Genomic DNA, 130815 nt, shown 5'->3' on the forward strand with positions numbered 1-130815 from the left:
TCGTAGAGTCACTCCTCTGACAAATTGAAGCATGCGTTGCTACCCCATCACGAACTGTCTGGGAACCAACTCCAATATTCCATTAGTTTGCTATCAGGCGGGTCTAGATGGGTATGTCATTAGTGGGTAGTGGGTGTGGGGATGGATTTGAAAATGTACCCGTGTGGGCGGGTGTGGATTTGAAAATTTGTACCCATCATGGGTGGTGGGTGGGTGGTGGATTGAAAAATATTAGGTGGGTATGGGGATGGGGGAGGGGGTATCCGCACCTGACCCGTCCGTTTGCCATCCCTAAATGTAATAGGTAGCGTTTATATTGACATATTTTCTAACTAAACATGTATATTTAAACCGGTAACATTGCAAATTTACCTATTACATTATAATTATCGGTTTTGATGTTTTTGGGATTGATACAATTTTAAATATATTGACACTTTATGCGTGCACCTCGTTGTGTTTTCATTTTGGGAAAAAAATATTGACACATATTTAAAGAGTGTCGATACATAATGTAAACCTATTTACTAATTAACCAATATATTTTTACAGGTTACATTGTAAATTTACATGTTACATAATAATTATCGATTTTGATGTTTTTAGATCGATACTTTTCATAAATGCATCGACACTTATGCGTGCACCAGTTTGAGTTCTTCAATCAACAGTTTCAATGACACAAAATCCTAAAGAAAAAAATAAAACTAAAACTGACCTAACTTTATCCTATGGAGATAATAAAAGTATATTATAAATTTGCGTTGAAAGATGTCTGTTTCTGGATTTTTGTTCTTTGAGAAACTGATAACATGGTGAGTTTCCCAATGTTATTCTTTTGTTACTGTAAAGTTTTTGTTATTTTCTTACTAGGTTTTGCTTAAAATATCCAACGTTTTGTATTAAAAAAATAAAAATTCTGAAATAAAAATGACTATACAAGCACACTTTTTTACTACCGGTTTTGTCATTTCGATACTGATTTTGTCATATTTTTACATGTTATATTGTTATGGATCGATACATTTTATAAAGTATCGACACTTTATTGGCGCTATAACTTCTTTTCTTTTAAATTCTAAAAGTGTCGATACTTATAATAAAATATCAACACTATCAACATATTCGGTAGCGATATACCTGTTTTGTCATTTATAGACCGGTTTTGTCATTTTTTACCTGTTATATTGTTATGGATTGATACATTTTTATAAAGTATCGACACTTTCAATATATCCGGTAACGCTTTACCTGTTTTGTCATTTATAGATCGGTTTTGTTATTTTTTTTACCTGTTATATTGTTATGGATCGATACATTTTTATAAAGTATCGACGCTTTCAATATATCCGGTAGCGCTTTACTTGTTTTGTCATTTATAGACCGGTTTTGTCATTTTTTTTACCTGTTATATTGTTATGGATTGATACATTTTTATAAAGTATGGACACTTTCAATATATCAGGTAGCGCTTTACCTGTTTTGTCATTTATAGATCGGTTTTGTCATTTTTTTATCTGTTATATTGTTATGGATCAATATATTTTTATAAAATATCGACACTTTCAATATATCCGGTAGCGCTTTACCTGTTTTGTCATTTATATACCGGTTTTGTCATTTTTTTACCTGTTATATTATTATGGATTAATATATTTTTATAAAGTATCGACACAAACCGACAAACTAAATTTGCCGGTTACCAAATTTTTTAATATTTCTTCATGATTTCCATCTATTACATTATTATTACTCGATATTTCCGATAACGCTAAATCAAATTTATCAAATATCTTTTAATATATCTAATAATACCGTATATTAATCCGTCTTTCCCGAGATAATCCCCGTCTCAATTGTATTCTTTTGGAATTATTTACTGGCTTAGGGTTGAGCTATATAGCTAGTGCTCTTGGCACACCTGACACCCCTGTATATGGACGAATTCACTGCTCATAGGCACCGGGTGGCGTTTGCTAAAGTTTGTGTGGAAATGGATGCTGCTTTTAGGGTGCCTAAATACATAAATGTTCAACTCCGTGATGGTTTTATGGCAGCTATTGAAGTGGTAATTCCATGGGTTCCTTCTAGATGCTTCAATTTTCGTGTATTTGGCCACAGTGATAGGTTGTAAACACTTGAAGTTGGGTCAATAGGTGTGGGTTCCAAAAGCTGGTGCTGGTGTTTCTATAGAGGGAAATGGTGAGGAGCCTGTTACTGTTGCTTGTGAACAAGCTGTAGGAGATACTGCTCATAGTGATGTGATTCTGTGCAGTGCTGGAGCTATTTCAGCTCCCGTGGAGGATGGGTTTGTTGCTGCGCTGAGGGATCAGATTGTGCAAGAGTTGAATTCAATTGCAGAACATATTATTGTTGAGGGTACAAGTGGTCAGTCATTGGGTAATGGAGGTGATTTAGATGCTACTATGGTTCATAGTTCCCATTTGGTTGATCTTGTGGTTAGTGGAAATGGGAAGCTGATTGTTGAGCAGCTTATTTCCTCTCCTAATGAGATTCAACAGGGTCTTGAGGCTGCTAACGAGGTTGTGGCATTGATGCATGGAATGAAGAAAAATAAGAAGAATGCTCGCAGGGGTAAAAAACAAGGGGTTTCTTCCTCTCCTGATTGAGGATGCGGTTCATTTTTCGGAATACGAGGGGTTTCAATAACCCCCAGAAACAAGTGCGTGTTTTGGAGAAAATTCGTAATCTTAATGTTGATTTGGTTTCTTTGTTGGAGAATAGGCTTAGAGAGGTGAATAAGCAAGTTGTTTGGGGGAAGTATTTTTCTAGATGGAAAGGGTTCCATAATTATGTCTGCTCGAATTTGGGTAGGATTTGGTTTTTATGCAAAGATGCGATTGATGTGGTGGAGGTGGAAATCTCTGATCAGTGTATCTCAGGGTTAGTTCGTATTGGTGACACCAAGGTTTATGTGTCTGGTGTTTATGGTTGCAATTTGGGGGTTGATAGAGTGAGGCTCTGGAAACATCTTATTAATCTTAAAAACATTGTTGGGGATGATCCTTGGGTAGTGAAAGAGGATTTTAACATTGTGGATTCTCCTGAGGAGAGTTCAGGGCCGATCGGGAGTTCACTTGCTCGTGATATTGAGGAGTTTGTTAGTTCGAGTTCTATTAGTTTGTTGGACCTTGCTTTTAGAGGGCCTGTCTTCACTTGGTCTAATCGACAAGATGTTTTTTTAGCTCGGGAGTTGAATAGAGTGATGGTCTCTACTTCTTGGATGTTGATTTTTCCTCATGCTCAAGTTGAGTTTATTGCTCCGAGTCAGTCTGATCACTGCCCTAGTTTGGTGAGACTTGGTGAGGTGCAGAAGTCTTTACCTAAGCCTTTTTGTTTCTTTAATTTTTGGACTAAGGGTTCTGATTTCCTTAGGATTGTTGGTTCTAATTGGACTAAGCCTTTGCTGACTAGTGATCCTAAAAGTTGTTTTTTTCTTAAGCTTAAGAGGCTTAAAGCCAATTTTACAGAGTTTGAACGTGTGTAAGTCCGGCCACATTTCCCTACAGGTTAAGCGTAAGAAAGCTGAGCTTGAGCAGATTCAATTGGAGGTTCTCGCTTCTCCTCTGGATAGAGGGCTGCTGGCTCGTCAGAGGGAGGCCATGGCTGAGTTTCAGAGACTGTCTAGTGCTGAGGAGAGCTTCCTTAAGCAGAAAGGTAGAGTTCAATGGGTTTAGGATGAGGATCCGAATTCTCGATTTTTCCATTATATGATGGCTGTTAAGCAGAATATGCAGATGATTCGTGCCTTTTTTAATGATCAGGGTCAATGTTTGGATTCTCAGGAGCAAATATCTTTGGATGCTATTGGGTTTTTTTAGGAATTTGCTTGGTGTTCATGATAGTTCTGTTACTAGTGTGGATGTAAGTCTCCTTAAGGAAATTCTGGGTGTTACTTTTTCTACTTCTGCGACGGATTATTTGCAACAGAGGGTTTCTAGGGAGAAGGTTAAAGCTGCTATGTTTGCTTAAGATGCCGATAAGGCTCTGAGGCAGGATGGATACACTTTCCACTTTTTTAAGGTTGCGTGGGATATTGTCGAGAGGATTTGACTCAGATGGTGTTGTATATCTTTGAGCATTCGAGGTTACACGCATTATTCTTGCGAGGTTGAAATGCTTCCTACCTGAGGTCATTTAGACTAGTCAGAGTGTGTTTATTCCGGGTAGAAGTATTATGGATAATACCTTGATGGCGCAAGAGATGGTGAAAGGGTATAACTGCTCTTCCCTCTCACCACGTTGTGCGTTAAAGTTGGATTTACAGAAAGCTTTCGACTCGGTGGATTGGGCATTTCTGTTTGTTGTGTTGGAAGCTCTTGAAATACCTAAGGTGATGATTGCTTGGATTAAGGCGTGTGTCACATCTGCGTCTTTCTCTGTTTCTCACAATGGAGGTTTAGTTGGCTTTTTTAAAGGGGCTAAAGGGGTGAGGCTGGGGATCCTTTATCCCCTTATCTCTTTGCGATTACGATGAATGTTTTATCTAAGCTTTTGGATAGAGCAACTGAGCATGGTGTGATGCAATACCACCCAAAATGTCATAGGGTAAAATTGATGAATCTTTGTTTTACTGATGATTTGCTAGTCTTCTCGAAGGGGACTATCGGTTCTGTTACTGGAGTCTGGAGGTTCTTAAGACTTTTCATAAGTTTTTTTGGTTTGCAATTGAACTCGGGCAAGTCTGAGATGTTCTCCTCAAGGATTGGGGCTGAAGAGTTGCATGAGATTTCTGAGGTTACGGGTATTCGTAGTGGCAAACTTCTGGTTAGGTACCTTGGCACTCCCCTCATTGCCAAGAGACTCATTGTTAGGGACTGTGGTCCGTTGATTGAAAAGATTGCGACTAGGCTGCAAAGTTGGAAGGCCAAACTTCTTTCGTATGCTGGTAGGCTTCAGCTTATCTGTGTGGTTATTTATAGCATTAAAAATTACTGGGGGAGTTGAGTGTTGCTCTCTTGGGCGATTATAAAGAGGATGAATCAACTTTGTTCGAGATTCTTTTGGAAGGGGGAAAATAAGGCGGTTAAGGGTGCAAGGGTTAGCTGGGCTCAAACTTGTTCCCCTAAGGCGGAGTGAGGCCTTCTGCTCAAGTACCTCAAAACTTGGAACCATGCTTGTATCGTTGGGTTGATCAGGAAGCTTGTGCTTAAGGATGGCTCCATTTGGGTTGCATGGGTTCATGCCTATATTATAAAAGACAATTCCTTTTGGAATTTGTCTTGCCCTCAGAATTGCAGTTGGTCTTGGAAGGGTTTATTGTAGCTTAGGTCGAGAGCGATCCAGGTTTAGAATCTGCTTACTGATTTGGTCTCCTCCACCCGGAGGAATTGGAATGAGATAAGGGTGAAAATGGATAAGGTACTTTGGGAGAGGCTTGTGTGGCACTTTGGTCACATTACCAAGTTTCAGTCTTGGCTTGGATGGCGATTTTAAATAGACTACCCACAAAGGACAGGCTCATCTCTCGTTCGGAATGTAGGTAGACGGGGTTTGTGAGCTTTGCTCAACCGAGTAGGAATATAGAGACCGTTTGTTCTTTGTAGCTTTTCAAAGGCTGTGTGGGAACGCATCTCGCAACTTTGCCATTTGCAACGTGGGGTGCTGGATTGGAATGATGAGTTTATTTGAGCTTGCGACTGCTTACGAGGTAAGTCCTTGCTGTCCTCATTGTTGAAACTTGCTTGGAATTGCTATATTGCTCGTATTTGGAGAGAACGGAATCGTAGGTATTTCCTTGGTGTGTCGGCCACGGTTAATGAGTTGATTGTACAAATTAAGAATTTTGTTACAATACGACTGCAAGGAACGAAGTTTATAGCAGGCGGGGAGGTTAATATGGCTCTCTGTTTGGCGTGGGGTTGCTAGGTTCAGTTTTTTTTATCTTGATTACTTGTTTGGCTTATTAGTTATTTGTTTGATTCTTTAATTCTTTCTTGATGAACTGCTCTGAGGTGTATAGGTGGTATAGGTGATTGAATCAAGTTTGTGGAGTTGGAATGAAATGCGTATATTCATCTAAAAAAAAATAGGTTCAAATATCAAATTTTATATATTTTAATATACAATATGTTTTATTATATACATTTTTGATTGGTTTATGATATATTTAAATACGTTAACATTTACGTTTATTTTAATAATAACGTTCATCGTCAAAATTAAAATTTGGTAGGCGGATACTTTTTTTAATAATTATTAATAAAATGTTCAATTATTAGTGGCAAAGTTGTATATTGAAAAGAGATGAAGGGTAATGATATCCAATCAGTGCAGTTTTAACTGACCATTTCCAAGCGCTACCATTTTAAGCTTCCTATCAAAGATACATCTTCCGTTTTCTTCCCGGGTTTTCAACTTTAACAATCCAAAAACCATTTCCTTCTTCCCGGTCTGTTTCCGGTCCATCCGTTAATCCGAATCCACTTCCGTCTGGATCTCAATCAAATCTGCTTCTACACTTCCCCTCCAATTCACCCGTCAGTAAACGCCGGCGTTTTATATCTCCGGTCGTCGATCTAAAATTTAGAAACTAGAGATCCTTCTTCATATCATTTACAGTGGAAACTGAGTCGTTGAAGCGAAATCCATCGCTTTAACCTCACCTTCCGCTTAATTCACCGCGCGGAGGAATCTTAGTTTTCCTTTAATTTCTTTCATTATTTTTTCTCAAATTCTATTTTTTTGTTTGTTTTTCTTTCGACCAGACAAATTTTTTTCTATAAATTCAATAGTTCTAGCTTCGGCTTTTCCCTTTGCTTTGAAATGACGTCTGGAACGAGGCTACCGACATGGAAAGAAAGAGAGAATAACAAGCGGAGAGAGCGGCGGAGGAGAGCAATAGCAGCGAAGATCTTCGCCGGACTTCGGATGTACGGTAACTATAAGCTTCCGAAGCACTGCGATAACAATGAAGTTCTCAAAGCTCTCTGTAACGAGGCCGGTTGGACTGTCGAACCCGATGGCACTACTTATCGTAAGGTAAATTACTATCATCACCTTATTTTTTTCTGTCATTCATTTTATCGATTAATCTGAGTATGAAACAGATGAAGATAATGCTGATGGAACGGTTAATATCTTGTTGAAATGATAAATAGCTGAAAATTGCGTTTATTAATAGCTTGTTTGAACTTCAAAATTGTTTGTGTTATTTTGTTTGTAATTTTTGAAATATCGAAGCAACGGAAATTTGCTTATTTCCTGCATAACTTAGCACGACGGAGGTCGTATCATTGAGATTGTACTTTTTTTATTGAATTTGTATGACTTATTTTAGGCTTTTAGCACGAAGATTGTAGTTTCTAGTGTAGTAATAATAAATTAATATTCACAAAGGAAAAGGAAATCAAGTTAAACTGCGGTCTGTATTCTAATTTGTGCCGCTTTTTGCGGTGTTTGTTAATCAACGGAAGTGTCCCCGTGGTGCTAGCATACGCCGGTCCCGGCCGAATGTTGATATCGTAGAAACGGGAAGATCTGGTTTTATCTGCTAACATGCACGGTCTGAACCTGCGTTAGTATTTTACTAACGGCGTTAGTTTTCTTTGTTGGATCAAGGTTAAATGCGTCATTTTATCAGTCCTCTCCAATTGTACGTTATAGAGATCTGGTCAGCCCTCTATTTTTGTACTTATTTTTTATTCTGTATTTTTTTCACTTTCACTTTAGCCAACGCGTGAGCCGTGAAGTACCAACGAAAGATTCTTCTCTTTCTTTGATGGCCATATTCCGTATAACTTGTAGTATTCCACTATTCCAGATGAGGAAGAACATGGGACTGATCATCCCAATTTTAAAAAATAACCCAAATTGCATAGATCTTGAGAAAAAGACCTAACTACCCTTGTTAAAATGATGATTGTGAGGGTAGTTTTTTGCACCTTGCCACCATGTGAGCTTACAGAGAGGTTTGATATTCTTTTTAGACCTTTTTTTAAATTGCTAAGTAACAAAGAGTCCTTTTCCAGGGATTTTGAACAGTTTTCCACTTTGAGATATAACTTTCATTTTCAGTTGCTCATATAATCATATGGGGTTTTTCAGACTTGGCAATCCGTTTGTTTGTAGTTTTTTTTGTTGTTGTTATAATTGTGTTTAAGGTGTTCTATATTTAGATATATTTTTATAACTTAATAATCATGTTATATAGGTTTTGGCCCATTTTATGTTATATATATATATGGTTTTTTTTTTGTTTTTGGCTTCTTGACTTTATTGGTAAATTACAATACCTTTTAGCCAAATCAGTACCACATTTTAACTTGTTTTGGCGTTCTTTGTTTAATTACTCAAATACTTTAATTAGTAAGGCCCCTTGTTGTGTAGAATTTTGAGGGAAAAAATCCGATGGACCATATCTTAGAAATGCGGCTTAAAGGGAGAACTGAGGTTTTTATCATGCATAAAGCAGTTGTCTTTGCTCCTAAGCAAATTGAGGATAAATTTGTTACAAGAATTTATGAAGACCATGCTTCTTTTTCTTTTATCATAGCACAGAAATATGAGTTTTTCAGGGAAGATATTGTGAGTCTGGCATGCGATGGAAACAAGAATTAATATGTGACACAATTAATAAGATCAAATCAACTGATGTTATTCACAGATGAAATGATTTAAGATGGAAAGTAAGATAATAGGGTTGGAAAAGAAAGATGGAGTGAATATAATGATGCCCTACTATGGTGGAATAAATGACATAAGAAGTAAGTGCTCAAATTACATGTGTAATAAAACCCTGGAATGAGTTTTGGTTTTCCAAGGTGTTATTTGTTTAAAATTTCTTATTTCCAAAGTTGAGCATACTTTGCAGTAATGGTAATTGATCTGTTACATGTGCTTTTAGGGAACTGATAAAAAATTTAATTTTGGCAGGGTTGCAAGCCTGTGGAGCGCATCGATATAGTTGGTGGATCTGCAACTGTGAGCCCCTGTTCGTCTTACCAACCAAGCCCTTTTGCTTCTTACAACCCAAGCCCTGCATCATCATCCTTTCCAAGCCCAGCTTCTTCTTCTTATGTGGTTAATCCCAATGGTGATGTGAACTCTCTTTTCCCCTGGCTCAAAAACCTCTCATCAGCCTCCTCTTCGAAGCGCCCCTATAGCTACATTCACGGTGGTTCTATTAGTGCTCCTGTCACCCCTCCATTGAGCTCACCAACCGCTCGAACCCCACGAATAAAAAATGATTGGGAGTACCAGTCCACCCATCCAAGTTGGAGTGCACAACAGCAATCTTTCCTACCTTCAACTCCCCCTAGCACTGGTCGGCATATTGTTCCCGACCCAGAATGGTTTGCTAGGCTCCGAACCCCTCATAGCCGGCCAACGTCTCCCACATTCAGTCTTGTCTCCTCAAACCCCTTCGGCTTCAAGGAGGAAGTTTTAGCCGGTGGGGGATCCTGCATGTGGACTCCCGGACAAAGTGGGACATGTTCTCCGGCAATTGCTGGAGGATTAGATCATACAGCTGATGGTCCAATGTCTGAAGCAATTTCAGATGAGTTTGCATTTGGAAGTAATGCAACTGGGATAGTGAAGCCATGGGAAGGGGAGAGAATACATGAAGAATGTGGATCAGATGATCTAGAACTCACTCTTGGCAGTTCGAAAGCTTATCGAATATATTAGCTAAAATCGACTACTACTTTACCAAGTCGCATTGTCATGCAGATAAAGCAATCCGTGTGAAAAAAAAACCACTGTCTTAGCATGAACTTTGACCCATGTTTGTTCAGTCCGGAAAAAAAGGGATGGAGGTGCGCCTGAGCCATCACTCGCCCTTGTTTTAGCTTTCATTAATTTTTGAAAATTTAACTCTGAATTATATATATAGTTTGTTCTCAAGGCACCGAGGTAGTTTCATAGCCTCGTAATCAGCCGCCGCCCTTTCCTACTTAGTTTCATAATTTTTCTTTAAAGAAAGAACAGTGATTTGATTGTTTTATTGGTCTTCAGTTAGGTTGTCATTAGAAGAAATGCCCAGTTCTTTTGTGAGAATTATGATAGGTTAAAATTTTATTATTTTCTATTGTGCATTACAAACTTTGACAGTATCATTTTGTTATGCTTCATTATCGAAATCCTCTTCTTTTGCCTTGTTATTTTGATTATACTTTAATATAAAAAAAGGTAAAGTACATAAATAGTCCCTCGGTTATAGGGTGATGCTTTATTAAGTCCCTTAACTATTAAAAGTTATAGAATAATCTTTTAACTATAGGGTGTTGTTTTATTGAGTCATCGATTATTAAAAGTTACAAAATGGTCACCCAACTATTTAGTATGTTTCAAATTTATCATTTTTCGTTAAAAATTGTCAACAGTCTCAATTAGATGTTAATTTGTTAACTGAGATATAATATTATTTTTTTTTTCATATTTTGGAATCAAATTTTATCATATTTCAATCATCAAGTTAACATCCAACTTAGATTGTCGTCAAATTTTTAATTTAAAAAAGACGAGTTTAGAACATATTAAATAGTCATATGACTATTTTGTAACTTTTAATAGTCGGGAGACTCAAAAAAACAACACCCTATAGTCGAATGACCATTTTTTAACTTTTAATAGTCAAGTGACTCAACAAAACATCTCTATAGTCGGGGGACCATTTGTGTACTTTATCCTAAAAAAATCCAAAAATAATGGGGGGAAAACCTTTAATAGAAAGGAACATCTAATTACAAATCAGAATTAGATGTTATTTTCGAAATCAGAAACCCACACAATCCTAAATTGTCAATATAGGAATCGTTGAGAAAGATATTGAATTGTTTTTATCCGAGGTCGATGAACATTAAATCATTACCTAATAATCCATTTCTTTCTAATATACACCACCCCCGGGATTGAAGCAGTTGAACGCGAAAACGATTTAACTCAAATAAAGCACTTTGAACATGCTCATTCGACTCATATTTAAATGAAAGTTTCCACATTTCCCTGAACTATACAACTAATTGTAACAAATCAGCCCGTTACGAGAGAATGCATGTTTAAGTTCATTATATAGGAGGAGAAGAATATACATATGGATACGAGGCACCTTCCTCCGGTAAATTATCATGACGAAAACGTAGAATATTTTAAATGAACCAAAGAACCAATCACCTCTCGAGCTTTTCAAATAGATTCAAGAGAGCTTGATGAAGAGTGGACGCAGCTGGAGGCATAGGCAACGAACCGAGCAGAATATCTGATGCAGTGATAGATGGATTACCATAAAATCTACGGTTTTCTTGGTTTCGAGTTGTCACTACACTTCCTTCAAGTGAACACCCCACAAATGCACCTGCAGAGTACACCAAGACGTCACAAGATCATAAGCTCGGTATTTAGAATGTGGGCACTCATGAAGCGGGAAATGGTGCATATAAGGTTAAGTAAGCATGTCTTTCATGACTTCATACTTCCAAGCAGGCACTCAGATGCCAAATCTAACTCTACAGGTCCACAAGACCTTGGAAAGTCTTCACTATCTCAAAAAAATCTGATTTCCATGGGTTTGCTTGACATGCAAGGTTTTAAAACATAGACCTTTACCCGTTTTCTACTCCATCAATCTCTCTAAAGTAGGAAGGGTTTCTTCCAGTATCAAAACTGAATCCCAGTGGGCACCTATTTTCTACTGGGTAGAGAAGATAAAATGGGAAATAACTCCGACCGGCTGCCCAGACTCCAAGCAACAAAACAAAACTATGGAAACTAATAAATCCAATCAAAGGTTTGTCACGGAAAGAAATCTCACCTTTACTACAGCTGTATGTATAACAAGCAGCATAACCTCCGGAGCCCCCACGAATGTCGGCTTCAGCAGCTCGCCCAATAATGCCAACAGCTGCACTCAAACCTGCTCCAACTGATAAATGCATGTTTCCACTAAATGTTGCAACAGCACTTTCATTTCTCAGTACAATAATGAAATCCGTAAATTCACCTCCAGCCTGTTAGATTCAAGAAATAGTAGGAAAATAGGTATAGGTACACCGAGTCAAATTGGAACTATACATTCAATCTTGTGAAAGATGATGTTAAATGATAATCAAAATGGTTTCATCATCATAATCGGTGAAGATGAGAAAAATTATTTCTCCTTTTTAGCCTTTAAGAAAACACAAACATCATATTCCACAAGGACCAAGGTTTTAAAATATTGCCGGAGTTGAACAATTATTGAACAACGGACAATATCGAGTTACCTGAACTCCCCAGCCAACACCAAAGGAAGTTATTGCTGATGGTGGAGACCAAGATCCATCATCTCTACGAGCAACAATCAGTCCCGTTCCAATATTGTATGTCACTATAACCCCAACCTTTGCAACAGTAAGAATTGCAAGGCCTTTTGCTTGTCTCAAAATAGCATCTGGTATGGACTTCTCAGGTTTCAAGGACCCAACCTTTGTAAAGTAACCAATGTGTCATGAAATGGTCTTATGAGATGAATGCTTTCAAGTATTAATCTAAATGAGTGCAAATTAAAAAGTGAGACATTACCTTTGTGTAATTGTTAATAGTATTTGCAGCCTTATAAATCTCATGTTCCATTGATTGTACCCAAGGCAAATTAAGCCAAGATCTTAACGTACTGAGGTCTGTCAGATCATGGGTTGGCAACTGAGCAGCACGACTTACCCGGTCCATCAAGTATGGCTGGACGGGCTCAAGCCGCACACAACAAACATCACATACTCTTTGTGGGTTCCCCATGCAGAATTTCATTGGTAACAGGCTCCGCCCCTTGGAACATTCGTTGCAGAATATCCCACCGCAAAAACGGCAATGATGACGGGAGCGCATGATAGGATGGAACCGCACGTTACATAGCATGCAAGCGGAAGCAGCACTGTCAGCCAACCATTTCGGCAGCTCTGCTTCAAGTATTTCATTGAAGTTACCAAAATTAGCCTCTGCAAGTGTTTGAGCCATCTCGTTCCAAGTTTGTTCAAGAAGATGGTTGGATAACCAAGCGATCCCGCGTCTTTGATCGTCACCTGAAGCAATAGCACTCACTTTGCCTCGAGCAGCTATTAACATCTCACTGAACACATCCCACATGGTCAGATCCTTACTGTCTCCTGTAAACTGATTCGAGCCTAAACCATCATCAGGAAAGTGCCCTCCATTCAGAAAGAGGCCTCTATCCCATTCTTCATGTTTATTTTCAGTCATAGGAGGAACAGACACAGGTGCCCAAACTCCAGTTTCTTCGGAAACTGGGGTATCATAGTAAAATACTTTTCCTTGTTTCTGGTTTCCAAGGCCTGAAACAATTGCCATGTCATTGCGCCTGCTAACGATAGGATCTACTGCACCCTTAGATCTTTTAAGCTGCTTTCCATCTTGCACAACATTTTTATTGATCGGATTGCTTTCTTCTCTATATTCCTCCACTTTTACCAGATCCTATCACCATAATAGAACGAAAAAAGCTTTACTTTTATTTTATCTTGAACCAGCAAACAATGAGAGAAAATCAGAGTAGCTACTATTCACCAATATTAACAAGCTATTCCACAAACCAAAAGAACAACATAAGCATATTATATCAGCAGCAAAATAGGCTACAAATAGGGTCTTCCGCAATGATTGTAAGCACATCCAAAGAAATCTAAACAAATTGACTTCAAACCATTAATCATTTAGATATATTTCAACATAGAATTTATGGCTATATGAAGATGACCTATGGTTTCAACAATGTCTTTGCTCAAATACTTGGAAATCACATCGATGCAGCAATGCTAACACAGTGCAATCGATCTTGGGCATACGATATGATAAGCGCAAGATCAACTACTCAGAAAATTCCAGGACCAACCGTTCACCATGTCCAAGCTAAAAATGTTCTTAATGGTTCCACATTAGCTTCCATGATCGTTACATAAGAGATATAAAACTAAAACTACAATAACACCCTACAAATTTTATTACACAAAGAAATACTAAGAATAACCCTTAATGACAAATTTCTCCACCTTGAGAAGCTGAAGAACGATTAATCCAAAACAGAGAGAAAACAAAAAGATGACACCTTTGCAAAGAAAAATAATAAACACTCAAATGAAATAAATAAAATGTATTTAGCCATTGGGACAAAACCCAAATTGGAAAAGAATACAAACAGATTTACAAACTTTCCAGCTCCTTTTCCTTGGTTTTCTTGGCAACCAAACAGATATTTAACAAAGAGAAGAAAAAAATACCGGGTCCGAGAAGAGCTTAGACTGGTAATCTTCATGTAGAATTTTAGGGTATTCTATCTTCTCCTCCATTTATTGATTCCTTCCGATATTTTGAAATAAAAAAGGATTTTATTCGACCAAAGGAAGACGAACGTAATCGAAAACAGAAAGAGAGAATCATAGGTAGAACGGTATGTCGTTTTGAACAAAACCTCGAGTAAAATTCGTGTTTCTTTTTTCCAAAGACTGTAAACTATGGGATCACGTGTTGTACAGAAACATTTCGCTCGGAATTTTCTTCTTTTTTTCAAGAATTTTATTTTACTTTGTTATCCATATCTATATGAATCTTTATCTTTATTAAGTTAGAAATTTGAATGATATTCTAAGCTAATCAAATGCTAAAGTATTAATTTGATGAAATGAGAAAAGTGAATGTTAATAAATTAAAGGGTAAAGTATAGTAATGGTCACTGAACATTTCTAAAGCTTGCATTTAGGTCCCAACTTTTAAAACTTACAATACAGTCCCCAACATTTAATCCGTTTGTAATATGGTCCCCGCACCTATGAAAATTAGGGTAAATTATATAAATGGTCACTGAACTTTTTAGGTAGTTAAATTTAGGTCCCCAACTTTTAAAACTTACAAAACAATCCTCAATTTCATTTTAAACAACAAATTCCAAAGTAATTCAATTTCATTAAACCCTAAATTCCAAAATAATTCAATTACATTCTAAAACTCAAATTCTAAAATACTTCAATTTCTTTCTTTTATATAAACGACGCCAATGTCACTAAATTATTAATTAATTTACTTTTTATATTTAAAAACATATGATAATTTTTTAATATTAATTTAAAGACATGAAAATTTTCAATAGTAATATATGATAATTATTCATTTATTTAAAAATAAATATATTTCTGATTATTTGTGTATGTTTTTATATCTAATCATACGTGTTAATATATTTTATATCTTTCATATAAATATTAAGACTAAGGGTGTGCAAAATTACCCGACCCGGTTGACCCGACCCGCCGACCCAGATCTAAAAAAACCGGATAATTCTCTAAAAAAAAATTACCCGGCTGGGTCGGGTACCCGGCCCGACATTTCCCGGGTCGGGCCTGGGTCAAAAAATCTAGTTTTTCCGGGTACTCGGGTACCCGGTTAGTTTTTATTTTTTTTTTATTTTTTTATATATAATTATATAAAATATAATGAATTATTTATATTGTGATTATTATATTTTGTATTTCGAACTTTTAAATTTTATGTTCGGATATTAGAGTATGTAATTCGAAGTTTCGAACATTTAAATTTGTGTATATATTTTTTAAAATTAATAATTTGAAAATAAAAAATTAAAAACCGGATATCGGGTACCCGATTACCGGGTACCCGCAAAATCCGGGTACCCGATTACCGGGTACCCGTAACATCTGGGTCGGGACACGGGCCGAGAAATCGTCGACCCGAAAGTTTCGGGTATCCGGATTTGCACACCCCTAATTAAGACTACATAAATAGCTGAGTCAAAATTTTATATATGAATTATGTTAATTATAGTAATGATGTATAAATATATTTTATTTTTATATTATTTCTATTATAATTAAAATATAAATATTACCATGATAATTAAATATTTATTTACTTATTACATCGAATATTTTTTGTAGAAAAATTATTTAATAAAATCATAAAAAACACAATAAAAAATAAACACTGAAATTGACTACTTCAAAAATAAAATAAAATAATCAATAATTTAATATAATATAATATACCCTATGTTGATGATAATAATCAACTTAAAAGAGATGAGGTTTGTGTCATGTTTTCGTAACGTACGTAAACTTTCTATTTCATGGTCACGTATTCTTTTAGTTCTAGCACGATTTATTTTTTAATTTTCTAATACACTTAACAAAATTATTGAAGATCACTAAATTTACATTTACGAGGAGGGAGTGTATTTTTTTTCTTCACAAAAGTAAAAAAGTCAAAACGCTATGACGTTCTTAAAGATAATCTAGTATATTCCTCCTTAAATTGAAATATTTTAGAATTTGAGTTTTAGAATGTAATTGAATTATTTTGGAATTTAGGGTTTAGAATAAAATTGAATTACTTTAGAATTTGGGGTTTAGAATGAAATTGAGGAATGTTTTGTAAGTTATAAAAGTTAGGGGACCTAAATTCAAGTGCCTAAAAAGTTTAGTGACCATTTATATAATTTACCCTAATTTTCATAGGTGCGGGGACTATATTGCAAATAGATTAAATGTTGGGGGACTGTATTGCAAGTTTTAAAAGTTGAGGGGCCTAAATACAAGCTTCAGAAATATTCAGTGATCATTACTATACTTTACCCTAAATTAAATTATAAATTTATTTGATGGATAAGTTTATAGCGCACATCGCATAAAGTAACGTATTACTAAAACGACGTATCGAAACACACCGTAAGTAAATTTATCTTTATTATATAAATATTAAAAATTATAAGGATTTATTTAAAAGTAATTATTTATTAAAAAAGTAAAATATAAAGAAGAGATAAAGAGTATGAAACAAAAACAAAACCAAAAATCTAGGTTTTTATTTATGCTTTTTTTTTGCATTTTCCCTTATTTTTTAGGCAAAATAAAGATAACTCATTTCACTAGATCAAAAACCAAACAAAAGCAGCATTATCCCACGTTTACTTTCACGGGCCTAGTTATAAAATCAAAATGAAAAGAATAAAAAAAAGAACAATAATTTGATGAAGATAGGTATGGACTGCAAGGTTATTTCTTTTATTTTATGTGTAGTTTCACTCAATCATAACACTACCTCATGCAAGGGAAGAGAAGGAAATGAAAAAAAAAAAAACAAGGGCTAGTCTGGGTTTTTGGGTATTCTTTGTTTCATGAAGATGTAGTTAAGGATGAGTTTAGATCGTCGTTAGGATTTGGAGATTTAAAATTTTGATTTAAAATTTTATTTGACATTAATAATAATAAATTTATCATGTCATACTAAAATAATAATAATATAATCCGTATCATCAAAGAGAGATCAATATACAAGTATTTTGAAAGTTTAATGAATATATTGATTTTTTTTAAATTTTAGTGATCAAAAATAGAAGTGAAATGATAGTTAAGTGATGGATTATGTAATTTACCTAAATAATAAATACCACGTCAGCTGTGCCATTAACTTTTTAACGGCATGGTATTAAATGAGATAAAAAATAAACTTTAGATATGCTTTTAAAAAAAATGAAAGTTGATGTACTAAATCGGAACAAAAGTGATAATTTAGGTAAACATGTAGTTTACCCTAAAAATTATAATCTAATTATAATTCTATTAAAATTATAATTAATTTTTACACAATTATTTCTCAATAGAACCTAAATTAAAAACAGATGTACTTTAGAATCCAGTCTGATCTTATACAACTTATTTTTACTTAATTCGTAGATCTAAAATTCACAACCCATATAAAATAAAGTTAAAATTTTTTCAATATTGATATAAATATATCTTGTAATTAATTAAGTTCGAATAAAATTATTTTTAAAATTAAATAATAATACAAGTTGGTTGGAATCATTTTGTTTTTCATCTGGTAGCTGGGAATTAATGAAAAGGTCAAGTAATTTGGTTCTTTAGTCTTCGGTTGTCCTTGTCAATAGTCTGTCTTCGGATTTTCCGTCTAAAAAAATTTCCACAATTCAAAGGTAAAATAATGGGAAAGAAGATAATCATGAAGCCGGCAATTGGCTCGTAGCGTCAACCCCATGCACTTGGTTTGAAATGCTTTGCTTTCCATTTTACACTATCCCTTATCATTTCTGAGAGAAACATGAAAGCATCCTTAATGCCCTCGTATTTTGTCCTCTTTTTCCTCTTCTTTGCCTATAATTCGTCTGCTCAAACAAAGCCGTCATGTCCTCGAGACCAAAGCGTTGCCTTAATCCAATTCAACGACTCATTTTCCGTTCAGTGCTCTGACTCTGTGTGGATGTGTGGTGTACGAAACGGGACAATGTCGTGGAAGAAAGGAACCAACTGTTGTTTGTGGGATGGGGTTAAGTGTGATACTGAAACAGGGAATGTGATCGGCCTTGATCTTAGTTGCAGCTGCCTTGTCGGCCCTATCCCCTCTAACAGCACTCTCTTCCGCCTCCGCCATCTGCAGGAGCTTTCCCTTGCTTACAATGATTTCAACTCCTCCCCGACAGCATCCGAGTTCGGGGATCTTACATCTCTGGAGGTATTGGATCTTTCTTATTGCAATTTAACAGGTACAATTCCAGTATCACTTGGCAAGCTCACACAACTCAAAACGTTAGCTCTTTCACAAAATCGACTCAGTGGTCTTATTCCATTCTCAATTTTCAACCTCCCACAAGTTGAATTCTTAGATTTTTCATATAATAACTTGCTCGGTTCTCTTCCTTCTCAAGTTAGCGGGCTTTCTCGAGTTGTTGATCTATTCCTTGACCACAACTTTGTCAGTGGCAGGGTACCCTCCTGGTTGTTTTCTCTCCCATCTTTGGGTAGGTTGATGCTTAGTAACAACAAGCTTACCGGTCCGATTCCCGATCCAGTTTTCGAACTTGTGAACCTTACTCTTCTTGATCTTTCTTCAAATAATTTGAGTGGCAGCTTTGAATTGGACAAACTATCAAGGTTCGGTAAACTTCAGCAACTCTATCTCTCAGATAACTCTTTGCTATCATTCACCAGTGCAAGCAATGCCAATTACTCTTTGCTATCATTCACCAGTGCAAGCAATGCCAATTACTCTTTGCCAAATCTTTCGACATTAAACCTCTCTTCTTGCAACATAAGTGAGTTCCCAAATTTTGTAAGAAATATACCAGGCTTGGTGACCCTAGACCTTTCTCACAATAAAATCCGATTTGTCGAGGCCGGTATGTTTGTAAAGCTTAAAAACCTTCAAGAACTGGATCTTTCACACAACAGTCCTCTATCCTTCAGCAACATCAACAATCTTTCTGTTTTCTTGCCCGGTCTTATGACATTTCTCATTTCTTCTTGTAATATAATCCAACTTTCAAATTTCTTGACAACTCAATAGAGTTTGATTCGTTTAGATCTTTCAAACAACAGCATTCGAGGCCGTATTACAGAACAAGAAAACAACTGGGGAAGCAACCTACAAGTCCTTGATATTTCTAAGAACTTGCTGACAGCTGTAAAATATTATCTGCTGGAAGGTCCAATTCTAACACCACCACTTTCCACACAAGTCTTCTTAATATCAAACAACAGATTGATTGGAGAAATTCCATCTTCTATATGCAATATTGGGTTTGATTCTGATACTCTTGTCTCATAACAACTTGAGTGGAGCAATTCCAAAATGCTTGAGCTATGCAAAACTTGGTCGTTTATATTTGCAGATGAATCATTTTCATGGATACATCCCTGATTTTTGTGAGGATTACATGTTAAATACACTTAACCTCAACGATAATGATTTTGACGGGCCAGTACCTAAATCCTTGGTCAACTACCGGTATTTGGAAGTGTTGAATCTCGGAAACAAGAGGATAAATGGCACATTTCCCCACTGGATAGGAACTCTTCCTCAGCTACAGGTTCTTGCCTTGTGCGCCAACCATTTCCATGGTCGAATAAGCCCTTCAGAAAATGGATCGGATTTCTCGAGTTTACGAATCTTGAATCTCTCCTATAATGAGTTATCTGGACTTCTTCCAACATCGTACTTTAAATGTTTCAAAAGTAAGATGAATTTGTCTCAAGTTCAGATGGGATATAGGAGTTCTTACTATGAAGATTCTGTGGTTATCACAATGAAAGGTGTGGACATCGAGCTTAAGAGAATTCTCACTATTTTTGCAACCATTGATGTGTCAAGCAATCGATTCGAGGGAACGATTTCAGAAACAGTTGGAAACCTTATTTCTCTCAAAGTGCTCAAATTTTCTCATAACCATCTTACTGGTCACATTCCTTCCTCATTAGGGAATATGAAAGCACTTGAATCTTTAGATCTCTCCGATAACAAACTTGTTGGAAAAATTCCTTCACAGTTGAGTGGCTTGAACTTTCTTGCGGTGTTAAACCTGTCAGAGAACCAGCTTGTTGGTCCCATTCGGCCATTCCTAAGGGAAAACAATTCAATACCTTTCAGAATGATTCGTACGTTGGCAATCCAGGATTGTGCGGATTTCCTGTTTCAGAAAGTTGTGCCCACAGTGAACCACCACCAGCAACAACTTTTGATGAACAGAAGCTGATTCCGCATTCGGATTAGACTGGAAAATCGTGATGATGAGTTATGGATGTGGAACAGTGTTTGGATTCTCTGCAGGATATATAATGATGGAAATTGGGAAACCAAAATGGATTGTTGGAATGGTTCAACGAGCGGGCAACAAAGTTCTAAGGACATTCAAGCAAAAATATCATCGAGGAAGATAGATAATTGCTCAACAGTGCCTGGTTGTAGTATGTGTTTTAAATGTTTGTATTTTGTTGTCCATGTGAGTTTTAAAGTTGCATTACAGTACTTAATGATATGGAAAACACTGTACAGAAGGCAAATGTAAAAACAAAGTAAAAGAAAATAATCAGTGTCCATGACAAAATATTCACAAAGTCAGATGATTTGCACCAATTATCAAACCCAGATGATGTGCCACTTCAAAGATAAAAGGATTTTCTCCAGGCAATATTCAATAATAAATTGGGACTATGTTTGACATGATAATCAGCTTTCTGAAAATCAAGATCTCCTAGGTAGGACTAAACATTACTTTCCTCCACATTCAAAGAAATGAAGTAAAATTCATATATATTTGGGAAATTTTAGGATAATACACCTCAGTTCGAATATCACAGCTTCTTAAAAAGAGAACATTTTCAATGTTCTTCCCTTATGCTAACCTTTCCACATTCAGAGGGTGAGATCATAATCTTTGAAATCTTTCTGGATAACTCGTTCACAACTATTATAGCGTTGAGATGCTTTTGTCCTGTCAACAAGAGAATTGGCTTGTGTCATTTGTTTTCACTAAGGCAAAAATACATTCACCCGTTAATTGGATCTATCCGAAAATGTTATCTCTCCCTGACATTTTGAGAATCCTCAATCCTATCTTTTGATATAGTAACTCTGCAGCTGCCACCTATGTCTGACCGAATGTCTCCACCCGTAGAGTTGGCCCCCGTACTTATAAAACTATGAGTCGCCTCCAAGGGTGTGGAGTTGCTTTTACCCTGCATAAGTCTACGGATATACTCGAAGAGTCGAGATGTCTCTACTTTTACCCTGCTTTTGTCTTGTTTCTGTCACGACAAAGATGCCTCAATTACGTGTTGAGCTGTTATTCTCTATAAGAAATGTCACTCTTAGCAAGAGCCTCTATCCCGAGTAAGCTTATATCTTTGGATGTGTCTTTTCGAGATATTTACTGGAGAGGTCGGAACTCCTCAGCTAAATAAGAACTATTATCCTCCATTTTTGCAAGCGTTGAGATGTTCTTGACGTAAGGACGCCTCTACTCATTGTCTAGATTTTTCTAAAATATGTTATGTTATATTTTTTTATAGTCAAGAGAGTCGAGATGCCTCCGTTCGTAGGTATGATGGTCCTATGCATGATACCAACCGTCAAAGGATCAACATAAAAGCCTAACAGACAAATGATGAACTCTCTCTCCTCTCTATCTTCCTCACTCCATTTTCTCTCTCTCACGCTGTCTTTCTTCTCCAACTCTTACACAGAATTACCCGCTAATGACGCCAACAATGATTTTCTGTTTAAATCAGAAAAGATGAACCATTAATGACGAATGCAATTCAATTATTGACGAGAACAACAGTTCTAAAGCCTTGAATTCCAAAAATAAAGGGCTATCCGTCAATAAGTCAATTCCTAATATATTTTCACTGGTCTTGGTCCAGTGGTTCTCCAACAACTCCACATCGGTGCTTCTTTTGCATACCTGTGATAGATCGACTACAACTTACCATTTAATATATTGCAATAGAAACTTGTATAGAATCATCTCAATCACGATTGTTATCCTAAGTTTCACATCAACTTCAAATAAAAATATAGCTTATGACCGAAACTTTCTTCATTCATATCAAAACAATATATACATTGAACTTACAGCTAATGTGTTATATTCTGGAATCATAAATCAAATTATCCGTATTTGGATATTATCAAGATGTCTATCAACATGACTATCAACATGAATAGTACCAGCAAGTAGTGCAGATGACAAACAATGAAGGAAAAGGAAATTTGACTAAGTTTGAATTTGAGTTGGATTTCATCTGTAAGCAATCTCTCAGTGTTGTTGTTTCATATGAATAGGCCCCAATAAAAATTTCAACTTTACTTGGAAAGCAAAATGAAAACAAAACACTATCCCGATAGGCAATAGCCACACATATTCATCAACGTGGAAGTAAACCAAACCAAACCAAAATATAATAAACGCCCTCCTTTTTCAGACATTTTTTTTCTCCAACTTTAAATTAAGCAAAAATACAAAACCAAATCTTTACCATCTTCTTAAAACCTTAAATTTGTTGCAGATTTTTTAGGTTTTTTCCTCTTTTGATCTCCTCTTCATACTCCCTCACTGTGGGGTTTTTTTTTTACTAAATTCTGTACACCTTATCTTCGCCTTCAACTTTTTGTGACCCCCCTTTCTCTCTCAAAACACATCAAATTTAGAACCCTAATTTGACATTCTTTTTCCCCCTTATTTGGAGCTCAAAAGATACAGTTTTTATAGTTTTCTTTTCGAAAAAAAATGTGATTCAAGCCTGAATAGTTGTTCCACTGCCTTCTTCTTAATATTTTTAAAAGCTTTTACCTTGAAATTTCAGCTTTACTGAAGCTGAATTTGTTTGTTTCTTAAAATCTATTTTAATCAGCTGGGTTGATATCAAAGTTTAATTTTCGTATGAAACCTTGACTTTTCCATTGAAAAGTTGGGAAAATAAACACGTTTAAGGCACGCATTTGTTTGAGCTCAAAACTGAAAATTGTCAATATTTATCGACTTTGAATGTTTTAAGCTTTTGGGTTAATTTCTTATCCATTGGTTAGCTACTCAAAAGAACCCAATTTTTAGTTTTTGTTTTCTTATTTAGATTGGCTACTTCATGTCAGTAGAAAGGTCATTTGAAGCCTGGGAAGAGGTCCAACGCCAGGGCCAGGACCTTGCCGATCGGCTAGCTCAAGGCTTTACTGGCTTAATCCATTCCCACATGAACCCACCTTCATTCCCATGGCCAAACCCTCCAAAGTCCATGCTTTTCGACCTCGAGTTCGCTTCCCAATCCTTTGTCAAAAAGGATTTTGGCCTTCCCATTGACAAGTCAGCCATTTTTGACATCGGTGGGATTGGGAACACGATTGGCCGAGTCGGGGCGGATTTCAGTGCCGGCTTAAATGGATTAGTGCAGCAGTTCTTCAGGAGTTTGCCCATCCCCTTTCGTGCTGAGGAGAGTGCAGTTTTGCCTGTTAGAGGTGATATGATTTTAAACCGGCAGAAGGCTGAGGTGGGTGGCAATGATATGGAGGGTTGGGTGGGTTTTCCAGATCGATCAAAGTATTTAGAGTTCGTTGAAAACGAGAATGGTTCGGAGGGACTGGAGGATGAAGAAGTTTCAGGGTTTAATTTGAAGTCTTCTGGATTACTTAGGAGAAGTCAGGTAAACAAACAAATAAAATGAGAATCTTTGAGCAAAGCTAGTGGCTTGAATTATGGATTTATTTTGTGTTAAATTGCTGAAGAATTACTATGTTGTTTTTGAAATGTTAACAAGTGACAAGGCTTAATAGCTGGAAATGAGAAAGGAAATGGCCTATAATACATAATTGATGCATATGCTGATGCGTTTTTGGGCATTTTTCTTTGCAACCAAAATGGATAGAACTGATAGAAGAATTACTATGTTGTTTTCTTTACAATTGATTGAGTGGTAAAATAGAATGTTATTTTCTCTTTAGGACATGGATTTGAGCCTTAATATCGCATGGTATCAAAATTTTAAATGACCTTGGTAGGAAATAGTGAACTGTGTGTTCCATTCAGGTGGGTGGCAATGATATGGAGGGTTATTTTCTCTTGAGGACTTAGGTTCGAGCAGCTACATTTGTAGGGTGATATAAGAACATAATGAGTAGTCTCAGTGGTAAAAAGAAATGTTATTTGGCATAATTTAGCTAGTGTAAGTTATGAGTATTTTTCTTCCCCCATTAAATGAATAGAAAGACGGGATAACGGCATGTTCATTTTGTTTTCATTTTGAACTGAATGAGAAACTTATTTGTGCTTTTGACTGGCTATAACTTTCTTCATATATATTCTAATTGATTTTTTCTGTTTCGTTGTGGTTAATCTTTGTTGGCAGCAGGGGCTCATAAATATTACCTCAACATATGAGAGTAGAACACGAGATTTACAAAGTAATTTGGTTGCAAGGGGAGACCTATGGAGAGTAGAGGCATCAAATGGCAGCTCTACATCAGGGAGTGACAACTCTTTGTTTCTTCTTCAGCTTGGACCAGTACTCTTCGTTAGGGACACAACACTTCTTTTACCAGTCCATCTATCAAAGCAACATTTGCTTTGGTACGGCTATGATAGGAAGGTATGACAATAATTTCATGGAATAATCGTTGCTAGCTGTAAGATTTTACATGTAGCGAACAGGAGCACCAAGAAATTTGCATTTATGTTCTATTAAGCTTACTCCTCCAAGGCCTTATGGAACTAAACTGTTGAGAGTTATGCTCGATGTGGTAATAGTAATACCATTAAGTTTCTATGGATTTTTTCCAACGATACATCATTTGGTCTTTAGTCTGATGTTTAGAATTTCCTAGCCTAGAATCTTTTGATAGCTATCATTGTTGGTTTTTTACAAAATGCTATAAGGCTCTCTAATGATTGTAATAGGAGACGATAAATCTCATCTAGAATATAAAGATGCTAAGGGAAGAATAAAATTCCTAGAAATCTGGACAATTGAATGTACTTGGATCTGAACTGATCTAGGATCTTGCTTAGGTTGCAATAAAAGCTTTAAGGTTAAGTTCCATTATGATGAAATTCTATTCTTATTATTTTTTTCCTTTTTCTTCCCTCCCATATTTAAGTGTTTGGGTCATTTAGGTGACTTCATACATCATTATTTCTTGCTGATAAGACACATATTCACTTTACATGGTTGTGCATGTATATTGAAACCTGAAAGCAGATAGTACGGCTTGAGCATTATGTTCTTATGTTTCTCAAATTGTTGTATTTCATTCTCTGCTGATAATTTCTTGATTGCAGAATGGAATGCATTCTCTTTGTCCAGCAATATGGTCAAAGCATAGGAGGTGGCTATTAATGTCAATGCTCTGCCTTAAGCCTTTAGCTTGTGTAAGTTGGCGTTGCTTATGAATCTTTTTGTACAGTGTTCATACTTTTGTTTCAACACTCTGAATTTCTAAAATACCTGTGTTTTCTCTATCTTTATTGCAATTAGATTGTTGATTCAAATACTTTACTCTTCTTTCACACTAAAGACCACCAAATATTTTAAACAACATTCATAGGAAATAGTGAACACTGAACTGTGCTAATTAGATGTAATAAGCATTAGGTCGTAAGCTTTCAGTATCAGATATTTGAGAAAGTTTTTATGTTGATTTTCTAACATAACCACTCTCTTCTTTCTAAACTCTTCCTTCTTCACACAGTCATTTGTAGATTTGCAATTTCCAAATGGACAATTGACGTATATATCTGGTGAGGGGCTGACAACAAGTGCTTTCCTACCTCTTTGTGGGGGACTTCTTCAGGCACAGGGCCAATATCCAGGAGAAATGAGATATAGCTTCTCCTGCAAGGTCAGTTCCTGAGCTTTTACCTGCATAACAGGGAGCAAAGAAGTAATCTGCTTGGATTTTGTTATTTGAATCTGTCTCTGGGATTTATTATTCCATTTCGGGTGCCTTTTATGAGTGCTGAATTTCTTGTTTCTATATTTCATCAGAATAAGTGGGGAACTCGTATCACACCAATGGTCCAATGGCCAGACAAATCATTTACCCTTGGTCTTTCACAAGCCTTGGCTTGGAGGCAATCGGGGCTCATGATGAGGCCATCCATTCAATTTAGGTGAGTCTCTACTAATTTCAATGGTTCACCTTCACTCTACATACATGTTTGTTCTGGTTATTATGCGGTATTTGTTTATCTATATTGTTTGTGTTTTCCGTTTGCATTTTGCATGATCCTAACTGGTTAGTTTCTACATTTGTTATCAGCTTGTTTCCAACATTTGGTGGAAGTAATCCGGGGTTGCAAACCGAAGTTATACACACGGTGAAGGAGGATATCAATCTGATTTGTGGTTGTGCTCTGGCGGCACATCCTTCTGCATTTGCATCAATATCAGTAAGTTTTACCCTATTGCAAAATCTGCTTTAAAGGTCATTTCATATATAGAGTTTTTGGATTTGCCAAAGTCGTAAAAACTGCTGATTCTGCTAATACCAGACTTGGATTCCATTTCGTCAGCATTTCAGTGCTAATCAGCTTCTAGAATTGTATTCTTTTCTGGAGTGTTCTTCTCGATGGTGGTGCCCATACTCATTTTCTGTCTACCAATCATGCAGTTTGGACGCTCTAAGTGGAACGGAAATGTCGGAAAGTCAGGGATAGTAGTGAGAGTCGACACACCTCTATCCAATGTTGGCCGCCCATCTTTTTCTGTTCAGATAAACAACGTCATCGAGTTCTGATCGTTTGACATCCAAAGCCTTCGGTTGAAGTGTATATAGAGCTGCATTGCACATAAATTAAATGACACCACATGTGAATATCAGAATGCTACCTGTGGTAACTATATTAATCTCTGATCCAACTTTGGATATACATCTGATGGTTTTTATGAGATTATCGGGTCAAAAATTTTGGTTAATGCTTCTGTTTTATCGTTGCACTTGTTATATAGATCTAGATGAACCATATACCTGAACAAAAGAATGTAATATGGCTGCTCGACTTTCTTCCTGTTCCTGAAATGAAACATACAATGGTTGTTTGTCATCTGCAAATCATGTTTCATCTGTTGTGTGTGTGATGTGTATGTGTATGTCTTGAGAACCTCAGGTGAATTCGGAACAATTATATATCGGCTCAGCAATACGATACACAACTAATATGTCGAAGCACGTGTTTTCAACAGATTGAATTAGTATAACGGTACATGCCGATCGATCAACCTTTACAGCTACATACACGATTGACTCACCATCTCCATGGTTAAAGCTTGACGGCCGCAGCGTATATTAAACAAATATTGCTTTGAAATGTGTCATACTGCATTTTATTCTCACCCTCTGCACCTACAATGTTTGATATCCGATGAAGCGATCACAAACGTCCAATAAGATCCAAGCTTTCCCATTGGTTAGTTGACCAACGAATTGAACCTTTCCAAGCTTTTTGCATCCGAAGGAAATATCAGTTATAAACCTTGTCATTATAATTCCCACCTTATAAAATTCATAATACAGTTGATTCATTGTCCTCCAAGTCCTTTAGTGAAACAATGGTGATCAACCAGAATTTCACATCAGAAACAATACGAACTCACAGAGTCTATCTGAAGTGATAAAATGTTGTTTGATCAAATTCTTGGAAGATGGGGTTGATATGTTGTTGAAAGATGCAAAATCTAGGAAAATGAATCCATTTGCCAATGGCCTGAATTCTTCTCCAGGGGAATGTATTTAAAATCCAAAAAATGAGAATAGCAGCTGTAAAGAATCATGGAAGCATGAATTCTCCTATGCTGAATTCCTCATGAATTTTGTTGCTTTTATTCCAGTTCTTATGATCAGACTTATGAGGTTTCAATTCAATCTTCTAATTAGCTTTTTCACAGTTCCAATCTGGTTTTCCTATTTTGCTTTCATGTCTTTGGTGTTTCCATTACAAGCTGTGAGACAAATCAAAGTATATTTCAAGAGAAAAGTGATCGGGATGTTGGATCAAACTAGAAAAACTGTTAAAGCCAAAGCTAAGAACTCGATAGGGAACTTGGCATTGAGGTTTGGGTTTGCCTTGTTTTGGTCATCCTATGTTTGTTTCATGCTTGTTGGATTGCTAATGTCAGGTTTTCTATTGGGAGTTTCATCATGCCTTGCCTGTTGGTGAAACCTATCCAAAGAGCACAAACACTGAATTTTGATTACACAAAACCGAGCCCGTTCGCTTTCGTTCTGCTACCGTCCTCACCTGGTGTTGGAGATGATACAAAAGATGATGCGAACTTCGGCTTGGAGATCGGTCCCTGTTTTATCCCCTAAAATCATCGGCTGCAGCTCACTGTTTAATTGACAGTACCCGAATCTGAATACAACCGGAAACTTGGAGTCTTCCAGGTACAAATTATCACCTTTCATGCAATCGATGAACTTTCAGCAAAATTCTTACTAAGCATTGTTTCATGTTTGCAGGTGAGGGCTGAGTTCCTATCTGCCAACGGCAAAGTCACCTCTGCTTTGAGGTATCCATGTATGCTTCGGTTCAAGAGCCAAACTCTCCGTCTCGCTGAAACCGTTATCAACGCCATTCCTCTCATAACCGGTCACCGATCCGAATCCCAAATCCTGAACATCAAGATGAATGAATTCACCAAAGGACTCAATCCGACCACGTCCTTGAAAGTTACACTCGAACGGCGAGCAGAATTCCAACCTGGTGTAGGAATCCCCGAAGTTTATGCTGCGTCCGTTGCTCTCGAATCCGAACTCCATCGCTCGAAACAGATGATTTGGCATTGGAGGAGAACCGTTTTCGTATGCATCAGTATCATGTGGTTCCTTGCGGAGTTGGTGATGATCCTGGTGTTTTGCAGATCGATGATCATCCCTAAAGGGATGCCAAGGATTGGTTTTTATGGCGAAAAAGCAGTTTCTAACTCAAAATCCATCTTAACAAGAAACAATTAAGGATGATAGCTTCAAAGGTTTTTGTTTTCTGGAAGATTAAACTTGGGAAATAACTTGTTTTGAATCTCAATTTGCGGCCCTTGCGCTCCTGTTGAAGACTGTAACATTTCAACGGAAGATGGTATAATAAAAAATGTTGACCTGAACAAGAAATAATTTTGCATTTAAAGGGTTTAATTTTAGTTTAGGGTTTAATCTAACTTATTAATGCAATCATTTTGGATTTGATTTTTTAATATCTACGATTACTTCTCATGTTCTTGTCCGAAGAACATTGGCCAATATAATCTTCTTACAATGTGAATTATATGAGTTAATTGCATGATATGTCCTCAAAGTATGATATTTATTTTAAATTGGTCCTAAACTTTTAAATATTCCAATGTTATCCATAAACTATGACTATCATTCTAAATTAGTCGTCAAACTTTTAAACATTTCAATTTCATCCCAAACTATAACCTTTATTCTAAATTAGTCCACAAACATTTTGAACATTCTAATTTCATTCCAAACTGTATGTATATACTAATCACATCCTTGTTAATAAAATCATTGGGCCAAGTTATATTATTATATGTTTGAGGGGGGGGGAATTAGGTTAGGCTATAGTTGAAACTAATTACATATTTGGATGAAGTTGAGGATGAATTTGGAATATTCAAAAGTTTGAGGAACAATATAGAAAGAGAGTCATAGTTTAGGGATGAAATTAAAATGTTCAAAAATTTAATGACTAATTAAAAATGAGAGTTATAATTTGAGGATAAATTTAAAATATTTAAAAATTTAAGGATTAATTTAAAATAAAGTTATAACTTAGGAACATATGATACAGTTAACTCGAATTATGCAGTTCTAACAATGAAAAATGTTACTAGCGTCCGGCATTAATATATAATTTAACTCTACAAACATATTAAAAAATTATCATAACTAAATTTAACAAAAAGTAAAAATTAATAAATGAGACGTGATTATTTTTTAATTTTACTTATGAAATAAAAAAGTTTTATTATTATTTACACAAACTAAATAATCTTAGTTTTAGGTTTGAACGTTACGTACGCGAAGTATGATTTTTTTGTTTAAAAGGTAAAGTCTTTCAATAAATAAAAGTTTTTATGAAATTATTTTAATATATATATATAAATAATATGAAAATTAAGAGAACATCTCCTCCATACAATAGCATTTATTATAGTTTAAAAAACTATATATTTAATTATAAAAAAGTATATTTATAATTCCTACTTAATCGGTGTCTAAATTAAAGTATGACACCAATTTAAGTTATGATTTTAATTAGTATCAATAACTTATGAAAAGCAAAGAGAAGGGAATTGCTACACCGACTATCTATGCTTGTATAACAAGCCCGAAGAGCTGGAGCAAAGCTGAAAACCTTTCGTCTTTCATTCATCCATAGTCTCCAATGACTTCTAAATCCTTTTTCTTCTTCTTTCTGATCTTTTTCATCTGCACCTTCTCCGCCGCTGAACCTTGCGGCAACCACCGTTTTCATGAAGGCAAAACCTTTGCCTCATGCACCGACCTACCTTCCTTAAATTGCTCACTTCATTGGAACTTCCGTTCGTCGTCTCAAACAGTCGATATTGCCTTCAGGCAAAGCAGCGTCGACCAAAACCCAAGATGGATTTCATGGGCTATCAATCCTCACTCGAAAGGCATGGTGGGTTCACAAGCTTTGGTCTCTTTCCAAAGAGACGATGGAACAATGATGGCTTATACTTCTCCTATAACAAGTTACGCAACTCAGCTTCAACAAGGTGACCTTAGTTTCCCCGTCAATGGAGTTTCCTCGATCGTCGACGGCAACGAGATGATCATCTTCGCAACTCTGACGTTGCCCGCCAACGCTACAACCGTGAACCACCTTTGGCAACAAGGACCCTTAGTCGACAATGTTCCTGGGATACACCGACTGTCCGGTCCCAACATGGCTTCAACGGGAACCCTGGATTTTCTTTCGGGCAAGATCGTTGTACACAAAACAAGTAACCGATGGAAGATACTTCATGGAGTTTTATGCATATTGGGATATTGTCTTCTAATGCCTACTGGAGCTTTAATAGCAAGGCATGGGAAGCAAGGGGTAGGCACTACTTGGTTTAAAGCACATGTTTACATTCAGTGCGCAGCTTACTTGATGGGTTTGGGTGGTGGGATCGTTGGTGTTTTGCTTTGGCTTGGAGTTGGGGGCAATGGAGTTAGAATTCGAGGCGAAAGCCATGAATATATTGGGATTACCCTTCTTTGTCTTGGTGGCATTCAAGGGATAATAGGGTATTTCAGGCCACATAAGGAAGATAAAAAGAGGGTCTACTTCAAGATCTTTCACTACACAGTGGGATATGGCACCATTGGATTAAGCATTGTCAATGCCTTGTTGGGGTTTCATATAGTACATTTGGGGATCAAGACTTGGCCTCAATTGTTATTCGTTGTTGTAATTTCATTGTTGGGAACCTGTGCACTGATCTTAGAAGTACTCAGTTGTTGGAACAGGACCAAATCAGCAATGATCACCGAGCAACATCGGATAGCTGCTTTGGAAAAAAATTAAGCTGTCATCTTAGTTTCTTTAGAGGTTTTGTCTTAGTAAAAGGTTTTGCCTTAGTCTTTTTTGTGTTTTACTTTTTCTGGACTCTATGTTTTGGGAAAATTTATTGCAATATTGACAAGAATTGTTTTCTTTAAGCATTGTTTGGTCCCTGAATGGTTATATATATATAGTTTGAAGCATAAGATTAGTAATACTAATTAGTTACGATGATGTTGATTTAAGTGGTAAACAGTTTGATATCACTTAAGTAAATCTCGAGTTTAAGTCCTTGCATATGTAGAAATTTTTTATTGGAAGACTTACCCACCAAAATCAAGTGTGCGACGCGGATCAATTCAGATTAATTAGAGCAAAGCCCTAGCACCAAGAGGGTAATTAAAACAACAACAATAATAATAATTAGTTAAAACGGAAAACTTTCAGGATTTACATTAATTTATGAGTATTAGGTATAATGATAGTATCATATATATAAGAAGAGAATTTGAAATTGAAATTTAAAGATAATATTATTAAGAGTAGTTACGAATTAAAAACATAATTAAACGATAAAACGAAAATAAAAAAATAAAAAATAAACTTTTAATTCCAATGAATAATCGGGAACCGATTCAAAGGCAATTAGGGTAGGACTTTGGTTCCCTTGGTTCATACTCCATAAGCTAAAATTGCATTTTGATTCTCTATATAAATTTTTAATACAATTTACTCTTTTTTTTTAACAAAAAGTCAAGATTTTACAATTTTATATAGATTTTACAATTTTATACCATCTTTAATTAAAATTCTTAACTAGACTCATGTGCATAATGATAATTATAAAGAAAATAAGATAAAAGAAGTACCAAATTTACAGTTTGGTGTTATAGTACAACCTCTATAAATTAATATTCGATAAAGTAATACTTTTTTTAAAATAATACTTGTTTTGGTCTTAAATTGGTCCTAATGTCTAAATTAATAATTTCAATAAATTAATAAGATAATAATTTTTCAAAATATCCTTATACAAATTTACAGTCCATGTGATTGATTTCATTACCATACATGAACTTGCATTAACTTTTAACTATTACAACGTACTACAATGAATTTTGTTTTTTAGAGGAATATATTATATTTAATTAGTCACATTGTACATGAACATCATTCAATTAGTTAATACAATGTATATGTTTTATTCATGAATAATAATGCATGTTCGTTGAATAAAAAAATCTATTTAAATTAATAATTTATTAATTTATTGGTTAATTAATACCTCTTTACATTAATAAAATTATGTGGTCATACATTATTAATTTATAAAGATTTTACTATATGTATTATTTTTATCATTTTGTATGTAATATATTAGATGCAACATATTTTTTAAATTAAGTTACAAATATAAATACAATTATAAGCATAAATAATATGTATGAATATACTATAATTAAAATCAATTACCATAAAACATAATCAAACTAATAATTAGAATAAATTTGGAGTACACATACCAAAATAAATCTAAGAAGGACATATATTAAAGTCAAAAAAAGTTATGAAGATAACTCCTATATAACTTACACATGATTTAATCTGAGCGGGGTGAATATTAATGTGATTACTTTTAAAATATTTAAATACGTTAAAGGTTCTTATATTATTTTCATAATTTAATTTTTATATTTTATTTTTGTGAATTCAAGTTTACATACTATTTTTATTTGAAAATCTTAGTTAGAGGCGAACTTTCGCAGGGGCCAGCAGGAATCTTAGTCCATGCTAATTAATTTTTTAATTTTAATCGATACTGAAAATAATTATATTTTTAAATAAATAAATAAATAAATAAAACAAGTTTTATTGAGCGCTCTTAATTGAAAAAAAAAAATTAGATACTTCTGGTGTGATCATTGATCATTAGATATTATTGGGATCCCTCTGTGTTATTTTGACTCTTTTAGTAAATTCCTAAGTTCGGTCCTTAGCTTATCTCAATCATTCTAACTTTTATCCAAATTTATCATTAGTTGTTGACTTGATAGCTATTAAAAAAAAAGGTAAAATAGTTTTTTTTTCTCTTTTCATTTATGTTTTTTTTTCATTTTAACCTTTAATTTTAAAATTAAATAAAAATATTATTAATTAAAAAATACAAATGTCAAACCTCTATATTTATAATTTTTAATAGTTAAATCGATAAAATTATAAACATAAGAAACTAAGGCCCCGTTTGGTGGAGCTTTTGGCTCTAAAATCACTTATTGGCAGTAGAAGTAATATTGAATATTTCAGCAGTTGTGGTGAAAAAGTTCGTTTAGAATAAAAAGACAAATTTACTCTCATGCTTATTATTGTAATATTAATTTTGCTTTATTATGCTTATGCCTTCTCATCCTTTTTTTTCCTTTGTTTTGTTTTTTTAATGTCCATATAAAAATTTAATTTAATTATTTTTTAAAAATATTAATTTATTAATTTAAAATTATTTTAGAGAAATTTTAGTGTTTTATTAAAAAATTAAACTAACATTAGTGATTTTTATTGTAATATTAAAAAATTGTTACTGATTTTTAACATTGGTTAAGTTAATTTACTTTTTAATTTATAATATCATATCTGAAATGGTCTTCTCTAAAATTCTTGTTGACAAATATCAAGCACTAAAATTTTAAACTCAATTTCTCAAAAGCACTTTTTTTTAAAAAAAAACCACATCACTTTTCCACAACAATTGTCCACGGTAATTTTTAAAAGCAATGCCAAACAGGCCCTAAAATTATTTATAATATTTTTAACTTAATACAAAAACAAGTGTTTAAATTATATCTCGAAGAACATTTTAACACTTAAAAAAATTTTCGCTAAAAATAAGTATCTAACGTTAAAACCGTGACCATTTTAGGTTCCTCAGCCATAACTGTCGTTAAATTTGGTTGTCAAATGACACGTATCATGCTCTGATAATTTTGACAATTTTATTTAAAATTAAAAAATTAAAAATATATTTTTTAACAAATTAAAATTATATTAAAAAAAACCCAAAAAAATCCCCGTCCCCTTCTCTGTTCTCCCTTCCCCATAATACAACAATAGCGACAGCGCGAAGGTTCACTAGTGGTGTGCACTGTCACCACTAGCAGATTTGTTGGCGTCTCACGACTAAAACCCCTACAAGCAATCACTCAAATCGACTGCTGATCGTCATAAAACAATAAGAAATCATTCGTTGCCACTCACCATCGAACCCTTCTCCGGCCAACCGTAACCATCACCGCTTTCACCCAGTGAGAGCGTCGTCTCATGACGAGAAAAGTCCAGCTATCCCCTCGTCGAGTAGAGCTTCCGTTTGCCGTGAATGAAGCTTCGATGAAAACTCAAACCAACCGTCAGCCACTGTTTTCGACAATTAAGACCGATCTCGACGATCGTGAGCCTCACCGCCGTTAGACACCGAAAAAATCAGAAAATTTAAAAATATAACGGTAGACATCTAAAAGTGTAACGGAAAAACGTTTAGACGCCTGTTTTTAATAAAAAAAATTCTTTAGACACTAAAACGTTTTTTGAGACATAATTTATATTTATATTTTTTAAATTAAGAATATATTTTTATAAATATCTTTTGTCATGTCAACCATTAATAATAGAATTAAACAAAAAAAATACGAGAGTGACCAATATTTTCGAATGAAAAATACTATAGTATTTAATTTTTCTAAAAAATATATATTAATTAAATTTAAAATTTTAGAATTGTACGTGAGTTCCAAATATATTAAAACCTTTTAAAGATGTTCTAAGTCTGCTCTCAAGTTGGTTAAAGATATGAAATTATTTTTATCCTTCTATATTTATAGCATTTAAGGAGTTGGAATTAATCCAAACTACCATCCCAATTAAATTAACAAAATATTTATCAGTCTATCTGAAATAATTTTTTTTGTTACCCTTCTGATTTCAAGGTTTCGTATTCATAATCCGGATTGACTCGTGTCGCACACCTGATTTTAGTTGGTAAGTCTCTTAGCAGAGATTTTCGACATACATAAAGACTCGAACTCGAAACATTGCTTAAAAAAAAAAAAGATTTTACGAAACTTGGATCATAAATTCAGTATATAACTAAAAAGAAAAGGAGGGAATCTAATTCAACAAACAAAAGAGGCCGAAAAAAAAAAGGAAAAGAATTTTACGAAACTTAGTTCATAAATGAACCGTTTGTCGCAGTAAAATTTCTCATTAATTTCCAAAGGGCAAACCCTTAAAATAATTTTTCAGAAAAAGAGAATTCCTGTCTGCTGGAAAATTCCTTGTGCTTACAATTTTGCAGATTGTCTGCTGATGGGTCATTGTTATCATTTCAAAATCTCCTCTCTACCATTAACAAACATTCTTTTGGAATCTCAACAAATCCATCAAAGCTTTAAAGACAAAAAGAAAACATGGCAACTGCTGAAAATGATAAATCAAAATAAAGCTTTATAATCTATCAGAGTTTATAATATTAGAAAGAAGAGACTACAGAAAAGATAACTACCAAACGTAGTTTTACATGCAAGAGCCACGTGCTTAATCCCCCAAGGCTGAAAGGGTTTGATTTTCCTTTTTGACCTTGACTGAGAGAGACAAGTTGAGAACTTGTAATGTTTAGGGTTTATGCTGATAGAGAATTGAGGATTTTGATTTGGCAAATTACAAGGCTTCCTTCATGAGCAGCACCAAAGGGCCTGCAAAATTCAACAAGAAACATAACCCAATGTCAGTTCCGTTAATGGGTTTAGATTAGTTTAGAGAGAAAGCATAAATAATATTTAAACAATGCTTTGATTATCTGTTGTAATGATTAAGATCGCGATCTATGGTAATACTTTAAATGAATATAGATTAAGAGTAGTATGTATCATACACGGATATGTTTTCATATCAAGGATGTTAACAAGATGATTAACTTTCAAGCTACTCGAATTTAGACTCTAAAAAACAACTCGAACTCAGTTTTCAGTTTTATTTTTTTTATATTTGAGTTCGAAATATTGAATAAGCTGAATTTAAGTGTTTAAACATTCGACTCGAATAACTCATCAGACTAATCAAACTCAACCTGATCTTGAGCTCAAGCATAAATGGTCAAGTTTAAAATCAAGTATTAAAAGTGAAATTTGATTAAATTCGAATCAAGATTTGATCCTTAAACTTTGAGTATGAACTTATTACAATGTAAGTTAGACTTGACTTGATTACACTGCAACTCCATGCTCAAATCTATATGCATGAATTGGCAGCAAAATCTTTTAATCCTTACGAAGATCTGCTTATATGTTGATAAGTAACTAGAAGAGAAAAAGAAAAGAAAGTATAATATATATTCCGAGTTACAAAATTAAGAGAAAAGCAATGTGCATACACTGAAGCAAGCGATGCTGCGAAAGCTCCATCTGCAAGCCTACTTTGCATTTTTTAGTTCGGAGAAGATCAATTCATCTTGAGAGCAAATAACAATGTTATCAGGGGATGTCAAGTAAACTCTTCTTATAACTGAAGGAGACCACAAACAACCCTGTTCGTAATCAAACTCGTATTGAGATGCATCGAAGAATTTTCCGAGTACCGCATACATTATATACATTTTCATGGTTAAAGTGATATAGAAATATTTTTTTAAAGTAGACACGCATGTTTTAATAATATAAAATTTTCGTATAAAATTTTCATATAAGATGAACATATATACAATTTCAGGTCAAATACAATCAATAATATAAATAATTAATCAAAAAAGTTTAGTTTTAAAGTAGACATATTCTTATCTTAAATTAAGGGTGGATCTATCATAGATTAAAATGAGTTTTCATTAGGGTAATAATATGACCCATAATATATATATGTTGGGAGTTGGGACATATGCTCCAAATACGACGGACAATATAATTGCAACTTTTGGTTAAGGCTGTAAAGTGGCATATATTACTAAAAGGGTTGCATGCTACCCTACGGACATCATCATTTTCATCTTTTGGTGACTAACATATCACCTCTTGTAAATTGTAATTATATTGATATAGTTAGATCATCGAAGACTTTACTCGTAATTTTTTAACAATTAAATTGAACACATTTAAAAAATAATTTTGTAAAATTTTTAAATTATTGCTGTTGTTGAAGTAATGGTGGCTTCAGAAGCTGAAGAAAGAAACCTCTCATGCTGAGCTGGTATCAAGAAAAGGAAAGAATAGTAAACCATCTGGAGACACAGGCATCAGTTGAAAGAATAACCTAGGTCTTAGGCATTCAAGATTTGATTAATAATATGTAAAAAAAGGTTTGATCGATAAGTGATTGATCCAAAAATATTTTTTAGAGTGAATACATATACATTAATAATATAAATTTTTTGTATGAGATAAACATCAATAAAATTTTAAGACGAATACAATCAATAAAATAAATAATCAATAAAAAATATTCAATTTTAAGGTGGATCAGCAATGTGCCGAAACCAACATTAGGTGTAATTCAATATTTCACTTTCCTTTCAATCAGCTTAGCTAAACTTGCTTTTAATCGAATTATATGATCCATTTGGTCTAAGATTTCAATCAAATTGTATAAAAATATAAAGCGTACATGACATCTTATTTCATGTATAAAAATATGATAAATTATTTGATGAAATTAATAAAAAAATAGTACCGGAATTAACAATATATTTTTCGAAAATATCATATTTGTAGTTGAGGTACTATATTTAGGAAGAGACATGGAACGGGCCAGGTTTTTCTCATATAATTCAATCTAAATTTTATAATGTCCACTAGTCATTCAATTTAATTCCAGTTTAATTGAAGAAAAATAATAGAAACAAGATTATTAATGTAATTATCTCTAAATATATAAGAGATAATTACATCATTATCTTAGATGGAGTTAGATTTTTCATCTTCAACCGAATTAACTTTATTTTTCTTCTTCAACCGAATCAACTTTATCCTTTAAAAAATTCAACTAGAACAGAACTTTATTTTTTTTTAAAAAAAATCAACACTATAGGTTCAGGTTAGAATCGTTAGTACGAATGCCATGTCCATCTCTAATTATATACACCGACTTTCTACGGTATTTGAAACTATATATATATATCAGTGTCCAGAATTGAGTCCAATTCCAAGCCATCACCAAGACGTAGCCCATCCATCCCTTGGGCCAACAAATACGCGGAAATGTTTCAACAAAATCCAAATTCCCGCTCATTTATGCGCCTCACTCCCACTTCACTCTCCATCCCCTGACCCTGAGAAAACCCTTTCGAAAATTTCCAGAGAGCAGTGAAAAGATCCCTCCATTTTTCATCTAAAACAATGAGAGAAGAAGAAATAGAGAAGCTCCGCGGCGTAATTCGAGATTGCGTCAGCAAGCATCTTTATTCATCCGCCATTTTCTTCGCCGACAAAGTCGCCGCCATTACCGAAGACCCCGCCGATATATACATGCAAGCTCAAGCTCTCTTCCTCGGTCGCCACTTTCGTCGCGCTTTCCATCTCCTTAACGCCTCCCAAATCGTCCTCCGTGATCTCCGTTTCCGCTACCTAGCCGCCAAGTGCCTCGTAAGCTCATTTGACAATTTCCCTAAAAGGCTTATTCTTTGTTCTAATTAATATTATTCTTTTTTTATTTTTCTTCACTTGATAAAAACATGTCAGTATTAATTAATTTATTTTTACTTATTCTTTGTTGATTACCGATTTAGAGAATTTTGAAAATGTAGTTTTTGGGTTGTTCGAGGGTTTAGGCTTTAGGGATTTAAGTTTTGTTTTTAATGAATATCTTTTGGATTGAAATTTTTTGATCAGGAGGAGCTCAAGGAGTGGGATCAATGTCTTTTGATGCTAGGAGATGAGAAGCTTGATGAACATGGGAATGCTTATGACATAAAAGATAATAGCGCCATGTACTTGGACAAAGATGGGGAAGATCGTGAAATCAATGTAAATATCTTATTTTATTGTTTTTGTTGGTTGCTGCATTTCTATGTCTGCGTTTCTAGTGGGGTTGTTTGGGAATCTTGGAAATTTGGTCACTTGGGTTATGGTGGAGTTGTTTATAGTGTCTTTCTAATTTCTAGTATTTTAATTTTAATGATGTTCCTCCAATTAACACTTTATAGAAAGAGAACATAACTCATAAATTTTCTAACAGATATCTTCCGCAATATACTTTTTAAGAGGAAAGGCATATGAAGCTTTGGAAAATCGTGCTAAGGCTCGACAATGGTATGTACATGTAAATGCATTCAAGCAAAAATGTAATATCTCCTGGACCAAATTATTTTCTTTTTTTCATGAGTAGTTAGTGCATTTCATCCAGAAGAGGACAGAGGGTTTATGTTTTTTATTCTTTTACCTTTACACATTATGAATTTTACGATACTATCCTGATAATTAATTAAAGAACAAAAGGATACATGATATGCACTTATTACATAATATAGCTCTTATATCTATGATAAGAATCTTAATTAGATAACATACCACAAAAATATTAATATAACTCGAGGCAATTGCTGTTTGAAATATAGAGCCATTAATTTTGTGCATTGGAGATTCCTTTAATAGCTTATATGCACCCTTGAAGAAGGTACAAGAATAGGTGGTAAAGCAAAATGCTTAGACCTGGAAAATTTTCATAGATGGGTAATAATGTCTCGTAAATTTTCTGCTCAGTTCGATGCTGAACAGGGAGTTTGTCCTTATTTTGGAGTCTGGGCTACTAGCTTCTTGGTTTATTCCTCCATTCCACTGTTTTAACGATACAACGATAATTTTCATATTCTTTTGTGTAAAGTTTTTCTGGTATTGGGATAGATACAGCTATGTTTTTATAATTTCTTTCTGCCAAACTGCTACCCTCTTTCTTTAAATATCCTTGTTTCTATGCAGGAATCTTTTTTCTCTCTCTCTCTTGGTTTTATTGAAAAGAATGTCTATATTGGTTGAAGACACTTATAGATTATCTACTTGATTATGCTTATTTCAGGTACAAAGCTGCTATCAAAGCTGACCCTTTATGTTATGAGGTATGTATGGGATGTTATGCTAGTTGTCAGCTGTTTCATTCTTTTGATTTATTTCATGATTGTATTTCTGTAACTTTTCAGGCTTTGGAGTGTCTAATTGAAAATCACATGCTTACATGTGAGGAAGGTAAGATACAAACAGTTTTTTTTGTTCTCTTTTGTCATCATTATGTTGAATAGATCCTTGAAGCTTGATACGTACTCAATTCTCAAATCATTTCCATCAGATGCTTTTGCATTGTTTCAGAATAAATGTTGTCATGTTTTAGATGGAGCTATAATTTTAATTTTTTTTTCTTTTGATACTGAATTACAGAAACAAGTCTGCTTTCTTCTTTACAATTTGGTCCTGAAGATGGATGGCTCTCTTCTTTCTATTCTTGCTTGATCAAAAAGGTAATGGCAACCTAAACTTTTTACTGTTTTGAAATATAAACATTTCAGATATCCTTTTATACTTGTTCATTTGTTTGTTTTGTTAGCAATCACCAGTTTTCTTTTCTCACTTTCTTTGGTCTTTCAATGCTCTCTCTCTTTCTCTCCAATGCAGAATTACAAAGAAAATGTAGTTGAAGCCAAATTTAAAGAGCTTGGAAAGGAAAGTTCTATAACTAACCTTTGTAGCCAATCCTTGATGCGTGCTTTAAAAGACAACACTGATCTTTTGGCATGCAAAGCTGAATATTATCATCAATCTGGAGAATATCAAAAATGCTTCGAACTAACTTCTGCGTGAGTTAAATTTGCACTTGTTTTTTATTGTTTAACTAGTAAATTCACAGGCATTCCAAATGTGTTTTAACTTTTTATGATAAGGTAGATGCATATTTTTATTATGTCATATGTAGGGTTTATAATTTTATGAATACAGAACAAAATCAATTGATCATTTTTTTCCACCTTTTATTAAAAAAATTTAAAATTTTGCAACTATAGAAAAAGGAAAAAGAATTAAACTATAAATATTTTTAATATGAACTGAAAGTGATTCTGAACTCTACCCAGGATGCTATATTCAATTTACGCTCCGTATTTTGCCTTGCAGATTGCTTGAAAAGGATCCTTTCCACCTGAAATGTACTGTGGTGCATTTAGCCGCGGCAATGGAACTTGGTCAATCAAATGAGCTTTACCTTATGGCTAGCAGTTTAGTAAAGGATCATCCCCAAAAGTGAGAAATAGTTGTAGTTGTGCATAAATTTATTTGTCTTTTATGATGACTTTCTAGAGTGTATTACACTCTTCACCTAATTAGTACTTTATTATCAGGGCTTTGTCATGGTTTGCAGTAGGCTGTTACTACTATTGTATCAAGAAACACGATCAATCACGCCGTTATTTCAGGTATATATTTCACAAGATTACTAATTGACCAACATAATGGATCCCCGAGCATTATTTTTTCAGTGATGTTATTAATCATCACCTGGTTTGATACTAACAAAATCTCACATTTGATAGAAAGGAAAGTACCTATAAAAATAAACTTCATAAGATGTTTAGATGATAGTATTGCATCTAGGTATCACATGTGCTCTGAGAGGCTTAAACATTGTGGCCTTTTTTTTTTTTTAATTTTGAGATATCATGATAATACGGAAATTATTCTAGGGTAAAAGGTCTTACGGGTTGGCCATTGGTTATGTTTTTTAGTTTCTGTTGTCTTTGCTCATTATCCTTTTCCAATTTCACTGGTTGGTGGTATGAGATATTTTCTTGGAGATTTGATGCCAAGTTGTTTTATGAATCACTTTTAATATGCATTATACCTGTAATGTCTACATTTGTCTGTTCCACTGGTAAAAAGATATTTTAGTTTTGATCTTATTAGGATTTTGTTTGTTAATATTAGCTTTGCCCATTGTCCTGGTTAGTGATTAGTCATTTTAATTGGAGATTTGATGCCTGGTTGTTCAATAATTTAGTTTTAACATGCATTACACCTTTAATGTTGAGATTTATCTGTACAGCTTGTAAAAAATATTTTAGTTTTGGGACTCCTTTGTCAGTTGAATTGACTGATATTGCCCCATTCTGTAGCAAGGCAACAAGTTTAGACGGAACATTTGCTCCTGCATGGATAGGTTTTGGAAATGCGTATGCTGTTCGTGAAGAGGGTGATCAAGCAATGTCAGTTTATAGGACCGCTGCTCGCCTGTTTCCAGGGTAATTTTATGTTATTTATTATTTCTTTGATCAAGATGTTGCTTTATGCTGAAGCTAAAAAGCTATATATTTTCTATAGTACCTGTTCTAGATTAGTTGGTCAATAGTTTGAATACCCTGTGGTTATACAAAAAAAGCTATATTTTTTCTATAGTTCTTTTTTCTTTTTTAGCTTTATTTCCTTGAACCTTTGTTGCAACCATAATCATCACTCCTGTTCTTTCTTGAAATGGTGTTTCTCAATATTTGCTTTTCAGAGTTCTTTTTCCTGCTAGACTGGAGACTGCAAGTTCTATGGTTTTTCTCCTGTTTCTAAAACTTGCTATCTCACATTGTAGTCAATGCTTTTGTTAAAATAAAAGAAGTTATGTATTCTGATTAATATATGGTTGTCATTATCCAAAATCTCCCCCTCCTTTTGTGTTGTAAGTGTAGTCGAAGCCTTCTTATCATTTATGGATTGTCCTTTTACAGGTTGAATCTTGATATTCTCTTATTCCAGGTGCCATTTGCCAACTTTGTACATTGGAATGGAATACATGCGGACTCACAGCTTCAGGCTTGCTGAGCAGGTGGTTGCCATCTTGAAAACTTGGACACACTATGATTTTGACTGAGCCTGGTGAAGATTAAAGAATTATCATTGCTTGTGTGACCTCTTTTTGGACTTAAAACTTCCTAGTAGTTGGTATAAGAGTTTTTTTCTATGGACTCTTTGGAACACTCTATAGGCTTCTTGCAGAATAAATTAACCACACCTTAAGAGCTGGTTACTATTACATTATTTTTGACAGAATCTGTAGAAATACCATATTACATGGTTTGTATGTTAAGAGTTTATTTCAAACAAACTCAAGGAGGTAGGCATAAGGACAACTGTAATAATAGTTTTGATGGTGGGTAGGCCTATTATGTTTCATAACAAAGTACCTATATAACAGCCAGTATCAATATTGAGGATTAGGATCCAGTCCATTACTTTTTCGTCCATCAATTTTCAATGCAGTGATAATTACCATTTAAATGTGTATATAAAAATAATGAACGAGGGCCTAACCCCAATATTGACATTATTTTTTGACATTATTTTCAAGTGATTGAAAATTGCCATGGCATTGTGCATTGTGCCATATTCCTCACTGTTAAGGGAGATTGCACTTAGAGCTAGATATTCTGTAGAACTATAAAATTTCTTAAACATTGTGCTTGGATTTTTAAGAAAGTTTTGGAAACTGAGCAAACACTAGAAATGATGATGTCTCCATCATCTCTTGAATCAGCAGAACTGGAGGAGTTGATAGTTTGGCTTCCAAAGAAAAGTATACTGGTTGACAAGATGAAAGAAATATTTTTCTGTAGTTTTATTCATCATTGTGTTTCTCGTTTTTGGTGTTGTGGCTTGTGCTGTACTGCTAAGTTTTCTTGGCTTACAATCATATCTTTTGTCTCTGTTTCATTTCAATTATTTGTTCTTAGTATCTTCAGAAATCATAATTTCTTGTATGATTAATTTTTTTTAAAAGGGTATTGCTTTTCAGTTTATCATGCAGGCAAAGGCAATTTGTCCTGCAGATCCACTAGTATATAATGAGCTTGGAGTTGTTGCATATCATAAGAAAGAGTAAGTATAATGCACCTTATCATAGAGTTGGATTTTTGAACTTGTTGTAGCCTGTTTATAAGTTTGATGGATTCATACTCTTATGTTTGACAATGAGAACCAGGGAACAATTTTAAAATGTATTTAATATTCCATTGAACTGTGGTCAACGGATTAATACTTAAACTAGGAGGTTTTTCTTTTTCAAACATGATTTTATAGAACTTGTTTACCTGGCGGGTAGTTATCTCATGCAACATATTCTGTTTTTTAAATTTAAATTGTCATTTCATTGTATAAGTCTTTTTTGTAAAGATTTCATTGCACGTGTACCATATTTTTTAAGTTACATTTCTACTTTTAGTTCTTAAAACAACATTTTTGTTTCAAAAAATTGCAGGTATAATCAAGCTGTTTGGTGGTTTGAGAAAACATTGGCTCTTATTCCGAACCCATTAAGTGAAATGTGGGAACCAACCGTGGTTAATCTTGCCCATGCTTATAGGAAACTAAAGTATGTCTTTTTAACTTTTTTTAATTCTATGCTATAATCAATTTTCTCTTCCCTAATAACTCCACAGTAATGTTCATGCTTTTCCTGAAACATTTATATCTTTTGATGTTTTCAAATCTTTTATTAGAAAGAATGATAGATACTGATTTGATTTTGGTGGTACTAATTTGCCAAAAGACTAGTGTTGAACTTGATCTTTTAAGACTGATTATATGGGATGTTATTAATCAGGATGTTCCAAGAAGCAATCTCATTCTATGAGAAAGCACTTACGTTATCAACTAAAAGCTTGAGCACTTACTCAGGTCTTGCATACACATACCATTTGCAGGTCAGTCCCCTTTGTGTCCTACATACTTAATAGAATTTATATCTTGTAACAGATGCATTAAGAATTAAATTTCGCCTAATGGTTGTTTTATAGACCATACATGAAAAAGTTGTTTTTAAATTTGTGATTAGCTGGGATTACTTGCTTCAGAACTTAATAAACTAGTAGGAAATTAAATCCTCCAAAGGGATTTATAAAGTTGAATGTGGATGCGGCAGTGACCGCAGACTGGAGGAAAAGTGGTGTTGGAGGCATTCTTAGAGTTGAGGATGGCTCGGTGGTGGGTTCTTTCAAAGAGGCTGCTGGTCCAGGTCCTCCTATCTTGATAGAGCTTATGGCAATTAAGAAGGGCTTATCCTATTTTGCTTCGATTCAACAACGTTTTTAGGAACGTTTAATCGTTGAATCTGACAGTAAATTAGCAGTGGATTGGGTCAAGAATAGAGAACGATGTCCCTTTGTCTACATTGATTTAGTGACTGATATTGGTGATAAGTTTAGAGGTTTGAATGGTATCATTAGATGGGTTGCTAGGTCAGCCAATGTTGAGGCTGACATTTTAGCAAAGGATGGTATTGGATAGATACACTGTTCTGGTTGTATTAGGTTATCTTTTATGCTTTGGGTTGGTTTGTTGTAAAGGGAGTTTGTATGGTTGTTTTTAAGTCCTATGTAACTTGAGGTTATTAATGAAGTTTTAGGTACTCTTTTCCTCCTTCCGCTTATTAAGGAGCACTTTGTGATCCATTAATCAAGAAGGGGGTTTTAACGAGGCCTATCATCCCTATCAAAAAAAAATCTTTAACATGTAGCCTGTGGGTACATGTTTATGGTAGAATTTTTTATATGTATATGATTTTGTTTTTAACCCTTTGCAGGATAATTTTAGTGATGCAATTACATACTATCACAAGGTCAGTAATCTAAGATTTGTTTTTACATCTTTTATTTGAAATGTGTTAGACCTTTCCATCTCCATGCTGCATCTCCTTTAGCTCGGTACAATGACGTTCAGTATTAAACAGTTGAGCAAGTTGATCAATAGATTTTGATTTACTGTAAGATTGTTGAAGAACAGCTTTGTTATTGCATTTAACCTTTTTGGATCCCAAATGCTGTCCCTTACAGGCTTTATGGCTGAAACCGGATGATCCGTTCTGCTCTGAAATGTTAAATGTGGCTCTTGCCAACGAATGTCAACGAGGCGTTGACCCCGAAATTGATCTTAACTGAAAAATGTTGGAAGCTCCATATCATTATTTTTATAATATTGCTTGTATCATTAAATGTAACATTTACGCAACAATGATATTATGTATCAATTTTTAGATTTTGTAATGGAAAAGAGGATTTTTTTTAAAAGAAAAATTTAGACAAATTTTAAACAATCTATTTGCTTAATTATTACGGAAGATGCAGATGAGTTGAAGATGAAAATAAAAATAAAGCAAATACAACATGAGCAGTGATTAAGGTATTGAAATGCGAAAGCAGATGGATTTATTTAAGTGGTGGAATGAAATGGGCAGGCTGAGGCAGAGTCTGAAATTGATGGACCTTTCAATAGGCCAGCAAATAGCTGTGCAGGGTCATAGTATACCTCCACTTCTTCTGCCTTTAGATTTTCATCAACCTGTTCACATTAACAACATAATTAGACAACTATATGATTTATATTCGAATAAATTTAAGATATAAGTACATGACCATCGACTATCAGTTAGTCTAATGAGATCGAAATGAGACATTCATGATTTAGATCTTAATACTGTCTATGAAATAAGTTATAAATTGAGTTGAAAGTATTGCTTTATCATAAGACTTCAATCATTAGTTTTGAGCTAAAATTGTGGTTTTGGTCAAATTAACATAACGTTAATTTATGTTAAGGAAAGGCAACAAATTCTATAATCCTTCCAAGCCTGAAACTTTTCAAATGTGACGACATAACCCACTTATTTTTAAAATCATAATCAGTCCAATAATTTTATGGGGCACTACAAGAGTACCTAATTTCAAATTTCTTTGTCTTGTTCATCATGCCTTTTGAATTGATTTTTCTCTCTCTCTAATTTGCACTCTTTTTTCAATTATATTGAAAACGTACCTTAACAGTTGCTAAGCCATAGAATTCAACAGTCTCTCCCGTAGGGGCATGCCCTTTGAAAGGACCCTCAAAAATACCCCAATGCCTGAACTTGAAGGTAATCAAAGGAGGTCCAGAGTAAACGGCAATGACTTCCCATGCAAATCCACGTGGAAAAGCCGAACGAAATGCTTCGTGAGATGATTCAAAACTCTCCTCATCTGCTCTGTAATACTGGAATTCCTTTGGCAGTGAATTCTTCAATAGTGCATTGTAACTCCCCATCTTCAGAGCCTCTTCTCCGTTTAATCCTTCTCCTCCTTCAATCACCATGTTTACCGAGTTTTACTTTGCTACAACTGACCATACTATAATTCCTGTCGTATTTGGTTTAGGATGATTGATTTGTATATCTTTACTTACATAAAGATATTGATAGAATTAATAACGAGTTAATCAAATATCAACTTAATTAGAAGAAAAAAAATCAAATATGAACCACTTCATCTTTCTCTATGTGTAGGTGAAATTTTGCTTTCTTACTAAAATAAAAACAATTACTGCATCTTAATTTTTCTCTTTCCACTATTATATCCCCAAGCCCCACCCGCCCATATAAATAAATAAATATATATATATATATATATATATATATATCATTTTTTATATATTATAATTTTGTATATAATTATCATTATTTGATTCATTGATTGGATTTGTTTTCATAAGAAATTAGTTAAATTCATACTATCGTAAAATTTTTCACTTAATTTAAAAGCTTAAAATTAACTATGAAGAAAAAAAACACGTACATCAATAATATTTATTGGTTTTATTAAGAAATAAAATATACGTGTTTCAACAATTATTTATCATTTATCTGAATGATTAGTGATATTACTAAGTAAAACAATATCGCATATTCATGATTAAACTATCAAATTTTCAGGAGAGTTGAACTTTTTATGAAATTATCATATATATATATATATATTCATACCATTAACGATGAGCTTGAACTTTTGCTGGTTAATGGACTTGAAGTCCTGCAGTCGAACCTTGTGGGAGAGTTCCATCTCCCATGTCTTTATAGCATTCTGCACTATCTCTTCAAGTGATCCCTCTTCCCATTCCTGCAACAAGACCCCACTTCCATGGCTCCATTAACATCTGATTCAAATAATTAAAAGTTTACGAGAGATGAAAAAAAGGAGAATCAAAATGACCTTGGTTCGGCCTTGTTCGAAGAGCTGATTGACGACATCATATGTCGGAGGGCCACCGTGTCGCCATTGAACGTTATCTGTTTCATCGTCAAGGAAAGACCTGTACTTATCCCTCCCTGGAACTGTCGCCATTTCTACACCTTTGAAACAGTCTTCTTGAAATTTTGATGAATTGCATTTAAAACTGCTCCAACTGGTCCACTTTTTATAGGCCAAGGTTTGGCAATCATGATAAGGCTAATTACTTCGAAAAAGAAAGTTTTATTATTATTATTTAATCATGAGATAATTTGATTCGTGAAAACAAAAATTAAAATTTCAATAAAAATAAATAAACAAATAGATTGAGAATTTTTTTAAAGGCAAACACATATCTTTTAGTAATATAAATTTTTTATTTGCGACGGACACAAATAAAATTTTAGGAACGATAAATAATTAATCAAAAAAATTAAAATTCTTGGATCACACATATTTATCCTAAACTAAGAATGGATCCACTGATGATTGAGATAGTAAAACTTGATTCGATTGATAAATTATAAATTGATCATTTATATGTAAAATATTTTTTTAAGAAAACAAGTATAAAGACGGGTTTAATTTAGTTTAATTAACATTGTTATTAATATATTATATAAAAAATATAAAATTCATATATTTATATAAATATTAAAAATATAAAAATAAAAGTAATATTAAATATAACTTTTCTAATTTAAAATTTATTTATTTAGAATTAGACTATATGAACTTTTTTCCGGAATAGATAAACATTTGATAAACTAGGAACTGGTCAAAATTTTCTTCATACATGTTTTAATTAGTTTAATCTTGTTTTTTAGAATTTTAAATTTCATTATGAATGTATCAAATAATAAATGTTTAAACAAATAAGGGTTTTCGTATTATTTTAAAACTTAATATTCTGCATATATATTGTTTTAAATTTTGAATTTTAAAATAAGATTTAAATCTGATATGTTCTAATCAATAATAAACTTATATGTTTATAAATTATTTATATGGTATAGATTTTAAACCACATGAACCAACAACTTAAAAGAGTAAGTAATTGAAACTGTGCATTAGTGTTATAATGTCTAGTATTTAAACCTTGATTATGGCATTCCAAAAGAATATTTACAAATTTGTAAAATTCCGTCTCTCCACTGAATCAAATTTCACATGCTTTATTTGTAGTTGATGTTTAATGAAGATTAAATTTTACATGTTTAATTTCGACATAATTTTTTTTTACGTATAAGATGTTGCTTTGTTGAGTCCCCGACTATTATAAGTTATAAAATGGTCATTTGACTATTCATTGTGTTCCAAAATCGTTCTTTTTCGTTATAAAAATTGACGGTAGTATGAGATAGATGTTGACTCGCTGACTGAGATATGATAAAATATGATCTCAGAATCTTAAACGTCTATCATATCTCAGTCAGCATGTTAACGTTCAACTTAGACGACCGTCAATTTTTTTTATAACGAAAAAGGATGATTTTGGAACATAATCAATGCTTAGGTGACCATTTTTAGCTTTTAATAGTAGAGACTCAACAAAGCAATATCCTATAATCAAGTGATCATTTTGTAACTTTTAATAATTAGAGAACTTAACAAAATAACATCCAATAGTTGAGGGACTATTTGTGTACTTTATCCTTATTTTTATGGCGGGTGGGTCAAATTGACGGGATTTAAAGAGGAGAGACTTGATTGATGAATTGACGTCGTAGAGGAACATGGTGGTTTCCATCATATTAACCCAACTAAATAACATGAATCAAACGATTGTGGAAATAAATGAATTGTTGTTATTTTTTTTAAGGTTTTGAGTTCGAGCACCATTAATGACATGATGTGACCGTTTAATATCAAAATGTTGAAAGTATCTTTAAATATATACTATCTTGTTTTTAAAACATACTAATAATAATAATAAAAAAAAACTAAACGCTTGCTGCCACTATTGCTGTTTACCACTCAAAATCCTCACCTAAACATCACATAAACCACTAAAATCCTCAATCTCCCAATTCGAACGATCATCTGCAAGAAGAAAATTAAAAAAAAAAAAGAGTAAGAGAGAAACAATGAACAAAAAGGAAAAGGAAAAAGAAAAAGAGAAACAAACAACTCATCTGTTGTACATTGCAACTCAGTCAGCCAATGTTAGAGTAGGTAGCTGATTTTTCATACAATTGTCATCAAAATAATTAATGAATTGTATGCAAGATTTTTTTTTCCAAGTGGCTCATTTATTTATGCAAGTCTGATTCATTAATGAAACATACATGCCAACTGTTTGCGGCAGATTTATGTCTACAATCAAAGGAAGGATGAATTGTTCAATTATACATCGCAACTTGGTTTTCATGGGTTGTGAATTGCCCATCCAGCTCAGTTGGTAGAGCACAGGCTCTTAACCTTGTGGTCGTGAGATCGAGTCTCATGGAGGGTATTTCATAATTCGGAGGTCTCCCACGAAAGTTGCTCTCAACCTGGTGTTGGGGGCAGCCTAATATCATACCTTCTCCTTACTCCCATTACATATGGAAAAAAGGATCAGCTAATTTTTTTTTAGTTTTCATGGGTAGTCATTAGAATGTTTTTTGGGGAATTAAAAAAATTAGATATAAATTTGCATATTGTTCCTACTTTATGGATGTTTATGCATTATAAGGTCACCGTACTCATCATTATATACAAACCAAGCGATTTTGGTGATAAAAAAATTATATTAGTCTTTTAGGGTTTAAGTTCGAGCACCATAAATGTCAAGAGAGTAAGCATTCTATGTCAAATGGTTGAGAGTATTGTTTGAACATATACTACTATTAAAACTTACAAAATATGACTTTGTTTTGTTAAATTTCCCAACTATTAAAAATTACAAAATATTTACCCGAATATTTATATGCTTTAAACTTATTATTTTCTATTAAAATATTGACAACAATATAAATTGGTTGATGGATTCAAAAAAATAATATCATATAGTTAGAAAATCATTTTATAACTTTTAATAATAACATACTTATCAAGAGATCATTTGTGTAATTTACCCTAAAAATTACTGCAATAAATAAAACTCTGGATAAAGCTTTTGCAAATTGGCCGCGGATAATCCAAACGCTTCCCCGCACCGCATATATTCCCCAGGCACTCATAGCTTAGTTTTATTGACAAGAAAATAACATAGGTATGTGATAAAAATAAAATAAATAATTTATTATTTTATTAAAAATAGTTTAAAATACTACACTAAATTTAAACATTTTAATTAAGGGTAAAGTGAACAAATATTCGCACTATTAAAAAATTACAAAATGATCACAAACTATTTAATATGTTCTAAATTGGTCATTTCCATTAAAAATTGACAACAGTTTGAGTTTAATCTTAACCAGTTGACTAAGATACTATAGTTTTTGGGTACACTATACCAGAAACCATCCAACTATGGCGTCTTTTTACTTTGACCACCATTTTTGAATTATTGACAATCAGACTACCCAACTATTTCAATGCATTAAATCAGGCCACTAGTCATTAACAATTAACGGAAGTGTTGACGTGACAGTTAATGAAATTGGTACAATTACACATTTGGTCACTATTACTATATATTCTATCAATTTGGTACTAATTTTAATAAATTAAAAATAATAATATTTGAATCAGATCATGCCACGTGTTGGTAGTGCCAAATAACATGACACATGTCATCATCCAATTGGACGATTTAATCTAATTTTAATTTAATATATTTATTTTCCACTAATCAGAGGATGACACGTATCACCCTCAAGTAGAATGAAAATTAAAGGCACTTAAAAAGGGTCATTGGATTCAAACCAGCATCCTTTGGGTGATAAATAAAGGCATCAACCACTACGACAAGCCTATTTTGTGGTTTATAATAGAGCACATATTGTATATATATTGTTTCTTAGTATAATCTTAATTTCTTAATATTAAATATATCTTAACTTAAAATCATTACTTAACATTAAAATTATATTTTATTTTTTTAACTTATTGAATTCATTTTATTCTTATCTTAACTGAAAAATATATTTTAATCTTATCTTAACTTATAAAACATATTTTATTTCTACCTTAACTTAAAAATATATTTTATTTTTATCTAAACTTGTTACATATATTATATTCTTAACTTAAATTATTAAATATATTATATTCTTACCTTAAATTATTAAATATTATTTATTCTTATCTTAATTTGAAAATATATATTTCATTTTAATTTTAAAAATTATATTAAAATATTTTATTCTTATTTTAATTTAGAAATATATTTTATTTTCATCTTAACTATAAGAAATATATTTTTTATATTAATTTTAAAACATTATAAGAATAAAATTTGAATATTTAAGTTAAGGTAAAAAATATTTTTTTAAGTTTAGAAAAAAAGACTATATATATATTTTACTTTAGTTAAGATAAAAATAAAATATATATTCAATTTTATTAAGATGTGAATTTAAGTTAAGATATATATAATATTTTGAATTTAAAATTACACTAAGATACAAGTTATAAATCATGTAGTCCATTTTAAGGTAAATAATTAGCCTTGTCCCAATGGTTAATGCCCTTCTTTGTCACCCACACAAAACAACTTTTAATCCCATGGCCCTCTATTTAGCGTCTTTAATTTTCATTTCACTTGAGGGTGACACGTGTCATCCTCTGATTGGTGAAAATTAAATATATTAAATTAAAATAAATTAAATCCTCCAATCGGGTGGCGACATGTATGACCAAATTGGTAGAATATATAAGTAACAATGACCTGATTGACAAGAATTAAAAAATGGTGGTCAAAGTGAAAAAGGGCTATAGTTGGGTGGTTACTGATATAGTTTACCCTAGTTTTTTTTAGATTATGATATCAAATTTTATTATATCCCAGTCATTAGATTAACATCAAACTCAGACTGCCGTTAATTTTTTGACAAAAAATGATGAGTTTAGAACATACTAAATAATCGAATAATCATTTTATAACTTTTAAATTAGGTAAGGGGCGACTCCCTTAGTACAAGGTATACCTAAGATTCAATTGGAATTTATATAAGAATTTACAGATTGCCCACCAAGAGTGACGGTGGTAGGATTCGAATTTGACCTTACAAGCTCAAATTCCTTAATCGTGACCACTTGTGCCAGCCCTCGTTGACTTTAATTTAAAGGTAATGTATCGACTTATAAATCATAATTAAGAAAAAATGAAATACGATTTTTAAAATTAATTTATCTGAATATATTTTTTATATTATTTATACTAGTATAGTTTGATACATAAAATTTATATACACAATTCAATGAATCTATAAATTTTGGTCTTATACAAATATGAATCCATTGTACATAACATTGGCATAAACAATAATTTAAGCCCAGGTCTAGTCGCGTATCTAGGTCATGGCTTACCATATACTCAAAAAAATAAATTATTTATTTAGTCATTCATTTATTATTTAGTTTTCATTTTAGTCATTTAATTATAATTTACTTTGAATCATATATAATATTATGTTTTGGTTCTATTTTGATCATTAATCTTTAAAAAATTAATGATGATCTTCTGGAAAAAAATACTATCTTATAATCATCATAAACTATTGAGACAACAAAAGCAAATGAAAGCTACATCCATTTTATAATAGTACATTATGAAATTATGAATTAATAAGATGTTCAATAAATTAAACCAAGTGCATGGGGTTGACGCTACGAGCCAATTGCCGACTTCATGATTATCTTCTTTCCGATTATTTTACCTTCGAATTGTGGAAATTATTTTAGATGGAAAATTCGAAGACAGGCTATTGACAAGGACAACCGAAGACTAAAGAACCAAACTACTTAATTTTTTCATTAATTCCCAGCCACTAGATGAAAAACAAAATGATTGGACCTGTAAAACATTTAATAATTCGAACCAACTTGTATTATTATTTAATTTTAAAAATAATTTTATTCGAACTTAATTACAATATATATTTATATCGATGTTGAAATATTTTTAACTTGATTTTATATGGGTAATGAATTTTGGATCTACGAATTAAGTAAAAATAAGTTATATAAGATTAGACTGGACTCTAAAATAAAAAAAATGTATAAAATATATATATTGTTTTTTTAAACGTTTAATTTTTCTTAACAAAGTATCTAACGTTTTCAAAGTTATTATTTAAAGTGTTTAGTCATTAAAAACCTGTAAAACAAATTCATTATTCAATCAATACGTGACATGTTTTCTAACTTTATTTAATTCTATTTTTTTTAAATATAATTTTCTTCTTCTAAAATCTTTTTTCAAAATCTCCGAATTATCCAAAATCCTTAATCTCAAATTTCTAAATCCTATATATCACCATCGAATCAGCCACCAATGGTCGCTCTTTCTGTCGCTAGACTCCTATCGATAACTCCTTTTGTGGCTATACTCATACCAGCTGATTGTTCTCTTGCCATCGCACGTCGTCATTCAAAATCGCATGTCGTCGTACGTCGTTCCTAAATCCCATCACACAAAATCTTTTTTTCACCGCCCCATCACCTGTTTGTCATCTTCATTGAAGCTACACCGCCATTCGAACCAAAACTGAGCCACTAAAACCTCTGATTGCGCGCTCAGCACCTGATCTCTTATCTTTAAAGGGATTTTGAGAAACTAAAAAATTAAAATTTTTTATAGTAATTTTGAAATTTATTATTTTTAATAAATAATATTAATAAAAAATTAATGTCACATGTCAAGCAATTATTGGTTGATGAGTACCCTGCCATTGACAAAGTTGTGATCAAGTAATAGATCAACAACTCGAGAAAGCCCGCTAACTTGAGAAGGAAGAGAACCGAGCAAGTTGTTATATGAAAAATTTAGTAATTCAACTTGTGGGAGATAGAAAACTGAGAATGGAATATGACCAGTGAGGCCATTATGTGAAAGAGCTAAAGTTTTGAGTTGTGTGAGGTTGTCAAGAGATGCTGGAATTGTACCTGTTAAATTGCAATAAGAAAGATCCAATACCTCCAGAGATGTAAGATCGCCGAACTCGGATGCTATTGGGGAGGAGTTGAAATCATTGTAAACAAGGGAAAGCTCCTGCAGATGCGGAGGCGGAAGAGAGTGCTGTTAGAGGGGATAGGGCCGACAAGGCAGCTGCAACTAAGATCAAGGCCGATCACTTTCCCTGTTTCAGTATCACAGTTAACCCCATCCCACAAACAAAAATCTGTTCCCTGCTTCCACGACATCGTCTTATGTGCACCACACGTAGACAAAGAGTCGGAGCACTGGACGGAAAAGCAGTAGTTGAATTGGATTAAGGCGACACTTTTCATTATTGAAAATAAAGTTTTATTTCATTTACTAAACAAGCTTTATTTCATTTACTAAACACATTTTTTCAATTTAAAAAAAATAAAATTAAAAACTATTTTTAAAAAATGAAAATAAAAAATACTTTTAGAAGTCAAATTTTACAAATTTTCATTGTTATGTAACTTATTTTTAATAGATGAATAACTAAATGATATGTTACTGAATTGTTTATAGGAGACTTTAGTCACATATCAAAGGACAAGGTCCAGTATTCATGGGAAAACAAAAGAAATAAAAATATAAAAACTTCGAGTGTGTATGTGTGTGTATAACTCGAGAAAGAGAACACTTCTGTAATGTTGAGAGTGCCTGCAAAATCTCATTCCGAAAGGCCATCATCACCTATGTCGATTCCCAACTTTTAGTCCCACTTAATTCCAGCAATATCCAGAAGAAACTGATTCAAACGCCGGCCGAATATCGGCGTAGAGAATGATTCACTGACATGCTGCCTAGCCTGTTCTCCCATTCTCTTTGCCCTCTCTGGGTCTAGAATGAGTTTGGCCATGGCCGAAGCAAAGTCCTTTGGTGTTGGATCACAAAGAAACCCGGTTTCCCCGTTCTTAATTGTTTCTACAGGACCACCGCTATTGCATGCTATGACGGGTTTGTGTGCTGCCATTGCCTCTAATGGAACAATGCCGAAGTGTTCATCCTACATTGAATCAGAAATCTTTGAATGTTAAAATGTACTCTTCTTTCGTCAATCTAATCACTTGGTGAAAATGATTGACGGCAACGTACTGTGGGTGTATAAAGGACACATAGGCATTGAGAGAGCAGAATATTCCTTTCTGCCGTCGAGCAAGATGTAACAAAATTAATCCGATCCGCAACTCCTTTCTTCTCCGCTAAGCTTTTGAGCTCGTTCAAGTACTCAACATTTTCCCTTAGGCGTTTATCATATCCACCTAAAATTTAAAATAATAAAAAACAAAACTACAGACCTTAGTTTAAGTAAATTGAAAATAATGTGATGGAAAAACTCCATCCATGCACAAAATCCATCAATCAGCATAAATTTATGGCAATACTCGTGTTAAAACAAGGAGCTAACCGGCAATTGTCAACTCTGCATCAGCAAAATGAACATTTTCTTCAAGGGTCTGAAGCATCGCAAAAGCGGAAACTGCTAAATCTATATTCTTTTTTCTTTCAAAGCGATTGATGGAGAGAAAATTCAACCTAGCCAAAGGAAACAAGAAATACTGTTCAGAGAGACATGCTTATGGTGGGAAGTTTTGCTGAATTGAAGTAATGTCAGATGAAAGTTAAACAATTTCCCGGAACAGGAAAAAGGAGACCATGGCGTGTAGAAGTATGTTGGTTACTTATAAGAACGGGGCTCGTCGAACTGGTTCACATTAACAGCAGGGTAAAGAACATCAGGTCTAATTCCTCGTGCATGAAGATGCTTAAATGTTTTTGCAAAGGTAGATGCGGTAAATCTGCTATTAACAAGTACCATATCTGCCATTCCTGAATTTTGATGTCCAAAACATAACAGAAAAGCAAATTATGATGAACATTGTACTCCAAATTCCTTATTCTGTAGAAACAAACAGCCAGTATCAGGAAACCAACCCGTCGTCAATTCTTCTATAAAATCAATAGGTTTCCGGTATATCCTCCTCAGAAAAGTTGTATGTTGAGCAAGTAAAAGATCTGGAAAATGACAATAGAATACAACCTATAGCAAAAAAAGAGCAACATCTGAGAGAGATATCATGATACATGACGGATACTATAGAAAACAATTGGCAAAAGCTAATTTTATATACCTTGGTTGACCGATTAAGTTTCAACAATGGGATGACAACAGAGACCTGGTCTGCTAGTATGACATCAAACGATGGCCACATGAACAGTACACAAAGTGCAACAAAGATGCAACGAAGATATGCACATATGGCATGAAGACGATAGAAAATATGCCGAGGCAGGAAGTCACCGTATACAGTAGCTGGAAAGATACCTGTAATCCAACTTCAGTTAAACCAGTGAGTTACTCTGAACAAAAGGCGTTATTCAGATAATCAGACATTCTTCCTCTTCGCTCTATAGCATTACATGCAGACTGATGCTCGAGAAGAAAACCAAGTTGAATTCTATGTTCTGGTTCAGCTATAATCGAGCAGTTTACTGACTGTTACTAGTTTTAATAAGCTATATGCACGAAAATAACCAAATCAACTTTAAAAATAAACTATGATTTGGATGAAAATGTTCTCTCTCTGTCTATTTATTCTTAAACTCACAATTAAGTAGCAAAAATTAATGGAAAATAAATTTACCGGCTCGGGTTTCCTCAAAGCATCGATTTTTATCATGGTGAGCTGTGAAAATATGAACATTATGCCCAAGGGATGCTAATTCAACAGCCGCATCAACAATCAATCTCTCAGCTCCACCTTTAAATAAAAAAAAGGGGTAAGTAATCCCTTTTTCAATTTGTAAAATAACAATAATAATAACTTGAATTGGAAACTATTCATCGACAAAGATCAAGACTTTTTCCACTCAAATTAAAACTTGAAAACCTATTCATCCACCAAAATTTACTGAATTCAACCTAAAAAATTTGTATAAACAGAAAAACTAATAAAAAAAACTAAAACAAATAATAGAAAATAAGAAAAGAAATTGTAATAGAAAAAGGGAATTGCCTATGCCAAGATCTGGGTGTATGATGGCAATGTTCAACTTGGAGTTCGAATCGGAGCTTTTCTTCCTCTCCATTTGTATTTGCTTGACTGAACTTCAATTACCTAATAAATACCGTCTATGCTTTTATCTTTGCCCACTATTTACTAAAAAACCACACTTTCGAGGTAAAATACATTTTAGGTCACTCAATTATTAATAAAATTAAAATATATTATTGAATTTTAAAAGTTATAACATAAACAAATCATCTTGTAATTAAAAATGACAGAATTTAATTTTTTATTATAATGAGGCTACTTAATTTATCAATTATAACAATTTAATCATTCAGTTATAAATATAAAATTAATTCCTCATGTATACTTAACGGCAAAGTCTTATGTTTATAGTAATTGTATTTTGTTTAATTTAATGATTTATATATAATTATATTAATAATTGAGTGACCAGTACTGTATTTTAACTTCTTTTCTTCTCAAATACCGACGTTCTCTCAGCTGAGCTGACCACTGATTGTTCCCATAAGCAGCTAAATATATCAGTGCGTCCCGGTAAGGAAAGAGTGGAAATGACGGCAGAAGAAGCGGCGGGTCCGCCCGGACCTAAAGTCCTCCGCCTCCTCATCTTCTTCGGCGCTGGATGTAAATAACTTCGCCCAATCTCTTTTTATCTAAATTTTTTAATTCGATTATTTATTTATTGGTTTTTTTTTGCAACAGTTCTCTTTACAATCGGAATCAATAAATGGCGAGAGATAGAGCGGAAACAGGCCCAGCAACAGCAAGGAGTTTATCAGAAACCGGAAATTTTAAGCTCTAACACTGCTGCTAATAAATCCACCAAATACTCTCCCAGGTTTTTTATTTTGACAAAAGGAAAGGAGAAATTTCTGTAGCAAATAACGATGATAATGTTGTTCACTTCATTACTTTAGTTTTGGATTTTCCCCCCTTATTCTAATGATATTATTTTTATATTAAATTGAATTTTGCGTGCAATACTGAGGGTTGGGATTGATGTTAGTGGGGTGCACCTGGGCTATGATGTTGGGATAGTGTGATTTTACTGAGGGTTATGCGTTTCTGTAAGCTTTGCAGCTCAAGGCAGACTGTTTTTGGCTGTTTTTTAGGAGTGTTTACGGGGTAGTCTCTTGTTTGTTGAAGATCGATGAAGCCTTGGTGTCTTGTAGTGTTTATCAGGTCGAGTGTTACTGGTTCCTGCTGCTGTTCGGTCACCACCATTGATGCTGTTCTGTTTTGTAATTCAGTTTGGTTGTCCTTTCTGTTCTTATTTCTTTAAGCTGATTGGATTGTATGTGTGTTTGGGTGAGTCTTCTTGTGGTTCATTGTATATGATCCCTTCCACCTCTAGGTTCACTCTTTTTCCTCCATTTAGGATTAGGGAGGTTTTTTAATGAGGGCCTTGAGGTGGTTTACTTTGCATTAGTATAATACAAAGTATCGTCTTACAAAAAAAAAAAAAATTGCGTGCAATACTTTATCCCTTATGTTTAGGAATACTTTTTAGGGGCCAAAAATTGGTGAAATTTTGAGTCTAGGAATGGATTTGTAAACAAAGCTTTCTCTTGTAACGTGTAAAGAACCAGATAGACCTAGCATAAGGGGCAATCCACAAAAATGTGAATTGAAGTTATACTTAGGGATGAGGAATGCACATAGAAGATGTCATTACCGGTTGATTGCAGGTGTCGATGAAGAGAATCAACAAGCTCATTGGGTGAAAACTGGGAGATTTAGTGATTTATAGAACTACTATATATAGAGCATAGTGAAGGGATGAAATGGCAGATATCTTTGGGAAGTACAATTTAGAAATCCATTTTGGATACTATTTCTCTATTTTCTTCTGCCTTGGTTCCATGCATCATTGTGACGTTGTTTGTTAATTGAATCTGATAAGTTTGATTGGATGACAAAACTTGAAGTAAATTAGACTATGAAGAAGTTGTGTAGAAGTAAATAAGAAAAACGATCCTAAAATAACCGATTCCATTACCATTACTTTCTATGGTATTTGGCCTCACTTATGATGTGCTCGATAGGAAGGATGGAAAAATTGAAAGAAAATGCTATTTTCTTTCCGATCATTGCTTGGTAGAGTTGAAAATGAGAGGAAATTGAAAAATACATTTTTTGAACTACCTCACATTTTCTCTCATCTTTTCCTTCCGAAGTGGGGTGATTTGTTATACACAAAAGTATAGAAAATGATCATCATACTTTTTTTCCTTGCTCTCACTTCTCTTTACTACCAAGCACACTCAAACTTTGTTTACTTTCCACTTTTCCTCTACCTCCTTCAATCCTTTCATTTTTCCACTCAACCAAGCAGAAGCCTTAATGTCTGAATTTGCAATTGCTTGTGACATCTGTGATTAATGTTTTTAAAATCAATCACATTAGAGGTAGATGCGTGGTTGTTTTTCTCTTTCATGGCTCCTTCCTAATGAGCATATCCTTGTGTACGCCATTTTCCTTTGCGATGGCTGGCTTTTGATGTTCATCATGGACTCTACTGTTTTCTCTAATCTGGAATTAGGTTTCTCTAATCTAGTTTTTCAAGTAGAAGATTCATTTTAAGCCAAAATTTATTGAAATATGATCATAAAGTTCCGGAACGCGGAGCTGAAAGTAAATTTTAAATTGCGGACTGACCAAGCATAATATGCTTGTGGTGCTCTACTGTTCTCCCTTCTGGCTTCTGGTTCATTCTTTTATCGGTTCCGTAACCTGCCTTTGTCTACTTACTATTTTCTTGGTTGCAACAGCCTCCGTAGACTGAAATGGTTAATATTTACCTTCCATAATTGAAGCTAAGTTACATGTAAAAGGACAGTAGTGGCACTCACCATTTTTAGAGACAAAAGTGAATGTTGTTTTGTGAGTATTGAGTCTGTATGCTAGACTTTAGTGAAACATTGCCTCAATCATTGTCATTAGGGGTGTAAAGGAGCCGAGTCGAGCTCGAATATTGCTGAGCTCGACTCGACTCGAAAACTCGTTAGCTTAAAATTTTCAAGCTCGACTCGAACTCGAAATCTTGAACTGAAGCTCGTGAGCAGCTCGAAAAGGCTCGAAATGAAAAAAAATCTTAAACTTAACTCGATTGAAGCCTCAAATTCAAACTCGAACCTGAACCTTAAATACACGAAAATCTTACTGTATTTTTAAAAAAAAAATCAATACATAAATGTTAATGTTATTAATAATTTATTTTTAAAGAAAATAAAATCTTAATATATTATATTTTTGAGCTGCTCATGAGCTTTTCGAGTCGAATATCAAGTAACTCGTTTCGGCTCGTTAAGAACTTGAGTTGAGCTCGAGTCGAGCCGAGTCCATTCGATCCGAGTATTTATCGAGCCTTGATTGAGTCATCTTGAGTAGCTCGCGATTTGTCTCCTCTCATTTACAACCTTAATTGTCTATCTCTATGCTATATTTATTAATACAAAGTTGATTTTTGGGAAATAACTTTTCAACAACATATTTATATTTTGAAACAATTGATACATTTCCTATATTTCTCGTAATAATTTGGTTGCTATATTTCTCCAACCCACTCTTCGTTGTTGTGGTTCACATTCACTCTCCTTTGATTTTTATCCACAGTGTTTTTCCTCCATTATCGTGCATGCTCTTCATAAGGCTCAGTATATTTCCTCCATTAATCGTCTATATTGTTCTAACAGCTGTTGTAATATTGATTCCAGCAGTGTTATGGCATTCAATGAACTTGTTTTATCTTGAAGATTTTTTACTTACTTTAATCTTAATATTATGCGGTAATTCCTGATTAGACAATAAACCTATGGTTATCATGTAACGAAGAAACTAGTTTATCTATTGGAAACTCCTTGGATTCTTCATTCATAAACAACACCTGTAGACCTTGGACTAATTAAAATAATATTATGGCCTTTTTTCTTAAATTTATTTTTTTACTCAGGGCTTTGACCTAATTAATTAACCAACAAAATTGAAAATCATGATGTTGGTATGTACATTTCTTTGTCTGTCTGCCGTTCATCTCCCTCAGGATTCCCAGTCTGATACACTAAGCCCCTTTTTCCTTTTATAGTTCAGAGTGAATCAATGAACTGTACAGACATTGGGATCGAAAATGACGGATGAAACCCATATTTATTTAAAATTAATTAATTCATTCATTTCTCGTCTCCCTCTTTAATATATATACAAATAAGGAAAGAATTTGCCGTACTCAGAATTTGCGATGCAAAAGTTGTTCGGCTTGGTTTGCACTTGCAGTACAATGATTCTTAGCGTCTTTTGGTCAAAATCTGATACATAATCAGAAATAATAATAAAAAAACTGTGAAAAGTTAATTGAGCTTGGATTCGCAGTTAATTAACGAACGCTGAAATTTGGTTAAACTATTTAAAAAAATCCCTATAGTATAATTATAAGTTTATTGTAATCTTTATATTATAAAAATAAATATTTTAGTCCATATATTTTACTTAAAATTTTATTTTAATCCCTTCACTGTAAAAAGAATCATTTTAGTTCATGTATGTTTGAAAATTTAACGTTTTGATTCAGAACATTGAAGTTATTATAATTGACTTAAATATTTTAATTTAAATACTCTTTCAGTTCCTCTTAATTTTAAACTCGAACAAATTAATATTTTTCAAGACTTTTTTAGTGAATCTTTTATATAAAAGTTCTAAACACTTATAAAAGCTACGTGTAAAATTAATTGTTATTATAACTCTAGACTTCGTTGTAGCAGTTTCTTTTTAGGGTTGGCAAAATTACAATGAGATGGATTTAGTTTGATTCTAAAAATAAAAAAAAATATCTAAACATATTTTTTAACAAATTGACAATGTATACGTATTCTACGTGTATAATTATTTGAAACTAGTATCTTTAAAGAGAATAATTTACCCTTGAGGTTCTTGATAGTTGAGCTGTATAACTTTATTATAATAGAACAAGCAAGCCCTTAACTAAAGTTACCAAACTCTCCTCTAAATTTAGCAACGAAAGCCACTAGACGTGAGCTTATTGATGGAAACGAGGCTCCCATTCAGAAAACCAGAACTCAGCATCTCCCACTGTACAATCACAATCATTGCTCCCGCACCTACTTTTTCCTTTACCAATTATACCTTCAATCTCATAATAATTTCTTTGCTATATTTCTCCAAACAACTCTCCTTTGTTGTTGTGGTTCTTATTCACCCTCCCCTTTGCGCTTTATCCAAAGTGCATTTCCTCCATCTTCATGCATGTATCCAAGCTACCTCTTCTTAGCCCCTGCAAATCTAAAGCTTTCATCTTATCTTCTTTTAAACATAATGAAAATAACTGTACATATATGACCAGTACCTGTTCTTCATACATGACCATTTGTCATATTTTTTTTTTGAAAAAGTTAACTTTCATTATCCAAATAGCAATGTAGCTACAACAAACCCAAAAGGAAGGAAAACCAATACTTACAACAAAAAATGGTTAAACTATACCCCAATTATAGCATAAATTACAATTAACATTATCTATTCTATTAATATTTTTGCCTCTAAGTTGGATTCAGACAAACTCTTTGATGGTAGACAGAATTTGTTCAGCATCTCTTGATCCTCGGCGAAAAATTCTTCTATTCCTCTCCTCCCTTAACAGATAGATGGACGAGGTCTAAGCAAGTTTCATTATAGTTGAAAGGGGTGATTTACCTTTCCAATTGTTTGACGCCCAATTAATCATTTATCCCCAAGTCATGTGAGTTACGCTCAGGTGAGTTAGATTGAGAATGAAACTCCATAGGGTTTTGGCAAAGCTGCACTCAACAAAAAGGTGATCCCTTGTTTCAATGGTCTCATTACATAACACGCAGCTCTGATCAAGAACAAATCCCATCCGAGACAGTCTTTCCCGAGTTAGAAGTCTATCTAGGATGGCCATCCAAACAATCATATTGATTTTTGGAATGTGGGAAGGGAACCATATGATTTTATGTCAATGAACCTTAATTCTTTTGACCATATACAATTAACTTGTATTATAGACATTTTTAAAATTTTGTTCTTTTTTATTAATGGGTTTTGACCTAACTAGATTTTTTTAATGTGTTTTATTATTATTATTATTATTATTATTATTATTATTATTATTATTATTATTATTATTATTATTATTATTATTAAGTATTCGAGTCCCGTGAGACGCATTAGAATATTTTTTGCAAATGTTTTTGTTCGTTGAGTTGATGGCTTAGATTTAGTAGGTTGTATGATTCGTTTTCATGAGGTGAGGTCTGACCTAATTCTCAAATCCCATTGGTACATATCACGAAGGATTCTATCACAGATTATATATACACGTGTAATAAATTTATTTTTTTATTTTTTATAATGATTTTATTTTTGTACTTTTTAAGAGTATTTTAATTTTTAATATTTTATTTTATATTAAAATTATGTTTTTTTAGATGAAAATTATTAATTAACAAATGATGAATACTCATACCAACAACCTATTGGTCTATTAAGATGAGATATTAAATTACTTAAGCAAGGTCAGTGGTTTGAATTTTATGTTCATGAATGAAACAAATTGAGTTGAGAGGGTCGCTCTTACCTCTTTAGTATCCAATCTAGATTAATTAATTAATAAATTGAATATTTTTTGTTATACCAAAAAATGATGAATACTCGTTGTTAATGTAATTTATTTACATATATTTAATAGATGATATGATATATATCGTGACAATACTTAAACACACATAACATATATTATATAACACCTAATTACATGTGATATACGTCACATCAATAATTGAATATATGTGAAAATATTTAAACATATATTATTTTATAACCACCTCATATTATTTAAAAAGAAAATTAATCATATGTGAAAATATCACATTATCAACCAACATTGATAGTTAGCTAATTAACAATTTTCACCCAACAAAATCATTTTAAGCAAAAATAACATATTAATAATTCAAAATAAAAATAGATATCAATATTACTATTTTATCAACTATTAAAAGGTGATTTCAATATTATATCTATACACACAACTTTCTTTTATTGGTCCTTTTTCTTCTTTGGTTTGGTGTTTCTTCCCTTTTCTTCCGCTTGCTTTTTCTTTCTTCTTTAGTTTTGTGTTTATAGGCTTAAACAATGATAACTGAATTCAAATTCACTGGTTTGGAGATATATTGACATAGCACTAATTACATCTTTATTTGTTCATAGCAATAGCATTAATTAATTCAACCTTTTATCTAAGCTTCTTGGAAATGATTCAATCCCTTACATTTCTTTCTCTGCCCTCCAAACTGTTGATTAATACATGTCTAATGATGACATTACCGCGATGGTTTGGGTTGACAAAATTCGAATTCTTTCGTATTTTGCTTAAAGGTTAAAATTGGGCTATTTGGATTAGATTTCGATTCGAGTCAGATTGAACCTAATTTGAATTTAGTTCGAGTTTATAGTAGGTCGAATTGAGTTGAATATCCGATTAGGTCAATATAAATTCAGGTCGACAAATCATGTTCATATCAGATCTATTAGTTTTCAGGTCGGATCACCCTTTGAATATTTGGGTCATTCTGGGTTGAGTTGAATATGAGTCCAATCAAGTGTATATGGAATTATTGATATATTATTGTAAAAATAAACAAGACCTTTTTATTTGTTAATCTTTTCATTCTGATATAGTTTCAATTTTCAAATGTTCAATGTTTCGAATTCAACATCATCGATAAGAAACTTAATGTAACTGAATTTGATACGCAGAAGCAGTTGAGTGTGGATATTTGAACCCTTTATACATGAATAAGATACCAAATAAGCTACTACTACACTAGATCTCATAGTTATCTCTTCTTTCACTTGGGTATTATAAATTGTTGGACGAATGAGAAGTAGACAAGATAACTAAGCTTGGTAATATGTTTCTCGTGTACTCTTTTGTATAAATAAAAACCATGATGTTGGTATGGTATCCTCAAAGTATGCACATTTGTTTGTTTGTCAGCCGTTCATGTTCCTCAGGATTCCCAGTCTGAGACACTAAACCCTCCTTTTCTTTTATAGTTCGGAGTAAATAGCTGAACTGTATAAATATCGGGATCGAAAATGACGGAAGTAGCCGTCGATTTCGTAAAGAATTAAAAGTGATACAATTAGATCATATATCAAATAAATTATTGATGAGACTCGAATTTTAATACTTATGAAGTGAACTAAGTCATATTCTTATGGTGACAATTAGAACAGGGTCCATTGGTATTCCGTCAATACCTTGTATGGGACACTTTGAAACACTTTATATTCTCGAATAAAGTAACCATATCCCCTAAATATTACAACATTTGCATGTGTTTTGTGAATATGTCTTCTGAATCAATTAATCAAATCCAAAGCCCCCATGATTTTTGTCAAGAATAATTCATGTCATTTCCTTCATTATAAACAAGGAAAACATTCTCAATGGTTTCTCATTCAAGTATATTTCCATTGTAGTTTTTGCAGAAGAATAAGTGAAAGAAAAACCAGAAAACACCTTCGAGTTGTAAGTTGAATCTACCCTTTTCCCTTTCCTTGTTAGATTTCTAACTCTAACTCCACATTCTTTGGTCTGCTTTTCCCATGGCCCCCATTCTCCATTTCTCTTTATTCAGAGTGGGTGTTTGAGTGTCTGACTGTGATGTGTTGGAAAATATATTAACGAGTGACTGCCTGCCATGGCACTATAAATCCCACGTTTTTCTCAGCCTGCTGCCTTTACCTTCTTTGTTCATAGTTTCTTCGATTTCAGCTTTTTTCCCCTTTTCTTCTTTCTCGTTGATATTATTTTTGCGTTTGTTTGATGTATTGATCATAATTAAATATGTACGTTGCGTTTCTTAAATAAGTTATTGTCTGTGTTTGGTTTGTTGTTCTCCTCATCAAGTTTCTCTCTCTGTTCTTTGCCTTAACTTTGATTCAAAGCAAAAAAAAAAAAAATTCCTTTAAAATACTGTTAAGTATCAGAGAAAATAAAATAAAAAACATGTCAAGCTCCACCAATTCTGTACCAGAACAACTCTGCTACATCCCTTGCAACCTTTGCAACATCATTCTTGCGGTATTTAATCTTGATCCTAAACCTTTTTTCTCTTCTTATTTAATGTTTGTGTGTATATATATAGTATATATGTATTTAATCTCGTACATACACATCATCACCATCATGTCAGCTTCTGTTACTGCAAAACATAATGCTAGGCCTTCAGTCGGTTCAGTATATGTATAGATGAATAAACCAAAGTTGCTTTTCCAGTCTTTAATCTCCTTTCCTCACAAAATAAGTTTATTTCATTTTCTGTGTTCATAAGCTTCACAAGAGAATATTAATTTTAGGGTTTTCTTGTAATGAAGTCAGGTCACTATCCCCAGACTTCTTTTCTCATTCTTCTGCAGAAAAAGTCATAAACTCTCTTGATTTCCCTCTCTTTTGCAGATCTTACCCTCTGATCTCAGAGAAGTTATTGAAATTATGTATCTTAAATTCATTTTTTTGAAAGACGATTTAGAGAAACCAAGCATGTGATGATAGTTTTTCTTTTTGCAAAGCCGAAAAGCTTCTTTTTTCTTTTCCTTTGGAAAATGAAAGAGACTAGTTATGTCGTCTTCCTCAAAACCCCATTTTCATGTAGGAAAGATGTTTTGAGTGATGCCTGCCCTAAAAGAAAAAAAAAATCAATGCATCAAACAAAGCTCTAGATTTTGTTTACTGACTGGTATTTTAGGGAAGAAAAAGCTTCACAAACTTCCAAAAAAGCTTTATCTTCTTCTGTTATTGATTTTTGGGGGGAGTTTAAAAAGAAAATCCTGAATCTTTGAAGCTAAAATCTTCTCCATGATTCTTGAGCAGGTGAATGTTCCATGCAGCAGCTTATTTGAAACGGTAACAGTCCGATGTGGGCAGTGCTCCAATCTGTGTTCAGTAAACATGGCAGCTTCGTTTCAATCGAGGGCCGGAAAAGATATCCAGGTTCGGATCCTGATTTTTTTTCCTTGTAGATCCAAGGTTTCTGGGATTTTATCTCTTTCCGAGAAAATTTTTATAGATTTTCCTTGGGGGCATGAAAATATAGGGTTTCCAAGCCCTCGTTTATCTCGGGCAAAGTAGTTGATTTTCAGAGCATCTTTCTTATCAGATCACTGCAAAAACCCTAGGAGCTGCTCTAAGTTGGCTAATTAGGGAAAAACAAAGTTCTAGGGTTTCCCACTTCTTCATAATTTTGCCTCAATTCTAAAATGTTTTCACTTTGATTTTGACTGACAAAAATTCTAGGGCTTATAGGTTTTGAGCACTACAATTTGTTATTGAAAAAGTTTTTCGTACAGGCTAATTTTGATTTTTAAATTTGAAAACTCATTTTTTATTTATATTCTCTCTCATATATCATATACATATTTTCATTAAATTCAACTGATATTTATGTTATATTATAATGTAATCACTTACATGTTAAATTATAATATATACAATAATATAATAATACACTAAAATATCGTATGCATAATATAACAATTTCTTGGATAAAGTACACAAATGATCTTCTAACTATAGCACATTGTTTTATTGAGTCACGACTATTAAAAGTTATAGAATGATCCTTCAATTATTGAGTGTTGCTTTATTGAGTTCTCCTACAATTAAAAATTACAAAATAATCACTCAACTATTAATATGTTCTAAACACATCATTTTCCATTAAAAAATTGACGACAGTCTGAGGTGGGTGTTAACCTGTTGAGTAGGATATGATAAAATATGATCGTAGAAACTCAAACGATTATCATATACCAGTCAACATGTTAATATCCAACTGAGATTGACGTTAATTTTTTTAATGAAAAATGACAATTTGGAACATATGAATGGTTGAATAACTATTTTATTATATTTAATAGTCAAGTGACTTAACAAAAAAAACATCCTATAGTCGGAGGACTATTTGGTAATTTGTAATAGCCATGAGATTTAATAAAACAACGCCCTATGGTCGGAGATTTAATAAAACAACATCCTATAGTCAGGAGACTTAATAAAGCAACATCCTACAATTGGGGACCATTTGTGTACTTTACCCTAATTTCTTTTAATATTTTATGATTATGTGAAATCGATCGATACTCGTAGATTGAGATCAATAAGTTTGTAATTATATTAATTGAAACTAATCAATGGTTATAATTAAAACTTCCTAAGTTTAATGATAGTTCATGTAATTATTAGATTAAATGTGTAATTTATTAAATAAGTATTAATTAATTGTACTACTATTATATTGTATTCATAATTAGACGACTAATTGTATAATTTATTAGATTAAAATTATAATTTATTATATTATATTTATACTTCAGATCAATTAAAATATATTAGATTAACATCTATGAATATAATAAAATGAATTATCCACCAAATCAATTAATTACTCTAAGTAAAAATATAATCTAACGGACCATACAATCATAGAATCTTATAATTATAAAAATAAACATAATATAATACATTATGCATTTAATATAACGAACTATACAATTAAGTACCCTCTAATTACAAATGCGATCTAATCACTTGTACGAAAGCAATGACAATACATTGATTAAATATATTGATGAATTTCGATTAATGTAATTAAGAACTTAATCAAATGAATTATTCAACTAATTATATAATCATTGATCGAATTGAATCGACGTATAAAAGTAATGATATTAAACTTGTTGGTTCTAATTTACGAGTATTAATCGTATTATTCATCTAATCAGAAAGTATTAATCGAATTTTATCGATCCCAAACTGAATTAACCTGTACTGATTTATTGAATGTTTTAGGTGTCTAGCTACACCTCATCGGACTACAGAATTGAGTCAGGGTCCTCCTCCAGATGCAAGAACAAACAACTACCAAATCGACCACTAAATTTAAATACCACCATTCCAGAACGGGTTGTCAATCGACGTGAGTATTTTTTGCGTTTAGTTCATTTTAATAACTCTCGGATTTTAGATTTAGGGTTTAGGGTTTATATTTTATCGTACATTTCATGGACTGCGATTTCCCATTCTTTTTTGCAGCTCCTGACAAGAGACACAGGGCTCCTTCATTGTACAACCAGTTCATCAAGTAATTTGATTATCACTTGCTCTGATTTTGTTGCGATTAACACATAATTATAAACTAAAGAAAATGTGGTATCTTGATAGAGAGGAGATTCAAAGGATCAAGCTGAACAATCCTGATATCACTCACAGGGAGGCTTTCAGCACTGCTGCTAAGAATGTAAGTTTGATATCGCATGATCGATGGAGTTTTTATTCGGTTGACATCTTTACTATCGCAATGTCCTGAAAGTTATGAGTTCGAACACATTTAAGCATGTAATTGTCTCCTATTCAAACATTTGTTTTTTCAACTATAGTGGGCTCGATTCCCTCACATTCATTTTGGACTGATGTTGGAGACCGATAATCAACCTAAGATCGGTGATGTAAGTACTTCTGTGGATATATAAACATTCATTCGTTGAACATGCATGAGCTGCTCCAATGTTGTGCTGATCCACTGCGTTCCTTTTTTGTTTATTTTTTTCTTCGATTTTCGTATGCAGGACTCAACTGAGCCATTCCATCAGCTGCTTAAGTGAATAAATGGCTACGGATTTTATAAGATCATTTTACTTTTATATTAAATCATATACATCATATCCATAAATATGCATGTGGTTGAATTAAAAAGGCTTTCATTATAAGATCTGCCTGAACTTAAATTTGTTTGTTTAATTGCCTTTGAACAACTTTACTTTATCCATTAATCTATGCCATGATTGGAGTTATTATTCTATATATATAGATATATCATAAAACGGTAGTTTTATAGTTTTTTAAAGATAGTTGGATGAGAAGAATTCAAAGGCTGAGATTAATTTCTTGTCTTTTTTCATTGAATATCTTTTCATTTCCTACTATTAATCTCAGTATTTGATTTTTTTACATTCAACGATCCTAAAAAAGTGTAAACCAAAAAGTTATATATATATATAGGGTAAGATCCAATTACACTCAGTGTAAATCTAAGAGTTTTACATCTTTTCAGAACCGTTGGATGAGGGAAATCAAATGCTAAGATTAATAATAAGAAATGAGAAGATATTCACTAGGGAAAAAAAACAATGAGTTAATCTCAGCCTTTGATTTCTCTCATCCAACAGTCCTAAAAAGGTGTAAAAATCCTAACTCATATATATAGAGTTAGGATCCACTTACACCCAGCATAAAACTCTTAGTTTTACACCTTGTTAGGACCATTGGATGAAGAAAGCCGAAGACTGAGATTAACTCATTTTTTTTGTAGCAAATATCTTCTTATTTCTTACTGTTAGTCTCAGCCTTTGATTTCTCTCATCCAATAGTCCTAAAAAATTATAAAACTAAGAGTTTTGCCATTTTTATAATATTTAAAGCTTTGGTAATTAAGTCTTTCAAAAGAATGATTAATTAGTTTTTTTTAAAAAATTAGTTTTCGATCAAATTGGGTTAATTTTTTTAAACGATAAAATCATGTTCGGTCGAATTTTAGTTTAAGGTAAAAAATAATCAACATGATTTGAAAATAATAGAATACTAACTTTTATATATTTAGAAATAATTGTTATAATGTTACTATCTTGTTTTTTAATTAGATTTTTATTTTATCTAATAAAAACAAAAACTAGATATATATATAAAGTCAAATTGGATGCATGTTTTCTATTAAAGAATCTAGTCAAATTTTAAAATTGAATAAATTTTCTTAAACTTAGATCAAATCCAGTAATTATATTTTGATTAAAATTAATTGAACAAACAAAACTTAGATCCGACTTAACTTGACCCATTATAATGTAGGTGTGCACTATTTTTTTTTGTATTATAAACGAAGACAAATACACCACCTATCTCATTAAAAAACCTCCCTAATCTTAAACGGAGAAAAAATAGTGTACCTTGAGGTCGTAAGAACACAAAAATTAACATCACATAAATCAAGCCCCAACCCAACAACCACCCCGGCAGTACATATGAACGTCAACCCACACAAATCATGAAAAGAAATAGAGACCTGAGAAGAAGACAATCACAAACAGCAAGCCATGGAACGAAACACCACCTCCAACTTGGCAACCACAGCAACCATAGCTTAAAAGAAACCAAGCACTGAGACCTCGAGAACTCACTTAACTACAACACATACTGCCCAGCTAACCCAAATCAGCTATACACAGCAGCAGAAAACTGAATAAAGCACCACGAACAGCTTCTTCCAGATAACTCACAACATCAATCATAACTAGAATCAAAACAACGACAAAGGAAAATCACCCAAACCCCAACCTGCAACTAAACAGTTTCACTAAGAATCCAACCTGTGAGTTGTAACGCTTCTCAGCCCTGCAAATACTACTCCCAAAGCATCAGCAAATGCTAAATTCATCTCCGCTTCATTGGCAACACCTAAGACCCTCCGAATACACTCCGCCTCCACCTCCATAAAGAACACGGAGGCTGCTTCTAGCATTTGGCCTTCCACCCCGACTATGAAAACAAAGCTTTATCCTCTTCCCAAAAACTTGTCTCTCGACGACATTAAAAGCTGAACCAAAGTCGACCCCAACATGCTTGACCTTGAAAGTCACAACACCCGGATTCAAAAGGAAATTTCCTCCTCAGAGAATACCCAGAACTGATTTCACAATAAGCAGCCAAAGGATCCTTATCCAACACAATGTAGGTGTGCACTATGATTTCATCTTGCCATAGAAAAACTTAAAACCCGTTGTTTTAATCTTTTCTAATAACTGACGGGTAGTGAAATTGATTTGATTTTAAAAAAATATTATTTGTTATTTCAAAATAAAAATTAATTTCTTACTCTAAATTTGATATAAAATTGATTTTCCTTTTTGTTTTGAAAAATTAAAAAAATAGAAATAAATGACAGTTTAGGATTATCGATTCAAAGCAACCGAGTCAAGAATTAAAATAAATCCCACTCTCCCCAAACTCAACTTCATCACCACCAATAATTATTGCCACGTCTCAATAATTCCCGTTCTTATATGGCCTTCTCTGTTTTTTGTCACCGCTCTGTCATTCTTCCAACCGGAATTTTCTTCATCCTTTTTTTGTACATTTTCTTCTCATATAACCCCCTTCTGAATCTCTTCTCTCAAACCAAATTTCATCTAAAGGAAATTTCTTTTTGAAGTTTTTGAAACGATGTCGTCTCCGTCGTCGTTTAGGAAAACCTCGTGCCTTTCACGGAGATTATCGAGGTCATTAAGACTATCGGCCAAAAAGGCGGCGTCAACAACAGTCTGGACCAGGGGGGATCAGCCGGGGTCTTCTGATTCGTCGCCGTATTCTCCGGAGGATGGAGGGGATTCGTGGTCGACGTTGCTTCCGGAGCTGTTAGTTGAGATCATGGAGCGCGTGGAAGCGAGTGAAGAAATGTGGCCCGAAAGGAAGAACGTTGTTGCGTGCGCTTGCGTTTGTAAGAAGTGGAGAGAAGTTACGAGAGAGATCGTTAAGGCTTCTTCTCTAAATAGCGGCAAAATCACTTTCCCTTCATGTCTTAAGCAGGCAATTCAAAAAAAAAAGTTTCATTTTTCATTGAAATTGAGAAATTGAGATATAATTTCATAACATGATATTAATGTTTTAAGGTGGTATTTATAAATTTCATTAAGGTTAAAAATATCTTTAGTTTAGGGTAATTTAATTTTTTTTTATGATTTTTTAATCCCAAATTTGAGGATTTTGAATGTTTGCGAATTGGGATATTTTTTAGGGAATTGGTGTAAAATTACTCTTTTTGGTGTTAGTTTGTTTTTGTTCTAGTATATGGCAATGTCCTTTACTGATAGTTCTTATTGATAGATGCATTTTGTTATTGGTATTTAATTTAGGGAATTACTTTGAGCTTCTTCTTTTATATTGGGTTATTTTGGAGAACTATACTAGGTATAGAGATTCAAAATTCGAATCAAATGACCTTTTTCTAACATATTTTGGCAATTGGAAGTTATTCTGTGAGGGTTAAGTTTGTTTTTTGAGAACTGGTAATTATCAGACAATAATTTGTTTCAAATTAGAAAAATTGAGAACACAAAAAGAAAGTAATTTATTTCTTTTGTCATCTTCATGCGATTTCGCTTATTGCTATTAGTTTGGAGTGGAGTTTTCAGAATTTGAACTGGTCTGTGGTTGCTGGTTATGAATATAAAATGCATTTAAGATTTAGAGTTGTCAATCTATTAATACGTTTGCAAGTTTTGCGCTAATGGTTTTATTCCCTTTTGTTAATGCAGCCTGGTCCATGGGAGTTTCCAAACCAGTGTATTATAAAGCGGAACAAAAAAAACTCAATGTTCTTCCTTTATCTTGGTCTTTCACCATGTAAGTATCTTTCTTTATCACAAGCAAAACAGGACGAGAACAATTTAATTAGACTGTACATGCTGAAAAAAGGGTTAAAAGGGACATCCGCTTTTTCAAAGCTTTTAAATTGACTATTGACTTCAATCTAGGTAGGTGCAAACCTGTGGTCTTCAAATCTAATACCTTTGACCAAGTCAGTTTGAGTTGGTTTTAACCTTTCAAAATCTCTATAATTGTTTAGACAATTATGATCAGTTTGCTTAATGGTCTTACACACCCATTGACTTCAAAAGGGCAATGAAATTTACTCCGGGCCTGTCTCTATTCTATACATGACACATTATCATCTTAGGTTGGGCTTTTTAATGTGATGATATCGGGCTACCCACCATAATCTTTTAGAATGATATATGGTGGTAGTTGCTAACTTGCTGCTGTTGTTTTACTACAACTTATTCATACTGTCTTTTATCCAGTCTTTGATGGGTGTGGAGACATCTCCCGTGCATTGTTCTTTTTGTTGACTAATAGTACTTCTAATCCGTATGCAATATTGCAATTACAGTGAGCCACTGAGGACTCATTGCTACATGCAGTCAGGATTTTCTTTTTTAATAATATTGTTTTGTTTTCCGGAATAGTCTTGTAATAAGCATAGCAAAATCATTGGTGTAGCTTCTGAGAGAGAAGATACAGGTCGGTAAAAATTTTGACATGAGTTTCTGGTCTCACTAGTCTTTAGGTGTGGTGGCATTATATTCGACATGATGACAGGTTGATATCTGTGTTGCGTATGTTGCTGTGACACAGGCATATGAAGCTATTGCTCAGGTCATAAGGATCTGATTATGTAACCTCTGTGCCTCTCTCTCTCTCTCTCTCTCAATGACTTCCCATCTTAGGAGATGCAAACTAGTGATATTTTCTTTCTGGAAGCATCAAATTTGGGAAAACATGAGTTATATATTTAACAATTCACTTACTAATGGTGCTCTGGTGGTTGCTCTCAACCTGGCGTTGGGGGCAGCCTACTATCATACCTCCCCCTTACCCCATTACATATGGGAAAAAGTGTCAGCTAATTTTTTACTAATGGTGCTCTGGTGGTTGCCTTACTACTGAGTTTAATATCTTGTTTTCCTTTTGGTTTTACACCTTACGTATCTTTTGTTCATAAACTAAGACATTTTTGTCGTTTATGAAGGTCTTATTAGATGGGTTAGTAGAACAGCCAATATAGAGGCGGATGTTCTAGCTAAGTCTGGTATTGGTTGAGTATTATGTTCTATTAAGGGTTGGTTCTTTTTGGCTTTTTATCTCTGGAGGGAGATTAGACATTGTATTACTTTGTAATGTTTTAAGATTAATGAACTCCTAGGGCACTCTTTTCCTCCTTCCGCTGATTAAGGAACTATTTTCAAGTTCCGTTAATCATGAAGGGGGTTTTTAGTGAGGCCTACTATTCCTATCAAAAAAAAACTAAGACATTTTTGTCTTTCTGTTTTAGTTCTTCAGAGCTTGTGGTAGGGTTTTACTATGGTTTAGACGCTCTTTAACAGTTCCTTTTTTGGCCAACAAGCAACTGAATGGCGCTACTTTTTTATTGTTTGAGAAGATGACGCTACTTGATACTGGTTGAAATCTACCTTCTTTAATTTCCTTATGTTTGGCAGCATTCATCGACAAGGGGAAGTTTCTCATGGCAGCACGGAGATATCGACATGGTGCTCATATTGAGTATATTATATCCCTTGATCCGAATGAACTATCTCAAGGCAATAATGCCTATGTTGGGAAGTTAAGGTACAAGACTCAAATCTTGTAATATCTCTTGCTGCAACTGTGTTTACAGGATCTGCTTAGTGGATATGGTTTTTATAGAAGTACAATTTACATTTAACTGTATACTTTTAGGGAACAAAATGTTCTCTTTGTAGGCCGTAAATTTTTTTTCAGGATCTTCAAGGAGCATTGTTTATGATGCCATTACTTTATTATTGTCCTGTTGCAACAACAAAAAAAGATCTTTATGGTTCAGTTAATAGTTTCTAGCTGACGCATATTCAAAATCCTTGTAGTTCGGATTTTCTAGGCACCAACTTTAAAATCTATGATAGTCAGCCACCACACAGTGATGCAAAGCCCTCGAGCATCAGATCAAATCGCAGAATTGCAAGCAAGCAAATCTGCCCCCAAGTTCCAGCTGGGAATTTCGAGGTTGGGCAAGTGTCTTACAAGTTCAATCTGTTGAAATCAAGAGGTCCCAGGAGGATGGTTTGCTCGATACAGTGCCCTTTTCCCGAAGATATGGTCGATGAAAAGCATCTAGATAACACGAAGATGAAAATGCCAGAGCATGCTGCATCCAGTCATACAACTTTGAGGAACAAAGCTCCAAGATGGCATGAGCATTTACAGTGCTGGTGCTTGAATTTCCACGGTCGGGTAACCGTAGCATCTGTGAAAAACTTTCAGCTGGCTGCAACTGTTGAGCAGAGCCAATTGGGAGGAAAAGAAGAGGAAGAAACTGTTCTCCAGTTCGGTAAAGTAGGCGATGATACATTCACCATGGATTATAGGCATCCCTTGTCAGCTTTTCTTGCTTTTGCCATCTGCCTTGCAAGCTTTGGTACAAAACTGGCTTGTGAGTGATTTTATGTTGATGTACTTTATATATATATAAACAAGTAGTGCTACATGTTTAATATATTGTTTTTTAATGTCACTCTCAATACTTCTAGACGACCTTGGCTTAAAGAGACAAAACAAATCATGTACATGTTTCTCTTGTAGCTAATAACGTTTACGGAATTATTGGCTGCAAACATGTCTCACTGTTAATATGGTGTATTTTACATCAACTTGCAAGTACTTTCTGCAGTTTACTATGTCCAGAAAATTTGAGGTCAAGGTTTGAGTATTTAGTTGAAAAACAGCGCATGAATCCTTTCCTTAGGAAAAATACTGTTTCTAGGGGAAATTGGCGACAAAAGCATTTGATTACTTCTATTTGTTTGTTGTTAACTCTTCATTTTGGTCTTTTGCACCGTAAGAGTTGGATCATGTTTGTGGATCAGTTGGGCAAAATTAGAAGCATCCGGTAAAAAGGTTTCCTAAAAGGATGAGTTCCTGTTGAAATCGACATATTTTTATGGCTGTTTGTAATTGATTAAACCATCGTCTGTTGATCAGTAAATCATTCTAAATGGACAAGCAAAGCATAAACCGATAAACAGCAAAGATAATTCCTTGTGACATTAAAGAACACAAACTTCATAATCATAGTAATCGGGCAAAGTTGAAGACACTGTTATTCCATGCAAGCCATAGTACGGATCGGGAATATTTATTTCTATCACAAGTTTTAAGGACTCGGACACTGAACAACCAAATTTGAGTTCTGTTTGATATTACAATTAGGCCCTCCTCACTTCTTCCCTCGCAGCTTCGTATCAAGTGCCCTCTCAAGTTTACCGATTATCTGCTGGTTAGGGATAGCTTTTCCAGATTCATACTCTTGTATGATCTGAGGCTTTTCGTTGATCATCTGTAGGACGACCAGAAAGATTCAATGAAAGAACTTAGGGAATATAGGGAATATGCATAAGCATACGCATAGATGAAGAGAGAGAGACCTGAGCAAGTTGAGCCTGGGTGAGTTTCTTATCCATTCGAGCCTGCATGATAGCTTTCTTCAGTTCTGTTGGCACTCGTTCATCTGTTCATTAGTTTAAACACCAATCAAAATTTATAATGGAAACACCGATCAAAACCTGAAGGTCTATAAATGTTTAAAATTAGTGAAAACAATGGAGCTTCAGGTCACAAAGCATCTCACTTGTTATGAATGAGATCACCAAAACACATAATATTCACCGAGTTTATGTAAATAAAATCATCAAAGCATAATTGAACTTTCAAAGCAATGGACAAATTGGGCAAGTAATTTGACTTGCACATGATAAAAATACCATTCCAAAGAATGCAAGGATGTATTAACCAAGTCATTGCTACTGCAACCATACCGAAAAACTCGAAAACCACCCCTTTATATTTCGATTTTTCTCAACAAAGATTACAGAAAAACTCATTTTTAAACTGTTAAGACTAAAAATTTAATAAAATTGTCAATTACAGAAGAAACATACTTCAAATCAACAAACACTTGCCATACAAAAATTTAAATCCACCCCAACACAGCCAACTAAATCGTAAGCTCGGTTGGCACGTCTGGAAGGCTGTGGGTTCGCAATTGCTTCAATATAGGGTTTCAGGGATTATGGATAGTTTAATGTATTGAAATAAAAAAATCCACCCCAATACAGAGATTCAAAAAGAAATTATTACATTACTTCTTACACAAAATATTACCAATAAATTCAGTTTTGAAAATACTATTCTCTTGTGAGCAATAAATTGATTTCATACATAAAAACAAATCATTTATTATTCTGACGTAATTCAGCTATAATTGAATAAATAGGAAAAAAAAAGAGAACGAAAGGGAATAAAGTATTCCTTACGAGCAAGATTTTCAGTTTCATCATCAAGCTTTCTTGTATTCAAAGTCGTACCACTTGATGCTGCCTTGTTTGTGCCAGCATTCGCTGCAAATTCCCATCAACAAGAAAACATACTTGTGTTATCCTTCATTATCAACTAAAAACCCTAATTGAAATGAAAAATCTAATTATATTAGGTATTCTCCTTTTATTTAAAAAAAAAGGGGTAAAAAAGAGAAGAAAAAAAAGATTACATTTTTTGACGGATTCGATCTCGGCACCGGCTCGACGGGCGGCGTTGACGACTTTTTCATCCTTTTTGGTGGCGGCGCTAGGGGCTTTCTTCCGAATGACGACGGGCTCCCAGTCTTGAGTTAAAGGTCCGATTCCGGCCATTTCTGTAAGCTCTTAAAGTTCCTCGATCGGATAGAAGGACAGGCAAAGGGAAAGTAAAGAATCAAAAGAGAGAATTTCTTTTGGTCAGATAAAGTTTGCAACAAAAATATCTAGGGGCTTCCTTTATTTATAGGTATTATTAAGGATATGAACAATAATTAAACATTATCCTATTAGTAATTTATTTATTACTATTATTAGTCCCTGCTTTATCTATAGATTATAAATTAACCCACGTACTCTTCGAATCTTCCTTTGTTATCATTATCATAGTCAATTCTTTTTACTATTCAATCGGCAATTTTTTTATATGAAATTATCATATCAACTCTAAAATAGTGATGGGATGAAACATTTAATAAAAAAAGTTAAACATTTAAAACATAAAGTATAATTTTGACATTTATCAGCTAAATTTACAACTTACACATAAGGGCTAATACCAAAATTTGATATAATAAATTTTACAATTATTGTTTAAATTAAAATCAAAATTTTAAACTTTGAAAATAACGGGGATTAAGAATGATTAAAGTAGAATATCTAAACCAACAAGTACAAATATTTATAGACTGCTTAAATATGTATAAATTAATCCAAGTTTTTGCATAATGGTTAACACCTTCATCCAGGGAGAAGGGGAATCATTCAAATGAAACAATTCATCATACACTTGCACTAGCTAGCTACAATGTTAATTGATTTTAACACATTTCTTCTACTTCAGATTGTGATAGTCTTCACCCAGATTTTTGAAAACTCGGATTCTCCTCCTCATTATCGTCTGCTTTAGGTTGTGTTATTTTCCTCTGAAGAATTCTTCTGCAGACAATGTTATGGTTGTTATTAGCAATGAATAAAGGGAACTTGCAGTTTCAGTATTGTAGATCGATGGTTACCTGTGACAAGTCCTCCATTGAATGGCTTCGATGCTCGCTCTTTAATATGGTTGATGGAAGATGGTCAATATCCCAATTAAGAACCTTACAAATAACCTGCCCGAAAGCTCTATGAGCTCGTTTCCTTTTTGTCTTTGATATCGCAGTCGAATGCTGAATGAGTCCCACACAGTCTTTGAAAGTCCTCCAAGCTTTCTTCCCAATCCCACGACAGACCAAACAAAAGAAATCCCCATCTCTACAGTGAGTCTCGTAATAACTTCGGAGTCCATTGTTCTCGGCGAAAAGCCTCAGAAAGAAACTGAACTCCTCACCATCTTTAGACCCGTCTTCATCCATTAAATCATCTTCGTTTTTATCTTCATCAAATTCATTATCATTTTCATCACTGTCTGATTCAGCTGTTGTATATAAGAATTGTGTGCAAGCTTCAAAGACATTCTGTTGGAACTGCACCATGTCAATTCGTATCTGTTCTTCAGAAGAAACCATGCGTGTGACAGGAGCAGTACAAAGCTTAAAGCTGGACCATTCCAGAGTTGTTGAAGTGGACTCATTAACAGGTTCAATGCAGGGCCATTCACTGGTAGTGATCTGAGACGAGTCTAATCCCTGCATCATACACAATTCCAAAACAGATAAAGATTTTGATGGTGCCAAAACCGATAACCGACTTTCCTTAGTTTAACATTCAAAACAAAGGGTGCAAGTGAGGGAATCTGAAAGTACTTGTTGAAGCCACAACTTGGATAATGCTTTGTAAGAATTGTTGCGCAGCGGAGGTAGGATTAGGTAACTTACTCTCGAACTTACCCGGGCTTTTCTCCATAGAACATCTTAATAGCATCATTTTCAATTTTCTTTCACCAAATAACAATGAGTTTTTATAAGCTTGTGGATCGTGGAGAAGCTTTATTATAGCTCCTTGTGGTATGCTAGTAAAGGATGCGTGGGTGATTTATATGGCATGGATACAGTGCAAGAGAAAGAAATTATCTCACCAGATCATTAAGTGCTCCTTTGTTTGGTTTTGGTTCACCATCCGAAATCCCAAGACTTTCTACATTTTCATCGGCATTCAAGGAATTCTGCAAAATTTACATAAACAATAGATAATTCCGTATTTAGCTCAGATTCCACTAGTGCACATGAATTAAGTGAAAAATACTACACTTGCGTTACTTGTGTTACAGGCCATCAATTCAACATTACTCTTGACCAATAGTAGAAACCTCTCTTTCAATTGATTCACTACCATTAGCATTTGCAGATTATACATAACCCAAAACAAAATTCAAATCATCCCCCCCTATAGGGCAAAATTAAACATAAGCCAACAGTTGAGCTTGGAAACCAAAATAGCTAGTGCGGATAATGTCGGGATAAGATACATTTCAAAGGGCCACAACATGAGATAATTTTTTTATTAAAAAAAACATGCTCTGATTTGAATCAATGAGGTTAGTACTTTACGGAAAAGGCTTAGTTTCAAAATATTCTAAGAGAAAATCTAGGTTTCTCACAACCATTGGCGCATCCTTAAAATCACCTATTGTCATCCTCATGTAAACAAGTCATGAGATTATATACGCATAGAATGTTAGGAAGTATCGTTATAGTGTTCTTAGGAATGAAATAAAGATGATGATGTTGAATATACCAGCAAAGGGATATTGGTAAGGGGTAACTTTAGTATTTGGGTAATTTTGTAACTAATTTTCATACTATCAAAAGTTTGCATCTCTGACATGCATAATTATAATGCTCAGTTGCATATCAATGGTTTACCAACTTACCTGTGACGAGTTTTCCAATGGATGGATCTGAGGCTCACTCTTTAACATGATTGACGGAAGATGGTCAATATCCCAATTAAGAACCTTACAAATAACCTGCCCAAAAGCTCTATGAGCCCGTTTCCTTTTTGTCTTTGATATCGCAGTTGAATGCTGAATAAGCCCCACACAGTCTATAAAAGTCCTCCAAGCTTTTTCCTTGATCCCGCGACAGACCAAACAAAAGAAATCCCCATCTCTATAGTGAGTCTCATAATAATTGCGGAGTCCTTTGTTCTCTGTGAAAAGCCTCAGAAAGAAACTGAACTCCTCACTGTCTTTAGACCCATCTTCATCCATTAAATCATCTTCATTTTCATCTTCATCAAATTCGTTATCATCTTCGCCACTGTCTGATTCAGCTGTTGTAGATAAGAATTGTGTGCAAGCTTCAAAGACATTCTGCTGGAACTGCACCATGTTGATTCTTACCTGTTCTTCAGCAGAAACCACGTGTGTGACAGGAGCAGTACAAGGCGTAAAGCTGGGCCATTCCAGAGTTGCTGAAGCGGACTCATTAACAGGTTCAATGCAGGGCCATTCACTGGTAGTGATCTGAGACGAGTCTGATCCCTGCATCATACACATTCCAAAACAGATAAAGATTTTGATGACACCAAAATCGATAACCGACTTTTTCCAGTTTAACATTCGAAAGAAAGGGTGCAAGTGAGGGGATCTGAAAGAAGCACTTGCAGAAGCAACAACTTGGATAATGTTTTGTACAAATTGTTGTGTAGCAGAGGTACAATTAGGGGACCTAAATAATATCATATCCCCCTTTTCACCTAATAACAACGAGTTTCCATACTTGTGGATCATGGAGAACCATTTTCATAGCTCATTGTAGTATGCAATGAAGAACAAGGTTGAGATTGCTGGTAAAGTACTTGTGGGACATGCATACACTACTAGAAAATAGTTATCTAACCATATCATCAACTGCTTTGTTTGGTTTAGCATCTGAAATCTGGAGGCCTTCAACATTTTTATTGGCATCATCCCCCTTTAAAGAATTCTGCAACTCAAAAGAGCAACAAGAAAATTCCTCGTTTACCAAGATTCCACGAATGATAAAGCGAATAATCCTACACTCACAATACTCGTTACTCACCTCACAGACCATCAATTCACCATTTCTCTGGCCAATACCAAAAACCTCTCTTTCAACTGATTTATTACCATCATCATTCGCAGACTCCACATTACCCGAAATTACATTCAAATCATTCTTCTTATCCTGCAAAATTTGACATAAGCCAACCTATGAACTAGAAAAACCAAATTTAACTAATGCACGAGCAATGTCAGGATAAGGACCATTTCAAAAATCCACAACAATGTGACAAAAATCAAACAAAACATGCTCTGACTGAAATGAATAAACGAGGTTGGCTTTAGTACTTTAATGAAAAGGCTTGGTTTCAAAATATTCTAAGAGAAACTCTAGGCTTTTCACCAGCTGTTCACATATCCTCAAATCATCTATTGGCCTCTCTTCAAATTAGCCATGAGATTAAACACATATAGAACGTTAAGAAGCATCATTATAGTGCTCTTAGGAATGAAATGAAGGTGATGATATCGAGTATACCAACAAAGAATATCGGTAAGTGGAAAAATTAGAATATCGGTAATTTGGTAACTAATTTTTACAAATATCAAAAGTTTGCATATCTGACATACATAATTATACTGCTCAGTTGCCCATAAAATGGAAACCGTACACCTACAATGCTGTAACAACTATTATTATGATTGTTATTAGGAAAAAAAGCCATCTAGTTGATATCCTTTAAAATCAGAATCCTCATACTTTTCATTTAATTTGTAAAAGAATCGAATATTGTTCAACTTTAAAACTAAAAGATACAAGATCTCACGACTAAACGTAATGCAGTTGGTATTATTTCACATCATACAACAATCTCTTCAATCACAACATTGCAAAAAGTCCATAAAAATACTAGCAGAAAAAGTTTATAGATAAACTCTTACCAGAGATTTAGACATTTCTTTCTGGACTTCGCCATCTGAACTTCCGGTTTCAAGATTGTCCACATTTTTATTGGAAGCATCTCCATTTAAAGTGTTCTGCACTTAACACAATTAGAATATAATTCCTTATTTAAATTCAATTCAATTCCTAAACTCATATCACACAAAATTCCTCATTAATCAAGCATGACCACAATCCAACATTTGGCAGCAGTTCACATAGGGAATGATTATTCTCAATATCAATTCTACTACTAATTATTCGATTCAAATCATCTATACCGTGTAAATATACAGAGTTCACATGTATCCTACGCTCATACAGCTCCATGATTGAGACAATTAGCATGCAATTAAACACAAAAAACAAGATGAAGTAAAAAAAATAAATTTTACCTGGGATTCCCTTGAATTTGCCAAACGACGACTCAAAGGCTCCCCCTTCAACAAAATCACAGGCAACCTATCACAGTCCCAACCAAGAACTTTACAAACAACCAATCCAAAAGCTCTATGGCCTGTCTTACACTTTGTTTTCGAAATCGACATACAATGCTGTACAAGCCCAACACATCCATTGAATTTCTTACCTAAATTCTCACCAATGCCACCACAAACCAAGCAAAAGAACTCACCTTTCTCGTGATTCTCCTCATAATAACCCCTCAACTCACTGTTATTCACAAAAATATTCGTCAAAAACAAGTCAAACTCATTATTTTCTTCTTCATCACCATCACCAACACCATCACCATCACCATCACTGTCTTCTTCATCATGATCTCTTTTATTAAAAAACTCTTTGCAACTTTCAACGACCTTGTTTTGCATTTGCATGGAGGCAAACCTGGCTTGGTCTTCAACTGAAACAGGCCTGACGGTGGTGGGGTCAGGTTTAGACTTGGGTTCTGGCCATCCAGGAGACGGAGGTGATGAGGGTTTCATAAGGGCTGACCAATCGAGTCCAGGGTCGGGTTTGGGTGGTGGGTAGGATCCTGAATGAGCAAACTTTCTTCTGTTGGTGGGGTTTTGGGTTGAAGGTCCGGGTCTCTTCTGGGGGGTTTGATTAGTGCTCTGAGGGGGACCTTGGTGCCAGAGATTGTGTAAGTAGATCACTTCGTCTCTTAGCCTTTTCTCGTCATATGGATTCATTAGGACGAGTATAAATTTTCGGGTTTTCCTTTGTTTATTGGAATTTTTTTTTATAGAAATTTCTTCCACTTAGAATCACTTCGAATAAAATTCTGATTGGAGGGCGAGCAAAGGGTGAAACATGGGAACTGGTTATAAGAGGAAGCTGAAAGAAGTGATATAAAAAGGGTAAACTACAAGAGTGATCACTTTTCTTTTGTATTTGTACATTTTTGCCCATATAATTCAAAAAATAAGTTACTGCCACTTACATTATCGTTTTATTAAATTTTAATCATTTGGATGTTAAATGCCGTTAGTTTGATGATGTGGTACGTTATTAAAAGGGTTTAAATTTTATTTTAACCCCTAAATTTTAGATAAAATATTAATTATGAACCTTTTTATAACCTCCATTTATGTGTGTTACTCGGTGATTAGATTTATAAATTCTCTGCGTATATGTGTTTTCATTTGACTCTGTCATTCATTCGGAGGGTAATATTTCACGCACACAGTCTTTGTACTATAACTTATGATCTGATGGAAGATAAGAATTTACAACACTCAGGCACTCACTGTTAAATGCAATTAAATTAGCGACCGATCTCCTTACACGTTGAGTAGGAAAACATATCAATGGAACGTTCTATTATTTAAAGTTATATTTTTTCCATAAGAAACTCAAACAATTCATTGTGTTTAATCGACGACGAAGAAGATGAATAGTGCGACGCAAGTGGAATCGAAAGAAAAGTATATTAAAAAAGTGATAAATTAAAATTTTGTTCCTAAACTATTTTAGATTTTACAAAAGGGCTCATATTAGTATTTGTCTAAAGTATATGGGTTAAAATAAAAATTAAACTCTTTTACGAACATGTCACGTCATTAAACTAACGACATTTAACGTCCTAATGACCAAAACTTAATAAGACAATAACGTGAATGACTAAAACATATGTTTTTTGTATTTGGTGAGAAAAGATGTACAAATATAAAAGATAAGTGATCATTCTTGTAATTTATCTATATAAAAATATACATTTTATTTTATTTTATTTTATGGGTTAACTACACCAGTAATCACTAACGTATTATTTCTTTTCTATTGCAATCACAAATCTTTTTTTTAATTTGCAAAAGTATTACTAACATTTAAGTTTAATTAAAAAAATTAAAAGATCAGTGCTCAAATTAAAATTCTCAATAATTTAATGACAATGAGTGTAGTTTAGATTTTTTGGAATAGTATTTGGTGATTATAACATAGTATCTATTCATACTTTTCTTATCTTATTAACACAACACAAACATCATAAAAACACGGTTGCACAAACTTATATTTTCTGAAGAGAATAATATTTCCTTTTACTATTGAGATGTGCTAAATTATATATATATACATATGTGTGTGTAACTTTTTAGAATAGATAGAATAACATTTTAAGTTAAAACTTAAAGCAATGTAACATTTTCACTTGCACAAAAAATTATTACAAAATTTATAACTTTTTAGAGTAAATATAATAACATTTTCAATTAAAACTCACCGCAAATTATCCTTATATTTTTATGTCTCACAACATAACTACCATATTATATATATATGATCATGTTACACAATGTAAAATTCTTCCAGTTACATAATGTAAAACTCTTACATTTTTGTACAAATTTAAGATCGTTGAATGAGTGAAAATAGATGGATGAGATTAACAGTAGAAAATAAGAAGATATTCACTGAAAAGAAACAATGAGTCAATCTCAGCTATATATATATAGAGAAAATAACCTCAGTGACCAAAAATCCCAGATAATATACGATTTTGACCAACTTTTTTTGGATTTGCGAAAATGACCAACAAAATCGCAATGCGATCTTTAATTCGCATTGCGATCTCCACTATCGCAAATTCGCGTTGCGATAGTTAAAAATCGCGTTCGATTTTCTATTTATCTGAGATTTTTGGTCACTGAGGTTATTTTCTTATATATATATATATATATATATATATATCATTGGTAGTTCTGATGTGAGACAGAAAAATCTAAAGATAATTTGTAGTGATTTTCAACTTAAAATGTTATCATATTTACTCTAAAAAGCTATATATTTTATAATAATTTCGGGTACAAATAAAAATATTACGTTGTTATAAGTTTTAACTTAAAATATTATTTAATCTATTCTAAAAAATTATACAATTTATAATAATTTGGATTACATAAACTTTTTTACGATAATTTTTAAATTTATAACTCTAATAATTATATAATTTACATAATAAGAATATAATATTTCTAATTTCAATATAAAATGTTATTAAATTTATTCTGAAAAGTTACATATTAAATAAACATTTTAATTACAATCGATTATAACTTTTTATAATATTATATTAATTAGTTGTGTTTTACGCTCACGATAATCCGGCGAGCTAACTCAAATCAACCTTTTTATTTTTTAAGGCAGAATCCATTTCACTGTTGAGCCAACTCCCCACCGAAACTACCACAAAATGGCGGGAGCCCATTAAGCATTTTCGGCTCTTCCCCATAAAACCCCATCTCTCTTTCTATGCTTAAGCTTTCCTTATTCCTTACAATACTCGATAAACCCAGAATTCCTCTTCTGTTTTCCCGCTTCCCCAATCCTGAATCCCTCGAAAGCCCCCATCTTTTCTCTCACTTTCCTTTTCACTGTTGGAAAAAGCGAAATATGTCCACCAAAATCGTAGCTGAGTATGCCAAGTCCGGAAGGTCCTCTTGCAAGAAATGTGGCAGCGCCATAACTGCTCAGTCCCTGAGGTTGGGCCTTGTTTCTAGAGATGCTAGAGGCTTTGACATGACCAAATGGCATCACTTGGATTGCTTTGCTGGAAACATTGATTCCGTTGATGGAATAAAAGGCTTTGACTCTCTCAAGGTTGAACCTTTTTCACCCTTTTCCCTTGCAGCTATATATATATATATATATATATATATATAAAGTGATTTTTGCTGTTGGTGGTGTTAGGGTGTTGACCAGGAAGCTTTAAAGAAATTGGCTGATGGGTCTACTAAGTCGACCCAGCAGGTACTTTGTTAAATTTCAGTGTTTTGATTATAAATCTGAACTGAGATTATCTCTTGCTGTTTAATTTTAGAGTTTGCTAGTTACTTCGTAACACAGTTGAGTGTGTTTTGAAAAATACTAGTTGTTAATCATGTCTGATTTATGTTTATGCTGTAGATGACCCAAAATTAATAAAGTATTACTCGAATTTCACTTCAACAATGATGAAACATTGTGTCCAAGAGGAGTCTAGCTTTGTTTGATTCTTTTTCCCGCGCAGCATATTGCCTAATATAATTGGCATGAGCTAGAGTTAAGAACGAGTTTGAAAAGGGAACTTTCTGTTGGAATCCCCCCTGAATTGAATTCTGGAACCTTTACTAGATTTGTATGGAATGTAATTGTAGTCATACACAGTTCCTGTGTTTTGCCTTTCCATGGTTTTCACATAGATTGGGTTGCTGATAAAATGTTGCTACGTTGTCCTCACTTGGTAATGTGAATATGATTTTATGTTGTCCTTATTTCCTTTTTCGTTGAGATGAAGAAGAGATGCTTTAGGTGTATTTTGAGGGTGGGGAACCCCCCCCCCCCCAAAAAAAAATATTAAACTTATGGTTTTCCACTTTCATCTTTGTTAGTGTATTGATTTCATTAACAGTTGCAGGGAAAAGATGAAAGGGAAAGAAAACAACAAGAAGAAGAAATTGAATCAGAGAAAAGCATTTCAAAGAAAATTAAGGTACAAGAGTATCGCTTTCCACTTTCTTGTGTGATATAGAGACCTTCAAAAAAGAAAAGAAGAAAAGTAGAACCACTTTTCCATTTTCACCTTTGCATTGCACTTATTATCATCTATCTATCATATTTTATGCCATATCCTTTTCACTATACAGAGAACATATAAATACAGAGAAGATATTGAAGTGGAGGAAAGTAAGTGTGGGTTATCCTTTTATCGCATTTCTTGTATGTTGAGAAACTCAAAGAATAAATAAAGGAAAATCATCTATTATTAGTTCCAAATTCGAAGCCTGCCTAATTGCTTGTGCACTAACTATACCATGCATGGGTTCACCAAAAAAGAGTGAGTCAGTTTGTGTGGTTAATTCTTATATATAATTTTTGAGTTCATGGTATTTGTGTAGTTGAGGATCCCATCAACTGATCAGCTTTAAATTTTTATGCTCTCAACTAGTTGTCAACACCGAATGAGAAATCTCAGTTTGACATAGCCTTTTCTGTCTCCGATGTCAAGGATAAGTATAAGGTATGATGTGTTTTGCTTGTTATATATTATTATGTTCTTGGACCTTAACATATTCTAAGGATTTATTTTATTTTATTTATAGCTCAAATGTTTCCATCTTTGGTGCAAACTTTTCTGGCTTTCCTATTTGTATCTTTTTCTGTGCTTTAGGATGCTGCTTTAGAACCAAAATGGAAGGCTTTCCAGACAGTTATATTTCTTGAGCGGGTAAGATGCCAATCATAATACAGTTGACAAATGAAGGAAGGAAAACTTGAATGCTTTCATGATAGTGGATGCTGAAGTTTAATAATTTGTCTAATCTTGCAGAATCTATCTATTTTTATTTTTTTAATATTTATGTCCTTCACTTTCATCATTTTATTTATTTGATTTTTTGGGGCATATCCAGATTCTTCTTACGTCGAGAATGTTCTCGACTCATTATTTCTTTTAATTGAATTGTTTGCATGGAGTACTTCAGTTAAGATGATAAGGTGACATGTCCATTTTATCCTCCTCAGGATGATGGTCTCCATGATTCTGGTAAAATTGCTGCTTTTGATTTTGATGGTTGTCTGGCTAACACGTCTGTTAAAAGGTAATTCGTTTGCAGTTTTCTTTGCATTTAGTTATGGTTGTTCTACATTCTTACATTCGACATTGCATAAATTTGGCATGTACTGGCATTGGATGAATAAAGTAAATGCTTGTTTTTCTATCAGTTGATTTCACATCGTTGTTAAATGAGATTCTTGAATTCAACTGGTTTTGTTCTATGACATTCCCTTGCATGCTCATAATTTAACTTAGTTTTGGTTCTGAACGATGTTAAACTCTTTTGAACATTTTTCCTTCCCATGCATTCTAATTGATCCAATGGAGTACAGTTCAACATAACTGCCTTGCTTGGAATAGGAATTAGAGCTTTAGGAGGCATGGGGAATAAAGGGAAAATGGTTGTTTTGCTGACAAGTGTAGGAATGGCCATATGCCACCTTGTTATCCCCCATCATAAGTACTCTGCTTTAAGTGCCAAATTGAAGTAGCTGCTCACTTGTTTGAATTGATAAACATATTTGTTTTTCAGAGTTGGTGCAGATGCTTGGTCCCTTATGTATCCTTCAATACCAGAGAAGCTGCAGAGTCTTTATGAAGAGGGCTTTAAGCTGGTTTTGTTTTGTGTTCTGAAAGCTTTTTGATTGTTTATTTTCTAAGAAACTATAATTTCAGTGCATTTTATTTTTCTTATTATGGCTTTGATTTGTGCAAAATTTAGGTAATCTTTACAAACGAATCCAATATTGACCGCTGGAAGAACAAAAGGCAGGTAGCTGTGGACTCAAAAATTGGACGTCTTAACAATTTCATCAAGCAAGTAAAGGTTCCAATGCAGGTTAGGTTTGCTCCCTTTAGTTTTCCTCCGTAGAAAGAAAGTATATCGAATCTATTTAAACTTCTCAGCGGCAACAAATCTCGAATCATTTTTGGTGCTGGACTTAAATTAGCATGATGGTGCTTCTTGAAATAATTGTTCCCAGTCTTCATCTCGATGGCATTTTATTTTATCAAGGTGGTGCTCAAACTTTTGGATGAAGGGACCCTTCACTGAGCAGAGTGGGGGGTAAATACATTTATCAGGTCAACCCCCACTAATTTGAGATTAGGGTTTATTTTAATCGAGTTAAATGTGCTGCTTAAAGTTTCCAGCTAAAAAGCAATTATGGGATTGATGGGGACAGTCCAGGCTTTGAGGTCTCCTGGGATCTTTGAATACATTAAGTAAAACAACTTGTTAGATATCATTCTCTGATGTCTGAAAATGTTCCATGGTCACTTTACAATACATGATGCAATGAAGTATAAAATCACCATGCTGATCTCTGTAAAGATGGAAACATTTTTTAAATGCCTTTATAATGCGTCTAAAGTGCTCCACAATAATGTGAAAATATCATGAATTTGAAAAGTCTTCACTCCGTTATACATGTGCAGGTTTTTATAGCTTGCGGAATAGGCAGTTCTGGTGGTAAAGCAGATGATCCTTTCCGCAAACCAAATACTGGGATGTGGCACATCATGGAGAAAAATTTCAATTCTGGCATTCCAATTGATATGGATCAGTTATTTTTCTGCGTCTTCATTATATTGTTTCACTATTCTAAACTTTTAAGTAGGTTGCTTAAACTCGCTGGTAGTGCTTTGGGAATTTTTGGAGTATAAGAGGGTGATATTGGTGGTGTTCAACTTTTAGTTTTGTCAATATCACTATGAATAGGAACACTGATTTGACGAAAACTTTGATTGTCTTGGTAGATCCTTTTATGTTGGCGATGCTGCTGGGAGACCCAATGATCACAGTGATGCTGATATAAAATTTGCACAGGTGTCATTGAACTCGTTCATTTTATTGATTATTTTATTTTCCGAAAGTTTAGTTTTCCATAATTGATTTGTGGTTGCTATAACTTGCCTTTCTAATCTACCATTTGGCCGAGACTGGAATACTGAAGATGGCCTTGTTCTTTCAAATTTTCAGTAACTGTTTTGTTTACACGAAATTTTCGTGGTTGCAGGCGATTGGATTGAAATTTTACCTACCTGAGGACTATTTCAGCACTTAGTCAATTTTGGTTAGTAGCTGCTGATTCACAACGTAGCTTATGCTTATCAGTGGCTGGCATGTAGTACTTTAGTAGTTTTAAGCTATCCGTAATATCTTTTTAACAGCAAAACCTGGACTCAAACTGTGATCGGAGATTATTATACTTTAGATTGATTCTTAAATCTTAAGGACCCTTTTTGCCTTTGCATTATATTTTGTCAGAAATAAAACTTCATTCATATCTGCTATTGCTAAAATCAAGCACGTTTCTTCCGAACAGCAGCAGTGGTTTTACCAGGCTAAGTTTGTAAGCATTGATATCGATTACTAAGCATTGAGACCTGCTTTTACATTGTCATCTTGTTGGAGTTTCTTAAGGACACTCATTGCTAGTTTTAATTATTCGCTTGCAATCTAAGGATCATATTTTCTGATGGAGTCAGCAAGTGGACCTGACTTGTCGGCTTTGTAATGAGGGGATGTAGTCCAATGATCATTTGTTTGCAGTGTGTTCATATATGCAGCAGCTATGGATGACTATATTACAGGCTTTTGGTGTGAATATAGTGTATTGTACATGGCCATGACAAATTGGATTTTCAAGAATTGTAGGTGTAAAGCTCTTTGTTCTGTTATCCTAAGAATATCCTGGAATGCAAGTATTTTACATGGTATGGTAGGACGCGCCAGACGAATACATGGAGGTAAGCCTAGACAAGCATCACATGAGAGCTGAAAAACTGACGCAAGCTATCAACTAAGAACTCCAATCGGAAAAAAACATTCCATGGAAGACAAGCAACTATGCCTGCAGAACATAACTTCATCTTCCCTCGGACTCATTTCCAAAGTTACCTGGTTGATGATGAAAAAAACAGATGATGGATTTGTAGGATTAGTTTCTTTTCTTCCTTAAGTTCTTCAGAATCCAGCACGTAAACTTCTCTTGCAAATCTCTCTCAATCAATCGGATTAACCATCATGGTCTTCCTGTTGTGAACACAATGTATGCCATGCTTATTCCCAATACCACACCACATACGTACCCCATCATTGCACCTTTCCAGACAAAGGCTATTCCATTCCCATTACCTTCTTCATCTTGCATTGGCACTGGTCTCTCATCATAGTCACATTCCTTTGACAATGGGAATGCACACAAACCCAAGTTCTCTCTATAAGAATCATTATCAAACGTTTCAAATTGCTTGCCACAGGGAATGGCTCCCACAAGATTGTTGTACTGGAGCTTAAGCACTCCAAGAAATGTCATATTCGTCAATTCGGAAGGGATTCTGCCACTCAGCTTGTTAAGCGAGAGATCCAAAGATTCAAGTTCTGCCAAATTCCCGAATGACGGAGGGATAGGACCGGTTAGGCTATTATGAGAGAGATTGAGTGCTAGAAGTATGCGAAGCTCTCCAAAGGCCTCAGGAATTTCTCCATAGAATCCGTTGACCGACAAATCTATGCTTGTGAAAATGGGTATAACTACAGCTATTGTAAACCAGATCACCTATGCATGCTGGTATTCGTCCGGACAACTTGTTACGTTTGAGATCCAAGATGAGCAAACTCCCCAATCGGCACAACTCGGATGGGATATCATTTACCAGCACATTGTCCGAAACAACGAGAACTTGCAAGTTTCTTAAACTTGCAATTGTGGCGGGGATCTGTCCAATCAGACTATTATAGGACAAATCCAGTGTTGTCAATCTCGTTAGATTACCGATAAGCGACAAAAGTGTTAGATTACCTGATATGTGATGGATAAATCAAGAACCCACAAACGTGTTAGATTGCAGATGGATGCAAGATGCCCTTTTAGCATATTGTTACGAAACCTTAATATTTCCATGTCGACAAGATCTTCAATTTGTCGTGGGATTTCACCTGCACCATAAAATTAATTTGTTAGAAAATATATATATAAAAGTTGTTGGTCAACTTATTTTTGCTCTAGATTTATTTTAATTTTAATTTTAATATATGTGAACTATGTTTAGAATTATTCTAGCTCAAGTTTAAATATATTTCAATTATCAGTCTCTATTGTGCATTATAATAATTAATTTTGATTATAATTATAAGAATATACTAGTTGTAATTCTAATTGTAGTTATAAAGCATACATATTTTTTTATACAACGTCTAAACTAATCAAACTTCTTGTTTACTATTAAATCGAAATGTAGTGAGCAATTAAGCATATTTGATATTACGTCCTCCCGAATGTTACAATGATAATGACATCAACCGAACAGAATGATATCATCCGAACTAAACTAAATCAATATCATTGACATATAATTAAATATATTGAATTTGAACAAAAAAGTAAACCATAAATAGTGAAGAAATGTTATATAATACCTGTTAGATTATTATCCGATAGATCGAGATGTACCAAACTTGTTAGATTACCGATGGGTGGAAGTTGCCCTTTTAGCATATTGCCACCAATGTTCAATACTTCCAAGTTGACAAGATCTCCAATTTGTAGCGGGATTATTATACCTGCACAATGAAAATGTTTTAGTTTTTTAAAAGTCATTTTCTTATGAACTCGTGGAACGGTTTCAGTGATAAAATAGAGTGGTTTCTTTTTTTGGAAATTTTAGATTCGAACAAATGCGTCGGCAAAATCTTTCTAAACAGAAAACTAAAATTACGTCCAAAAGATTTTTGTTTACCTTCAATCAGGTTGTCGTGAAGATATAGGGTCGCGAGCATTGTCAAATTCCCTAATTCTTTCGGTAAAATCCCCTCCAAACTATTAACAGCCAAGGACAGATTATGTAACTCTTTGCACTTAAATAAACCTATTGGTATTTTACCGGAAAACTCATTTTCTGTCAAATAAACTGCTTCAGTGAAGGTAGACGATCACATATATCCGATGGGATATGACCAGTGAAATTGTTATAGATCAAAGACAAGTATTGAAGTTCAGGGAAGTAACCAAACCACGATGAGATTTCTCCGTGAAACATGTTAATAGGCATACTTAAAAATTTCAACCGATGCAAATGAGTCAACTCGATGGGTAATGAGCCATAGAAATTGTTGTTCCTCATGTGGAGCAAAGAAAGGAAAGATAGATTTCCCAAGTTAGGTGGAAGGGTGCCAGAGAGATTCATTTTGGAAAGATCGAGAGCTGTGACTCTTCGGTGTCGTGATCCGCAAGTGACACCAATCCAATTAAAAACAGGAATAGTGGTGGACCAGTTGCCTGTCAAGATCCTTTGAGAATCACCAACGACACGGGCTTTCAGTTCAAGAAGAGCCGATTGATCTGTGTTGATATCAGTTTTTGTTTTCATGGAGAATGAAATTACAAGATTAAGCAATAGCGTCGCCACGGTAGGAATCAGAATGAACCGAGTGTTTCCCATCAAGTTTGGCGAAAGAAGAACTTGCGTGCAAGAGGAAATTCAAAAAAGAAATAGTATAGGCGATGGGGTAAAATGGGTGAATTCCAAGTAACTTGACCCTTTCTTTTTCCATGTAAAAAAATGGGCGAATGTTCAATATTCATATACGGTTATGGATTTAAATAATATAGTCGAACTACGTGTAAATTTTAAATTATGATATAATTTAATTATTTTATATATTTTATTGATTATTTAGTTTCATATTCTTTAAAATTTTATAATTTTATATCATCTAAATTTTAAATATAACTTTTTAAGTTTATACCTCCTAACATAAAATTTTATATTCGTTTTTGTTCATATATATATATATATAGGGTTAACATCCACTTACACTTTAGTTTTATATCTTTTTAGGATCTTTGAATGAGGGAAAACTAAAGGCTAAGATTAACCTGCTTTTTTTTCCCAGTGAATATCTTCATATTTCTTATTGTTAGTCTCAGTCTTTGATTTACCCTCATCCTACGATCCTAAAATACTTTACACTATGTAGTTGGATCCTATAAAGTTTTACTCATTAGTTTTACATAAATTTAGGACCGTTGGATGAGTGAAAATAGATAGATGAGATTAACTCCTTATTTTTTTCCAGTGAATATCTTCTCATTTTCTACTGTTAATGTCAACCATCTATTTTTACTCATCCAACGGTCCTAAATCTGTGTAAAACTAAAAGAGTTTTATATTGTGTAACAGGATTTTATCCCATATATATATATATATATATATATATATATATATATATATAGAGAGAGAGAGAGAGAGAGAGAGAGAGTAAGATGGGGAGCTTTTTAAGTATATTGTTATAGAAATTCAATTCGATAAAATATTTTAAGGGTAAAGTATATAAATGGTCCCTTGACTATATATTTATTTTGTTGTGTCTTCCGATTATTAAAAGTTACAAAACGGTCTCCCGACTATAGGGAGTTGCTTTGTTGAGTCCCTTGACTATTAAAAATTACAAAATGGTCACCCAACTATTCATTATGTTTTAAACTCATATTTTTTTGTTAAAAATTTGACTGCAAACTAAGTTGGACGTTAATCTGCTGATTGAGATATGATAAAATATGATCTCATAATCTCAAACGACTATCATATCTTAGTCAGCATGCCCAACTAAGACAACCATTAATTTTTTAACGAAAAATGATAAGTTTGAAAAATAATGAATAATCGGGTAACCATTTTGTAATTTTTAATAGTCGAAGAACTCAAAAAGGCAACTCCCTATAGTCGAGGGACCATTTTATAATTTTTAGTAGCCGAGGAACTCAACAAATAAGATCCTATAGTTGAGGGACCACACTTTAAATATTAATGACTAAAGTTGTCATGATATAATTATAAAAAGAAGAAGAAGAAAAAGGACATTTATGTAGGACTTGAAATGGTCTTCGTCAACCATACGGTTTATATTTTGTTGCCCTCTTGCCGGCTGAATTGCTCTCGTGGGTTGTGAAAAAAATTATTATCTTGTATAGGTTATCGTCATAATTATTTTCTAATTTAGTGTTATTGTTATAGTATTCGTCGAAAGATGTCGAGAATATAATGTGTTTTTCGAAAAACACAGCAACCACAATGTGACTCCAACTTTGTTTTTTTGAGAGTTTTGATGGTTTTTGGGGTTTCAACAGCGTGAAAAATGGAGAAGACACATTGTGTTCACGACGTCTTCTCCATTACTATAACGATCACATTATCTCAAGAAATAATTTCGACTAAACCTCATATGAGTCAATAATTTTTTTCACAACCCTACACGAGTAATTCAACCTCCACTTGCCACACTATTGAAAAGAGTAGTGTAATAATATGATGATTAATTAAAGGATAAATTATATTAGAGAACATTGAATTATTTCAAAATATTCTATGGACTTATATTAAAATGAATTTGTTGGTTATTGAACTTTTAAATATTATAAAATGGTTATTAAATTTATCTAATTATTATAAAATAGCCCTTATATAATTATAAATAATAATAAATTTTGATAAGTTTAATGACCATTTTATAATAATTTGATCAATTTAATGAGTATTTTATAATTATTTAAAAAGTTCAATGACTATTTTATAATAGTTTGATAAATTTAATAATCAATTAATAATTATTTAAAAATTTTAATGATTATTATATAATATTTGAATATTTACTTATCAGAAAATCATTTTGATAATGACCTTTGATATACTTTACTCTTAATTAAATGATGATTGATGAAGTCAATTCCTTTCTGAATTTTCCTGTTGGGTTATATGAATGGAAGTATTCATTTTATTATATTTTTCCCCCTAAGGATAAGAATCAATGTTACTCGAATATTTTATTTGTTAAGTATTTATAAATATATATATTCGTGAAACTCCAATTGTTTTTAGAGAAATTAGAAACCACCATTAACCCTTAATTTAGACATTTAAACTCCAAAATAACATATAATTCGTGAAACTCGAGTTTAGTTATATTATCTAGTTGTATCTGATTCATCATCAAGTGAGTGTAAATGAAACCCTAAATTAACATAAAGATGTATGACAATTCAGGGTTCATATTTAAATATGATTTTGATGATAAATATATCTTAAAATTTATTTATTTTTTGCTGGATAAAGAGGATTTGATGAAAACTCCTAAATCCAAAATAAAAGTTAAAGTTATCGAATAATCAATGATGCAAAGTATTTTAAAAGTCCAGATTAAGTGAGTGTAGTCGTAATCAAATCTTTATGTATATGGATACATATTTCAGTATTGATCGTAAAATTGTTAAATCGATCATGTGAATACAGTTAAGTCTTTATTTGGATTTAATATGAATCGACTCGTCATTCCAATAACATGAGCACGGAAATTTCCTAGACAAGCATTACCTGAGAGCTGAATAACTGACGCAAGCTATCAACTAAGAAATCCAATCAGAAAAAACATTCCATGGAAGACAAGCAGCTATGCGTGCAGAACATACATGTCAGCTTGGAATAGGTCAGCGAAGTCATTACGAGAGAGATCAATTATTTGCAATTTGGAGAAGGAAGAAGTGGGTATGGACACTTGAGTGGAACCATGAAATCTATTCGATCTCAAAACAAGAACTCTAAGCTTAGAAGCGTCCCTAATTAATGGGGAAAGGTATCACCTAACCCGTTGTCTGCAACATTCAGTGCAGTTAATCAAGATACCGGGATTGCACCTGAAAGTTGTTTTGCAGAAAATCCAGATATGTAGCATTCTTCCAGTTCCCAATTTGGAGAGCCCCACTCAGAGAATTGGAAGACAAATCCAGATACGGGATGTGTTTAAGCCTTGTTAAGGTTGAGGGTATTGAGTTGGAAGTTGGAACCAACAAACAAATCCGGGTAAACCTAAAAATTACATAGAATACCAAGAATTACTCATAATTATAAAGTTAATATCTATTATATATTTATACTGTCAAATATTTGGTTATAAAAAAAAATCTATATAACCATTTGCACGCATACCTACGAAATTAAGTTCATACTAGGGTTTGTCCTAGATTTCTCTATTTTCGTTATTCATTAGTCTCTTTTCTTCTTATTTTTGTGACTGACGGTTACACTAGTTTTGGACTCTTAGGGTTAATCGTCGACCGTCGGTATTTTTTGTTTTTATTTTATTATTGTTTATCTTTAATTTTTTATTTTTTAATAACTCTACCTTATGGTACATTTTTCTCTACCTTTATGGTACGATTTTTCTGCTTTTATGGTACATTTCAGTCGTTTGGATGTTGTTTTCGTTTATCTTTGACATCGCCATGACTAATCAAGATGACGCTTATTTGTATCATGCTTATCTTCCCTGCATGAAGCCCTCGAATTGGATTTGGATACGTGGTTTCGTTCATAGATAGTTTTATCACAGTCGCTCGTCTCTGATTTGCGATTTGTCGATGATCTTTCAATAGCTTGATCATCTTTTGTAGTTTATTTGTCGACGCGGTTAAATCTATTTGTATCTATCTTTTTATTTGAGTTTGTTTGATTAGGGTTTTAACTTTTTCCTTGTATAGTATTTTTGTGATCTTAAGTAACTAGTTTTTTTATATTAATAATTACAAAAAAAATATTTTTATTATGTATTTAATTTACAATGATGATCGTAAATATTCGTTCTAATTTATATATATATTATTTTTAATAAAAAATAAATTTACAATTATGAGCATAAACATTCGTTCTGATTTAGATATATTTTATTTTTAATAAAAAAATAAATTTACAATTATGAGCATAAACATTCGTTCTGATTTAGATATATTTTATTTTTAATAAAAAAATAGCTGCTTATATTAAAAAAATAAAAAATAAAACTGATATTAAACTCGAGAAACCTTCCATCAAGTTTTCGTTTACCTTGAATCAGGTTTTGGCCGAGACCTAAAAACCTAAGCATTGTCAAGTTTCCTATTTCTTTAGGTTCAAACTATTGAAATCCAAATTTAGTTAATATATTTTAAATATGTTTTATGTTATGTCTAAGTTGACATTTACTGCTCAACTAGATGGTTAGATGGACGAAAAGATCTAATTGAAGTGACGTTGATATTGCAAGGGGTCAATTAGAATGTTTTAAAATTTTGATGACCAATTTAGGATGGACGTAATTGGGGGATGCATGCTGCAATTAACTATTTATATTATAACTAATAGCTGGACACGAGAAGGTCACGTGCTTTCCCTTCCTATTCAAAATTCTTTCCTTCCATACACTCAGCCGTCGACGAGGGGGGAAAAAAACGAAATCTAATGCCAATGTCCAAGCGGAGCCACCATTTGACGGAACTCGGCTGCATCGCCTGCGAAGATTTGACGGAATTCGGTGCGGGAAAGGAAGGTTGGCTAACCCCTGATGCCGGCACCACCGTCCTATGTGCTCTCGATGCCCATTCCCTCGCAATCGCTAACCGATCTCTTGTTCTCATCCTCGGATGGTCCGATCCGGATGAACATCGAGTTAAGATCCGACCCGAACTCTCGCCTATCGAGTCAGAACGCATAACGGCCATCGAGTGGCTGGTTTTCGACGATATTAAAGTGATTGCAGTCGGTACCTCCAGAGGATTCCTTTTGATTTACTCTTTGCGTGGTGATTTGATACACAGACAGGTAATTTTTCTAGTTATTTATTTTCTTAGTTTGATTGTCTGTGATTGATATTTCTTGAGAGGTTGATATAGAGCAAAATTATGTAATTTGATTAAATGAACAATGGTTGGAATAAAATGTTAATTATAAAGATAATTACTTTAAAGAAAAATAAAATTATGCATTTGCTTATCTAAAAGTTGTAGTTTTGTTTTTAATTCTTCAACATTATTGCTTTTTATGTTATGCTTTTGGAAGCAAGCATCTACTAATTATAGGGTGATGATTTTCCATTTAATCAATTCTGGGTTTATTTATTTTTTAAATTTATGCTTTACTAACTTCATTAAGACATGTCTAGTTTACTATTGCCATTGGTTTATTGATGCTTTATCTCTTGTTGCATGCTAAGCTTGGCGCGTTAGAATGCAAATGCTCAATTAGCTGGTATTCACATAATGGAAATGAGCTTCTTATTGTTCAAAGGGAAATTAACATAATCGGTGTTTTTTTAGGGAAAGTGAGGACTTGAAAGTTTTATGTGTTACATTAAATGATGAACCAGATGATATCTTCTTGTGTTAAAATCAATTGTATCTAATTTTGTTTACTGGTGATCAGTTTAGATGTAAATTGTTGTTGGAATGTTAACTCATATGTTTAATATTTAATTTTGCAGATGGTATATCATAGACAAATCATAAAGTTAAGAGTTCGTGGGACTAAGAAAGACCTGATGCAAGATGGATCCTCAGAGGAAGTATGTGTTGTCATGCCTGGTGTAATCGCTCGTTTTGATGGATCTGATATTCAGGTGAGCTATTAGCTGCTGGAAAGTATAATAGTTATTCTGAAAATGGCATGAATCTTACATGTTTATTTTTATGCAGAAGCAAAGTGTATATGTGGGACTTGTCTGACTAACTTTTATTTTCCTTTGGTATTGTAGAGTATTCTTCAAAGGTGGTTTCAAGATGCACGTTTTCGTTTTTGGGATGAGAAATCGAAGAAAGATTTAGAGGATGAAGAAAACAGTTACGGCCGATTGCCTTACCAGTTATGGAATGTTAGTAAGTATGGGTCATGTGTTGATGCAGCAATGACCGGCATAATGCCTCCTCCACTCATGGAACTCCAGGTGATTTTTCTTATGTTGATTTATCTTATAAGCCCTTGGTATGCAATTACTGATTTTCATATTCTTAATTACCAGCCATTTGATCTTCAAATACGAATATGAAAACTGCTTTTGCTGGTTCTCTGCTCGTTTCTTGTTCCTTGCAGTACATCTTTATCTATGCATTTGGTTTCTTCTCCAATGAATTATGGAAGTCCTCTGAAGTTATTCTGTTATATGAATTCAGTTGCTTTTGTTGTTGGGCAGTCAAGTCAACATTACTATTGTGCAGTCACCATTGGAGATGATGCTGTGATCTCAGCTTTCAGGTTAGTTTCTCTGCATTTCAGATATAATATGATTTACCTTCCACAAAAAGATGGCTGCTTCCTTTTTCTATATTGTTTTACTGGTTTTTTTAACCATGTTGAAGGCTTTCAGCAGATAGGAAGCGGTCCTTGGTAGGAGCTATTTTGTCCAAAGTAGTGCCTGCAACATTTTCCACTATTGCTTCTTTTCTAAAATGATATGGCAGAGTGAACCAACACCAAACAGGAAACCAGAAGAGAAGCTTCAATCATTTGCTCAAGGTGAACTTTGTTAAACTTTTTTTCCATGTGATTCCTTATTTGGTTTGGGTAGTGTCTTGTCCAAGTTACTTTGATATTATGCATCTTTAGTCTCTAAAAGTATGTGCTTGCCCAAAATCCATTTTTGTCTTTTAATTATCCTTTAAGAAATGTTTTCTCGGAATTGAATTTTAGTGATTGAAGTCGATTTACATTCATTTTACTGATCTTAGTTCTCATTATTGCTTTGGTTCAATCACATTACACAACTATGTTTGGCAGAAATCTTATGTTCAAACATGGAAATGCTGCTTGCATCTTTCTCCATCTTATTATATTTACTCATCTTTAGTCTCTTATTTTCATAATATTCCTTTTCATTGTTGAACATGCTTATTTATGCTGTTCAACTATGTGCTTATTCTTAACCATAGGGTTCATCTTAGTTGTTCTGATTTGCAGTTAAATGTTTTAGTAGATAGATAGTGTATTTAAGATAAAAATAATCTGTTTCTATAGTATTATCAGATAATGAATGTTGCAAGTTCATTATGCCTTTTTGTTGTGTTCTGAAGGCTTATTAACCATACAAATATTAACCCTTTCTTTAGTTATCCTTTTTAACATTTCTCCAAAACCTATTGGATAAGTTATGGATGTCATGATTTTGTGCCAGCTTCCTCATTGACATGTTTGAAGGACTACCCGAGAAAGGGTGAAAAGCTCACCTTATCACCCAGGGGCACTTTGGCTGCTATCACAGATTCACTCGGTCGTATATTGCTCTTAGATACTCAAGCACTTGTAGTAGTGCGACTATGGAAGGTTTCTTTTGCTTTAATAATTTTGCATTTCTTGGAAATCAACAGCTCCTTTTCCTTGTCTGATCAGTGTTTTTCACACTCTTTCAGGGATATCGTGATGCAAACTGCTTTTTCATGGAAATGTTAGTCAATAGAGATGATAAATGTCCCAGTTCCTCTCATCACGTACCAGGAAAGAGTGACTATTGCCTCTGTTTAGCCATTCATGCGCCCCGAAAAGGAGTTATTGAGGTTTTTATATTCTTTTACTTGGTTCTTATTGTTTCTTTATTTGGAATTTCCAGATTATAGTTTAAATGTTTGATGGCTTATAAACCCTAGATCAAGAACCTTAGATACAGAGCCATTGTGCATGCTGTGTTAGGACCTTGAGAATCTTTTTTCATATTATGACCATTAAGGTAAGAGCAGGAAGAGTCTCGTAACATTTATTGTCATATGCTGCATTACAATGTACTAGTGGTTTTATATCATCTAACCAACCATGAGTGTAGGGTACATAGGGGCTACGCACAGAAAGCCAATGTGGAGCCTCTCTATAGATGGTTGTGACGTGATTTGTGATTGAGTTCTTACATAATTCATGTAAATATAATTGTGTGAATGGGTTGATGTATTACTCTATACTTGATTCAGTTCATCTTAATTTATCTTTTTTATGAGCGGATCCGATGTTACTAATATTTACTCTATCAGGAGAAGAATTTTACAGATATTTGGCTGGGCACTAAAAGCTAGAGTACTTTAAGATGATTTTCTTTATATGCAGTTCTTAGAGCTTCATATATAATTAATGTCATGTACTTGATACTGAAGTGATATACATCAATTTCTTGTGTGAAGTGATCGCGCATCTGAATGGTTTTTTCTTGATCGCATCATGTGCACAGGTCTGGCAGATGAGGACCGGACCACGTCTCCTAGCTCTCAACTGTGCTAAAGGTTGTAGATTGTTACAGCCAACGTACAGGTTTGGGTCATTATCAGACTCTCCTTATGTTCCTCTGGAAGTTTTTCTGTTGAACGGAGACTCGGGTTAATTGTCAGTGTTGAACCGTTTACTTGATTGAATAATTTACATAGAAAGTTAAATCTTTGTTCTGAATTTCATTTCTTTGCCTTCAAGATTATTTCTGTAAATGAATTATAGTATTATAAGGTTTAAAATAAACTTTTTTCCTTTTATCCAACTTAATTTAAAAGCAAGTTAGTTGGAGATGCAAGGTATCATTTTCCGTACCTCGCGCATGCTAAGTGAGCAGTCTATCATCGGAGCTACATCCCCTCAATTGCATAGAATATATCCTTCTACTATGCATTTTTCAATTAAGTTCGAGTTTACTTAGTTCGGTGGCATCCGAGTTTACCTTGATGCAACCATTTGGTGGCAAGCCCCATTCTGTATTTGCCGAAGTTTCACTGCTACTAACATTCAGCTTCAAGGTTGCTATCTTCACATGTTTTCCCCAAGACCAGCAGTGCATTAGTATCTTATCAGCGCCCAAGACCAAAGAAAGTAAATGGACATACAATTATAAATTAGAAGGAAAAAAAAATGCACTTGGAATGAAAGAACAAATTGTTGCACATGGGAGGGAGTCACTTGAGGCCACTGGTCAGGTGATTGGCCTCGACCTTAGTTGTTCTATGGTTGGTGGCTCTCTTCCTCCAAACCCCAGCCTTTTCCGACTTCGAGGACTCGAACGATTCAACCTTGCTTACAATGATTTCAACTGTTGTTCGATTCCGTTTGGGTTTAGTCGGTTGGTAAGTCTAGCACATCTTAATATTTCTACTTCCTCCTTGGGAGGTTTAGTTCCCTCGGACATTTCTTCACTACCAAAATTGATTTCCATTGTACGCCCTAAAAAGAATGTAGTCACCTGAAATTCGATGGTCACAGTTTTGGCATGCTTACACGTAACTTATCTGGATTAGAAAATCTTTTCCTCGGCAGTGTAAGCATGTCTATCAGACGACAGATCATCAGCCTTGCTCCAATTCAAGAACTCAATACCATTGTTGACTTTGAATATTCTTTATGTGATGAGTCCCTTATCCAAAAACGAACTCACCAACTGCTGTTCATGAAAGGCAACTGATCAGGTGATTGGCCTAGCCCTAGGTTGCGCTTCGCTTTCTGGCTCATTTCCTCGAAACACCTTGGTTACGATGACTTCAATGGTTCGATTCCGTATGGGTTCAGTCAGTTAGTAAGCTTGAAAAATCTTAATCTTTCTAGGACTTTATTTAGAGACGTAAATGAACAGAACGTTTGATGAATTATTCGTGAATCGTTCATATAATGTTGTTTATGTTCGTTTATTAAGCTAAACGAGTATGAGCCAAAAAAAATAATGTTCATTTAATACACAAACATCAATAGAGATGTATTTAATTCGTTTATATTCACAAACAAATTCATTTATAAGCTCGTTTACTCATTTTATTTTTTTGATATTTTAAATATTGGTGAAGGTGGATATTATATTGAACACAATGTAAATTTAGAGTTTAAACTATAAAACCTAAAGAATTTAAAGGCTAGCGATGTAATTTCACCATTTTATTTTGGGTTGCAAATAAAAAGATGAAAATAAACAAAAACAATCGGTTCACAAACATATAAATGACAGTAAATGAACCGAATATCCAATACCTTTAAAAGTAAACAAACGAACATGAACATTTTCAAAAATAATTAAACTAATACAAACACAACCTTATCCGTTTAAGATCGATTCATTTATACCTCTAACTTTCTTCTCTAGTTTAGTTTGGTTCATTTACGCCTCTAACTTTCTTCTGTGGTTTAATAGCTTTAGATATTTATTTTCTAACAAACTAACTTCACTTGATCTGTCTCACAGTTCCGACCAAATTAGCTATGAGATGCTTACACGTAACTCATCTATATTAGAAAATCTTTTCCTTGACAGTGTAAACATATATGTTGTGCCTACCTCCTTCAAAACTTGCCTTCATCTCGAAAAGATTCGAGTCTCCAAGGTTGTGATTTACAGGGGAATTTCCTAGAGAAATATTGCAGTTTTCATACCTAGAGTATCTTAAAAATTCTTAACTTGTCCAATAATTAACTTTGATGATTAAGAATTCATTAAGTGGACTTAGTAATAAAGGAAATATTATTATCCCTAAAAAATTTGTATTCGAATAACTATATCCGCAAAGTATACGTGTGTTTTATCAGCTTAGTTGATAGCTTGCTTCAGTTTTTCAGCTCTCATGTAATGTTTTGATGGTTTTCCTCTTCAAAGCTTACAAGATTTCATATTTTGTTTTTCCCCCTTTAGTCCCTAGTATTATACCTTGTTTTTCTCTACAATAATCTCCCTTTTCTAACTTTTTCTATGATGTTTTCTTGAATCAAAATAATAGACATTGTTTTCAGCTCCAAACCCAAACTTATTTTGTACCCTTTAATATCAACATAGACATTCAACCGTTCCTCACCAACCATACACCCATCCATGGCTTCCCCTTTCTTTCCTCTTCTCTCTTTCTTCCCATTCTAATTCTTAACCCTCTCTTCTGCCAAGCCAATCTCCACCATTCCAAAACCCTCAGGTCATCCCTCATCTCCCAACCATTAACCAATGCCACCGTCCCACCAACCCTCTTTTTGAAGTCACCAACCCATCCATGTCCCAAATACATCACCTTGTACACTCTCTGTTCTTCAGCATGACTTTGGCTTCACTTATGGGAAACCTCCTGTTTTAGCAAACTACAGCTTCCCATCTCATTGCCGGTTTCATGAATTTTCCAGGATTGTCCTGGAATGGAATGCAACGTGCAAAGGAAGACAATTCGACAGGATTTTGGAGTTTGGTTATCTGGGGTGGAGCTTCTCAGGAGCTGCACGGCTGAGCCGACAGCTACCGGATTATTTGGAGTGTCCAAAGGATGTAACAAGGTATTCCTCGTTGCTTTTATCGAACAAGACTCAACCTTTGCTGTTTATATGGGAAATCTTGTTGACAACACATTACTGGTGTTTATCATGTCAACGTGACACTATATTTCTATCCACCCGTGGAAAAAGTTACCGAAAATGCAGAGAATTTAACGTCTGGATTCGGTTCTGAGCTGATCTGATCATACCCTTTTCGCGTGATCTGTCACTGAATGATGGATTGTGGTTTGAGATTGAGAATTCAACTGATGTTAAAGCAATAGAATTTGACATTCCTCTGAATGTTTATAGAGCTGTGTTGGAGGTATTTGTCTCATTTCATGAGAATGATGAGTTTTGGTATGGAAACCTTCCGAATGAGTATATTGCTGCCAATAATCTTACTGGTTTTGCAGGGAATGGACCTTTTAGGGAAGTTGTGGTTAGTTTGGATGGTGAAGTGGTTAGTGCTGTTTGGCCTTTTACTGTAGTTTACACCGGAGGGATCAATCCGCTCTTTTGGAGACCGATTAGTGGTATCGGTTCATTCGATCTTCCTACTTACGATATCGAAATTAGTCCATTTTGGGGAATCTATTGGATGGGAAAAGGCATGAACTGAGTTTTTGTGTTACAATGCCTTGAATGTGTGTATGTTGATGCAAATTTGCATCTTGGTTAGATAGTAAGAGTGCCAAGACTGAAGGGAAGCTTCTGCAGCATCATGTTGTTCCTCTTGCTGTTTCTTCTGTGTTAGATTTCAAGGGTTTGAATGGAACATTTGTTACGAATACAACTAGGTTCGTATCCTCGACTGGATGGGTCAAGTCCAGTTACGGGACTATCACGACCAAGTCCGTTCACGATTTAAGGTTAGTAACACAATGGTGATGGACAAGGAGGTAATCTGCAGATTGTGAATCAGACGATCCGTTTTGATGACGGTGTTTACGCAAAGTTGCTGGCTTCAAATGTCGAATCAAAGAAATCACTCAAGCGGTTTCATTTATACTTATACACCGACGATGTCGATGTAGGAAACGGAACTCTGTTGATGGTAACCATGTCACATTGGGATTCAATGAGAAGAGTTTAAAGATGCCGATGCCAAGTCGCCTAGCAGTTTGCTGAGAAACTTGCAGGAAGGAAATGGTGTTATAGTTGTAAAGGACAACCTGGTTGTCAGTGGAGTGGGAAGTACACAACAATCATACGATTACAATGGCCATAAATTTTGCTACTCTAGGAACATAAGCAGCTCGAACTACACCATTGTCAACGATGAAGTACGAAACACGTGCAATAAAAGAGCGAAAACTCGTGTCGGATATGGTCTTACGAGATGGTGGCCTTTTTCATCTGGAAGAGCTTCTCTAGCATCTCATGTAATTGATCGAAGTGGAAATTAGCAGTTGGATTCTTGAGTTGCTGCATTTGGAGTTCTCCAATTAGATGTTAGGAGTTTGGCTGATGTTGTACTCTTACATTCTATGGTTTCTGTAACATTATCTTAAAACCAAAACTCGTGAAACCTCAAATCACTCTTATCTATAACATTTACCATTCGATCATCTTGAAATCAAGATATACAACTCGTTTACTCCTTATCCACCTCCTTACCATTACTACTTGAAAGAAGATACTTAATTATCGAGAAATCAAAGAGAATTCGAAATTATAGCTCTTCTCAGAGTGAAAACCCAACTGCACTTAAAAGAAAATTAGTCATAAAGCCGTTGAATATTTAGTCGTTAAGTGACCAAATCAAGAGAAATTTGAAAATTCAATGAGTACATTGAATTTTTTAAATTGTAGTGATCAAAATAGAAATTAGAAAACGTTAAATGATGAAATTTAATTTACCCTTAATTAAAAACAAATTGTAGTGCTCTGTTTTATCAATATTCTGACGTGGCAACATGAGCATCAGTTTGACATACTATATATCAAGTCAAACTATCGATTTCTTTTCAAAGAAAAGGGACAGTGAACAACTTCCGCCAAACTCCTGAAATCTGTCTCGCAAGTTCTCCCCAAGGAATGAGCTGCTTTTCACTAACAAGGTCAAAATCCCACTTTTATTAGGAAAAGAACAGTTTTCAATTATCTACATTTTTTCTAATTTTCTTCTGCTTCTCTAATTTTTCATGCAGTGTTTGCAGTTCCTGGGAGTTAAATCCTCAAGCTTGACAGTGCGGTTGGATTTTAACTCAAATGAAACTAGTAATTTCGCTGGAGCTTTTGTTTCTTCCTAAAAGAATGAGAATTAAGAAGTTCTCAGTAGCTTGCTCTTCTTCTACTAATGGTAAAGTTCTTCCATCTCTTGGTTTTCTTTTTAGTTTAGTTTTCGGGTTTCTTATGTTTGTGTTTAATGTAAAGTGGGTTTTAAAAAAAATAAATCTTTATTTGGCTGGTTAGTATTTTTGTTTTTTATTTTAAATTTTGGGTGTTTAGTGAATATGGTAGATGGTTGTAATTTAGGAGAATTTTGTTCGGAATTAAATGCATTTTTCAGAAGCAACAGTTTGTTCGGAAAATACCAACTTGGTCTGGGGATAAAGGTCAAGCCATAGTTGAAATGGATTGCATTCGTTTAAAGCTAAGTTTTTTTAGTAGTGTAATGATTGGAGCATGAACGGAAATTGATATGGTTTGGTTTAGAGTGTAAAACGGATTTAATATCCAATTGTATTATGATGAAAGTTTACTATTTTTTACTTTTTTAATAGATGATAATATGGTTTGTAGTGTCAGTTATAAAAGCCGTGAACTTCCCTGATATTGGAATGTAATGATGTTGGCAATCAGAAATTGCAAGAACAGTCTTGTCATTGAACTTTAGAGATGCTATCAACTTATGCTCTTTGTCTCCGTTCATCTGTTTTTTATATCCATTGTTGGTTAAAGTTGCAAGAGGAGATCCTGTAAGTCGGCCTCCTGCATGGATGATGCGCCAGGCAGGAAGGTACATGGCTGTTTACAGAAAGCTTGCAGAGAAACATCCGTCCTTCAGAGAGAGGTCTGAGACAACTGATCTCATTGTGGAAATTTCTTTGCAGCCTTGGGAAGCTTTCCGTCCTGATGGAGTATAATTTTCTGATATCTTACTCACTGCCTGCATTCGGTGTCCCGTTTGACATTGAAGAAGTAAGGGTCCTGTCATTCATTTACCGATGCGCTCTGAGGATTGCTTGAAGGCATTGCATCCTATTGACTTGGAGAAACTACATTTTGATGGGGAGTCCCTTAAGATTTTGTGCCAGGAGGTGATCGTCCGTTTTAATAGCATGCATTATATAGACAATGTCTTACTAATTTTCTACAAATCTTATAATTGCCAAATGTCCTTTTCTTACATAAGTTCTTTTTTTATGTAGGTTGGAGATCATGCAGCAGTGCTGGGTTTTGTCGGAGCACCTTGGACAATTGCAACATATTAGTAGAGGGAGGTACAACCCGCACTTACACAAACATAAAGAGTATGTGCCACACAGCACCGAATTTATTGAGGGCCCTTCTTTCTCATTTGAGAAAGGCAATATCTGAATACGTTATTTACCAAGTGGAGTCTGGAGCACATTGCATACAAATATTCGATTCATGGGGTGGCCAACTACCACCTGATATGTGGGAGAAATGGTCAAATCCCTACATAACAGAGGTAATTTGGAACTTAGTTGATTGGACAAAGCATCATTTGCCTTACTGAATCATTCTCACCTCATTGCTCCGAAATTGCAGAGCAAATTATTTGTGTCCTCAAGCTAATTAAACTATAACAATTGGTATAAGGTGAAAGAAAATCATATTTCATTAAAATGAGGGAATGACTAAAAAGTAAATTACTATTTGATATAAAAGTGCAAGGGTGAGTGGTGTCATCAATGAAAGTTAAATTTTAATTCTTTGACTTCAAAAAATGTTTGCTCTGACCTGAACATTATTTGGCTTTTTAACCGGCAAAGCCATATGAAGTTATGAATTTTGAAAATTCATTTATTTGAAGGAAGAACTCTACTTTTTTAAATTATATAGAAAAAGGAGGAGAGAGACATTTGATGAGACTCTTCTATTACCTGTTACTACTAGCAATCAACTCCTATTAAGTGGTTTGAGAAAAAATTTCCTTGGATAACATGTTTCTGTACCTTTTAATGTCTCTCTTATACTCATTGGATTCTCATTGGATTCGTGAAATTGCAGATTGTTAGCACAGTACGGAATAAATGCCCTAGAACACCCCTTGTTCTGTACATTAACGGAAACGGAGGGCTTCTTGAGCACATGAAAGGAACTGGGGTTGATGTGATTGGACTTGACTGGACAGTGGATATGGCTGATGGACGGAAGCGGCTGGGTTGTGATATCAGCGTGCAGGGACATGTCGACCCTGCTTACTTATTTTCTTCACTTCCTGCAGGAGGATTCAAAGGTTTGTCATATCAATTGACTTGTCCTTATTATTTGTCTAACTCTTATATTGTTGTTTGTTTGTTGCTAATATTGTAATGGGCACACATACAAGGCCACTTTACTTATGTAAGATCGTTCAGTAGATTATTTAAAATCATGGAGCAGGTGGCAAGTATGGCATCTTTATTCCTTGTATAGTAGTTGAAATGGGTCATAAAAGATTCCTTTAGATCTTGAAGTTCTGTTTCCAAGTTAAATACAACTTAAAATACGCTTCTAATTGGTCCAGTAGTTTAAACTGCTGCATTATATTTTCAGGGTTGTCAAGTGTGCAGGACCACGTGGGCACATTCTTAATTTGGGTCATGGCGTTCTAGTCGGGACTCCTGAAGAGGCCGTTGCACATTTCTTTGATGTCACAAAAAGCTTGAAGTATGACAGTTCATCTCAAATCAAGCCATGGAGGAATCTAAATTGTTAGTTTGAGAACATATGATTAAGCGAAATCCTGAGATTTTGCTATGAACTGGCCTTAATGGTTTAATTCAAATCTTATCCCTGCATCACAACCTCATGATGTTAAATCAACTTACATTTTCTTAAAGGGGAATGGAGTTTGGCTCTTGTAAATGCTTGTGGATAAGCAGGTTAGGTGTATTCATTGTTTATGCATATAGTTGTTAGCAATAGTAGGATTTTGCTTCAGGTTTTTCTTTCTTTTTTTTCATGTCGTCAACTTTTTATTTGTATCTAGGATATGATCGAGCCAGGTGAAGTTTCCACTTTATGTTCGAGTTTATCGATTCTTATGGATCTTAATATCATTTTGTTTCCCTATTATTCCTCTATCACTCCCTCCCTCCTTCCACCCCTCAAGGCCAATAAGTACATGCAACAAAAGAAGACCTAGCTCTATTTTCTTTTCTAACTTTTCTTTTCCGATTGTGTCTTGCTTTAGTAAATGCAACAAGAGGGAAGATCTAGCTCCATTTTTAACATATTTATAGTGTCATCGTCACTGTCTGTAGATACAGAGAACTATTAGTTTACTTCTCTTTATTGCAGATTTTGCTTTCTGAGAATATTTGAGCTGAGGCCTACCTGCAAAGGGGAACGAATATAGGTAGCAATGGTTTTTTCTTCCCTACTTTGAAATTTCCTTTCGTGATGCGGATTTGCTCGGATGTTGCTAGTGAGCAACGAGTTTTAAATGGTGATTTATAGGTCATTCGGAGTTGGTCCTGAAATGGTCTCCACTTTTGACATCAACCCTGCTTTATTTAACCAGAAGGCAAGAATTCCTCAATTTCAACAACCTTTGAGCAGAAGATGCCACTCCCACTTTTTTTTCTATCTACTCTGCAACTATCATTGTTGATTGTAGAGATATCCATTAGCTAGTTGTTGTGGTTGTGCATTAGGGTCTGCTCTAAAAGACTCACTTTCAAATCTCTAAGTTGAAAATTATTCTCTCATTTTATGTTCGATTAGATGGCGATATATGTCATCGTCTTATAAGAGAGTTGCATCCTGACTCAGATGTCATTAGCGGATTTAACAGTAGTAACTAAAAGAAATTCTTTTAACAATGATGACTTGATTAATAACTTCCAAAAGTTAAATGACTTAATAGCAAAGATTTTTTTGAGTGACTAAATTGATAACATCCTAAAAATTGGTTAATGGGGTGAAACTCATGGTCGATGCCAGTTCTACTGAGGCAGCGAAAGCATAAGCTATATGTATCCAAGAAACTTTTTTTTCCTCTTCGGAGGCGGAGATGGAACAATTTCTCTAAGTCTGATTGTAAGGAATTTATCGGTAAAGTCGAATTCGAGTTCTCCTTCAAGCGTCGGTCTACTAATCCGATCGAGGGGAACACCATCGGTCGCTTGGCTTGTGGTGACCACGGAAATCTACATTCACTAAAATCTGATTAAAGTATTGATTTGAAACCTGGTAAAACTTTAAGAATCCTTCAAGAAAACCTGCCATGAGACCAGGACAAAAGGTGGGGTCTTAAGAAAAGAAGAGAGAAAGGAGGCAAATGCATGCTTCTTACCTATTTGTTTTAGGTTACATGGAAATGGTGTTAGGGTCTTTCAACTTGCTTGGAAAAGAAAGAAAATGCTAAGGTTGAAATGACTACATTATTAAAAGGGTATTTAATGTATCGTTTTTCTTGATCAAATCATAACTTTTTTATCTGTTGATCATAAAGAGAATCTACAAACGATAAAAAGATAATATAAATTTCTTTTAAATAAAAATTTCAAATCCGAATCTAACTATAGAACTTTAATTAACTTTTTTAATATATAAAGTTTAAATTACATATTTCTCCTCACTTATAAATCGAAGGATATTCCACACTTAAACACGCTCCAACTCATATCTTATATATTGCACCAATTTTAACCAAGCTAAAACTCGTTCAAACCTTAAATAACAATGAATCGACTAATAAAACAAGAATTTTAGTAATCCTATATGTCTATCAAACATACCGTTAACCATTATGATGTTCACCCATTAGCCTACAATGATTCTATCTATATATGCCTTTGCATTTACTTTCAAGCTTAAATGATGCAAAATATCTGCAACATGCCACTGAAAAACATATATGGATACAAGAAAAATACAAAGAAAAAACGACTAAAGTGTTGCATTTCATTGTAATGGAGTATTTGAGTTTTGAAAATAACATGAAACCAATACTCAATCCCTTTTCCTGCCCCCCCCCCCCATCTTTATGATACTTGTCTAATCGCCTGTTTGATGGAACATTATGGAGAAAAAATGTAAGCCAAGTTGAAAGTGTACGCTGTCAATGTTATATTGGATGTCGCATATAATTCATACATGCATACATACATACATATCACGTTACTTCAGTAAATTCATGAAGAAATGGCTACAGAATAAAGGGTCATTAGTGTTATGAATGCCCCCACTTAATGCAAAGGCATTGGCTAAAAAATGGTGCTATAATAACTGTAAAGGTATATCTATCTGGAAAGTGTAAACTGCAGTCTAGTAATCAAGATAAACTTCATCATCTTCCTAGTACAATCTGATCGACATCTAATGTTAGTGGTTGTGCTATTGAACAACTACAATGGCTCTTGAAGTACATGAGAAAGAACTTGGAAGAGAATTCAAAGTTTAACTCGATTCATGAGGATAAGTAATGGGACAACTCTATGTGGCTATATTTTCTACAATTTCAAACTTTGGAGTTTTGGCCCCTCAATGTATATCAGTATCTCCTGGTTCCAAGGAAATTGTTTTTCAAGCAAACCATTATATATATTCAATATAATGATTTCAGTATATATATATATTCCAAATGGGAGGGGAACTCCAACCCCCTAGAGAGTAGCATAAGCATTACAAAAACTACATGAAGTAAGCTTGATTAGGGAAAAGGTTATTTGGTTGAATATATCAGAAAATTTGACCATTTTTCATTGGAAGTTAAACAGAATTGCAGATAACCAGCTAGTTAGGGGACTTGAAAAAGATGGATTTTGCATTGCAAAAGCTCAAAAAGGTGGGAATTAGGAGAAATTATATCCTTGAGTGGAAGAAGGAAGGTTAATGACAGTAATTACTAACTTATGTAATATTTATTTAACCTTGAAGAGGGATCCAATGATGTTACTGTATAAATCAAAGAACATTATGAAGATGTGGGACAAGATAATATTTTAAGTGGGGAATGAAAAAAAAATATGAAATGGGAAGAATCATAAAAGGGGGTCTCCTTATATTATTATGACTGTCATTACATATAATTGTATTATAATACTAATGTTTATGGTAATATCCTCATAGTACTAAACGTTGAAGAAGATCCCATATGATAGTTCATATAGAATTATGAAAATAAAATAATATACAAAACTTTTAACAGTTGAAGTAAAAAATCATTAACGTCATTTGCATCACCAATATACATATACCTGGAGAACAATAGTTCATGGAACATACTTGATTGCATTTGACAAAATACTACTGATTATCTAACTTGAAAAAGAAGAATAAGAAAGAGCAACTTACCATCTTCAACTCCAGTTTATATGAATATATATATATAGGCAGTGCTGATGAACTAGCTAGCTATTTACCTATATCTTGATCCAAGGAGGAAATGATGGCTGATTTCCCAGTAAGATGGAGCTTTAGCATGATGATGTAGTAGTACTAGTAGCAAACTGATTCAAGCTCTTGGAATTTTATTTTAGGACCCTGAAATAATAATAAAAAGAAATTATTTTGGCATAATTATGATGTTTTTGCATTTTTCATACTGCTTGGACTCTAATATTAGTACCAAAGCATTTGTGGATTATATAAAAATAGGGAGAAACAATTAGCACTTTTCTAATACAGACAAAAGGAAATCTGATTCTCTGGTTGATTTCAAATAGAACTATCACCAAAGAAAAGGACATTCACATAATGGCAAGTTAATATTATTATAAATCCAATATATTTTAATCTATTGTAATTTATAAAATATTGAGTGTAGGATATCTTAGTGATAGCTTATGTTATCTGCAGCAAAAGAACAAAGACGATGAACAAGCATTTTGGGTTTATCCTAATGTCATGAAATCTTCAATCCTGATATTTTCTTAAGATTTTAAAGAATATATATATATATATAAAGTGTTTTGGCCTTTAATGGAGAGCACAAGTGCAGAACCCTAAACGAGCATGGACTCAATAGAGTAAAAACAAAGCTTGAAAATGGGAAATATATTATATTTACAAAAACCATTAAAATTACTAAGATTTTTGCGTGTGAGAGAGAGAGAAGAAGAAGAGCTTTGTATGTGTTCATAGCAAATCAATGTCTGTTGTTGATATTAAGGTAAAGTTTCTAAGTACTGTTGTTAAGTTTTGTCGTTATTAAAGTAAACGAAGATACAAATTAGGGTTTTGAAACTCTAGGGTTTATCTTCAATGGAGAAAAAATTCAAAATGTTTGACCTAAATGTTCAGGTTTTGTACAGGCTTTGAATATCAAAAAGAACTGTTCTTCTTCCTAAGGTAATAGATTTATTAACTAAGCAATAAAAGCTTACTTAATCTATTGATTATAGTAAAATTCAATTATTTTCCATGAATAAGTCAAAGTTTGTTGTTTTGGATATCAGAACTTGTATTGTTAATTAAGACTTTTAACGAAGAAAAATAAGTAAAATAATTACATACCATAAGAGAATCAAGGCTGCTGAATTTGGAAGCTTGAGCTAACTTCATTAGTTTTCAATGGATTTCTCTTCTTCTTCTTCTTCTTGTAAGGAATCCCCCGAGCTTTAGCCTGGGAATCCCTCACTTCACGAAGGTAAATCCTTATAGCACCGCTGGCAAAAGGATTGGTCTCAGGCAACCCGCCATTCTCTTCATAAGCGGCCCGGAGTCGACCAATGAGAGCATCGAGGCTACCCCAAGCTTGTCTGAGAGGGCACGTACACGGCCCCGGCGGCTCCGGTTGCCCAAAGAACACGCAACCTTGTAAGTGCACCTTGGTCTTGCCGAATTGGTCTAGGTAACGAAGGAATTCGAGGACATGATTGGCGTTACACTGCGAAAGCGCCACCGGTGGTCTTTGGTTTCTTAAGTACTGTCCGAAAGTGTTCCAGTCCCGTCGCTTCTGCGACACGTACCGGCTCAACGGCGGCGGATTCCGCTGATCACCAACACCAGCAACAGTAGCTGGTATTGAAGAACCTTCAGCTATTTCCTTCCCTTTGTTGATTGACATCATTGTGTTCACCTAATCAAAGAAGAAAGGGTGAAAACAAAAGAAAAAAAAATTGCAGAGAAGATAGAGGAAGATGAAGATCACACCAATGGGAGCTAAATTGAGAGGACAAGTAATGGGACCATTGAAAGTGCTTTAGTTCTTATTTTTCTTCCTTTAATCGTACAATTAGCATTAACTATATTTTTTTATAGATTTATAATTATGCTTCCATCATCCACGCAATCATTATAGGTTACATTAGTCTAATTACCACTAAGTTTTAACATTTCTCACCTAGGTTAATTTTTTTTTACTGTGATTTAAACACTAGTTGCAGTCAACCATTTTTCCAATTCGGGACTTCACCAAAACTAATTTGGACAACATGGAATCTATTAATCTTAGAGAATATAGGATCATAAGACGAGAAAAGATTGTATTATAAGATAGTATCTATTTAAAAAAAATTAGTTATTGATAACGTTCATACACCTTACAAACACATTTACTTAAATAGCAGTTCACTAGGAATAACTTAATTTTAAATCTAAATAAAGACATAGATCTAAACTCAAGCACATGTGCAAACCACGTTATTCACACCCAGATCGTCAAAGAGAAAAAGATTTCCTTAACCACCAATACCCACAACCTAAGAGAGAGAAATGTCAATTAAAAACTTTTAAACACTTATTTTATAGGTTGTTGTTTCATTTATTATTTTTTGAATAGCTATCATTTATTAATTTTTTTTATTGATATGTGATAAGTATAAAATAATATATGTTCAAATATAATCTTCAACCATTTGATATTGAACGTTTGTACTTTTGACATTGCTGGTGCTCGAACTCGAAATCTTAAAGAATAACAATAATTTTTTTACTATTGATGTCACTTGAATCCGTGTTATCATTCATTAATTATATATACTGATTTTAGATTTGATATACAAAGTAAGGATTAAATTAATACTCTTTAATCCATGTTGTATTTTGAATATTGGCAGCCCCTTTTTTGTATTTAATAATTTACTCGTTCATATCAATTTATTTCAGATAACTTCAATAATTAGAATTTTGATCACCATTGTTTCATTAATATTTTTATTATTATTAGGATAAACTACATTCATGACCAATTAATTATAAGGAGTTTCAATTTGATCATTGATCTTTCACTGTCGATAAATACAGCATAAAATAAACTAAAAAAAGATCACCTATCCTTGTTTTTAACAGTTTGATTTTCACTGTCGTTGATGGGTTAGGCGCAAAATTACAGTGCATTTTCCAGATGAGCTGGTTGACCCTGAAATTGATTTTCCGTTTACTATAATGAGCAGTGATGGGGTAACATACAAATCCAATACAAAAAACCCATGAACAATGGCCGAGTCTCCGCCACGTTTCGGGCCTTCGATGGAGGATTTCATGGTGTTTTGAGGATTGGTCAGTTACTGCAACAATTTCACTTTGAATATGGAAGTCGCCACCACCATCAACACTGTCTCTCACTGCTCTTACTGCACTTTACTCTTATATAATAATATTATATTGTTTCCTTTGTGGGTTTTCCTTATACTTTAATTCTTTTTTATTTTTTTGTGTAATTTGACATTTGGATGCTTAATAGGAAACCTGCAAAATATGAGTAAGGTAGAAGAGGAAGATAGGAGAAAGCCATACCAGAATGAAGTTAAAGGGTTAGTTATTTATGACTGATTTTCGATTAATCCAGATTAAGTATTGTAAAGGTAAAATATCACCCTCCTAATCCAATTTATCTCGTTCGCAAACATTAAATTTTAAATTTCTAATCTTACTAAATGAATATAATATCACATTCTATTATACCAGCTCATTGTTACTCAATTATTGAATACTTTAAAGTAATGTTATTTTGTAGGATATAAAATAAAACTTTTTATTCATTTCAATTTTTTTCTCTCTAGATCAGCATGTTTCCAACGAAGATCGTGATGGTTGTCAACGAAGGTGGTCAATGTTCTATAAAATGCAACTTTTAACTTCTTTTTTCTCCCTAATGCTCCGTTTAGTTAGTTGATCAAATTAATTAAATTTTTAGTCGGTGATTAAAATATTTTAATTAATTAAATTTGTTTGAAGAAAACAAAGTTTTAATTAATTTGATTAGAATACTATTTTAATCAAATTTGCCGAAGAAAACAAAATCTATTGCATTAAACTCAAATTCTGTAGCCCATTAAAATATTAGCCCAAATAATGTAATCATGCATGGACCCAACGGTGAATATTCCATTGGCCCAATTAGTGGAAAGCAAAAAGATAAGCCGAATTTGTTATCCCTTTTATCCCCCGAGTTATCATAAGTAGAGTAGTAAGGATTTATATATATATAAAAACTGTTACTAATATGAGAAAGCATAAGGGTAAAACGCACAAATACATCTCTTTTCGTCACCTACTAAATTACCCAGTAAATGGTTAAATCTACTTTGAGTACTTAATGTATCCTACAGATGTAGCATTAACATCTTTGATCAATGTCCCAAGAACAGGTGCTGTCAAGCACTTTGATGTATCTTCCTTGTAAATGAACCCCAGACATTTGCAATCTTTGCTACATTTATCCCGGCATTGCTCGACTTTCATCGGACCTTCGCCGTCGTCCAAATACGTGTTCAAAAAATGTTCCACTCCTATAATTTTGTAGTAATCGACCTTAGCTCCGCTCCGACAAGGTACCGGCTTCGGTGGTTTACAACTTTCGCTCCATCCCAATAGTCCCTTCGGACTCGGACAAGCGACGCACATTCTCTTATCGCATAATCCGAAAGCACCGCATTTCGATGGCAAAGCACATTCCCTAACGAAATAACTTGAGAAGAAGGCAAAGCTCTCATCCCATTTTAGGTAACTCACTTTGTCATAATAAGTGAAAGCCCTTAGGTTCCCGTCGGATCCGAGTCTCAGGAAAGAAATTGTGGCGTTGTAGTTGAGTTTATTGAGGTTGTATGTGTTGCCTCCACCTATCGGACGAACTTGTAGAAGTCGTCGACCGATGCCCGTCGTAGAAGTAGTGCTCTGATTAGCCTGTTGATGTATCAACACTAACTCGTAAGCTGTTGCGTTTTCATTTTCAGGCACAGCGTCAAATGTCACAATGTCTCCGAAATCTTTTATTGGCCAACCCCCATAAATAAGTTGCCGACCGGAGTTATTTAAATACATAATGAACCCATTACGGTCTAGTACAATACTATATGGCCCGTCGGAGCCGTCAACATCGGACGTTCGGCTAACGAGCTTGTTTCTACCGTTGATACTAACTGATTGACCCACTAACAAAGTATCAGTCGGGTGATCGAAACTCTGCCAAACAAATTTCCCATTTTTATCATACAGTACCAAGTTACCATTGGGTAGTAGCCTAATCCCCGTGACACCTTTGTTAGCCGTTTTGGTTTGCCAAACGACACGACCGTCCACGTCCGCCAGCACCAAATTGCCGTCCTCGCCGAAGGTAAGCGTGGCGTTTTCACGAACGGGATCATTGCGGTTAGCATCCCACACCCACCTCATCAGGCTTTCGTCTCTGGGGAGGCCGGCTCGAATGGCGAAAATGTGAGCATCAGGAGTGGTATTATAGAAGCAGAGGCGAAAAGGGAAGGTGAGGAAGGAGTCAACGTCAGTCTCGATTATTCGATAGCTAGCATCGTATTCGATAATCCGATCACCGAACTCGCCTTGGTTGACGAATCTGAAGGTTTGGTTTGCAGGGACTTTGGCTAGAGTAGTAGTAGTAGTAGTAGCAAAGGCGAAAAAGGGAATGAGAAGGAATTGAAAGAAAAGTGGAGATATTTGAGAAGCCATTAATGCTCAGTGCTTGTGAATGAACTTGCCTGGGATTGAACAGGTACATATAAGCGGAGGATTGAATGTGGCATTCAATGTCAAAATAATCAAGCTTTGGTTTTATGGTTATTTCGTCAAAGACGTGGCACTTGATCGTAGTACGTCATTATCAAATCCTGCCAGCTGAAGTGTTCAGGGAAAACACTGTTTTTCGTTTGAACTTAATTAAATGCATGAAGTGTTTAGTTAGAAGTGGTTTTTCGTTTAAACTTGATTAAATACATAGTAAATAACATCAAATACCACTAAATTTTAGTATTTATGTCATTTCATTATTTAATTTTAATTATAATATTAAATCATTAATTTTTTAATAGTGGAATGACCGACATAGTAATTCGATGTTGATGTGAAAGTCAAAAAATTATTATTTCTTGTATTGTTTCTTACTGACTTTTTTATCAATTTTTTTTAATCTTGACTCATTATTATTTAGAATTTATTATTTATAAATATATAAAAAAATAAATTTAAAAATTTTAAATCAAATAGTTTTTTAATATATTTTATAAATTAAATTATTTAAAATGTTTAAAATAATCATGATCAAAACTTAAAAATTATGACTTTTAAAATAAGGGACGCATTTAATGGGATGGATGGATTATCATTTATTCCACTTCATCAAAATTTGAGTTTTTACTCATTTTTAACCTCTTCCACATCTTTTACAATCACACTAAATGCTAATATACTTGTCTGATTATTTTCTACCATTTTATCAGTTTAAATTTTTCAAAACTTTTTTAAAATTCACAAAATTAAACACGCAAAAAATATTATTTTTGGGGGTTTTGACGTCTATTCAAAAATTCAAATGGGAAGAAGCTTTTCTTTGAAAGACAAATAACAAACATCGAATCTAGCATCATCAGACGACCATTGAAGTAGATCGGAGTATTAACTTGTCAAATCATTATACGGAGGTTTAATAAAATTATGAAATTTGTTTTCTTCGTTGTTCGACTTATGTTTTAGTTAAAATCAAACCTGCCTTTTATTTCATATGTCGGTAAGGAAACAAGAATTGTGTGGATGCTACTTGGAAATCTTATGAAAACGTGGCAAAGGGCCATAACAATCACATGGCTAATTTCATGAAATACGTGGTAGCAGAAATCAATAATTACCAGCTTGAGGAGATTGAAGCAGCAGCCAGCAAGGTAAACAAGAGAAAGTTTTAGTAAGGCAAGCAAGTGATGATCAACAATGATGTGGCACGAGTGCAGCAGCTCTCATGAAGGACAGGTGAGTAGCAATATTAACGTGTATGGCAACAGTAACATAACAGTAAATTGATGATGAATGGTAACATTTGGCAGCATCATGAAAGCTTAAATGTAATAACGAACAGTCCTCTTGTTTTGATCCTTTGCGTGCAAATTCTTCACGTACTTTTTTAATGATTAAGGTTTAATTTTGGTTTTAGTCCCTCAATTATTTGGGATCACAAAGCATGTGCCATTGAAGCAACATATGGTCCACCAAATTGAAAATCTGTCCAATTTTATCTTCGATTTGCTGTATTCGGCTGAGAAATTTAATATTTGCACCAACCAATAAAGATATTATACACCCCAATATAAGCACGCATTTTTTGGATAAGTCGAAATTTTATTATCCAAGAACAATGTTTGCTACAAAAAATCACCGATCTCAGGAAACAGAAAGAAAAAACAGGCTAAAACAGAATGAACGATCGGTATTTAGTCAATACCCCAGGCAATACAAAGACTGGAGTTTACATCATCAAGCCTATTAATATTTTTCCCCTAAGTTTAATACGTACAAGATCTTTGATGGTGCTAAGTATTTCTTCAATGCTTCGAGAGCATCCTTTGAAGATTTTTCGGTTGCGTTCCTCCCACAAAACGTAGATGGTGGCGTTCCAAGCAAGTTTGAGAATAGTGACTAGTAGTGATTTACCTTTCCAAGTTTTGCTTGCCCAAGTAATCATATTCTCCCAAGATAAGACAGTCTTGTGAATTCCATTAAGGTGAAAAATCTGCTCTCGTAAATGAGAGGCAGTCTTGCAGTCGAAGAACAGGTGGTTTCGGGTTTCCAATGTCTCATTACAGAAACTGCAGCTTCCATTAGAAACAATGCCTATGCGTTGAAGGCGATCTCGAGTAGGCAACCTATCGATCATTGCCATCCAAGCTATCATACTGTGCTTAGGAATGTTCTGTGGGAACCAAATTAGAGATTGCCAAGGAACTTTATCCCCCTTCGTTCGAATCTCTTGCCAAATTAACCTTATCGATGGTGTTCCATTTTGAAGGATTGGATGGGCTTCAGTTCGTAACTTAAGTAATTTGTTGATGCCCTAGCTCATTGTTGAACCTGCTTCCATTTGCCAAAAGTCCTTGCCCTTTAGAACATAAGCATTTATCCATGCTACCCATAAAGACCCCTCATTTGCAAGGATATTCTTTATGAGTTTGATCATACATGCTCGGTTCCACTCTTTTAAATTTTTCAGACCAATGCCGCCCTCGGATTTCTGCTTGCAGATATTGTTCCAGTTTACTCTCGCACCAGTTGCTGTTTTGTCAGAACCTTTCTAAAAGAATCGATAGCATAGCTCTTCAATTTTGCTGATTACAGAATGTGGTAGCAGAAGTTGCCTGCACCAATAATTAGCAATGTTGAACAGCACTGCTCTGATAAGCTCCAATCTTCTTGCATAGCTAAGTTGTTTACTGGACCAGAGAGAGAGCTTTAACTTGATGCTGTTAATAAGAGGTTCACCGTCCTTAACCGAGAGTTTTCTTGAAGTTAATGGGACTCCAAGATATCTAACAGGCAGAGAACCCAGATGGAATCCAGTAGCATTTTTGATAAGATATAAGCATGCATTTGGTCTTCACATACCATATTCTTTTAAAATGTTGTTGTATTATTTCAAAATATATAATTTAATTTGTAGATTTTAATTATATTATTGATTTTTATACTATTTTTATATCATTAAAAGATTAATTGTATCAACCGAAGTAAAATTTAACAACTAATATTTGCATCATTAATCATTACACACATATGAACTGTAACACCCCCAACCCATACCCGACCCGGATATGAGTCAGAGATACTACATTGACTTTAAAACACAACTCTTAATAAATAATAATAAAATATTTGAACTTATATTAAGAAAATACAATAATATACATACTGTAATATAAGTTTACCAAAATATTCAGAGCATACACAACTTAACCCTTTAATTACATGCCAACTGCTATTTACATAACAAAATGACCTACTGATTAAGTTGCTTCTGATCTGATGGTTGCAGGAGTAATACTGTCAAGCTGCTTCACTTGTCTCGTCTAATTCCTCGGATCCTACGTGTGAAACACTCACACGCTAAGTCATCGACTTAGTGAGGCAATAATAATAACAAGGAAATGTAATGTAATGAAAATATCAGGATCATATGAGATGAGATGCAAACATGTACTTAATCAATGTAGTATACTTCATCAATATCCATACATGTAAGCGTATGACTGTAACATTCATGAATCTGTATTAATAAGTTTATTGGCCCATGGTATCGTATTGAGAACCTAAGGTATCGGAGTAATGTGAGGTTGTGCACTATGTTGTCACCACAGCTCGTATAAATGCACCGAAGTGCCCCGTAGAATTGCACCGTAGTGCCATATAATAATGTCCATAAGGACCACATAGAATTCCTTAAGAATCATATACATATACTATGGATCAAGTATGTGTCTTTCAAGACTTCACACAGGTTCCAAAGGATATACATATGTCCTAAAGAACCGCGTAGAATTGCACCGTAATGCCATATAATAATGTCCATAAGGACCACATAGAATTCCTTAAGAATCATATACATATACTATGGATCAAGTATGTGTCTTTCAAGACTTCACACAGGTTCCAAAGGATATACATATGTCCTAAAGAACCGCGTAGACCCTCTACCCTTGGCATGCCAACTATACCTATAGTTCTCATCTACATAACATGGGCTTTTACATTTCACGTAGTCTATATCGCGTAGACATGAAATTTCTTACCTTTTCACATAGCTCATAATTTTTCCCACATATTCAGTCATATAATGCATTTTATATGGACTCATGTCATGTCTCATAATACAGAATATGCTCATGTATCAAGATATGAAATCTAGACTTATCACAAGTCTAGAATGCAGGATATTTCTATAATCATGCTATGCATATGCACTCACTATACTTCTTTGCCTTTTCCTCGATCGATCCTACTTGTAGATTGTTCCCGAACTCGAGTAGGCTCGGTATCTACATAAACATAATTTTCAAGATGATCATCAGATGTCTATGTCTTGAAATTAAGCTTTAATAGCTTATTAATTTAAGAAATTAATAGCTTAGTCTTTCTTCTTTTCTTCTCTTTTTTTTCTCATAGGGGAATCGGTTCCCCCCCTTGGGGGTATCGGTTCCCCTCTAGCATTCTGGAATTTCATATCCGTTGAGGCGGTATCGGTTCCCCCCTGGGGGTATCGATTCCCCTCTAGTATTCTGGAAATTCATATCCGTTGAGGGGGTATCGGTTCCCCTTGAATGGGTACCGATTCCCCTAACTCAGAAATCCTATTTTGAGCTCGGAAATCATCCCATTTCAGCTCAAACATACATATTTCACTCTCTTTACTACTCTTAGCTTTCATACACTTACTTTAACTAATTATTATCCATTAAATACCTCTAAAACCTATAAATCTAATTCTCCATGTAGAATTTAAGAATCCAACCCAAATTCCAATATGTTCTAATTTGAATTCTAACACCTCATACTTCTTAGTTAGCTTCTTGACAAGTCAAAAATCTTATTCAAACTTCAAAAACTCATTCCTATCAAAATTTCATCTAAAAATTCATTTTCCAAATCTATCTCTAAAACACTTATCTTGTTGTTTTAATGTCCTATAAGCTTTCCTTTAGCTTATATAACATCCAAACTTTCATTTCCAATCTTAAAAATCAAAGAAACTACCAAGGTTCAGATTCTTACCTTTACTTGCAAGCTCCACGTTGAGAGAAGGAAGAGAAGAAAATAAGGAAGAAGGAAGAAGAAATGGGAGGGTTCTGGAAACCTAATGTCACACGTGGGTTCTCATATAACCCCATAACATTTTATTTTTTTAATTAAAATTTCCTTACAAATGACCATTTGGTCCTCACCTCCATCTCATATTTACTAACCATACTTTTTAAACTATATAATTATTCTACTTTAATCACCAAATGTTGAAACTTTGCAATTTAATCACTCACCCGACATGGAGGATGTTACAAATCTCTCCCCCTTAAGAAAATTCGTCCTCGAATTTTCATTGCAAGAACAAATGAGGGTATTGATGTCGCATATCCTCTTCACGCTCCCATGTTGCTTCTTCTACTTTGTGATTTCTCCACAACACTTTGACCAAAGGAATAATCTTGTTCCTCAATTGCTTAACTTCATGTGCTAAAATTTGAATCGGTTCTTCCTCATAAGTCAAGTCAGGACGAACCTCATATCTTCTGGATTTATGATATGGGAGGGATCCGATCGATATCTTCGAAGCATTGAAACGTGAAAGACATCATGTATCTTTTCCATCTCAGGTGGTAAAGCTAGCTGATATGCTACCGGTCCTACTCTCTTTACAATCTCATAAGGTCCAATAAAACGAGGACTCAATTTTCCTTTTCGACCAAATCTCAACACCTTCTTCCATGGGGACACTTTTAAAAACACTTTATCTCCAACTTGAAATTCAATTTCTTTCCTTTTAAGATCAGAATAGGACTTTTGCCGATCATAGGCCACTTTGAGGTTATGCTGAATTTCTCGAACTTTCTATTCTACATCTTGAATTAAATCCGGACCAAGAACACTTCGGTCTTTGAGTTCATACCAATTTAATGGAGTACGACATTTTCTTCCATATAATGCTTCATATGGGGTCATCTTTATACTAGACTGATAACTATTGTTGTAAGCGAACTCTGCCAGCGGTAAATACTTTTCCCATGACCCTTTAAATTCCATTACGCATGCTCTCAGCATATCTTCCAATATCAGAATAGTTCTCTCTGATTGCCCATCAGTCTGAGGATGAAAAGCCGTACTAAAGTTTAAACGAGTCCCCAACGCTCCATGCAAAGATTTCCAGAATCTAGAAGTGAATCGAGGGTCTCGATCAGAGACTATGGAAACAGGTACTCCATGCAATCTAATAACTTCTCTAATATACAGCTCTGCATACTTTTCCATAGAGAAATCCGTTCTAACCGGGAGGAAATGCGCTGACTTAGTTAATCGATCAACAATTACCCAGATTGATTCTCTTTTGTTCGGAGTCAAGGGTAACCCCGAAACAAAATCCATCGTAACATTTTCCCATTTCCATTGAGGAATGAAAAGCGGTTGCAATAATCCTGATGGAACTTGATGCTCGGCTTTGACTTGTTGACATATCAAACACTTAGACACAAATTTGGTGATGCTTCGCTTCATCCCTGACCACCAAAATCGATTCTTCAAATCCATATACATCTTGGTTCCACCCGGGTGCATCGTTAACGGACTGCAATGAGCCTCTGTTAATATTTCTTTCTTCAAGTCGTCATTGTCGGGTATTACAATTCTTCCTTTACAATATAGATTTCCATCTGACTTAATCTCAAAGTCTTTAATCTCTTTGTTCTTTACTTGTTCAATTCTTTTCAAACACATTTCATCTTTACCTTGCAATTCTCCTATTCGTTCCAACCATGCTGGTTTAAGGGTTAATTCCGCACAAAGACCACCGTCTCCCGTTAAAGATAATCTTGCATCCATAGCTCGTAAAGCTGCAAACGTCTTTCTACTCAGAGCATCTGCTACCACATTAGCCTTTCCGGGATGATAGTCAATTATCACATCATAATCCTTTAAGAACTCTACCCATCTACGTTGCCTCAAATTCAATTCTTTTTGAGTCATCAGGTACTTCAGGCTCTTATGATCCGTATATAAGTAACAACGCTCCCCATAAAGATAATGACGCCAAATCCTGAGAGCGAATACTACAGCAGCCATTTCTAAATCATGAGTGGGGTAATTCCTTTCATGTGGTTTCAACTGTCTCGATGCGTACGCTACCACTTTTCCTTCTTGCATTAATACACCCCAACCCGTTATGGGATGCGTCACTGTATACTACAAAATTCTTGCCAGATTCCGGTTGAACCAATATCGGAGTTTCCGTCAGAATTCTCTTTAAAGCTTCGAAGCTTTCTTGACATTCAGAGATCCAAACAAATGGTACATTCTTTCTCATTAGCTTTGTTAGAGGCAGCACAATCATAGAAAAATTCTTAACGAATCTTCGATAGTAACCGGCAAGTCCAAGAAAACTCCGAACTTCAGACACATTCTTAGGAACTTCCCAATCCATTATAGCTTTAACTTTCTGAGGGTCTACTCTAATCCCAACTGCCGAGATCACATGCCCCAGGAAAATTACTTCCTTTAACCAGAACTCACATTTGGACAATTTGGCATACAACTTTTTATCTCTTAAAATTTGCAATACGATCCTCAGATGTGTGCTATGCTCTTCATGGGATTTCGAGTACACCATATGTCATCAATAAAGACAACAACAAACTGGTCCAGATAGGGCTGAAAAATCCTGTTCATAAGATCCATGAAAGCAGCAGGTGCATTCGTTACTCCGAATGGCATTACTATGAATTCATAATGACCATATCTCGTTCTGAAAGTTGTCTTCGGAATATCTTTCTCCTGGATCTTCAATTGATGATAACCCGAACGTAGATCAATCTTTGAAAATACCGAAGCTCCTTTTAGTTGATCAAACAAGTCATCAATGCGCGGAAGGGGATACTTGTTCTTGATGGTCACCTTATTGAGCTGTCGATAGTCAATGCAAAGGCGCATTGATCCATCCTTCTTTTTAACAAATAACACCGGAGCTCCCCAAGGCGATACACTTGGTTGGATAAATCCCTTCTCTAGCAATTCTTGTAATTGATTTTTTAACTCTTGCAATTCTTTCGGAGCCATTCGATAAGGTGCCATTGCAATCGGAGCTGTTCCCGGCATTATTTCAATTTGGAATTCTACCTCTCTATCTGGAGGTAATCCTGGCAATTCAGCAGGAAAAACATCAGGGAACTCTCGAACTATTGAAATTTCCTCTAACCTTTTCTCTTGAGCTCTTGAATCAATCACATTTGCAAGAAAACCCTGACATCCTTGTAGCAATAATTTCTTGGCAGACATCACTGATATTACATTCGCTAACGGATTAAACTTTTCACTGCTCACACTTATCTCTGTTCCTTCTGGACTTTTCAGAGTTACCTTTTTCAATCTGCAACTAACATCTCCATAATAACGGAACAACCAATCCATTCCCAGAATCACTTCAAACTCGTCAAAGGGTAATTCCATCAGATTAGCAGGGAATTCAATTCCCTGAACCTTTATGGGACACCCCTTACAGACTTTATTCACCCGGGCACTATGGCCTAACGGAGTTGTTACTATAATCTCATTACTCGTAGCTTCTAAGGGAATCCCCAACTCCTTTACTAACTTACTTGTAATATAAGAATAATTAGAACCCGGATCAATCAGT

At 34.0% G+C, this 130815-nt stretch overlaps 17 protein-coding genes and 2 pseudogenes across 21 annotated transcripts; 11 read left to right on the forward strand and 8 right to left on the reverse strand.

Annotated features, from left to right (window-relative positions):
* The first annotated feature begins 6301 nt into the window (after positions 1–6301).
* LOC120160282 (BES1/BZR1 homolog protein 4-like) lies at positions 6302–10096 on the forward strand. The gene is made up of 2 exons (XM_039170695.1): positions 6302–7002; positions 8896–10096. Exons 1-2 carry the CDS (start codon positions 6787–6789, stop codon positions 9649–9651), a joined length of 972 nt encoding a protein of 323 aa, XP_039026626.1. The 5' UTR covers positions 6302–6786; the 3' UTR covers positions 9652–10096.
* A 909-nt stretch (positions 10097–11005) lies between these two features.
* Positions 11006–14400, reverse strand: LOC120160696. The gene is made up of 5 exons (XM_039171052.1): positions 14232–14400; positions 12523–13431; positions 12225–12425; positions 11774–11969; positions 11006–11317 (listed from the first exon to the last, which is right to left on the reverse strand). The coding sequence occupies exons 1-5, from the start codon at positions 14298–14300 to the stop codon at positions 11133–11135; spliced, it is 1560 nt and encodes a 519-aa protein (XP_039026983.1). The 5' UTR covers positions 14301–14400; the 3' UTR covers positions 11006–11132.
* Positions 14401–18264: 3864 nt separating this feature from the next.
* Positions 18265–20509, forward strand: LOC120160597 (receptor-like protein 49). The gene is made up of 3 exons (XM_039170974.1): positions 18265–19255; positions 19340–19575; positions 19649–20509. The coding sequence occupies exons 1-3, from the start codon at positions 18265–18267 to the stop codon at positions 20507–20509; spliced, it is 2088 nt and encodes a 695-aa protein (XP_039026905.1).
* A 2390-nt stretch (positions 20510–22899) lies between these two features.
* Positions 22900–27228, forward strand: LOC120160429. 2 transcript variants are annotated; one of them, XM_039170846.1, is made up of 7 exons: positions 22900–23951; positions 24654–24893; positions 25583–25672; positions 25993–26142; positions 26289–26413; positions 26563–26692; positions 26914–27228. In XM_039170846.1, exons 1-7 carry the CDS (start codon positions 23400–23402, stop codon positions 27037–27039), a joined length of 1413 nt encoding a protein of 470 aa, XP_039026777.1. In that variant the 5' UTR covers positions 22900–23399; the 3' UTR covers positions 27040–27228. The 2 variants fall into 2 exon arrangements, with proteins under 2 accessions (XP_039026777.1, XP_039026778.1); XM_039170847.1 differs by having other exon boundaries at positions 24657–24893.
* A 2818-nt stretch (positions 27229–30046) lies between these two features.
* Positions 30047–48987, reverse strand: LOC120160731 (pathogen-related protein). Of its 2 annotated transcripts, XM_039171077.1 has the most exons (5): positions 48825–48987; positions 48599–48731; positions 47620–47918; positions 47018–47145; positions 30047–30064 (listed from the first exon to the last, which is right to left on the reverse strand). In XM_039171077.1, coding segments are annotated over exons 1-5 (693 nt in total). In that variant the 5' UTR covers positions 48957–48987; the 3' UTR covers positions 30047–30063. The 2 variants fall into 2 exon arrangements, with proteins under 2 accessions (XP_039027008.1, XP_039027007.1); XM_039171076.1 differs by lacking the exon at positions 30047–30064 and having other exon boundaries at positions 46881–47145.
* LOC120160730 (anaphase-promoting complex subunit 6-like) lies at positions 39074–46836 on the forward strand. The gene is made up of 16 exons (XM_039171075.1): positions 39074–39432; positions 39679–39813; positions 40025–40098; positions 40862–40901; positions 40983–41028; positions 41218–41297; positions 41452–41633; positions 41947–42072; positions 42171–42245; positions 42942–43067; positions 43570–43639; positions 44606–44688; positions 45068–45181; positions 45413–45512; positions 46391–46426; positions 46641–46836. The coding sequence occupies exons 1-16, from the start codon at positions 39187–39189 to the stop codon at positions 46743–46745; spliced, it is 1638 nt and encodes a 545-aa protein (XP_039027006.1). The 5' UTR covers positions 39074–39186; the 3' UTR covers positions 46746–46836.
* A 7439-nt stretch (positions 48988–56426) lies between the features above and the next one.
* On the reverse strand, positions 56427–59030 carry LOC120160204 (alpha-1,3/1,6-mannosyltransferase ALG2-like). The gene is made up of 8 exons (XM_039170619.1): positions 58929–59030; positions 58557–58673; positions 58044–58237; positions 57847–57952; positions 57594–57741; positions 57320–57447; positions 57007–57173; positions 56427–56917 (listed from the first exon to the last, which is right to left on the reverse strand). The coding sequence occupies exons 1-8, from the start codon at positions 58999–59001 to the stop codon at positions 56624–56626; spliced, it is 1227 nt and encodes a 408-aa protein (XP_039026550.1). The 5' UTR covers positions 59002–59030; the 3' UTR covers positions 56427–56623.
* A 391-nt stretch (positions 59031–59421) lies between these two features.
* LOC120160205 lies at positions 59422–60280 on the forward strand. Its single transcript, XM_039170620.1, has 2 exons — positions 59422–59570; positions 59649–60280. The coding sequence occupies exons 1-2, from the start codon at positions 59498–59500 to the stop codon at positions 59822–59824; spliced, it is 249 nt and encodes an 82-aa protein (XP_039026551.1). The 5' UTR covers positions 59422–59497; the 3' UTR covers positions 59825–60280.
* A 4379-nt stretch (positions 60281–64659) lies between these two features.
* On the forward strand, positions 64660–71784 carry LOC120160674 (axial regulator YABBY 5-like). 3 transcript variants are annotated; one of them, XM_039171033.1, is made up of 8 exons: positions 64660–64665; positions 67980–68073; positions 68863–68982; positions 70840–70966; positions 71083–71131; positions 71212–71287; positions 71427–71495; positions 71616–71784. In XM_039171033.1, exons 2-8 carry the CDS (start codon positions 67999–68001, stop codon positions 71649–71651), a joined length of 552 nt encoding a protein of 183 aa, XP_039026964.1. In that variant the 5' UTR covers positions 64660–64665; positions 67980–67998; the 3' UTR covers positions 71652–71784. The 3 variants fall into 3 exon arrangements, with proteins under 3 accessions (XP_039026964.1, XP_039026963.1, XP_039026962.1); XM_039171032.1 differs by lacking the exon at positions 64660–64665 and adding an exon at positions 67659–67677; XM_039171031.1 differs by lacking the exon at positions 64660–64665 and having other exon boundaries at positions 67711–68073.
* A 2421-nt stretch (positions 71785–74205) lies between these two features.
* On the forward strand, positions 74206–78166 carry LOC120160673 (tubby-like F-box protein 7). Its single transcript, XM_039171030.1, has 4 exons — positions 74206–74625; positions 75354–75441; positions 77097–77226; positions 77502–78166. Exons 1-4 carry the CDS (start codon positions 74263–74265, stop codon positions 78073–78075), a joined length of 1155 nt encoding a protein of 384 aa, XP_039026961.1. The 5' UTR covers positions 74206–74262; the 3' UTR covers positions 78076–78166.
* A 539-nt stretch (positions 78167–78705) lies between these two features.
* On the reverse strand, positions 78706–80398 carry LOC120160501 (multiprotein-bridging factor 1a-like). Its single transcript, XM_039170911.1, has 4 exons — positions 80180–80398; positions 79947–80030; positions 79059–79141; positions 78706–78970 (listed from the first exon to the last, which is right to left on the reverse strand). Exons 1-4 carry the CDS (start codon positions 80319–80321, stop codon positions 78851–78853), a joined length of 429 nt encoding a protein of 142 aa, XP_039026842.1. The 5' UTR covers positions 80322–80398; the 3' UTR covers positions 78706–78850.
* Positions 80399–80881: 483 nt separating this feature from the next.
* Positions 80882–86205, reverse strand: LOC120160598. The gene is made up of 8 exons (XM_039170975.1): positions 85450–86205; positions 85054–85149; positions 84170–84295; positions 83987–84073; positions 83017–83628; positions 82222–82308; positions 81221–81832; positions 80882–81143 (listed from the first exon to the last, which is right to left on the reverse strand). Exons 1-8 carry the CDS (start codon positions 86203–86205, stop codon positions 81111–81113), a joined length of 2409 nt encoding a protein of 802 aa, XP_039026906.1. The 3' UTR covers positions 80882–81110.
* A 2484-nt stretch (positions 86206–88689) lies between these two features.
* LOC120160502 (polynucleotide 3'-phosphatase ZDP-like) lies at positions 88690–93245 on the forward strand. The gene is made up of 11 exons (XM_039170912.1): positions 88690–89113; positions 89204–89263; positions 89904–89984; positions 90441–90512; positions 90663–90719; positions 91016–91092; positions 91582–91663; positions 91771–91887; positions 92487–92614; positions 92808–92877; positions 93068–93245. Exons 1-11 carry the CDS (start codon positions 88907–88909, stop codon positions 93113–93115), a joined length of 999 nt encoding a protein of 332 aa, XP_039026843.1. The 5' UTR covers positions 88690–88906; the 3' UTR covers positions 93116–93245.
* An 830-nt stretch (positions 93246–94075) lies between these two features.
* LOC120160599 (receptor-like protein 43) lies at positions 94076–96494 on the reverse strand. Its single transcript, XM_039170976.1, has 6 exons — positions 95965–96494; positions 95793–95872; positions 95473–95616; positions 94856–94992; positions 94613–94772; positions 94076–94563 (listed from the first exon to the last, which is right to left on the reverse strand). The coding sequence occupies exons 1-6, from the start codon at positions 96492–96494 to the stop codon at positions 94076–94078; spliced, it is 1539 nt and encodes a 512-aa protein (XP_039026907.1).
* A 4786-nt stretch (positions 96495–101280) lies between these two features.
* LOC120160343 (rab3 GTPase-activating protein non-catalytic subunit-like) lies at positions 101281–105252 on the forward strand. The gene is given in 9 exon segments (XM_039170768.1): positions 101281–101681; positions 102340–102474; positions 102610–102798; positions 103045–103106; positions 103211–103290; positions 103293–103367; positions 104023–104171; positions 104258–104401; positions 105061–105252. Coding segments are annotated over 9 exon segments (1344 nt in total). The 5' UTR covers positions 101281–101321; the 3' UTR covers positions 105211–105252.
* Positions 105253–107661: 2409 nt separating this feature from the next.
* On the forward strand, positions 107662–109495 carry LOC120160475 (annotated as a pseudogene).
* Positions 109496–110545: 1050 nt separating this feature from the next.
* On the forward strand, positions 110546–113444 carry LOC120160600 (annotated as a pseudogene).
* Positions 113445–116596: 3152 nt separating this feature from the next.
* LOC120160342 (protein LIGHT-DEPENDENT SHORT HYPOCOTYLS 7-like) lies at positions 116597–118324 on the reverse strand. The gene is made up of 3 exons (XM_039170767.1): positions 117726–118324; positions 116725–116753; positions 116597–116667 (listed from the first exon to the last, which is right to left on the reverse strand). Exon 1 carries the CDS (start codon positions 118279–118281, stop codon positions 117736–117738), a length of 546 nt encoding a protein of 181 aa, XP_039026698.1. The 5' UTR covers positions 118282–118324; the 3' UTR covers positions 116597–116667; positions 116725–116753; positions 117726–117735.
* Positions 118325–120614: 2290 nt separating this feature from the next.
* LOC120160396 (EP1-like glycoprotein 2) lies at positions 120615–122119 on the reverse strand. The gene has a single exon (XM_039170813.1). It carries the CDS (start codon positions 122115–122117, stop codon positions 120735–120737), a length of 1383 nt encoding a protein of 460 aa, XP_039026744.1. The 5' UTR covers positions 122118–122119; the 3' UTR covers positions 120615–120734.
* Between the last annotated feature and the right edge of the window lie 8696 nt (positions 122120–130815).

The sequence above is a fragment of the Hibiscus syriacus genome, unplaced genomic scaffold, assembly GCF_006381635.1.
Source record: "Hibiscus syriacus cultivar Baekdansim isolate YM2019G1 unplaced genomic scaffold, ASM638163v2 tig00111392_pilon, whole genome shotgun sequence".
In the NCBI taxonomy this organism is placed as follows: Eukaryota; Viridiplantae; Streptophyta; class Magnoliopsida; order Malvales; family Malvaceae; genus Hibiscus; species Hibiscus syriacus.

Coding starts and splice junctions, on each gene's coding strand:
- LOC120160282 (XM_039170695.1), top strand. CDS start 6,787: ATGACGTCTGGAACGAGGCTACCGACATGGAAAGAAAGAGAGAATAAC. Junction 7,003..8,895: donor ATGGCACTACTTATCGTAAG/GTAAATTACTAT, acceptor TAATTTTGGCAG/GGTTGCAAGCCTGTGGAGCG.
- LOC120160696 (XM_039171052.1), bottom strand. CDS start 14,300: ATGGAGGAGAAGATAGAATACCCTAAAATTCTACATGAAGATTACCAG. Junction 13,432..14,231: donor CTAAGCTCTTCTCGGACCCG/GTATTTTTTTCT, acceptor TTATGGTGATAG/GATCTGGTAAAAGTGGAGGA. Junction 11,318..11,773: donor TACATACAGCTGTAGTAAAG/GTGAGATTTCTT, acceptor TGTACTCTGCAG/GTGCATTTGTGGGGTGTTCA.
- LOC120160597 (XM_039170974.1), top strand. CDS start 18,265: ATGTCGTGGAAGAAAGGAACCAACTGTTGTTTGTGGGATGGGGTTAAG. Junction 19,256..19,339: donor TCTTTCTGTTTTCTTGCCCG/GTCTTATGACAT, acceptor TGATTCGTTTAG/ATCTTTCAAACAACAGCATT. Junction 19,576..19,648: donor GGTTTGATTCTGATACTCTT/GTCTCATAACAA, acceptor TTATATTTGCAG/ATGAATCATTTTCATGGATA.
- LOC120160429 (XM_039170846.1), top strand. CDS start 23,400: ATGTCAGTAGAAAGGTCATTTGAAGCCTGGGAAGAGGTCCAACGCCAG. Junction 23,952..24,653: donor GATTACTTAGGAGAAGTCAG/GTAAACAAACAA, acceptor CTTTGTTGGCAG/CAGGGGCTCATAAATATTAC. Junction 25,673..25,992: donor GCCTTAAGCCTTTAGCTTGT/GTAAGTTGGCGT, acceptor TTCTTCACACAG/TCATTTGTAGATTTGCAATT.
- LOC120160730 (XM_039171075.1), top strand. CDS start 39,187: ATGAGAGAAGAAGAAATAGAGAAGCTCCGCGGCGTAATTCGAGATTGC. Junction 42,246..42,941: donor CAATCACGCCGTTATTTCAG/GTATATATTTCA, acceptor CCCATTCTGTAG/CAAGGCAACAAGTTTAGACG. Junction 43,068..43,569: donor GCTGCTCGCCTGTTTCCAGG/GTAATTTTATGT, acceptor CTCTTATTCCAG/GTGCCATTTGCCAACTTTGT.
- LOC120160731 (XM_039171077.1), bottom strand. CDS start 48,956: ATGGCGACAGTTCCAGGGAGGGATAAGTACAGGTCTTTCCTTGACGAT. Junction 48,732..48,824: donor TCGAACAAGGCCGAACCAAG/GTCATTTTGATT, acceptor GTCTTGTTGCAG/GAATGGGAAGAGGGATCACT. Junction 47,146..47,619: donor ATGGCTTAGCAACTGTTAAG/GTACGTTTTCAA, acceptor TAATGTGAACAG/GTTGATGAAAATCTAAAGGC.
- LOC120160204 (XM_039170619.1), bottom strand. CDS start 59,001: ATGGAGAGGAAGAAAAGCTCCGATTCGAACTCCAAGTTGAACATTGCC. Junction 57,953..58,043: donor AACTTAATCGGTCAACCAAG/GTATATAAAATT, acceptor TTTTTGCTATAG/GTTGTATTCTATTGTCATTT. Junction 57,742..57,846: donor TATAGAAGAATTGACGACGG/GTTGGTTTCCTG, acceptor ATCAAAATTCAG/GAATGGCAGATATGGTACTT.
- LOC120160205 (XM_039170620.1), top strand. CDS start 59,498: ATGACGGCAGAAGAAGCGGCGGGTCCGCCCGGACCTAAAGTCCTCCGC. Junction 59,571..59,648: donor CATCTTCTTCGGCGCTGGAT/GTAAATAACTTC, acceptor TTTTTGCAACAG/TTCTCTTTACAATCGGAATC.
- LOC120160674 (XM_039171033.1), top strand. CDS start 67,999: ATGTCAAGCTCCACCAATTCTGTACCAGAACAACTCTGCTACATCCCT. Junction 68,074..68,862: donor TTTGCAACATCATTCTTGCG/GTATTTAATCTT, acceptor ATTCTTGAGCAG/GTGAATGTTCCATGCAGCAG. Junction 70,967..71,082: donor AGAACGGGTTGTCAATCGAC/GTGAGTATTTTT, acceptor TCTTTTTTGCAG/CTCCTGACAAGAGACACAGG.
- LOC120160673 (XM_039171030.1), top strand. CDS start 74,263: ATGTCGTCTCCGTCGTCGTTTAGGAAAACCTCGTGCCTTTCACGGAGA. Junction 74,626..75,353: donor TCCCTTCATGTCTTAAGCAG/GCAATTCAAAAA, acceptor TTGTTAATGCAG/CCTGGTCCATGGGAGTTTCC. Junction 77,227..77,501: donor GCCTATGTTGGGAAGTTAAG/GTACAAGACTCA, acceptor AAATCCTTGTAG/TTCGGATTTTCTAGGCACCA.
- LOC120160501 (XM_039170911.1), bottom strand. CDS start 80,321: ATGGCCGGAATCGGACCTTTAACTCAAGACTGGGAGCCCGTCGTCATT. Junction 80,031..80,179: donor GATCGAATCCGTCAAAAAAT/GTAATCTTTTTT, acceptor GGGAATTTGCAG/CGAATGCTGGCACAAACAAG. Junction 78,971..79,058: donor CCCAGGCTCAACTTGCTCAG/GTCTCTCTCTCT, acceptor GTCGTCCTACAG/ATGATCAACGAAAAGCCTCA.
- LOC120160598 (XM_039170975.1), bottom strand. CDS start 86,205: ATGAATCCATATGACGAGAAAAGGCTAAGAGACGAAGTGATCTACTTA. Junction 85,150..85,449: donor CAAATTCAAGGGAATCCCAG/GTAAAATTTATT, acceptor TGTTAAGTGCAG/AACACTTTAAATGGAGATGC. Junction 81,833..82,221: donor AAGGAGCACTTAATGATCTG/GTGAGATAATTT, acceptor TGTATGATGCAG/GGATTAGACTCGTCTCAGAT.
- LOC120160502 (XM_039170912.1), top strand. CDS start 88,907: ATGTCCACCAAAATCGTAGCTGAGTATGCCAAGTCCGGAAGGTCCTCT. Junction 89,264..89,903: donor CTACTAAGTCGACCCAGCAG/GTACTTTGTTAA, acceptor TTTCATTAACAG/TTGCAGGGAAAAGATGAAAG. Junction 92,878..93,067: donor CTGATATAAAATTTGCACAG/GTGTCATTGAAC, acceptor TCGTGGTTGCAG/GCGATTGGATTGAAATTTTA.
- LOC120160599 (XM_039170976.1), bottom strand. CDS start 96,494: ATGGGAAACACTCGGTTCATTCTGATTCCTACCGTGGCGACGCTATTG. Junction 95,617..95,792: donor TCACGACAACCTGATTGAAG/GTAAACAAAAAT, acceptor TTCATTGTGCAG/GTATAATAATCCCGCTACAA. Junction 94,773..94,855: donor ATTTATCCATCACATATCAG/GTAATCTAACAC, acceptor CTGATTGGACAG/ATCCCCGCCACAATTGCAAG.
- LOC120160342 (XM_039170767.1), bottom strand. CDS start 118,281: ATGATGTCAATCAACAAAGGGAAGGAAATAGCTGAAGGTTCTTCAATA.
- LOC120160396 (XM_039170813.1), bottom strand. CDS start 122,117: ATGGCTTCTCAAATATCTCCACTTTTCTTTCAATTCCTTCTCATTCCC.